The sequence below is a fragment of the Lutra lutra genome, chromosome 4, assembly GCF_902655055.1.
Source record: "Lutra lutra chromosome 4, mLutLut1.2, whole genome shotgun sequence".
Lineage (NCBI taxonomy): Eukaryota > Metazoa > Chordata > Mammalia > Carnivora > Mustelidae > Lutra > Lutra lutra.
This window is the reverse complement of record NC_062281.1, coordinates 102742196-102882326: the sequence shown is the minus strand read 5'-3', so window position 1 is coordinate 102882326 and position 140131 is coordinate 102742196. Positions and strand designations below refer to the sequence as shown.

The 140131-nt window shown below is 52.8% G+C and overlaps 2 protein-coding genes and 2 long non-coding RNA genes across 10 annotated transcripts; 2 read left to right on the top strand and 2 right to left on the bottom strand.

Annotated features, from left to right (window-relative positions):
- Positions 1–19487: 19487 nt before the first annotated feature.
- Positions 19488–25406, bottom strand: LOC125096954 (uncharacterized). The gene is made up of 3 exons (XR_007126447.1): positions 25156–25406; positions 23775–23917; positions 19488–19793 (listed from the first exon to the last, which is right to left on the bottom strand). It is a non-coding gene; the product is annotated as an uncharacterized LOC125096954 (long non-coding RNA).
- Positions 25407–25514: 108 nt separating this feature from the next.
- Positions 25515–73923, top strand: SLC6A17 (solute carrier family 6 member 17). 2 transcript variants are annotated; one of them, XM_047727405.1, is made up of 12 exons: positions 25515–25893; positions 42165–42537; positions 46781–46938; positions 48105–48231; positions 48967–49148; positions 50831–50941; positions 65916–66157; positions 66398–66590; positions 67783–67975; positions 68452–68611; positions 70218–70380; positions 70825–73923. In XM_047727405.1, exons 2-12 carry the CDS (start codon positions 42252–42254, stop codon positions 71191–71193), a joined length of 2184 nt encoding a protein of 727 aa, XP_047583361.1. In that variant the 5' UTR covers positions 25515–25893; positions 42165–42251; the 3' UTR covers positions 71194–73923. The 2 variants fall into 2 exon arrangements, with proteins under 2 accessions (XP_047583361.1, XP_047583362.1); XM_047727406.1 differs by lacking the exons at positions 70218–70380; positions 70825–73923 and adding an exon at positions 69879–70157.
- A 7737-nt stretch (positions 73924–81660) lies between these two features.
- LOC125098115 (uncharacterized) lies at positions 81661–85470 on the bottom strand. The gene is made up of 3 exons (XR_007126724.1): positions 85214–85470; positions 84954–85124; positions 81661–81798 (listed from the first exon to the last, which is right to left on the bottom strand). It is a non-coding gene; the product is annotated as an uncharacterized LOC125098115 (long non-coding RNA).
- Positions 84042–128018, top strand: KCNC4 (potassium voltage-gated channel subfamily C member 4). Of its 6 annotated transcripts, XR_007126723.1 has the most exons (5): positions 84042–84726; positions 95596–96532; positions 98647–98850; positions 118059–118193; positions 119342–119675. XR_007126723.1 is itself a non-coding variant. In XM_047726560.1 (4 exons), exons 1-4 carry the CDS (start codon positions 84046–84048, stop codon positions 125513–125515), a joined length of 1914 nt encoding a protein of 637 aa, XP_047582516.1. In that variant the 5' UTR covers positions 84042–84045; the 3' UTR covers positions 125516–128018. The 6 variants fall into 6 exon arrangements, 5 of the variants coding, with proteins under 5 accessions (XP_047582516.1, XP_047582519.1, XP_047582517.1 ...); XM_047726560.1 differs by lacking the exons at positions 118059–118193; positions 119342–119675 and adding an exon at positions 125424–128018; XM_047726563.1 differs by lacking the exon at positions 119342–119675 and having other exon boundaries at positions 118059–118805.
- Positions 128019–140131: the final 12113 nt, after the last annotated feature.

Genomic DNA, 140131 nt, shown 5'->3' with positions numbered 1-140131 from the left:
TTTAACAGTTCATAGAATTTTGCTCTGGAGTGGGGGGATGGAATCTTCAGAAGAAAGATTATGTGGAGGGGTCTGGTTGGCTCAGTCGGTTGAACATCTGCCTTTGACTCAGGTCATGATCCCGGGGTCCTGGGATGGAGCCCCAGGTTGTTGTCTTCATCATCCTTGTCGTCATTATTGTCATCAGCACAGTGGGCAGGCTCCCTGCTCAGCGGGGAGCCTGCTTCTCCCTCTCCCTCTGCCTGCTGCTCCCCCTGCTTGTACTCTCTCTATGAAATAAATAAAATCTTTAAAAAAAAAAAAAAAAGATAAAGAAGAAGAACTATTATGTGACCTAAGAAAGAAAAGTGACCTTTTTAGCTCCAAGTTTGGGAGAGTAAAATCCTTTATTCACAACACCCTTATCTTGTTTCATCCAGAGTGGGAGTGAAACCAAAATTTAGGCAAAGATTGTGTTGAGGACCCGGGTCTCTATTCCTTTCATCTTTCTTAATGTGTATCCAGAAACCAAAGCTCTTCCCTCCTTAAGCTCAGCTCTCTGATGAGGACTTGAATGAGTTAGGTCAAGACCCGTTCAAGTTCCAGCTCTGTCACTTACCAGCTGCGTGTGAGGTGGGCTGAGTCACCAGCAAAATGAGAAACAATTAAATCCCTTCAGAGAGCTGTCAAGAGGATTATGCAAGACAGTGGAATGCAAATGAGCTTTGTAGCCTGGGGACTGCGAGTCCGCGTCAGCGGGAGGTGTGACGATTGTGTCTTTCCGCAGATTTACGCCCCTGGGCAGTGTGATGGCTCTGTGGCTGTCCCGCTTGGCTGGGCCAAATTACTTTCCTCAGAATTCCATTTCTAACGTGCTTCCAGATGGGGGCCTGCAAGTGCTTGGCTTCCACCCTCGTGAGAGATGGAGCCTAGAAGGGGCCAGCCAGCAGCCATTCAGTAGCTTCCACAGTCCTTCTCCCAGTTATGGAACACATATCCAGGTGCTGCTGCAAAAGGGTTTTGTACCTGTGATGGAAGCCCCTCCCTAATCAGCTGACTTTAAATTATGGAAATCATCCTGGGTGGGCTGTACTCAATCAGTTGGAAGCTCTTTAAGAGAAGGCTTAGGCCTTCCCTGGGAGCAACTCGGGTGTGGCCAATAGCTTTCCCTGGAGCCTGAGGGTTTCAGGCTGCCTAGGGTCTTCCCCCGCAGCTGCCTGCCCCATGGCCCATACATTTCCTTACTACCTACAGCCCATGGACAAGTCCTTGAAACAGGCAGAGTGATCTTCCTCTAGGGACTCAGCTGCCTCGATGTTGATATTTTGTTAAGGGCAAAAAGCCATCCTAGCCCGACCCCCAGGACCCTGTGAGACTACTTGAACATAAAACGATTCCTCTGGAAACTTCCTTTATCTCTACCCCCCAAGATACATGTTGGCAATCATCCCCCAAGCTTATGACCCACTGATACACATCTGAAGGGTCTCATGACTGAGTTTTGACGAAGGAGTAATAAATGACCTTCTCCTGTGTTTTAATAAAACCACCTTTTTGCACCAGAGACATTTCAAGAATTCTCTCTTGGCTGTCGGCTCTGAACCCCAACATCTTTCCTACATCGGGTGCAGGAGGCCGAGGTCTGCTTCTGTCTTTGCTGCTGCAACATTTGTGAAACTCTTGCCACCCTCTGGTTGAGCAAGAAACACTGGGTCACATCTGGACATTTAAACAGAGGGCGGGCTGGGGGTTGTCATCCCCACTTTCCAGATGAAGAGTCAGGAGAATCTGAGAACTCGAGTGATTGGTGACTCACTCAACAAGCAGCACCAGTGAGAGCCAGCTGACCCTGAGGGCCCTCCCAGCCCCAGATGCACAGCCTGTCCCCTCAGCTGCTTTGGAACTGTGCGGCATCCCCGTGGCCAGTGCTGTGGGTGGGAATTTGACGGTGGGCAGACAGGTTCTCCTCCCCTGCCCTCGGGGAGCTCCTCATTGAGGGCGCCCCCTGGGGCGGATGGCAGGGGTGGGGGGTAAGGGCTAATGCTGGACCTTCAGAGAGCTGTGGTCTGGAGTTGGCATTCCCTGCTGGCCTGGCTGCCTTGAGCAGTGCTCAGGCTCACATCCTTCAGGAGAAGCCGCTGCGAGGTAAGTTCTCTGAGCCAGCAGGAAGAGTGGGGATTCTTGGGGCACCAGCGAGGACCCTGGTAGTCATCCCCCAGGGGTCCCTCAGGGTCCCCCTGCCTTGTTAGAGGCATTGGTAATGGCGCTGGAAAATGCCATCCGGAGGGAGACATGGAGCAAGGAGGTCAGGAGGGCCATGAGGGACTGTCTTCGCCTTCCACTGTGTGCTGCCCCTGGTTTCTAAGTCCTCCTACACATCCAGCCCCGGAGAGCCCTCTGTGCATCCCTGCCATTGGCAGGAGTGGGGAAACTGAGGCAGGCAAGTCCTCGACATCAGCCAGAGGACTAGCTCTCTTACCGTGTGTCATAGCACGTTGGGAAATGCAAAACTGACAAAGGAATTTTCTTCGACCGGAGCAAATAGTGGTCATCGTAGGAGTAACACTTTTTAAAGTCAATTATTGATCTATTCTGACGTCTACACAAATCAAAGACTAGCTCCTACCTTCTCTCTACTTCATGTCAGGTGTGTAGGTAAATACTGTTAGAAGGCCTGCTATGTGCCAGCAACCCCACCTTCACACTGACAAGACCCAAACCAGCTGAGGAGCTTGCTGGGGGCGAAGGGAGCATGGGCCAGCTAGTGGGGGAGGGAATTATAAACACTGCCATGACCAGTCATAGAAGCAAGGACTGTTTTTCCTTATGAATATGTTTATATGTGTATAGTGCTACGAGGCCAATATTTTTGTCTCTTTCCCTCTCTCATTCCCTTAACATCTAACATAAGATGTCTTTTTTTTTTTAAGATTTTATTTATTTATTTGACAGACAGAAATCACAAGTAGGTGGAGAGGCAGGCAGAGAGAGAGGAGGAAGCAGGCTCCCCGCTGAGCAGAGAGCCCGATGTGGGGCTCGATCCCAGGACCCTGGGATCATGACCTGAGCCGAAGGCAGAGGCCTTAACCACTGAGCCACCCAGGCGCCCCTAACATAAGATGTCTTAACGGTAGTTAATTTTATATCTCAGAATTTGTTATAGGATATTAAAAGGGGGCATATGAATCAAGTAGGAGCAGAATGAACATCAAACAGATAAAAGTTCCTACCCTGACTGAGCTTACATTCCAGCGGGGGAGAGAAATAATAAATAAAGTATATAGGTATCAGTTGGTGATAAATGATAAGAAGAAAAATAGAGCAGGGAAGAGGTACAGGGAGTGTGTGTGTGTGTGTGTGTGTGTGTGTGTGTGTGTGTGTAGGCAAAGGCCTCCCTAGAGGTGACATTTAGGCAATGGGAGAGAGCAGGTGCAAAGGTCCTGAGGTGCAGTGTTCAAGGAAGCCTGCTGTGGCTGGAACAGGAAGAAGGAGGCAGAGCACAGCACGAGATAGGTGGAGAGATATTGGGGATCAGATCACTTGGGGCTTTGGAGTCATGCTAAGGACTTTGGTTTTCTCCCCAAGTGAGATGGGAGCTGGGACAGGACTTTGAGTGATGACATGTTCTGACTTAGATTTTCATACAAATGCCTCTGCTGCCTCTGAGGCTTCACCCTGCCCTTGACCATCTAGATAAGGAGGTTTGTCCATAGCTGCTCCTGCTTCTCATCCAGTCCCATCCCAGGATTGTCAGAACCCTGAGGACCAGAGAAGGGAAGTCTGGTGACTCCCCTCCCAGCACAGGGCTCCAGCCCTGGTCTATCTTTCTAGGGTCCTCAAGAAGCTAACTGTAAGGTACAAATAAAGTTTGTTTGTTTGGTTTCCATGATTGTGAGCCCAACCCTCTTGGCAGGGTTGGACTGACCCTGTGGGCTATGGACGTGGTGTTCTTCCCCTGAGGAGCCCCCAGGAGGAGACAGATATGTCTGTGGCATTCCAGGATGCGGCGTGAGGAGGCCCATCATGGAGGAGCTCAGAGAATGTGACGTTTGTTCCGGAGGTGCTGGGGGTGGGGGATGAGGTGGGGTGATTCAGAGAGCGGACAAGACCAGAGCTGGGGTGTTAAACAGAGAGGCTGGGGGTGAGGGCAGCCCAGTAAGAGGGAAGGAACAAGAACAGGACACAGTCATACAGAAGGGTATAGAAGGTAGATCCTCAATCTCCAACTCAGGAGTGAGATTAATCAACTTTTCTTTATTTTCTGAAATAGCTTCAAATCTCTTTTAACTCTGTTGCAGAGGAGTGGTGAGAATTTAACCTCAGTCACTGTGGGGGGAACTTACATCACTTTCCCTGGGACTGCTTGAATTCTTGGGGAGCCTCTGGAGAGCCAAGGTGGGGCAGCGGTAAGGGCAGGGACATTTGCCACTGATGTCGCTGGCTCAGAAGGCCCTGCCGGCTGGTCCGGACAGCCACGATCCCTTGGCTGCCCTTGCAGCCTGGGCTCCTCTGCTCCATTCACACGGCTCTGGGGATCTGAGAGTGGCAGGAAGGCTGGTCCCTGAGAAAGCCATGCTCCAAAGGACACCGGGGCCCTCTGACATGGGCACCTGTGGTTTGGGACTGGGCCATGAGACAGCTCTGATCTGCTGTTTCTCCTATACTAAAGGGGCAACTAATAAGTCCTTGTGGGGGTGAGTAGGTGGAGGAAAAAGATGGGAAGGCAGGCTGCCCAGGGACGGCAAAGGGTGTCAGAGCTTAATGCCTGCAGAGACCTTGAGCCCCACACCGAGGTGCTGGCCCTGGCTTCCTGGGCCCTCTGGGTGTGGTCTGGGGGGTCGTGTACTCACCATGCAGTGGCTTTAGCCAGACACCCCAGGCGTGGGGCGGGCACTGGAGAACCCCCTCTTCTCCTGCTTGGTGTCCACCTCCCCCCCCCCCGCAGTTCCCAGGGCACTGGCTGCTCTCAGGAGTGGGGAGGGGGTGCCCTGGCCCCCAAATGGCACACTGGGGACTGTGAGACCTCTCTGCAGACATTCTAGAGGCTGGCAGCTGCCACCCCTGCCGTTTGGAGACTCTGAAGAGCAGGGATTTATGTCTTTTCCCCACTCCCCCTGTCTGGCTGGGGAGGACGGCTCATTTTTCACGGTGCCTCGTGACTCTCCAGACTGTATTTTCAGCCTTGGTTTGACGTCAGTCTCCCGCTCTGTCCCTGGGGATCCGTTTTGTACATTTCCAGGCCGACCAGGGCAGAGCCTCCCCATACCCTGGGGCCTCTTGTGAGTCTCTACTGCCACCTCTGCGGTGCTCCCAGGGCAACAGGGAGCGGGTGTGGCTGCGTGAATGTGTGTGTGTGCACGTGTGTGCATGTATGACTCATGAGTGCATGGCTCCCACGGAGGCCAAGGGACATGGAGTCAGGGAGGAGAGCTGAGGAGGTCCGCAGGAGAGAAGGCCGGGCAAGCTGGCCACGCTGTGCTGGGATGTCCTGTGGGGCACGTGAGAGTGTGTGTGCAAGGAGGGGTGGAAAGCCAGACACTGGGAGGGAGGAGCCAGAGGGAGGAGCGAGCCAGGCTGGCTGGAGATGGAAAGGGGCCCGTGGGTCCCAAGGTGGCTTCTCTGCAGACATCCCTGGAACAGGCTCTGTCCCAAGGCCTAAAATTTTGGGATTGGGGGGGAAGGAGATGATCGGAGGGTGCAGTGGGGGAGCGGAGGAAGAGGAGGAGGACACAAGCGGGACGGGGTGGTGACAGAGGCAGAAGAATGGAGTCACAACATGGTCATAGATTGTATTTGTACAGTGCCTGCTTGTCCATGTCGATCCCTCATTGAATCCTCAACACAACCCTGCTGTGGTTACTGTTCTCTTTTTACAGTGGAGAAAACCCATTGCAGAGAGACTGTTCTTGGCTCACGGTGCCTAAAACTCAGCCCAGCTCTGCCCTGGGCTTTGATTTCAGAGTTCAAGCGGGCAAGATCTGCCATCAGAGCTGAGCTCCTAGGCATGCCAGAACCCACATCCAACAGTAGCCCCCACATACTGACCCACGACTTGTGTTTTGGGGTGTCTCCATGTTCATCCCACTTTTGAAGCTAGACTAGGGGTCTGTCCATGGCCAGGCACACCAAGTACAGTCAAAGGACTTCAGTTCCATTTTGTGCCTTCACACCTACAGTCTGTGTGACTCCAGGAGAGTCGCCGAACCTCTCTGGACCTCCATTGCCTCAGGGCCTTGTACCTGATAAGTTTAGCATGTCCTAGACTGAAACACATCTTCTCTCCCACACCCCACACCTGGGGCCCAGCCACCCACCCTGCTTACCATCCCGAAGGCTTTCTGTGGTTAACATCCCCCTCAGCCATCCCAAACCAGAACGCGCCAAGTCTTCCTCCCTCCGCTCTTGCCCTTACTCCACATCCAGTCAACAGCCATGCCCTATTCATCAGGCCCCCTAAATACTTTGAGGCTCCCCATACTCCCTGCCTGGTGTTTGTTCAGTAGACGCTGAAGAAGTGTTGGTTCTTCTGCTCACGAGCCCCCGTCCTGCTTAGAAAAGTGTCTAGAGATCTGACAACGTGAAGGTCGCTGTGACACACTGCAGTTCCCAAGCTCCCTTCTCATTTCTTTGCTGGTCACAGTGTCCCAACTCTCACCCAGGGGCTGTCACCCAGCTCCCACTGCCTGACCCGGGTTCAGGGTCTTCTGGCTCCCAGGGGTGGCAGTACGCTGCACAGTTAAGTGTGTGGGCTTTGGGCTCCAACCCCAACTTGGCTAGTAGCTGTGTGACCTGGGCAAGTTAATCAACCTCTCTGTGCGGCAGTCTCCTTGCCTGTCAGATGGAAATGATACTAGATACCACATCTTGTTAGGAGAATTAGATGCATCCAACACACGAGGTACTTTGTACCAGCAAAAGGCAGGGGCTCAACAAATATTAAAAGTTGGTAATTATTGCCTGGACTATAAGAATAGCGTCCCACGTGGTCTCTGGGCTTCCGGTTTTGTCCTCTCCAATGCATTCTGCACTTGGTAGCTAAAGAGTGTTCTCTCCCTCCCAGGCAGGGTTGCCAGAGAAAATACGGGATGTCCAGTTCAGATTTAACTAGATGTCTGGTATTTTTATTTGCTAAATCTGGCAACTCTACTCCCATGCTTAAACATTTCCCCTGGCTCTCCACTACCTTTAAAATAAAACCTAAATTTTTAGCATGACATTCAAGTTCCGTGTGACTCAGACCCCTGCTCTCTCCATTTAATCAGTTACCACCCTCAGCCCTCTCTCCTCTTATGCTCCAGTCGTCTCCAACTGCCTTCTTGGAATCCCAGAGAATGAAGCTTAGCATTTTGGAGCTAGGAAGAATCATTTGCCATATTTTTAGATGAAGCGAGTGGGGCCCAGAGAGGCTGAAATCCTGCCCCAAACCACACAGCAGTAAGCGAAACCCACGCCTCCCAGGCCAGTGTTCTGGCCAGGACCTCAAACCGTTGATCTGAACCACTCAACACCACACTCAGGCCAGGGGAAGACCCTCTCGGAGCGACAAACACATGAGATTTAAAATTCCTGATGTCAGAAGACCTGTGCTGTCTCAGGTTTGGGGGGTAAGGGAAGGCTGGATCTGCTGGCCCGGAACAGTTCCCAGGGGCCAGGCTCAATGAGCTGTGAGAGGCGCTGGGAATGTTCTGGGCTCAGGTAAGGAGCTCCTGGTGGTCTGGGGGAAGTGCTTCTGGGGCTGGGGAAATAGAGCCCTGTTGGCAACTCTGTACTTCAGGTTTGACGTGGAGTGGACACTTACTTCCCCAACTCCAGGCAGCTGAGAGTGAAGGCACGTGAGGATCCTGGACAGAATAAGCCTGGCTGGCCCGGCAGCCTTGGGGTGACCTCAGGGGCAAGCATAGCCTGGTGGTCATTATGGGGGCACCTTTCCCCAGGGGCTTGTGGGGCAGTCTCACCAGTCTGCTATTGCCCCGGGATCAGCCTCAAAACGGACCATCTTCCCAGCCAGATCCCTGGGAGGTGCCAGCTCTGTTACAGCCACTGGATGAAAATATCTCTGCTTAGTGCTGCAAACTTGGTCTCGGTAATTGACTTGTATAATGTCCAAAGACTCCGTGCATATAACCAGCCCAAAGTGGTGCATCATCTTTAGCAAAAAGATTTATCTTGGAATCTGCAGCAGCTTCCCATTTGTCTGGAACAGAAATAGGAACGACTCTCCTTGCCAAGAGTCATCCTTTGTCTTCAAAGCAAATTCCTCCATGGTTGGAGGCTTCTCAGGTCCAGGCTGAGGCCTGTGTCCAACTTCCTGGCCCAGGTGCCAGGGTCTTGGTGTTTCCATCCCAAGAATCTCAGCCGCAGGCATCAGGGAAAGTGAAGCACTGGGTGTAGGAGGCCCGAGTTCTAGAATCGACTCTACCATCAACTGGTTTGGTACCTGGGCAAGTCACTTAATCTTCTCAGGATTTTACTTCCCCATCTGCAGAACGGAAGCTGTGATCCCAGCTTCATCTATCTCACAGCAGAAACGGGTGAGGAAGCATCCATCCCCTACCTTGCATAGAGGCTACGCGGAATCACGGTTCAGAGCTCGGGCTTGAGGTCAGACGGATCTGGGTCAAATCCCAGCTCTGCGGCTTAGTTATGTCACACTGGGCAAATTTCTCACTCTCTTGAAGCTTTGGTTTTGTAAAATGAGATGCTAAAGGTATCATTTTTGTCATGGTAGTGTCAGGAAGGAAGTGAAGAGATGCACAGCAGCCCTTAGAATGGGGCTGTGCTGGTTCGTCCTCAAGTCCCAACCCACCCTCCTGCTGCAGAGCCAACCTGCTGGGGAAAGCAGGTTGCAGGATGGGTGACACTCGCCGTTAGGGAACGGGTCCCTTGCTGCATGTCATACCATCTTGCTGAACTGCTCACAATGCTAGGGGAGGAAACAGGTGCAGAGGTCAAGGACTTACACAAAGTCACCCAACTTGTCAGTGGCAAAGGTTTGCTTTATCCCCATTTCCAGCTGACCCCAGGAGCTGTGTGTCCGCCCCCCCCCCCCCCCCCCCCCCCCCGCCGCCCACCACACCATGCTGGCTTGTATTATAGTGGGAGAATGTGAAGATGGTCAAGTAAGAGTAAGTTCCATGCAGAAGCTGTGGACCCAGACAGGCTTGAGTTTATCTTCCATCTTTGCTACCTGTTAGCTGTGTGTCTATGCCCAAGTCGCCTACCCTCTCTGTCTCATTACGGTAGGTTCTTAGTGTGATAAATGGTGTTCCACGGCGATAGTTCTTATTATTGCTGCTGAAGGTAGGGCACGCTGTGTGCTGAGGGACAACACTGTGGGACTGTGGTTGGTGATGGTGCTGACAAGATCCACCCGGGGGACACCCTGTTTGCTGGAGGGGACCTGGGCAAGCTGGCAGGGAGGAGTGCCATTGAAATGGGGCTTTAAAGGACAGGGAGGCTTCTGATGAGTGGAGCCAAATGAGAGGGCCTTCTAGGCCGAAGTGTTGGTGCCCAGGAAGGTGCTAGCTGGTGGGAAGGCTCAGGAGAATCCTGGGGTGAGAGAGCCTGAAGCCGGGAACCCATGAGGAAGTGTCCCCACTCACGTGCCCACCATACAGAGACGACTGCCTTCTACATCACTGTCTGTGGGCCAGGCACTGTGTACCCCTCATCTCTAGTTTCCCCAACTGTTCTTCAAAGCAGGGGTCATCATCCCCTTTCACGGATATGCCACTGAGGCCCAGAGAGACTGAACAAGCCTCCCAAAGGCACAAATGAGCAACAGAGCCGGGAATCCAATTCAGGTCTGTGGGCAGAGTATGATGTCTGCACCGTGGGCTACATACCGCCCAGCAGGAATGGGCATGGGCGTGGACGTGGGTTTGCAGTCAGCACCCCTGCTGGGAGCCAGGGGAGGGGTTAAGGTCTGCCTGGTCCCTGGCTTCCAGCAGTTGGTGGTCCTGGCGAAGTAAACACACACAGCATGGGTCGTGAAGCCCAGAGAAGGCATGGCCTATTCCCCGGGAGGCCCAGCCTCCTCATCAGGGTACCTGCTTGAAGCCTTAAAGTCTGGGGATGGGCTGCTATGGTCAGTCCACTCTCAGGCTCTCAGTCCGTGAGGGGGGTGGGGCAGGTGGGTGCACGGTGCTCAGCTCCATAGAGACTATAGGTGAATAAGGGAGAGCGAGCCAGCCCTCCACTGGTGGACCTTAGTGGTCCCAAGACCACGTGGTGACAGAGCCCACTGCTGACGTCTGCTTTCACTCTCCATTTCCTTCAGGAATAGTTCAGTGCCTGTCTTCCCTGAATCATTTCCTCCTGGAACCCCCCCCCCCCCCCCCCCCCCCCCCCCCCGCTAGAGTGACTGAATCACGTGAATCGGCTCTGTGGGCGCCTGCGTCCTATCCCAAGACCTGGCCCATGTTTCCTCCTCGGACCACCTCAGGCAGAGCTCTGTCCTCCACCCTGCACTCTCAGGTCCTGTCCCATCTCCCAGCATCCTGCGAGAATCCTTCTCTTCCACCTGCCAGGCCACGTCTTCCTCCCCACCTCCTCCTGGAAGCCTTTCTTAACTTCTGCGGCCCTTCCTGCTTCCAGACCTGAGAAGGTCCCTGAACACAGCTGTTTGTTAACAGGGTTCTCTTCTGTTTGCTTATCCATATGTTCCCCAGCGTGGTAGGTCTGCAGGGGCAGGGAGCGCTCTTTCCCCTCCTCTTCACCTCGTCCTGGCACTGAGCAAGGAAGGGCACGGGCCATGGTGATGTCCGAAGATTCAGCTGGATGGGGGCAGATCTGGGACATGCCCATCAAAAAAAGGTTTCCATAGATTACTGCGGATGACATCTGGCTTTGCGTGGACACTACAGGACTTTTCATAATTTATTGGCCACTCCCTCTACGTTTATCAGCCAGAGAACTGGGGCCGAGCCTTGGCATAGACCAAAAATGAGCTCCGCTTTCACACTCCCTTGGAAGACCTAGCCCAGCCAGGTGGGATAACCTGGGAGCAAAGAGACCTAAAGTCCCACTCACCAGAGTCGCACTTCTATCTCTGTGGCCCTGGCGCTGAGCTGAGCCCCTGTCACGTGTCGAGGAGCCTGTTACAGACACACACCCTACTCTTGACCCAGTTTAGCAACTGCCTCCCTGCGTGACCTTGGACAAGTCACTCCACCTTTCTGGGCCTGGTTTTCTTTATCTGACAACAAGGGCAGTGGCCTAGAGGATTGTTAAGGTGACTTCCATCTCTGAACCTTTGCTTCTCGGACTCAAGGCAAGGATGTCTATTGCTTCTCGGATAAAAATGTTTCTTCCCTGACAGGCAGCATGGGGAGATCAATAATTCTGTCAGAGCATCCTTGCAGGGAGGCTAGAGCGCTCTGCATGTTTCCCCCAAGACTGGACACTTGATCTTTATTCATTGTTCATCCCCACTCCCCCTCTCCTCTCCTCCCTCCAGCCCCCCTTTGCCACCCCACCCCCAGTCCGGGATGCGGCAACCTGCCATGAATGAAGAGTGGCTGGTCACATGGCTTGGTAACCATGGTGACGGATCCCCGCAGCCGGTAGGCATCAAAGTCACATGAGAACCCCGGAAAACTGGCTGAAGTATTTATAGAAACAGGCTGGTGCTTTTATGGAAATGGGTCTATATTTGACTCTGGTACTGAAAGCTGTCCTCTGGCCCTGGGGCAGGCAGGATTTGTACCTGATTCTCCCTCCCCACGCTGGTGGGGCAAACAGCCCCCTCCTTTCCTGTGTCTCCTGGCACACTCCCTTCCTAGGATGCTGTTCGTACTACAGCAGACTCCCCCACCCCCTTCCCATGTCTGAGGGACTGTGCCTTATCCCCAGCTGGGAGTTTGGGGCCCCAGGATGCGGGCATGTGGGCAACTATCCTCCTTCATCGTCCCCTACACCTGCCCTTACAAACAAGAGGAGTGTCCCTCACTCTTCTCAGTAAACACTAGAAGATACTGTGACTCCTCAGAGCCTTTACCACTTCTTTCTTCCTTCAGAGTTTGGAGGAAGTACACTTCTTCCAAGCACACGACTTCAAAGGCTCAGCCACCCAGCCTTCCATGGGGGTATGAGCCATGTTCCAGAAAAGCAAAGTTCATGCTAACAGTAACTCTTGCTTACTGCTTACTCACTGGACATACGTTACCTCCTCTAATCCTCAAATGCCCTATTATATACCAACTGCTTTTATCTGCCTCTTACAGGTGAGGACCTGAGCTGCACGTCAGAATGAGGACTTGGATCTGATCCCACAGTCCATGTTCTTCCCACCCTGCCCTGCCGTGGAGAGCAGCGTGTGTGCCTGAGCACAGGGGTCTAGGAGAGAGCTGTGGAAAGGGATAGTCTAGAGGAGCAAGAAGAAATGCATTTTTGTGATTTTAATGAACACGTAATGTATGCACATGGTCAAAGAAAAATTAAAACCAACTAAGTCCTATTCCAAGTTTCCCTTCTAGGGTCCTCCAACCTCCAAGCCCCCTTCATAGAGAAAGTGACCATGGCCACTTTCAGGCATCCCCTTCCTAGAGATCTCATCTGCACATAGAAGCAGATATGCATAGACCAAATAGACATGGTATAGACATAAGGTCTCAAATTCAAAAGGTATGTGATGAAAACTAAATCTTTCTTTCTTGCTTGCCCGCAGCCATGCAGTTCCTAACCCTAGAGCCAAGCACTATTATCAGTTTCTTGTGTATCATTCCAGAAATATTTTATGCCTCTCCAAGTACACGCAACATACATAAGTGATCCCACCCTCTCCACACTATTTTGCATCTTTTTTCATTTAACAATGCATTTGGGAGACTTTTCCCAATCAGAACATATAGAGCAGATTTGTTCATTTTAATGGCTGCGAAGAATTTCGATGTGTGAAGGTACCATAAATTCTTTAAGCATTTCCTTGTTGATAGATGTCTAAATTGTTTCCTTTTTTTTTTTTTAAATAAACAACTGCTGCAAGGAGTATTTTTAAACAAATGTCTTTAAACGAACACATGTTCAGAATGAGTCTGTGTCTTCATAATTTTGGTAGATGTGGTTTAATTGGCAATGGGTATGTGTCTTTGTAATTTTTATAAATATGGTCTCATTATCCTCCTCAGAGACTGTACAATTTAAATCATCTCCAATTAACAACTTGTTTGTTACCAACCTTTTAAGAGAATGTTGTTTGTTAATGTGACAGGTAAAAAATCACGTCCTATGATATTTTGATTTGCCAATTCTCCTATTATGAATGAAATGGAACATCTCTTTTATAAATGTAAGAGCCACTTGTACTTTATTTTCCATGAACTCTCTTTTTATACCCTTCTCTTTTACTTACTGATTTTTAGGAACTCTTTATATATGAAAGAAATACTTCTCCACCCTTTTAAACAGTCATTAATAGATACCTCTAATCACCTACTGTAGGGCAGAACTGTTCTAAGTGCTGGGGATACAGCTTTGGTCTAGTTGAGGAGCCAACAACAAGCAAATGAACAGAAAAGTGAATCAAATGCCAGCTGGTGATAAGTGATTTGGGGAACAATAAAGCAGGAGGAGGTAAAAGGGAGCCAGTGATTATATCATATTTAGAAAGTTCTTCCCCCAGGGTGCCTACTACTTGTGATCTTTGTCTGTCAAGTAAATAAATAAATCTTAAAAAAAAAAAAAAGAAAGTTCTTCCCCACCCAACATCAGAATAAGTTCTCCATGTTTTCTTTTAGTATTTTTATGGTTTTGTTAAATAAATTAGACTTTCCAACGGACAAACTTCTGACTTTGATGATCCTCTCTACTGTATGTTTACATTCCTATTTCATTAATTTCTACCTTGTCTTTCATTTTCTTCCTTCTGTTCCTTTTGAGTCTATTTTCCCAAGTTCTTGAGATGGTTGCTTGGCTTATTGATTTTCAATCTCTCTTCTTTTCTAATACATCTATTTAAGGCTATAAATAGCCTTCTAAGTACTGCATTGGATGCATTCCTATGGCTTTTGTTTTTCACATTTATTAATCCTGATACATGTACAATTTGGTATAAGGAATAAGGAAGGCATTCAGAGTTACTTCTTTTCTGGTGGCCAAATCAATACTTTACTAAAAATCCATCTTTGCCCAGGGTGCCTGGGTGGCTCAGCTGGGTTAAGTATCTGATGCTTGGTTTTGGCTCAGGTCATGATCTCAGGGTTGTGAGATCGAGCCCCGTGTCAGGCTCCATCCTCAGCAGGGAATTTGCTTGAGATTCTCTCTCCCTCTGCCCCTCTCCAAACTTGCCTGTGCAGCATTCTCTCAAATAAATAAAATCTTTTTTTAAAAAAGATTTTATTGGGGCGCCTGGGTGGCTCAGTGGGTTAAAGCCTCTGCCTTCAGCTCAGGTCATGATCCCAGGGTCCTGGGATCGAGCCCCGCGTTGGGCTCTCTGCTCAGCGGGGAGCCTGCTTCCTCCTCTCTCTCTGCCTGCCTCTCTGCCTACTTGTGATCTCTGTCTGTCAAATAAATAAATAGAATCTTAAAAAAAAAGATTTTATTAATTTATTTGACAGAGAGAGAAAACTCATAAGTAGGCAGAGAGGCAGGCAGAGAGAGTGAGAGGGAGAAGCAGGATCCCTGCTGAGCAGAGAACCTGATGCAGGGCTTGATCCCAGGACCCTGAGATCGTGACCTGAGCTGAAGGCATAGGCTTAACCCACTGAGCCACCCAGGTGCCCCTCAAAAAATAAAATCTTGGAAAAAAATCCATCTTTCCTCTAGTCACTTGAAAAAATATAATCTTCATCATAATCTAAATGACTAAGTCTGAGTTTACTTATGAACTCTGTGTTTTCCTCCTGTACTTCTCATACTAGGATCACATGAATTTTTTTTTTTTAAAGATTTTATTTATTTATTTGACAGAGAGATCACAAGCAGGCAGAGAGGCAGGCAGAGAGAGAGGAGGAAGCAGGCTCCCTGCTGAGCAGAGAGCCCGATGCGGGGCTCAATCCCAGGACTCTGAGATCATGACCTGAGCCGAAGGCAGAGGCTTAACCCACTGAGCCACCCAGGCGCCCCGGATCACATGAATTTAAACTCATAGCTCTATAATACAGTTTCTCACCTAAAGAGTTAGTGCCTTACACCAAACAAATCCCTCCTCTGGCTATTCCTGCTGGTTTCTTTTACATGTGAACCTTTGAATTAGCTCATCTAGCTAAAAAGAGAAAAAAAAAAAACTTTTTGTTATTTTCATTGAGGTAATTTTAAAGCTACAGTTTAGTTTAGAGAAAATTAACACATTTATTATATTTTGTCTTCCCTTTCTTTTCTTCTGTCCAAAAGTATTTTTTGTTTGTTTGTTTGTTTTTAATCTCTTAGTGGATTAGGATGCTTTCTTCATGAAAATTTTCTATACATCTTTTAAAGTTTTTTCTAAGTATTTTTCTTTTTTTGTTGTTGCTATGATAATGGAAGCCTTTCTATTATCTTCTTATTGATTGTTGTATATCTGGAGGTTATAGATGTTTTACATGTTCATTTTGCATCCAGTCACATTACTGAATTAAACTGTTTAAGTTGTTCAGTTGCAAATTATTTTTGTAAATGGAACTTTCAACCTTTAAGGGGATAATATACATTATATTTTAAAGCTCAGGGAAAATTTCTTTTTAATGATCCAATGAGTAAGTAAGTGTAAGATGCTTACCGTAGTGGTTTATGAGCTACTGCTAATAGGAACAGTGATAATACTGCCTTGATTTATCTCTCTAATCTCACAAGGACCTTGTGAGAGAAGAGAATTGGATATTATTTCCATTTTCCAGATGAAGAATAGGAAGGTAAAAGATTTTTTTTTTAATTTTATTTGTTTATTTGACAGAGAGAGATCACAAGTAGGCAGAGAGGCAGGCAGAGAGAGAGAGGGAAGCAGGCTCCCCACTGAGCAGAGAGCCTGATGTGGGGCTCAATCACAGGACGCTGAGATCATGACCTGAGCCGAAGGCAGAGGCTTAACCCACTGAGCCACCCAGGCGCCCAGGAAGGTCCAAGATATTGAGTGATGGTCCAAGATCGCTTGGCAAGGCTGGTTCAGAACCTGGATTTATCTGACCGTGTGCATCACATTGCCTCTGAGAAAGAAAACAAGGCGAGTCCTTGTGTAAAGAGAAGAAAAATTTAGAATCATCCATCCCAAAGGTATGTTTCGATCTGTACTCCTGATGTTCATGCAGGGCTGTATTTAGTCAGGGCCCCCATCCTGCTTGAAAAGGATTCTGGGAGTCAGATTCTCCGGGGCAGTGTTGCAGTTCCAATAAGGAGAAGGTTGGAGTTGCTTTGGGGTTGGGGCCTGGCCTGCATTTGTGGGGTGCTTCCTGTTCCTGCAGAGGGCTGTCCATTCTCTTCTTCATCCTGTGCTTCACTGTCTCACTTCCACAGAGGAGATGAGGACCCAAGTGTTCAGCGGCTTGCTTGAGTCCCAGCGGAGAAAGGTGAAGTATGGGGTGCAGGAAAGAATTGGGAGGCCCCTCCCTGGTTTTTCCAGGGCCTTTGATCATCTCTTCCTGAGTCTCTTTCTTCGCATTCCTCCTCACTTCTGCCCCACCTCCCCCAACCTGCTCACCACTGGGGTTCTCTCAGAACCTGAAGTGAGGCTTCCACTTTATGGACCGAGGAGTGGGTTCCCTGTCAAGAATGAAGAGACTCTCTAGAAGCTGCTGGGAGGTAGAATCCGGGAATACAAATGGGGGTCTCCTCTCAGGGGGCAGGGATAATTCTGAAGTGCTCTGGGTTGCAACCTCCCACTAAAGTCTATCTGGGAAGTCATACCCATAATGTCACCACCATGCTCTAAAACTTTCAATGTCTCCCTCTTACCTTTCAGCCTAAGTAGAGGTTTTCAGACTAATACATCAGTCTTCCACGTTACAGGATCCAACTCACCTTCTGGTTTTATCTCTCACTAGTTCCCCAAGCCACGCTTCCAAAAGGCCCAGCTGGATCCACACCTAGGTCTATGGGGTTGGGGACATGGTGGGTCCCTTCACAAGCTCATCCCTGTTTGCTCACTATTTCTCTGCAGCGGTCCTCAAGCTCCGGAGAGGAAGCTAGATGGACTGGTGATATCCATGCCGTCACTGGAAAATGATAATTCTATTTATGCAGTTCGAGCTTAAGTTAACTGTTTTAGCAGCCATTTCCCATTGTTGCTTCCTATTTATACTTAAAATATACAAAAACTCTAGCTATTTTTCACATAAAAAATGTGATGGAACCAAATAATGGAACCAAGAATGATGGATTTGGAGAAACAGGAAACAAACCTGTCAAGGGTAACGAACTCATCTGTGTTGTTTCTACAAAGATTCTTACTTGAATTATTATATACGTGTACATATATGCTACTGGTGCACAACAGAATCCTATTCCTTCTTCCAGGAAACCTAATGCTCAGGGCAAAAGCTGAACTGAACACAAACCCTAGGTGCTAACAAAGTCCTTCAGAAAAGTTTGCTTTCTCTTATATGTGGATGAAGTCCATCATTGTCTTCTCACCGCTGGGGCTGATTTGGGGCTTTTGTTAGGCCCTGACCAATACAGAGGAAAGTTGTTTAGTTTCTTAACACCTTCCATGTTGTCTTTGGCTGATGGTGTAAACCCGGCCTGGGAACTCAGCCGTGAGCTGACTGAGCTTAGCACAGTGCCACATACAGGGGAGCTTTCCCCAAAGACGATTAGCAAAGAGACCCACAGCACCGAGACAGGAGCAGGTGGGCTGGGAGCAGTGGGAAGGGCTGCTGCCTGGCCCGCCCACCCCAACAATCCCACCAGATGGGCCTGGCAAGGGGGCGGCTGCTTGCTGTGTACTGACTGCCAGGGAAGTCCCTCCCCCATTCAGGTTCCCACCGCTCCCCCCTTTACACGCGGCTCAAGTTTGGACGGGCCACCTTCCGGACAGCTGGGATTGCCGGCAGAGCTTTCTCCCTGGGCTCAGTTCTGTTCCACCTACACTGGAGCCCAGGACAGAGGGCTCTGGCCAGAAGCACCTCTTTCCAAGCTTGTGGCCCAGCTCTCTACTGTGTCGTTGTCACCATCACCATCATTGCATTGTCATCATGATCCCAGCGGCAGTGGTCCTGTAGAGGCCTCGCTCTGTGCCTGCTGCTGGTATAAACGTGTTCCTTTTAATGATCAATATCCTGTGAGGAGGGTGCTATTCTTTTATTTACTTATTTATTAAGAATTTATTCACTTATTTGAGAGAGAGAGAGAGCATGAGAGAGACAGAGAAAGCACGAGCAAGGGGGTAGGGTAGAGGGAGCCGGAGAAGCAGGCTCCCCACTGAGCAGGGACCCTGACAAGGGGCTTGATCCCAGAACCCTGGGATCATGCCCTGAGCTGAACGCAGATGCTCAACCGACTGAGCCATCCAGGCATCCCGAGATCGCTATTCTTATCCCCATTTTGCAGGTGGGAATACCAGGTCCTGAGAGGTCCCACACTAGTGACAGGGGTGTGAAGCTGTGAGCTCTGGTGCCGGTGCGCAGGGGCCGAGTTTCCAACACTCATGTGCTACTGCCCCACGCTGCTCCCACATCCCTGCCGCTGAAAGCTGGGACTCCCTTTCTTGTTCATTTTCTAACTGAAGAGGGCAGATGTGGGTCATTTCCTCTGCAGACTCCAGATGATCGGAGAGCTGATGAAGCCTATAGGGTCTCATTGGAAAAACAAAGTACAATTGAGTAAGGATGGCAGCCACAGGCAAGGAAAAGGAAGTAAGGAAGCAGAAGTGCCATGAGTGGGGGTAGCCCGGGAGGAGATCAGAGCTCCTGTTCTAGGTTCCACTTTCCATTCCCCCCAGGGAGTTGATGCTGGCATTTCCCTCTTCGTTCATGTGAAATTCCACAGACCTACAGGGCTTGGCTTTATCCTCAGAAGCCATAACAGGATAACCATCCTTAGGGAACTGCAATAGGCCTAGCATTTGTTCTAAAGACACACAGAGTATCAGCAGTGGGTGGGGACTTTTGCATCAGCTGTGTTTTACATCTTGAACCCTACCTGGGTGCGGCTTGCTCCTCCCCTTTGCTCATCTAACTCAATGAATCTGGGAGGATGGGGTTCCTGTGATGGCTACAGGAAAAGGCCCATTTTCTACTTCTAAGTCGTTGGTGAGGGAGGTCTCCAAGGTGTGAAAGTAGCACGTGGTCACTGACCTCCTTGCTGCTTCCATGCTTACTCAACAATTACACGGCTGTTCTGGTTATTATTATTATTTTTTAAAGATTTTTATTTATTTGACAGAGAGACAGAGAGAGATCACAAGTAGGCAGAGAGACAGGCAGAGAGAGAGGGGAAGCAGGCTCCCCGCCACGCAGAGAGCCCGATGTGGGACTCTATCCCAGGATCCTGAGATCATGACCTGAGCTGAAGGCAGAGGCTTAACCCACTGAGCCACCCAGGTGCCCCCTGTTCTGGTTATTGCTGTGTAACAAAGCACCCTAATACACAGTTTGATTAAAGCATTAATTTTTTGAAAGCATTAATTAATTAATTAATTAATTAAAGCATAAAATTAAGGTGATCATTATCTTTCTCTATTTCATGGTTTCTGGGCATCTGGCATTTGGAAAGGACTCAGTGGGTGGCTCCATGCACTGTCCATATGCGGGGACTGAGTGGGTTGGAGGAGCTGCTTCCAAGATGACGCACTCCCGTGGCTGGCGAGGTCAGGAACTCAGCCCGCGCTGGAGGCTGGAGACCTCTTCTCCTCATTGGCTTCTACCTAAGCTCCACAGAATAGTAGTCAGGTTCTAAGAGCAAGCATCCTGAGAGAGAGAGTGGAAGCTACCATTTTCTTACAGCTTGGGTACAGAAAAATACATGACTTACCTCCCTTGTTCGGACAGCACAGATCCCAGATTCAAAGGGAGGAGATATAAGCGTCACTTCCTGAAGAGAACACAGTCAAAGAATGTTGGTGCCTTTTAAAAAACACCCACACTGGAAAAACTAATAATTGTGCCCCTCAGGACAAAGGAGAGATCATAGCTTAGCATCTGTGTGTTTCAGACACTCAGAAACACAGTTTAAGTTAATTGCAATTTGGGCTGCTTCCCTGTGTCCTGGTAAAAACCACGGCCAACACTTCCTCCTACATCTTACTACTTAATGATTCTGGGGCGTAGCATTCCTTGGATTCTTGTAGAGAGAAATAAAAATTAGGAGCATTACTTCAGTGTCTTTCTTTTTAGGAAGACAGGCTTGGGTAGAAGAGGAAGAGCTGGGGAGGGGAGATTAACCAGTAAATGTGTCTCCTCTTCCAAGTAGGACCAGTATTGAGAAGAATGGATTAGGTCATTGTGTTGGACCTGCCATACTTGACAGGGCTGCCCAACCTGTAAGCTTTGACTGAGCACCTCTTATATGTACATCCTGTGTTGGGTATGGGGGCGCAAAGCATGGAGAGATGGGGAGGAAGAGGTCCGTGCCTTATATACAGCCACACCCTTAATTTGAGAGGTAAGGCATAGACATGGGAAGGGGGACCTACTTTATAAAGCCCTAAATGTCAAGGTTGAGAGCAAAGACTTTGGTCCTGGGATGGCTTCGCTGTATGACTTGGACACCAAGCCTGAGTTCCTCTGTGAGTAAGCTGGGGATACTAAGAGTCTTACCTCATAATATTATCCTCTATACTTTAAACATCTTTCTATAGTCTTGGCAAGAAAGAATCAGTTTTGTAGATGTTCAGAGGGGAGATGGCCACTGAGAGCTGGAGGGTTCAGGAGGACTTCCTGGTAGAAGTGTTCCTTCCCTCTCCATGCTGGGACCTTCAATCAGGGATATCTTCTGAGCTTTATCTTCTTTCACCTCACTGAAAATGTTGACACTGTGGACTGCTTTCTCCTTCTACAAACACTTTCTTCTGTGATAAACATTGTCCTCTCACCTCTTGACTCTTCCTCTCTGTTTCTTTCCTGACCCTTCTTGCTCCTCCTGCCCGTCCGAAGCAGGTACAGCCCCCCAAGTTCTGTCCTCTTGACTGTCTTCTATGTACTTCCCCTCCACTTCAGCACCACGTTTCCGCTCATGATGTCCAAGTCTGTCTCCAGCCCTCTCTCCTGGACTTTATAGCCATATATATTTTTTCAAATAATGTATTTATTTATTTATTTATTTTAAAAGATTTTATTTATTTATTTGGCGCAGAGAGAGAGAGATCACAAGTGGGCAGAGAGGCAGGCTGAGAGAGGGGGGAAGCAGGCTCCCTGCTGAGCAGAGAGCCCAATGCAGGGCTCAATCCCAGGACCCCGAGATCATGACCCAAGCCGAAGGCAGAGGCTTATCCCACTGAGCCATCCAAGTGTGCCCCCCCACCCCCCATATTTCTAACCTCACTGCTTTATCTATTCTTTCAGCAAATCCCTATGGAGAGTCCACCTTGTGGTAAAGAAGGACATGGTCTCTGCCCTCATGGAGTTTACCCATCAGCCAAGGAGACCATCACTCAGCAGCCAGTTACACCATTAGGCATCTGGTTACGATCATGAAAAGGGCTACAAAGAAGAAATGTCTGCTTGGGAGGTAGATTGAATTCTTCTCCAGGGTCAGGAGAGGTGTGAAGAATTAGGGTTTGAGGTGAACTGGGTGGATGAACAGGGAGTAAGGGAAGAGGAGAATGGGACAGAGAGGCTCTCTGTCAGAGAGGGAACATGGCCGAAGGCCAAGTCAAGAAGGAGTGGGTACATAGGAGAGCCAGGAGAAGGTTGGAGCAAGCAGTGGGCTGTAGGGAAAGCCATTCGGGAAGGTGTGAAATGAGGCTAGGGCCAAGGCAAGGCCTGGAAGGACGTGTTGAAGATGCGGGCCAAACTCTGCAAGCTTGAGAAGAGTGTGATCATATCTGGACTTCTAAAAGATCGTGCCATTGCTGTGTAGAGAAAGGGAGCAAGATTGGAATTAGCATCAGGAGGTCATGGTGAGAGTCCAGGTGAGCCATTATTTTGGTCTGGACTGATGGCAGCAGAAGGAAAGAGAAACAGACAGAATCTAGAGGTACTTAGAAGATGAAATCTCCCGGATTTAGTGGTAGATTGCACAACAGAGTGAGAAAGAGGAGGTCTCAAGGATGATTACTGGGTTTCTGACTGGCTTAGCTCTTCATGGAGCCAGGGAGGACTGGAGGAGGAGCAGGAAGTGAACTATGGAAAGTTTCCAGGGTAGAACTTCGAATGGTGAATGTATTTCTTACACATCTGCATTGGAGCTGATTCCAAGGGAGTCAAGGGGAAAGATGGAGTAGGAAGTTGAGCGTGTAGAGCTCAGAGGATATCTGGAATGGACATGGAGAGGTGGGAATCAGTGGTGGGTCTGGGAGACGCTCCAGGAGGGGGGTACAAAGGGTGAAAAGGCTAGGGCTCTGGGAGGCCCAGCATTGAACTGGAAGGGGAAACTGAGAGGTGGCTAGAAGGTAGGAGGAAAGCCAGGGAATGTGGAGTCCTAAGGAAGAGAGTGCTAGAAGGAAGGAGAGCCAAGACAAGTATCACAGAGAGATCAGGGAGATGAGGACTTGGAGACTGTTCCATGGGATTTAGTGACATAGAAATCCCTTGTGACCTTAGTGAGAGAAAGCCATTTTGGCACCATGATGGGCAGAGGTGAGTTGAAGAGTGAGTGGGGGTTGAGGGAATGGAAGTAGGCTATGTGGAAGACAATGAGAAGGTAGGGATGGGAGTTTTAGTGACTTTGTAAAAGGAAGACAGCTGCTAAGAAGGATCCAGTAGCAAGGGAAATGTGGACAAGGAAGAGAGAAGAGGAGTAACCCACCGTGATTGAGGATCTCAAGAAGCGTGGGACCAGGGGACCCAGTGGGCAGATGGGGGCTAATCTCAGAGAGCAGGATAGAGACTCTCCGATGCTGTACCAGGAAGGAAGAGGAGAGGGCAGGTGCAAATGTAGGGGCATATGGGGGCAGATCTGCTTTCATCAGTGGAAAACCAAGAGGAGCTTCTGGCTGAAATAAAGCAGGGATCTATGCGGTATTGGTGCTACAGTGGGATGGGTATTTAGGAGTGGAGAAGGTTGGAGTGGCCTCCAACAGAATGGAGAAGTAAGTTGACCAGAGAATCCTAGGAAGGTTGTTGTGCCACTTGAGAGCCCACTTGAGGTTAATGACCATGAAAAGTAGAGGGACACCTCTGTGTTCCATAGTGTGTTTTTTTCTAGAGAACTTGGCATAGAGAAAGCCAGTATCGAGTTCATTCATGGTTGGGGCTTGACCGGGGTTGATGTGACATACAGGTAGAGAAGCAATGGACATCCTGGGGTTATCCTTTTGATGGCCCACGGACATTTTATTTTCAATATGTCCCAGATTCATGATCTCATTACCTTCTTCCCTACTGTTCCTCAAATCTGTTCCTCTTTTGAAATTCCCTATCCTGGTTAATAATAATAAATCATCTATAATACCACTAATAACAGTCATTTTTTAAGCATACATATCAGGCGTAATACCAGATATTTTAAAAAATCATCTCATCTGATCATAATAACAGCCTTATGGGGGATGTATTATTCATTGTACAGATGTGGAAACTGAGGATCAGAATGTGCTATCACTTGCTCAAGGTCTCTAGTAAGTGGCAGTTGGGATGAAAGAAAACGGGTCTGCAAGGTCCAAAGTCCTATCCTTCCCCATCAGCACACCATTAGTGCAGTGAGTTCCCCTGCCCCAAAACCACCTAACTCTGACCCCACCCTTCTCCTCCATCCCCGACCAGGTCCAGTGTCCCATTCTGTTGGTTCACCTCTGGCACGTCCCCGGGATCACTTGCTACTTCCTGCCATGCCTCTTCACCCCACTCCGTGTAATTGATTGGGTCCCCTTGCATGTCAGCTCCATGAGGATAGGGATCATCGCCTGTCCTGTTCTCTGCTGTGTCCTCAGGGCCTAGAATAGCACCAGGCAAACGCTAGCTAGCACTCAGTAGCTGCTGAGTGAAAAGATAGATGTCCTTTGGGAGATAAATCTCCACGGGAGTCTCACATTTCTGCAGGCCTTGTGGGCAGAGGCACTGAGGGCTGTTTGCTCCAGACTATCTCTTCGAGGATATTTGCATAGTGAACAGCTTTGGACGACAGTCTCCCTCAGTGGAGGATGGGCTTGTTTGCTGTCTAAGATAACCATGTCTCTCTCAGGGCAAAGGCTGGCAGGTTTGCTTGCAGCCCATTATAAAGGACTGGGGTTTCTAAACTCAGAATTCCTCAGGGTATGCAGGATCACAGGGACCTAGCCCTTCCCATGGAACTTGGAAAGCAAGGGAAACTGACTTGAAAGTGAAGCTCCGGCTTCTTGCTGCACTACAGGTAATGAAGTCCTTTGTCTCTGGCCATGGAGTCTCATGTCTTCTGCCAGCTTCCATGAAACAGTGGCAGATTCACTCTTTAGACTCCAAGGGTAAAAATCTCAGAACCTTCAGAGTTTGTGACAGTGGTCCTCTTGCCTGTCAGTAGGACAACTGAGAGTCAGCCTCCACCTCCCCCTGCCTCTCCCTTCCCCAAACACTGTTTCTAATGCCAAGGTCCCCTAGAGCACAGAGAATTCATCCTAGACTCTCTCCTCACAACCAGCCCTCCAAGGCTGGGAAGGATGGCTCCCCCTCCCTAACTTCACTCCTATTACTCCACTCCTCCAGCTTGGGCAGTCAGTCACCTCTGCTGCACACCTTCTCCACTCTCTGCTATCTTTTTCCTTGTCATGCTTTCCCCTCCAGGGCCAACCTTCTCCCTTTCTGTCTGTTGAAGTCCTGTCCACCCTTTGAGGCTAGGATCCCACTTGGCTTCCTCAAGGCCTGCCCAGAGCCCAGTCAGAATTTTCCTCTCCCTTCATCGTCCCCTACTTTCCCCATGTTATAGGGTTCTCCAGTCCTTCGGCCTGATTTTGTGGCTCTCTAGGTAACCCCCCTCTGCCTGTCCCAGAGGTTCCCCCAACAGTTCTGTGATCTTCTCAACCCCGTGGCATACAGGAGGAGCTCAGCAGAAAAGTACTATATTGAAGTCGAACCGCACGGGAAATGGTCTTCAGGATGGTAGGACAGAAGAAGGGTGGAGTGGAAAAGGAATTCCAAGCAGGGGAAGAATGAGCGAAGGAAGGCAGGGAGGGGGAAGTGGCTACAGGGGAGTAAGCACTTTGGCTGGAGCTGAGTTCACGAAGGAAGGCCAATGAGCTGCTCCTTAAAAGGTGAAGAAATAAGTCCCAGGACTCCGGAGGCCCTTGGCCATCGGGGCCCCATTCCTCTCTGAGGACAGAAGCCCTGGTAATGCAGTCCTAGGGTCTGGGTCCCTTGGGCTGGCGCCACAAGAGGCTGGTCCCGGGTTAGCCCCTCTCCCTCTCCCGGCCCACTCTCTCAGCCTGCGTCGTCGGCCATCAGAGCCTCGCTTGCGGCCCCAGAGCCTCGCACTGACGCGGGCCCGCGCGTGAGTCAAGCCTGCGTCACGGCGCCCCGCCGCCAGGGTGGCCTTTCGGAAAGCGAGGGAACAGTGCGCGCCGCGCTCCGCCCAGCTCCGTTCCGCTCTGCAGAGCCGGCGCGGCCAGGGCACCGGGAGGGCGGCACTCGGCTCCGGCGACCGCAGCCGCACGCGCCGTCTCCACCGCGGGACCTGGGTCTCCGCGCTGCCTCCTCGAGGCTCGAGCGCGCAGCGGGCAGGATCTGGGCGGGGACCGGCGGCGAGGGAGGGAGCGAGGAACGAGCAGAGTCGCGTGCGCGGACGCGCTACTCCAGGTCCCCTCCCAGACCGGGCCGGTGCCCGCCGCCGCCAGACTCGGGCTGCCCGTGGGAGGGGCGGTGCGCCCGCCACTCGTCTGGGACCGCAGCTACTCGGCCGGAGTGCAGGGTCCGAATCCGCGCGACGGCCCACGCCGGACAGGTGAGTCGGCGGCCGCGCCTCGCCTGGGTTTACCGCGCCAGCCACCGCAACTTTAGCCGTTCCGGCCCCGCCCCAGCCAGGAAGGCCTAAGGACAGAGGCGCGAGGAGGCGCCGCCAGGTACCCGCCCGGCCCTGAGCGGGCCCCGGGCTCCTCCCGCCGCTCCAGCCGCTGTTGCCTGGAGACGGAACCCCGGGCTCGCGCTCTTCCGCGCTCACGGGTTGGCCAACCGGCTCTAGCTTCCCGGGCTCAGGAGGGCCCAAGAACTCCGGGGTAACCGGGCAGAGCTGCAGAGGCAAGCGCCCCGCGGAGGACCAGGCTGGAGGCCCGGCAGGTGTGGCCGCCCGGAGCTGCGCGCCCAGGGCGCAGTTCCCGCGAGGAGGCTTCTGCGCGGCTGGAGACCCCAGCCCCAGCCGCTGGGCTTCAGGCCCGTGACCTTGACAGTAACATTGGCCAGAGAAGCAGAGAGCTCACGCCCGAGATGAATATTTAATTCCCAGTCTGGGGCTGGACCGCGCTCAATTCGGAGCTAGCGGGGAGCTCATCTTCCCTCGAGGGAAGCGCGTCTGGCAACCGAATGGCGGACATGGGGGACATGCGCGGGGTGTGGGTCTGGAGGACTATCTCGGGAGAGGCCTCTGCCACGTTTATACCTGTGCGCACCGTGCTCCCAAACTATGCTCGCCGTAGTCTGGGGAGGGCTGAGGAGGGAAGCCTAGTGCTATCTTTTAAAAGCCCAAAACCCTTCTTGACTTTAAGTGTTCGGAAATCCCGAGGCCACTCACCTTTATAGGACCCAGTTGCTATCAAGTGGAGTTAAAAAAAAATTTTTTTTTTTTTTTTAAATCCCATTCCTCTTTCCTTCTTTGGGAAGACATTTAGGAATTAGGAAATTTCTAACCAGAGCTGCCTTGGTGGGGGTGCGATTCAACTGTGTGAGTGAGACAGGAAGGTTGGGTTGGGGAGACAGGGCAGCCGTATACAGAAAAAAAGATGCTTGTGAGGGGGCTGTCCTTGTCAATAGGAACTTCCAGGAGCTAAGAAAATCCTGTAATGGCTCCCCAAATATTCAACCAAAACTTGAACTGGAGCCTGTTAGATGGTGCTGGACATTCTGATGGACGCCTGGAGAACAAGGTCAGAGTGTGTTGAGGTTAACAGCAAAGGATTCTTGTATTTCATGCTGTGCCTACGTTGTCCCATGGTCCAGTGAGGTAGACCCATCACCCAAGCAGGAAGGGCTTTGAGGTCACACCTGACTGTCCTTGGCTGTGGCCCATCCAGTGGGACCATCAGAGGTTTTGGCTCTTGTGCTGGCCTTATCTCTAACGAAGCAGCTGCAGCTAAGTAGGTGGTGAGTTTCAGCAAATCCTTGCAGCTTGGCCCGAGTGACTCAGTGCAGGAGGCAAATCGTGCCCACCGGTGCTGATTGGAGTCAGTTCGTTTGGCCTGAGTCACACACAGAGTTGTGTGTCAGCTGTTTATGAGTTGAATGGAGTTCTTTATCAGGACTTGTAAGCAGAAACCCTAGAGCTCCCAGGGTTTTGGGGTCACAGAGGTGGGCAAGTCCTCAGGGTGAGCTAAGCAGAGCTCGGGCTGTCTGGCTCCTGGGCAGGGGTCCTAGAGCTCTGGCCCCACGGGCAAGGCAAGCAGGGGTTGGGGGGTGGGTTGGAGCACAGGCTCCGTGGGAGGCTCTGTGATTGTGGACAGAAATGGGCCCCATGCTCTGCCACATGCCGGCATGGGGTGACCTTGGACAAGTCACTTTACCTCCAGAGCCTTGATTTCCTCAGTTATAAAATGGGGATGCCTATAGTGCCTTTTTCTCAGGTTTATTTGGAGCCCCTTGCTGGACACCTGGCAGATGCTCATAAAATGTTGATTCCCCACCCTTTTCTTTATGGCCCGTAACCAACAGTGGTTCTTTCTCTCCCTGCCCTTGTGCCTTGGTGTGAGAGGGGGTATGGAGACCAATGAAAGTGTCAGGGCTTCACACGTGGTTGAGAAGGACCCATAACTCAGCTTTAAACTGACCTCTCCCCAAGCTTCGGGTCTCCCCAGGACACCCTGAGTAAGAGCAGGATTACAGGGTGGGGGGGTGGCAGGAAGAGCTGTGCTGGGTCTGATGGGTGTGCTCGGCTGTCTGCAACAGCTCCGGGGCGAGACTCCTGCATGGACCTTTACTCTTTAGGATCGTGCGTGACTGTGGCCTGCTCTCAAGTTGTGGCATTTAGCTGGGTGGACTTCAAGGACCCCTGTTGGATCAGATCTTGCCCTCCTCCCCACACCCCCACCTGTCCTGTCCACCACGGAGTTGGAAGCTGCATGACAACCATCCCGGAGAGGAGACTGTATTATTCTCCTGCCTTTCCCGAGGGATCCTGGTCCCTCGCTCTCTTTCTGTAATGTCTCTAGACTTGGTGTGAGCTAAGATGTGTGCGCCTCAAAAGTAAAGGCAGTAAGGGGATCCCCAGTGCAGCAAGAGGCCATGCTGGCCCAGGGGACTCCAGTCTACTACTGGCAGTGCGTGTGTGTGTGTGCGTGTGTGTGCATGAGGCACACGCACCCTGGAGGTATGCCTCCCCACTGGATCTGGCAGCAAATTTCTGAGATGAGGGCATTCTTGACAAGCAGGGTCTCTCTGCATGTGCACCTTCCCTCCCCTCGTGCTCCTTTCCTGTCTAAGTTAGCTGCAGCAGGACAATTCATCACCAGTCCCTTTAAGGCTGCTAAGATAAGCAGCAGAATAGTTTAAAGGGAAGATGGATTTGAGCTTTCTTCCTTGAAGCAGATCTGAGTTATGGCTTGCTCCTAGGCTGGGCTGCAAGGCGTTCTCACAGCCAAACATCTGGAGCATCCAGGCTGGGAAAAGACTCTGTAAGTCAGCCACCACAAAGTCCTTTTCCATCATCCTCCCCCACCTTGTGTCTAAGACTTCCAGAGGTCAGAAGCACAAGACCGCTGGTGGATCTGTATTAGTGCCCTAACCTAGACAGGCGGGTTAGTGACCTGTGGGGAAAGGCCAGCTTGGCGTGCTTTTAGGGGGGTGACTGCCGTTCTGGGTTCCAGCAGCTCACGCCATGCTTGGCACACAATGATGACACCTAGGTTTTTACCGAAGGCTTTGGTGTTATGCTAAGTGCTTTATTCACATACCATCTCATTTAATCTTCGCTACAACCACAGGAGACGGATAGTGCTCTCTATACTTTACAGATGTGGGACTTGAGGTTCAGAGAGGTGAAATAATTTGTCCAAGGTCACACCAGTAGTGAGCAGCAATCTGACAATTTGAATTCAGGTATGGCAGGATCCAAACTTTATGCCCCGAACCACTTATGTGATATCTTCACAGTATGCTTTTAATAAATATTTGCTGGCTACCTGAGCATTTATCCAAACAAGGTGTTCTAAGCCTGTGGGTCCGGTTCTTTAAGGTAGTGCCCCAACGAAGCAGCAAATGAGCCTCCACCAATGGGAATTTGGTAGAGAATGAACATACGTAAACTTCCACTGTTTGGGGAATCTGGTCCGTTGTGCCTGGTGGGTTGGAATCCAGCCGAAGATTCCAGGTTCCATTGTCATGTTTTACTGTCCTGTTGGTCTTTTTTTTCCTGATCTCTACCACTCCTGACCTCATTCCTTAAAGTTTATCCAAGTCAGGGGTTGGTGCTGGAAGCAGCGAGGGAAGAGTCCCGGCAGGCTGGATGGTACCCAGAGGATGTCTGCCTCCGCAGAATCAAGGACGGCCGTGTGCTGCTGGTAGCTCTGGTGTGTCAGATTTCTCTGCTGGAGAACACGTGCCAGGGACTTGGAGGGATTTCTGGTCAGGCCCCAGACCCCAGAGTGAAACTGTTAACACTCCAAGGTTATTTACGGCAGCTGCTGGCATGGGCTGCTCAGAGGGACGCTGCTTGCTTCCTAGTCTTGTCCCATGGAGAGCCCACTGTCCTCACCCCTGGGGCTTTGCCCTGGAGTCTGTGACTGCTCTGGGAAATGTAACTTCTGATTCTTCCTGCCTCTTCATCTCTTCGCTCTCTGAGAAATCACCAGCCTTGGTAGAATAGGCCCATTTGTCCTGTCCTGCCTTGTACCTCCAAGCCACCGTTGATCTTGGGGAAGTTCCTGTAAGTGAGGGTGGAAAACTGGAATGTAAGCATTATTGCTCCCCCACCCCACCCCCAAAGGACATGAAGAGTTCTCCCAGAAGCCCTTGCTGCACAAGCAGCCATTTTGTGCAGATACAGTGCTTTGAAAATTCTCCCTCTTCCACCTCCATGAGTAATTATTTAAATTAAAATGTGGTTCAATCATGGCTAAAGCTAGTTATTAAAAAAAAACTAGATATTCACGGTGTTCAGAAAATTTACAGGTGAGAAACTAAGCTCAAATACAAGATGGATTACTGTACTATATTATTCTCGTGTTCGTGACCGGGTATATTTTGTTGGAGAATAATTCTGGGTCAGGTGAGTCCTGAGTAGCCTGAGTCTCCAACCTGGGTATTGAGACTTATAGCCCTATCTGGATGGGGCCTCTTGTGGAGTGAAGGCATAGGCAGGAGGAAATAATGCCCAGCTGTTGGGCTCTGGGCTCATCTCATCTCCTGCGTTTGTCCCACCGAGCTGCCTCTCAATCTTCCAAGGCTACTCATGGTTCATTTGGAGATAATAAGTTGCCTCTCACTGTTCTCCATCGTTTCTAATTACTGGGTTAATTAGAATTTCCCCTGGATTCTGTGCACCACTAATTTGCCACCTATTCTTTTACTCACAAAAATAATTCATTGGTCCACACCCCCAAATTCTGCTGCTTGCATTTTTCTCTTTAATTATAAGACTCCCGGCTCCTGTGGTTTTAAATCCCACTCCAGGTCAGGAGTGCTGTTTGTTAAAGCTCCCTTTTGAGGAATGAGAACAGTCACCTGCTGGAGTGCCTCCATCAGGTGCTGCCAGGTGCCTATTCAGTGAGGATGTGAGGATGTAGACCTTCTCTTCTCTGGGGGTGGGTCTAAGGGAAGGAGGGCAGCCGCAACCCACAATTAGCTCCCAGAATGGCCCGATGGGCGCTGTCCACGGTCCTGGCACACCACGGAGATGACCCGCCGGCTAGTGATTTGGACACTCCTTTAGAGCAGCTGGAAGGAATCTCCTTGACCAGTTCCCCAACTCTCATTATGCCATTGACTTTAGGGAAGGACCTAGCCAAATGAAGAAACTCCTAACCGCAGGGAGAAACGATGGTAGAAGGATTCGCCTCACTGTTGACGTGCTGAGTGAGATTCAGGTGTGTCACTGTGCAACACAGCCAGGCCCGGTGGAGAACTTCCTCACCGGTGCCACATACAGGTAGTGCATGGCCCGGAAACAGTGATGTCTTCATGTTTTGGAGTAGCCCCAGTGTCCCAACCAGCATTCTTTTCTTTGTGTATTATGACATACAGAAGATTGGAAAGCACCAATATATCAGAAAGGAAATGGGCTACAGAGTTTTGAATCCCCACTCTGACACTTCATGACAGGCTAATCTTGTACCTGTTATCTTCCCTTAGCCTTGGCTTCTTTGTAAATGAGAATTACATTTTTTATCCCAGGATTTTTGGGGGATAAATTATGTATGTAAGCATAGCAGGTCCTCAAAAATACTTGCTCCTGGGGCATCTGGGTAGTTCGGTCCATTGAGTGGCCGCCTCTTGATTTCAGTTCAGGTCATGATCTCAGTGTCGTGGGATTGAGCCCCATGCTCAGCGGGGAGTCTGCTTGTGGATTCTCTCTGCCCCTCCCCCCACTTGTGCACTATCTCTCTCTCTCTCTCAAATAAATCTTTTTAAAAAATGCTTCCTCTCTTTGCTGTGATCTCAGCTGTTCTGTGACCTGTTCCCAGTAGGAGCACTTTTCTGGCCACCCCTTCCACAAAGCTGCACTGAGTGCTGATGAGCAAAGAGGCACAAACCCTTCTCATTCCCAGGAAAGAGACATCATGTTGGGACGGTAATTAAGGGTTTCTGATCGCTATTCCTTCAAGTGCACTTCAGCACTCTGGTGGGTAACTCAGGTAATTGGACCCCCTTGGTTCCCTCTGTCTCTCTCTGAAACAAGACAAAATAGTGGCTTTAAGAAAATCCAGGTCAGAGAATTTGGACAGATACTGCGAGGACCCATCTGTTACCACCATGAGCCTCCCGTGAATGAGGAAAGAAGGTAGTGAGGTTTTTACTCGTTGCTCCTGAACTTTTTATTTTCACATCTGATTTTTAAAAATTGTGTCTTTTTCCAATTGGGACAGTCTCATGAGTCTTCTGCCTGTCTGGACCTGATATGCTCTGCAGCAGATTGGGGCCCTCCTTTTCCTTCTCTCTCTAAAACTTAAACCTCACCCATCACCCAGGCTTGGATCACCATCCCTCTCACCTGTCCTCCCTGTTTTTTCACTTGTCCTGTAGTCATCTCCTTAAAAACAGTTGAGTCACATCACTCCCCTGCTCAGACACTTAAAACAACTCCCTGCTAGCCTTGAAAAGAAACCCAGGCCTTTCCATGCTTTGCAAGTCTTCTCTGGAGTCTAGCTATCCTCCTGTCAGCACTTCCCATTCTTCCCTGCTTAGGATGCTCTAGGCTCAGGCTCTTCTTTCTGGTCCTTGTACTCACAAGCAGGTGCCTCAGGGCCTTTGCACTTCCTATTCTCTCTGCCCTGAATGGTTTCTCAGGCTACTCACATGGCTCATTCTCTCCCTCTATCAGGTCTTTATGAGAATGTGCCCACCTATTCCCCCTATATGTCGTAGCATCCCTGTCTCACTCCATCCCCTCACATTCACTATTACATATTTTTGTGCGATCTTTATGTATACTACAGGTTATGTGTCTATATACACAATATTGATTATATGTTTGATTTTTATTTGTCACTTTATGCAAGAATATAAACCTCATGAGGGAGGGACACCGTTTACTCTGTTCTCTGCTGTGCTCAAACAGGGCCTGGCACTTAGTGTTCAGTAAATATTGGATGAAGGAAGTAAAGAAAGCAGCACATCAGTTGGAGCTCCAGCACCTGTGTCTCCCAGCAGCAACCACCTCCCCCACATCATGAGGGACCCACATGCTTGTTACACTCTTCTTTGCCAGACCGTGGGCAGCTTGCCTCTAGACTTGGGTCAAGCCCATCTCCCCTGCATCTCCCAAGACATGAAGGGGTGGATGGTGTCTGTGTTATCTTTTTATCCTCATGACGCCTCTGTGAGATTGGGGCTGTCTTCTCCATCTTTTCAGATCTAGAAGCCAAGACCACAAAGGTTATGCAGTTTCCTGAAGACTCACAGCTAGTAAGGAGAGCAGGACTCCAACCAGGCTGCCTTCTCTCCGAAGCCCATCTTTCTGGGCTTGTGTTGAGGTATAGAGCCAGGCCCCAGAGTCAGACTGTGCTGGTGTGGACTCAGGGCCCCCAGACTTTGAGTTGTGTCTAGGAACCTGTTGCCTTACCTCATCAGGTCCAAGATGCGTTTTTCTGTACATTGTCACCTCATCAATTCAGGACACCATGCACAATCAGTGATATCTCAAAATGGCTATTGATTGGGTAGGGGTGGTGATTGGGTGGAAAACTTCCATTGACCCTCCCTGGTAAGTTCAAGAGAATGCCAGCATCAAAGGGTCTTAAGTTCAGTGAAATTAGGTAACCAATCCCTTCAAACCTCTACTTCTTCATCTGTAGAATGGAAATAATTGTAGGACCAACCTCATCCCGTAATGGGCAGGAGACCACGGCTGCTGCACACAGGGGCTGCTAGAGAGCCAGCCCTCAAGAAGGGTCCCCTGTGTGTCGTGGTTGTTGTTTATCACTACACCACCCCCTGCCTTCAGAAGTTCCCTTAGCACCCAGAGTCTGGCACAAGGTTAATGCATCTGTGGGGCGGCCACGGGGCTGCTGTTGCTTACACACCCACGGGCATGCCTTTCCCCCTCACGTGAGATGGTAAAGCTGAACCAAAAGATTTTATTTGCGTTAGCCCCGCCCACTTCTTCCAGTGCCAGTTCCTCCCCCTCTGGACCATCTGCCCCTTTTCCTGCTTCCCTTCCTCCTTGACTAAGAAAACAAAATACCAGCTGCAGAGAACACGCTCGGCAAATGCAACAGGAAGGTGAGACGGCCGGGAAGATTCTACTGGCTCCTTTGCCTGAACTGTTGTTCGGAATGATCCCACCGGCCTTGTGGAATGCTCTGGGCCAAGACGGTGCCCCTCTAGGGTATATTTCTCTGAGGTGAAAATGGACCCTGTCTACGACGTGGAGGAATGTGAGGCACAAAGAGTGGATCCTTTGTAAGACAAAAAATGTCTGTGAATGCTGGCTGGACTTCTTAGTTCACCTTTGCTTTAAATCGCCAGCTTGGGGGAGCACCTGGGTGACCAGCTCTTGGTTTCAGCTCAGGTTGGGACCTCAGGGTTGTGGGTTTGAGCCCCAAAGTTGTCTCCCTGCAGGTCTCCCTGCTCAGCGGGAACTCTGCTTGTCCCTTTACCTAAGCCCCTCCCCCAGCTCACGCTTTCTCTCTTTCCCTCTATATGTGTGTGCGTGTGCGTGTGTGTGTGTGTGTGTGTGTGTGTAATAAATAAAAACCTTATAAAAAATAAATTGCTCCTTGGGGTGCCTTTGGGGACATAATGTCTTCTTGAGATCAGAATATTGCATCGGAAAATAGGAAAATTTTGGAGCTAGGAAATTCTATCAGACTCTGGAAAATTTGGGGACTTCAAAATGCACCCGTTCATGAGTCCACTCATTCGCTTCCTTCATGTCATATTTATTGAGCACATAAAATATTAATACATGAAGGTTTGGTTTTGCAGAACCAAAAATGGTATTCTTTGAAATATAGGTGAGAGACGAACACACCAACCCGACAACTCTCTGAAACGGAGTTGGAAATTACCATTCTGTTTATTTGCCTCATTGATAAACTTCTCTTTTGCTTTCTCTCTCTAACCATGTGGTAACCAGATGCAATTGGTAGGTAAGCACTGTTTCCTATTTTACAGATGATTGCAGAACAAAGGACTGGCTTCCCAGTCCTGGGGTCCTCCCACCATGGGCTGCAGGGCTGCACCCGATTAGTCACCCTAGCTGGGACAGGCAGACACCTAGCAGGTTTAAACATATCTCTCAAGTGCGTTAGCATTTCCCCCTGCCTCTCTTTCAAGGTGAAGGCAGTGGTTAGCATTTCAACAGGGAAGCAGGCTGCCCTTGGAGGAGGGGAAGGCAGGGAGCCTGAACATTGTAGGGACCCTGTTCCGTTCAGTGTGTGGCAGGCCTGGGCTGGGCTGGGCTGGGCTGGACTAGGGGCAATGGCGGGCGGACACAAAGCTGGGTACACTTGGGTTTTTGCCTTCAGGGAGCTTCCTGTTCAGAGGAGGAATCAGGGGTGCACACAGGTAGCTATGGGAAAAGCGTGGAAGAGTATTCTAAGTTCCGTGCCGAGAAGGGGAAAGAAAGAAGCGTTAATTCTCACTTAGAGCATCACAGAACATGTCACAGAGGTGATGCAATGGACCTTGAGATGCACCTTCGAAGGCTGGAAGGTTCCATAGGCAGAGACTAGGGAAGGTTTTATGCAGAGGGGCTTCAGAGAAGAAGAGCCAGCTGAGGCTGGGGGTGAAGGGGCCCCAGGGGAGGAGCTGCAAATGTGTCTGGCAAGGGCAGTGGGCTCTCTCCAGGAGGCAGTGGGAGTGGGTGACATGGAATTTCAGGAAGCTGTCCCGAAGGCCTACAGGAAAGTGAGCCTGCTGCAGGCATCTGACTGAGGAAGGGTCTGAACTAGAGCACAAGAGGTGGGAGCGAGAGTGGGCTCAGACGTGCTAACAGGGCTCTGTGCCCTTGGGAAGGAGGGTGGGGGGGGCGGGGAGAGGTCAAGAATGGAGCTGGATGAGAAAACCCAAGGAGAGCAGCCATCGAGGCCCGCCATGGCCTGTCAGGAGCAATTTGCCCCCAGGTGACTACCAGAAGTTTCGATAAAACAATTAAAAATAATTTGTAGGACAATTTGTGTCTCTGATAACAGTCTGATCCATTCTGGGCTCAGTTGAAGCCCAGAGGCTCTGAGGTAATTAGTAGAGGTGTTTGGGCCACAACCGCTTGTCACATGGAAATCAGGAAGCTGTGGAGTTGTCCAGAGAGCAGGACCCTGACCTGGCTTCCTGCCCACCACATATGAGCCTTGAGTTGGACCCTGGCTTTATGGCCGAGGCGGCTGGGTGTTCTTCTCCTGGCCTCCCCTCCTGGGGGCTCTTCTCAGCTCTCCACTGTAAAGGTTCGCATTTAAGAATGTGCACTACTGTCCCCAGAGCCAAGAGACCCCGGGGGGGCTGAGCAAGGTGTGCCCCATGGGGCTCAGGGAAGTGGGGCTCTGGGGGGGGGTGTCTGTCATCACCTTGGCTCCCTCCTTTCCCAAAGAAGGTGACCCCACCACACAGACCCTGGGAGGAGTCTGGCTGGGAAAATAAGTGATTCCCTCGAGTCCGTCCCCTGAGTTACCTGGTCCAACCCTCCTAAACAAGAGAGACGCTGACCCCAGGAGGCGGATGTTCAGGGGGCTGACTGGATGCTGTGTTCCAGAAGGCCCCCAGCTCTGGCTGCCTGGAGCAGAGGGGCTGTCCCCTGTCGCAGGTGGGCGGTCACCCCTCACCCCGGAGGGGATGACTGAGAGCCGCGCTTGAAAAGTTGTTGGGGACCTATTGGCCCTCTGACCCGGAGTTTTTTTACCTGCTTGCCTCCTCGTCACATTATTATTATTATTATTATTTTCTTTTTAAGAAGATTTCGCAGTTCACTCCCTCCGGGCTGCTTCTCTCACGTGTTCTGCTGAGCTGGAAGCTTAGCCTCTGTTGCTAAGTGACGGATCTGTCAGCCAGGCGTTCTCTGTTCTCGAGCCCCCCGGCATTGTGCTTTAGGTAACTGAAGCATTCCTCTCAGAGCGCACCCCGGAACTCTGTTATCTGACATCCAGCCTGTCCCAACTCCTCTAGGGCCATGATTCGAGTTTGGCTGGGCCAGCCGTCAGAGCGTCCCCACGACAGCCCAGCGAGCTCTCCACCAACAGAGTGGGTAAGACAGGTGGAAGGACCTGCCGTGTCAAGTGCCCGAGGCAGGTCACACCTTGCTCACACCCATGTGCGGGAGGGACACACCCTGGATATAGGCAGGGCTGAAAAGGGCCTCAGAGATCGTGCAGACCAATCCATTTTACACATGGGGAATCAGAGGCCTAGAGAGGTCAGGGCAATGGGGCCAGCTCGCACAGTTGGTTGGTGGTTGGTTGGGACCAGCACCTAGCTGGCTTCCTGATACCTGGATCGTGGCTGGCTCCATGGCCTGTAAAGTCAGGGGCAGAGAGGAATCTGCCCCTTCTGGGTCCTTCTCTGATCTTGCTTGTCCCAGGGTTGTTGGCTGGGTACATGGTGGATTCCTATAGCCTGGTCTGAAAGCTGACCTTTCCCAAGCCCAGGGACTCCCAGGGAGCTGGAGGGTCTAGGAAGGTAGGGTTGTTCCAAGTCACTGGTGCCCCATCATCTTTAAAACATGGAGGCAGCGCAGGAGTGAGCAGACGTGGGTGCTGACAGTCAAGTGGTGTGAGCCAGGTGCTGTCCTGCCCTGGGGCGAGGCTACCCCCCGCCCCCCCCGCTCACTTCCCCGGGCTGGCTGTGAATCGAATGAGGTGTCAAGAAGAGGTGACAATTGTGAGCCCTTGCTGGGTGCCATTCTGAGACCCACCTAACTGCTGTTCCCCACAACAGTGTAAGGCGGGCACCGTTATCCTCCTTTGACCACTGAGGAAACGGATCTCAGGCCAGGCAGCCGGTGAGCACGAGCTGGGGTTTGACCCCGTGCAGTCTGGCTTCTGAGCAGTGTCCCCTCCCCAGACCGTGCCAGTAGACTGAGTAAAAACTGTTTGTAAGTGGTTTCAAATGATCACAACTAGGAGCTGTCCCTCCACTACTAATATTGCTAAACATTAAGATGAGGCCACGTTTATATTTGTAATAACATTGCTGATTTTTAGACCCAAGACCCAGTGCTGTGTGGCGTTTACCTGCATCCCTGTGGCCCCGGGTCCCTGAGGGGGGTGGGCTGGGCTTTGTAGGGTGCTGCCCCAGCAGCCTCCGGTGGAAGGTGGGGGGCACCCGTCCCTGCTGACAGAGCTCGGACCTTTCTGAGATGGTGTGGGTGGAAAATGCTTCTCTCCACCCTCATCCCTCTTCCTCCGCAAACTCACTCTGGCTTTTCCTGAGGAGCAATGGTATTTCTGTGACCAAATAGAAATAGGGAGGGCTGGGGCACCTGGGTGGCTCAGTGGGTTAAGCCTCTGCCTTCAGCTCAGGTCATGATCTCTGGATCCTGGGATCGAGCCCCACATCAGGCTCTTTGCTCGGTGGAGAGCCTGCTTCCCTCTCTCTCTCTGCCTGCCTCTCTGCCTACTTGTGATCTCTCTCTGTCAAATAAATAAATAAAATCTTAAAAAAAAAAAAAGATAGAAATAGGGAGGGCTTGCATATTTTTAAGTGAATTAAGGCAAACAATGCAAGGCTTCCCAGTAGCAGGATCCTTCCTGGTGCCGGGACTGGGCACTTTGGATGTGTCCGCCCACTGAGTCCCCATGGGAGCCCTCCCTCGGAGGGGGAGCTGTCGTCACGTAGACCCTTTTCACCCCCAAGAGGACTGTCAGCCGCACTGTTAAGGTGAAATGGCTTCCCACCCCTCTCAGCGTACTGAAGTCCCGATAGTTGGCTGCTGTGGTGGAGGGCAGGGGCTTGGAGACAGGCCAGGGGTTGAGCGCTCCCATTTCATCCGTTTGCTCGCTCACCTGGCACACATTTCCTGAGCGCCTCTGCTCAAACATCCCCTCCTCAGGGGTGCTTTTCCAGACCATAAAATGGCGGCCCTCCAGCTTGCGACGCCACCCCTGTCCATGTTATTTCTTTGTATCCTGTACCCCGTGGGCCATGGTACGTTTCTTTCTTTAGTATCTGGCCCTGCCACAAGAAATATAAACTCCACGGGAGGACATACTTTGCTTATTTTGTTTGCTGCTGCATCCCAGGCACCTAGAACAGAGCCCGTCACAGAGAAGGAGCTCAGTAAAGGGGTGTCAGGGGAGAGAATGAATGAATGAAATGGGAACTCTCCAACTCGGGCCCGTCTGATTGCAAAGCTGCCGTCCTCACCACCTCCATCTCCTTCCTGTTTCCCACCGCCCCCCATGCTGAGTCTGATCCAGTGGCTTTGGGCAAGTCACTTCATCTGCGGGGCCTCAATTTCCTCATATAGAAAATGAGAATATTGCTAGGGCCCCTCGAGCTTTAATATTCTATGTGTCAGACTCGGTTGTCACTGAGCGCGTTTCTGGGCACAGAATGTTCCGGTCAGGATTGTCGCCCAGCCCAGGGGCTCTGCTTGCAAATTTGCACCAGTACTTTTTGTCCTGTGAGCCTGATGGCCCAGGAGGCCCCTGGGCCCCCCTCCTATGATGCAGGATGCTCACTCACATCTTGGGAAGAAGGAAGAGGCTTCGGCTGAGCTGATTCCTATGGTTTCTGTGATGCTGCTGTGGCGAGCCCTCCCTGGCTTTACCAGAATGTGCTGATTTTGTCCTTGAGTCCTCCTAGCTTAAATGAGACTCGCCCCCACCCCCCGCAGCCCTTCTTTGTTGGTGACCAGAGCTGCCACTCTCGGCTATTTATGGGAAAGCTTGTCCTCCAATTGGTCAGCAGCAGGATAAATTCTGTGGACTTGTGGGAATCCCCTTCGGTTTTCTCCAGTTGTGGGATGATGGGCAGTAAATCATACTTAATGCACTGCAGATCCGTCCCGATCAAATTCCACTGCAGGCCCAGTACCCGCATTTAGGCTCTGAGCTGGGACCCTAGTGATTGCCATCTCCAGAGGGGCCCCAACCCTTCTCCCCAGTTCTAGTTTTTATTTTTTTTAAAGATTTTATTTATTTATTTATTTATTTGATGGTGGGTGAAAAGAGAGAGAGAGAACAAGCAGGGGGAACAGCAGACAGAGGGAGAGGGAGAAGCAGGCTCCCCGCTGAGTAGGAAGCCTGATGCGGGACTCGATCCCAGGACTCCAGGATCAAGACCTGAGTCAAAGGCAGATGCTTAACCGACTGAGCCACCCAGGCATCCCCCCAGTTCTAGTTTTTAATTAAAACTCTTGTTTAAACTGTAGGGGAGTTACGATAGCCAGCCAGCCAGACATTGCATGGGCCTTAAGTTTTCTCTATTTGAATGCCCTGGTGAGAGGGACCTGCTGACTAGGGAAGGGGGAGGGGCTCATCCTGGCAACACCGGCAAGAACATAGGCCTCCCCATTGCATGCCTTCTGAGGGCACCATTCCCTTAAGAGGCATGGGCCACATGGCATCCTGGGCAGGCTGAGGGCTGAAGGGTCCATGGAACACACACTCCCTTCGGGACACAGTGGAACGTTCGCCTGACCAGATGTGAGGAGGAGTCCCAGCAGAGAGCTGCATTTCTTATAGTGAATTCTGAGGTCTTTTAGGCAGACCGGTTCTGTCTCAGTCCCTTCAAGCCCAAGACCTTGACTGTTCCTGGGATCGACAGAAGAGGGGCGGTGGCAGTGTAGTCACTAAAGACTCATGGTCTCCCTTGGATGTGGAAAGCAGGGAGGTGTCACCTGCTGCTGTGGTTCCCGGCCTGGCCCAGGGAGGGCTGGCGAACTGCACAGACCGGTGTAGACGGCCTCCATCCATCGGGTCTCCCAGCGTCACTACACAGGTAACAGGATCTGGCTGGTCAGGTCCCCTTGAAGCCTGGGTGTTACTCAGTCGGCCAGGCAGTCTGGGTGAAGCTTCTGCTTCGTGGAGCCGCTGCCCGCGCTGTTCCGACGGCACAGATGAGAACAGACGGGACCGCGGATTCCAGAGGCAACTCCTTCCCTTCGTCAAGGAATTACTGGGTAATTTACATCCCTCGAAAGATGCAGGGCAATGGCAGGCCGGGTGTATGCATGTTTAATTTTAAATCCTCCAACCTCCCCTTGACGAGGAGGTACATTGAAACACAGCATGTTGATATCCTTCAAAGGACTCATTTCCCTGGTGCTTTATTTCTTTAAGGAAAAGCATGAAAGACAGATGAGGAATGGCAGGAGCCGGGGAGGGTTTTGCCTCCCCCGTCCGCATCGTGCAGACATTATCTGCTGTAAAGCTGTCACCGAAGGATGGAGAACTGGCTCTTGGCTGCAGTGGCCCTCAGATAGTGTCAGCGCTGAGTGATGACCCAGCATTTGTTGGCACTCAGCAGACGCCTCTAGGGCAGCCGTGCCAGAATCCTTAGCAGAACCTGGTCAGTGCTCCTGCCTGGGGACTGCAGGGGATGCAGGGGCCTATGTGCAGGGTCCCTGCGGTTGGAGCTCTAACTTTTTTTTTTTTTTTCTTTTGCAAGCATTAATGTCCCTTTGAATCACCAGAGAGTTCTGTAAAAATACAGAGACTGACTCAGTCAGTCTGGGGGTGATCCTGAGAGTCCGCATTTCTAACAAGCTCCCCGTGATGCTCCTGGCCTGTGAACCGTATTTGGAATAGAAAGACCCTAGAGATGGCAGACCCCAGCCTCCCTGGGTCCCACTGGGTGGTTTAGCTATGTAGAGCTCAGGAGGGGTAGGGCTTGGCCACCAACCTATGCCACCTGGGGTGGGGGAGGGCTGTGGGGGCCTCTTGAACACTCTAGGACATGCAGTTATGGGAAGGGGGGATACTGTCATGGAGGGCCCTTTATTTGGGGTTGGTGTCTGGTTTGGCTTCTTCTGCCCCCAGTAGGTTTACCTTTCTTTCCTTTTTCTTTTTTTAAGATTTTATTTATTTGGCAGACAGAGCATAAGCCGGGGGGATTGAGAGAGGGAGAGGGAGAAGCAGGCTCCCTGCTGAGAAAGAACCCAGACACGGGGCTCAATCCCAGAACCCTAGGATCATGGCCCGAGCTGAAGGCAGACTCTTAACTGATGAGCCACCCGGGTGCCCCTAGGTGTACCTTTCAGTGCTGATCACATAAGGCCTGTGGGAAAACTGAGTCTGACTCTGAGCTCCTCAGTGGGCACCCTGTGACGGGGAGGAAGACAAGCTCAGTGTTCCAGGCCACTCACTGCCCGGCCTCTGAGTGTGTGCCCCGGAGTGATGGGGGACTGGGGCCCATGTGGGCTCCCCGCCTCTCTTGCTGCGGTCAGCTAATCCTCTTCTGCTCACCCGGTCGCTCTCCCAGGTCCCCGGATGAGAAGGAGCTGACGGCAGCCGAGAGTCACCTTCTCTGAGTGCGGCGGAGCGGGGCTGTGTGGCCTAGGCGGCACCCATGCCGAAGAACAGCAAGGTGACGCAGCGTGAGCACAGCAACGAGCATGTCACGGAGTCGGTGGCCGACCTGCTGGCCCTCGAGGAGCCGGTGGACTACAAGCAAAGCATCCTGAACGTGGCGGGCGAGGCCGGCGGCAAGCAGAAGGCGGCAGATGAGGAGCTGGAGGCCGAGGACCGGCCGGCCTGGAACAGCAAGCTGCAGTACATCCTGGCCCAGATTGGGTTCTCTGTGGGCCTGGGCAACATCTGGAGGTTTCCCTACCTGTGCCAGAAAAATGGAGGCGGTAAGAGGTGGCCCTGCTTGCCCCGACGGGATTCCGCAGCTGGGCCAGGCCAAGGCGTGGAAAGGAGCAGCCCTGTGCTGGTGCAGAGCTGGGGCTCTTGGAGGGTGGGGCTTGGGATTCTCGAGGAAGGCTCCCCAGAAAGAGCCAATGGTTAACAGCGAGCAAGAGGCTGCCGGGAGCGGTGATAGCGAGGACATGCGCTCCGGCCCGGGACGGCCCCGGGCAGACCCCAACGCAGCTGACCAGCCCAGAGACCCCATGCAAGTTGCTTGATCTCTCTGTGCCTCTCTGTTCTTCATCTGTAAAAGGGGAGTACGAGTCGATCTTGCCTCACGGCAGAGTGGGGAGGATTCAGTGGGCTTTACATGTAGAATGCTTAACTCGTATCTGAGGTATAGTGAAGAGCAGCGGTTGGCCATTCTAACGAAATGCTTGCCAGGTGCCAGGCCCTGTTCAGCACTTATTGGATATTAGGCTGAAATGCATGAAATTGCTGGTATTTGAGCGTCTTGGAACAACCAAAATGCCAATTTCATATAATTCAACCACTGATTCCCCCTACACTCTATGTGAGGGGAAGAGTCATCATCCTCATGGTAGGGACTGCAAAACTGAGGCACAGAGAGGTTAGATGACTTGCTCAAGGTCACACAGCTAGTGAGAGTCAGCAGAGAGCCCTTGTGGCTCTTAGTCCCCGTGGCCTGGGACTGCCCCATGCCAGCCTGATGGTTGGCCACAGCTTTGTAGGCATTTCACCTGACTCCTGTCTCTGTTCCATGGGGCTCTGGCCATGGAGCCTTTCCCAGAGATGCAGCCCCATTCAGGGACACTCCCTCCTCTCCAGAACACACCCTCTCTGGCTCAGATGCCAAGTCTGGCTGGAAGCTTCCCCTCCTTTCCAATCTCTGTTGAAGGGCAGAATGTGAGAATGGCCCTTCAAGCCTATATAACTGAGGCCAGAGGCTTTTCTCTTTCCACGAGAGCATTTACCATTCGCTCTCCAAGCTGTGAAAGGTCTTTCCCTGCCCCAATCAGTCAATCAATCAATCAATCAATCAGTAACTGCCAGTTAGAGCTTTTGGTCTGGGTGACGTGGCCAGACTCAGGTCACTGAGTGGCTACAAGATCAGCCCAGAGCAAGGATACAAATCTAGGTGTGTGGCTCTCTTGTGTGCGGAGAGATGATGACAAGCGTCCACGACATGGGAGGACACGTCACCTCTGCGACTCCAGCCAGGAACCTCTAACCTTGTCCTTTGCCTGGTCCCTGGGCACTGATTCAGAGTCCCTCTCCCCACCACACACACTCCCAGGACAGTGGGCTTGCCAAAGCTTTCTTGCTCACAGTGTCACCAGCCCATCACCCTGGACCCAGACCCCGCAGACAGCCCCCAGAAGAGTCATTAGCGCTCTGGATTCTGAGCTCTCCCTTCCCCGTTCCTGCTCGTGCTCTTCTATCCTGTCTCATTCCTAGAATCCCTTCGTATCTCTGCCTTTAACGCTCCCATGGCCTACGAGCATTACGGTAAGTCATCCCAAACGCTTTCTGGAAGGAGTCAAATGATCCCATTTCAGATAAAGGAAGGAGAAAACTGTTGGGTGGGAGAGAGGCAGCTCTGTGGTTTTGAGCCGTGGGGGAGCCGGGCAAACATGGCTTAAATCTGGGTGGGCCTTCTGGAACTCTGCTTAGCTCCACTCGATGCTGAAGTTTCCTTTGATCTGGTTCTCTTAATTGGCTTTTTTCTTTCTGCTGATTTTTATGACAAAGAGGCAACCGTTCTGTTCTTCAAGTGCTGACTAAGACGAAGTAACTTGTGTAATCCTCACAACAGCCCCCCATACCCTGCCCCGGCCCGTTCAAAAGGGAGCATGGAAGCCTGTGAATGTGTGCTTTTCTGAGCCAAAGATGGTCACATATCAGCAGTTTCATGTGGTTCTGCCGAATGTTATCATCTTCTTTTAGAAGACCAAAAGTGGCACAGAGAGATCAAGGAATTGGCCCAAAGTCACACAGCTAGTAAGCGGCAGAGCCAGGATTCTGGCTCAGGAGGTCTAACCCCGGGGGCTGTCTCAGCCCCTACTTGGTATGCATCTCAGCAGGCTGAGACCCAGGTAGTCTTCCAAATCCCAGAAATAACATCAGTGTTTGCTCGAAGCAAGACCCAGAGTAGACACCAAGACGGAGACTGCAGAGATCCAGGAGGTCTCGGAGTTGCCACAGCCCGGCTTCCCAGAGCCTGACACCCTGAGCAGTGCTCCCAGCTGTTGAGAGGGAGGACCCAGAGTTCCCCTAAGTCACTGAAATAGCCAAGGGAATCCCGTTGCGTCTCCAAATTGTATTTTCAAAGGCGGAAAGGGTGCATTTCCAAATGATTTCAACAAGGGTTGATAAGAAAAAGGACCTCTGCCTACCCAGAAAGCCTCACCCAGACCCCTGCCCCGAGCGCTGTGGATGGCTGGGCCGTGGCGTGCGGAGGAGAGCTGCCACCAAGTCTGTGCCCTGGGCCCGACCAACTCGGGCCACTGGCCCCAGTGGCAGGTGGCAGCATGCCCGTGGCCGATCTTGGCTGAGAGCCGCTCTGTGGACAGCACATACGAGGAGACTCTCCCTGGTTCTTTGGGAGAGAGGAGAGAAGCCTTCACAGAAGGCATCAGCCTACCCTTCGGATGCCCCGAAGCCCACCTCCCTGCACATTTTGCCCTCCTGCCCCTGAGGGGATATGGCTGAAATACAAAACCAGTGAGCCGAGTCCCTTCACTTTTCTGCATGTCACGAGTCTCCTCTTGCATTTCCCCGAACCCCAGAGCAGGAGACAGAGCTAGGAGTCCTTCAGGCCCCCTCTCCTTTGGGCACCAGGATGGCCCTCCTTGTTAGTGACAAGAGGAACTTATGTGTATGTGTGACCGCGTGTAGTTGTATGTTAAGTGAATTAGATGCTGTCGTGTGAGGCTGGGTCGGTTACCGCCTCGGAAGCCTTTGCTGATTAGTTGTGTTGGACTCTGACCCCTCCCTTGGCAGGCCTGGAACTCAGCTGGCCCTCCGGAACTGGTCCGTGTGTACGTGCGTGCGTGTGTGTGTGTGTGTGTGTGTGTGTGCACATGAGCTCACATTGCTCACAGGAACCTGCTGCTCCTGCCTCCCAGATTGGGAGCTGTGCTGGGATAGGGCTGTGCTTTCTTTTACCCCCAGATCCCCCTGCTGCTCATGCCCGGCCCAGCATAGACCTGTAGTAAACAGCTGGCTGTTGCCAAGTGCCAGGTCTAGTGCCTGGGAAATGCCTGGTCCCCCAGGGTCGTGGGCAGATTGGCTACATGTGGCATGTCCTGTTTTGGGGGGCAGAGCCACGGGTGGCTGGGGGTCTTCTGGATACTCCTAGCCGGCAAAGCTTGGTCTGGGGGTGTCAGGTGACCACCGGGGCCCTGGTGACTGGGGCCATCTGATGGCTTTGCTAACAAGACTAGGTTGCTGGCACAGCTCTCCGCAGAGATCACTCGTCTGTGTCCAGACACGATTTTAATTCTCCTGCTAAACGCCCTGTCACTTGGAATTGAGATTGCGTCTGCATGGAGCCCAGGGACTGTGAACTTAATTTATCATCTGGAATCTTTATCAAGATCCATTCTGTCTCTCCATTACGATCCTCCTGGCTATGCATTTCCAAACTGTTAATTTCTCTGTCTCGTTCCTCCCAATTGGCTGTAGATTCATGGTGATGCCGGTCAGACCCTGTCTTCCTGGAGAGCTTCCAGGCTCCGCCTCCCCGGAGCTGCCCAGTCTGCTGCGGCATCAGCATCTGCTTCAGAGGCGGGCAAGACCGTGCCTGGGGTCTAGGCCTCTGGGGGGCGAGGAAGCAGGGCCCACTCCATCTGGGGCTGCTCCTTTGGGGCGGGGAGTGAGTGTGAACAGGTGTCTTCCCAGTACATCAGGAGGCGACCAGGGACTTGGCATGTGAAATTCTGAAGAGACGGTACAGTGTCTGTTTGTCTGTCTCTGAATCTAACCTTGTGAGCAGTCCTCCCCCAGAATTTCAGATCAGGGGAGTCAAGGGGAAGAAGGGGGGGCAGGGGAGGCAGTATGTGGTGATGGGTCACACGTGGGAACCAGACCCCTCCTGGAGGAGCACAAGGCCTAGAGCAGTTTGAGGACTGTCAGAGGTGCAGGTGAGACTGCAGGACGTGGCCGTCCGCCCTCAGCCTGGTGCCCTGCTCCGGACGCCCTCCGACACGCCCCTGTCCTCTCCAGGTGCATACCTTGTGCCCTACCTTGTGCTGCTGGTCATCATCGGGATCCCGCTCTTCTTCTTGGAGCTGGCTGTGGGCCAGAGGATCCGCCGTGGCAGCATTGGTGTGTGGCACTACGTGTGTCCCCGCCTTGGGGGCATCGGCTTCTCCAGCTGCATAGTGAGTCGGGGGTCGGCACTGGGCGTGAGCTGGCAGGCTGGGGGAGCCGCTCCTGGGGGACGGGGTTTGCAGACCAGAGTCTGGGGCCAGATCAAGGGTAGGGAGGGAGACCCTGCTCTTGAGAACTGCTTCTAGCTGGCGTCCCAGGGCCATGCATTTCCTACACTGAAAGCGGGCTGTGCTGCCTGGGGCAGGATATAATATTTGGAAATGTTACCAAGGAGGAAAGGCTGGGACATCTCCTCTGGAGTTCTCTGTGGACACGTGGACTGTCCGGGATACCTCTGTCTGCTTACCAGCCCCTCAGCCCCGAGGGAGGGAGGCCCTTCCTCTTTCCTTGATTGAAGAGTATTTGCACTGGGCAAGCGTGGGGCCCAGGGAAAGGCCGCCCTGAGGCATGAGGTCTCATTGCCTGTTTGCTAGGCACAGACACAGAGTGGGAGAAGGTCTCAGACAAGAGCCCTGTGGCTAAACCAGGAGGGGTGAGGCTTAGGAGCAGTGGGAGACAGGGATCAGCATAACAGAGCTGGGCCCCTGCAGGTGGAAGGGGTCTCTCAGCAGCCAGATCGTGTAAAAGCATGGCTTTTGGAGAAACCGCTCAGACCTTCATTCCGAATTGACGCTTTCCTCTTCCAAGTAGAATTCTTCCAAGACTAGCGATCGTGTTTCCAAGACACGAGAAGTGACATCTTTCTGGGGGCAGGCTGCCGCCAGGACCAAAGAGACAGCGGTGTCCTGAGGGGAGGGAGGACACAAGACACCAGTAGGAAGCATCCACAGGGCCTCCAAGAGCCGTTCAGTCTGGGGCCCGTTGTCTGGGGACACAAAGGCTGTGTGGGCCTCCACAGTCCCAGAGGGTAGCTCTGCAACTGTCACCCCGAGTCATCAGGAAATGATGGGGAAATGCTTTAAGCATCTTAGAAGAATTTCAAACTGGAAAGGATTAACATTTTAAGAGTTCATTGCTTAGAGGAGAGATCTTTAATATCTGAAGCATTCTTCTGTGGATTCCCTGAATACCAGATGAACGGAGGATTAGGAGGAGGCCCTCAGAGCCCCTTCCTCCTCCTCCTCTTCCTCCTGCAAGGGAGGCCCATGGACTGGGGGTGGGGGTGGGGACTGCGGCCTTCATGACCCCTACCCCCACCGTGGACCCTTGTCCTCAGGTCTGCCTCTTTGTTGGGCTGTATTATAACGTGATCATCGGGTGGAGTATCTTCTACTTCTTCAAGTCTTTCCAGTACCCGCTGCCGTGGAGCGAATGTCCCGTCATCAGGAATGGGACTGTGGCAGGCAAGTATGGGACCCCCCCCGAGTAGGACCACCCTGGGGACCCCAGCCAGCCCGTCCCAGGAAGGGCTTGAAGGAGCCTAAGAGGCTTAGGCACAGGTTTGGGATTTCATTAACTCGTCACCTTGTATTAGACACCTACCCTCTCTGGTCCATTCTGATGGCCCTTGCCAAGTTCTTAGGTGGATTGAATGAAATGACTGTAGGGAAAACTATGGAAAGTGTGGCTTTTGTTTAGTTGTTTTCAGTAGTCCTGTGTTACTCAAATACCATCCTATCTGGAAACAGCCTTACTTTGCATGCCAGTCTTATAAAAGGCTGGATGATTTATCCTACCTCACCAATGGGTAAACTGAGGTCCAGAAGTGACTTTCCTATGTTCACACCAGGATCTGAGATGAGACACCAGAGGTCTGGCTCCTAGCTCAGGACCTTTCCCGAGGAACTTGGAGCCAGCTCTGCCTAATCCTTACTGTCCTCCACGGATGGAAGCGGGAAGAGGTGGCATGTGTGGGAATTCAGCCAGATCCATGTGTCCCGAAGCCTCCTGGGCCCCATCTGGAGCCCCATCTGGAGTCCTCAGGGTCTGCCAGATCCTGGCTCACCCACAAGGAGCACAGCACCCCACTCCGCTAGCCGCACTCAGCCAGCCGCTCACCCGCTGCCGCCCTGGGTGGGGATCAGGCAGAGGAGGTGACCCCACAGTCCCGCCTGAGGGGGCATTTGTTACTGTTCCAGTGGTGGAGGCAGAGTGTGAGAAGAGCTCAGCCACTACCTACTTCTGGTACCGAGAGGCCTTGGACATCTCCAACTCCATCTCGGAGAGCGGCGGCCTCAATTGGAAGATGACCCTGTGTCTCCTGGTGGCCTGGAGCATTGTGGGTATGGCCGTTGTCAAGGGCATCCAGTCCTCGGGGAAGGTGAGTCGGGAAAGGAGTCCGACCCGTACAGGCGGCTGCAGAAGAGCATGGCAGGCAGGGGGCTGAGGACCCTGGGTTCCACCATGCCATGCAGGGTCTGCTGAGTGGGCTTGGCCTCTTGGGGGCTCAAGATGATGACACAGGTCCCCCGCCATGGGCGTGATGGGTGTGTCACGGCTGTGTCCCTGTTCCCTGTGAACAGCCCACCAGGAGTGGCTGGGAGAGGGCTTGTGGAAAATCAGGGCTTGACCCCAGCCACCTCTGGGATCATATACGTCAGACCCGCTCCACAGACTTTAAAGAGGAAGAAAGCTAGGAGTACAGACCGAGGGATGTTCGTCGAGATCCTAGTCCCTTAGGTTCCCAAGCAAAAGGCCTAGAAGAGCGTTCCCTGAGCAGTTTTTGGTGAAAATCGGCAGCTCACCATGTGTGAACTAAAGGGCGCCTGGAGCAGGCAGGTGCTGTGAGTGAAGAGGCCTGGGGCATCCAAGGGTGGCTTTCCCCTGCTCTCTCAGGGTGCAGCCCAGCCAACCCCACACACCCCCTTCAAGTGAGGGCCCTTTCTTCTTTGTCACATATCAGTATTCCTGGACTGCCAGAGCCGTGGCTCAATCCGTCCATTCTGCAGATGAGGAAACTGAGACCCGGAGCCGGGAAAGCCCCTCCCCTGAGGTCACACAGCCAGTCAGTCCCAGAGCTGGAACGTCTGAGGCTCCAGGTTCCATAACGTGCTTCTCGAGTAGGGAAGCTAAGCCTTGGGAAGGTAACTTGGTCTCAGCCAACCCCTCTTCCCTCTCCACAGGCCAAAATAGTAGCTGACACTTGGGGGCATTTATCAGGTACTGCCACGCATATGAACACTTTTGGTCCACAGCAACCTTATGAGTTCAGAAGCCTTACACCCATTTCATAGATGCACAAACAGAGGCACACAGAGGTTACGTGAATAGCTCAGGATCACATGGTAGGTAAACGGCAGAGCCAGGATCAGAACTCAGGTGCTCTAGCTCTGGACGCATACATGCTTACACCTTCAACACCATCCCACCCAAACAGCCCTCTTGAATTGTTTCGGCATAGCAGACGTGCTGTGAGCATCTCCTTTCTGGGAGCTCTCTGCCGGGGGGATGTAGAAATGCATGAGAAATGCAAGTGCTGGAAATCAGCGGGTGATGTATAATCACAAGAGGCAGGACCTTCTCTGATGTTTTGGCTTGGGAGCCATGCCTGTAACCTCCCGGATGCCTTCCATCAAAGGAACTCTAAGGACAGGGGAGAGCCTTAGGGGGTCCACTGGAGTCAGGGATAGAAGAGCGGGCATGAGACATGAAAAAGTGAGGAGGGGAGAGGAGAGGCTTCCTCGCCCCCTTGGCGGCCCTTGGGGGTGGGGAGGCTGCAGACCCGGCCCTGCCAGCTCTTGAAAGGGGGAGGCTAGCCCCAGGCACAGCCATGCTGACTCCAGCTTGTCTGTGCTCCTGCTTCTGCCTTGGCTCAGTGCCAGGTGTGTGGTGGTTTTGGCCCTGTGCCCAGGGGTCCCAGGGCTTCTTTTTCTGCTGCCATCAGAGGAGGCTCGGGTGCTCTGACTGTGAGCGGGGAGGGGGATGCCCCAGCTGTGAGCGGGGAGAGGGGTGCTGGCCGCAGGGGGCCCTCTGCCCCACGGTGGGTCCCTGTCCTCTCTGTAGGTGATGTACTTCAGCTCCCTCTTCCCCTACGTGGTGCTCGCCTGCTTCCTGGTCCGGGGGCTGCTGCTGCGAGGGGCCGTCGATGGCATTCTGCATATGTTCACCCCCAAGGTAAGAGTCTGGGGGCACTGACAGCTCTGGTGGGCCCGGCCAGCATCCTGCAATTTCGAACTCGCTGAGGACCTGTCTTGGGTCAAGCAGTCATCACAGACCCCTGGAGGCATGCACTGGGGAAGGGGCACGCACCTGCCCCCTAGGTTCCAATGAGAGGGACAGCGCGTCAGTTTGGGTGGAACCGGAGGGAGGCTTCAGGGAGGGCATGACCTGGAAGCGGATCCTATTTCAACAAACGGCCATTGGACATTGCAGTCAAAGGAAGGGCAGGAGCAAGTGTGGAAAAGCACTGGGTATGCTTGAGGCCCTGGTGGGAAGGCAGGTTTGGCTGGGGCATGGGCGGTTTCATCACTGGATCTGTGACAGCAGGAACCAAGGAGATGCCTAAGAAAATTATCTCCCTGCCGGGAATCCCAGCTTGTTCCCAAATCAGGGGAACAGTGTTACTGTTTTATTCAGGATACTAGACCACGCGGAGTGTGATTTTACCCTTACCAAATCCATTCCTTTCGTCTCTCACTTCATCCTCCCATAGCCCAGTGAGGGACCGCTGGGCACATTTCACAGGGCTGTCACAGGGCCATAGGCATCCTGAAGATCTACACGCAGGTTTCTTGATGGTGGTCTTTGCCACCATGTGGCCTTGCCTCTGTATTCCCCCTGGCCACGGCTGGCACGGGCGGGTCCCCTGAGGAGTCAGGGGATTGCAAACGCAGACTGGGAGGCCTTCAAGGTGCCCCAAGCCATGTACCTTAGGAACCCCAGCGGGAAAGGCTGGGGATGTCCACCTCCAAATGCCAACGTATGAGTGAGCAGCCAGCTCCTCGGTGAGACTCTAGGTTGTGGGCATGGGTCAGAATACCACCATCTTGAGGCCCCCAACCTTGGTCCTCGACAGTGCTGTGTCGCACACGAGCTCACCCACACTGGTGCTCACATGGGAAGTTCATAGAGATGAAAGGGACTAGAACCCAGATCCAATGGGGAATCCCTGTTCCCTCCCAGCTGCTGTGCCGCTGGGAACACCCCCGGATATTGGGGGATGGCAGTGGGTAAGACACACAGCACTCACATTCATCAGATAGGAAATAACGCTGGCTCCCAGCAGTCTTGGATGTAATATTTGAGGCTGAAGTGGGCCTCCTGAGCCATGCGGCTGACATGAGGTCATCGTGAACCTGTGATACCCGACAAAGAAGCAAAATGCAAACCTGGCACGTTTTGGGGGAGAGACAGCCATGAGAAGAAAGCCAGTGGTTTTTATGACTTACTTCTACTGTATTTCTAGAATGAGGATCAGTCTAACCTTTTCACTTGAGTCTTTCAGTTATACTTATCGGGGCTTTGGGAGGAAACGGTATACTCTGGAGATGTTCATAAATAGGGAGAGTCACACATGTCTCCAGATGGGCGGGCCCATTGGTGGCATACATCTTGAGAGAGCCCAGGACGGGATGGATTCATGAGACTGGTTTCTGGTCCCAGCACACACAGTACAGCTCCCCATTTGACTCAGACACTCTTTCAAACATCGGTTTAATCATACAATGTCTCAGGCATGTAAACACACACATATATAATAATATAATAAACATTGGAGAGGCCATAAAATATTACAGAGACCATAAAATTGTCCTCATAGCCTGCCCTGATCCCATGTCTTTCCTGCCCCAAAGATAAGCACTATCCTGAACGTGGGGTGTATCCTCCTAATACATTTCTCTCTCTCTCTCTTTAAGATTTTATTTATTTATTTGAAAGAGAGAGAATGAGAGAGAGAGAGCATGAGAGGGGAGAGGGGCAGAGGGAGAAGCAGGCTCCCCGCTGAGCGAGGAGCCCAATGCAGGCCTCAATCCCGGGACTCCAGGACCATGACCTGAGCCAAAGGCAGTTGCTTAACCAACTGAGCCACCCAGGCACCCCCTAATACATTTCTTAAAATACATGTATTTTATCTCATAATGCATGTATGCGTATGTGTAAACAACATACCACATTTGTGCATACTTTCAAACTTTACATAAGTGGCATCATGTTATAATGCATTTTCCTGTGGCTTGCTTTGGCTTTTATTTTTGCTCAGCACTGGTACTTGAGATTTATTTAGAGTGCTGTTTGTAGCTCTAGTTCATCCATCTTCCCTGCTGTGTCGTAGTCCACTGTCGCACTAAACTGTGCTCATGTATGAGCACGTGAGGCTCATTTATGTTGTTTCCAGCTTTCCCCACGGCTAGTAATGCTACAGTAGACGTTATTACACAGGTCTCCACTTGCACAATTTTCCCGAGGGTGTCTGTATTTAGGAGTGGAATTGCCATCTCAAAGGGTACATGTACCTTCAGTTATGCTAGAAGGTGGCCACACTGCTCTTCAAAATGGCAGCCAAGGTCAACACTCCCACCAGCTGTATGGGAGAGTCCCTGTAGCTCCAGGGACTTCTGTTTTTGCCACTCAGATGGTTGCAAGATGGTGGGTGTGCCCTTGGAACAATAGAAGGCCCTCCTTTCAAAAACCTTTTCCTGGATGTTAAGGAAATGGTGTGATACCACTTCAGCATCTGCAGGGGGCAGAGTCCTCCTGAAGTGAAGTTTAAAGAAACCAAACCCAGAAGGCCCTTGAAGAGCCAGGTCATCAAGACCCAGCAGGTGGCCCTGACCCATCTAGCTCTTGGGACTTTTAGTCTGGATAAAGCCTGTGGGCTCGTCTGAGCAGTTCTATGGGGCAGCCCTTAACCTTGGATGGATGTGTCTCACAGGGACGGGGAGGCCTAACTTCTCCGTCAAGGATCCCTTTCATAGCCTGTGCTGCAGGTAAAGCTAGTAATGATGGCTGGGTGAGGCCATTATTTACAAATTCCTCCAAGTCATCCACAAGAAAGGTGGATCCACTCTCAGAAATAGTCTTCTGACTGTCCATACCGGGCAGTCTACTCTTGTAGAGCTGGGATTATTCCAGCACAGGATTGGTGAGATATGAGGAACCCTGGAACCATTTCAAGTTCCTGACCTAGAAGAGTGTTATTGAATACTAGGATCATTACACACAGCTGCTCAGGCTGTGCACTGCTCCATTTATATCGACCACAATGGGAATGAAATCCCCAGGGGTCATGCCATTTGGCAGCCATGGCAGAGTCCAAGAGGACTTTGGCCAGGGCATCTCTGAATCCACTTGAAAAAAGCATAGGCTCTCCGTGGATATGCTGCATGTCCTCTTACAAATTCTTCCAACATCAGGAATAATGCAGTGTGGCCAGGATACCATGATGACCCACTAGCATCTTTGATGGGACAGTAACTCATGTTGATGATAATTAAGTTCTTGGATTCCTTGGGCAACCTCTCTCCTGATTACTTTCTTTCCACCAAAGAAAAACCCAAGTGGGGCACCTGGGTGGCTCAGTGGGTTAAGCCTCTGCTTTCAGCTCAGGTCATGATCCCAAGGTCCTGGGATCGAGTCCCGCATTGGGCTCTCTGCTCAGCAGGAAGCCTGCTTCCCCCCTCTCTCTGCCTGCCTCTCTGCCTACTTGTGATCTCTCTCTCTCTCTGTGTCAAATAAATAAATAAAATCTTTAAAAAAAAAGAAAAGAAAAGAAAAGAAAAACCCAAGTTAGCATGGAGGGCCACAGAATTCACCATGTGACTTGCTCAATACAAAGTCGCAGATTATGGTAGACTTCTCACCACTAAAACTTGCAGAAAGTGTTTATCAAAATTACAGCTGTTCATGTCCTTTGGCCCAGCAATTCCACTCCCAGGTACTTGTCCTACTGATATATTCACTCACAAGCAAACTGATCTGTGCACAACATTGGTCACTACAGCCTATGTTTTAGTGGCAAAAGATTGAAAACAACCTGAATGGCCATCATTCTTTTATCCCTTCATTCCGCAAAGGTTCACTGAATGCCTGTTATGTTCCAGGCTCTGTTGTGGGTCCAGCCATGGACCAAGCAGACAAACTTCCCAAGCCTCCTGGATCTTGTATTTTAGGGAGACAGACAATACAAGAGTAAGGAGTTGTTGGGTGGTGTTGCTAAGGAGAAAAATAAAGCAGAGAAAGAAGGATTAGGGACACCAAGGAGAGGGGTTGCTTCAGCTAGGGTTCAAGGAGGGCCTCCCTGAGAAAGTGGCATAAAAAGTAAAGACGTGGGAGATGGGGGAGCAGGCTGTGTGGATATCTGGAAGTAGTACATTCCATTCTGGAGGGAGCAGTAAGCAAAAGGCCTTGAGATTGGATGTGTCTGGCATCCAATTCAAGGAGGGGATTGGATCTGGAATGGGAGGGGAGAGAGGTAAGGACATGTGGTGAAGGAGATCATGGGAGGCAGATCACGAGGGTCTTGTGGGCCAGTGATGACTTTGGGGTTTACTCTTGGTGAAATGGAAGCCATTAGAGATTCTAAACAGAGGAGCAATATGGTCTGACTTCTGTCTTTGAAGGATCCCTCTGGCTGCTATAGAGAACCTGAGGGGACAAGGGTGGAATGGGAAGACCTACCAGACAGCTCCATCCAGGTGACAGGTGACTTCGATTTGAGCCCAGATGATGGCAATGGAAGTGATGAGAAGTGGTCGGATTGAGGATACATTTAGGAAGTAGGGTCAACAAGATTTGTTGTTGGATTGGAGTTGTGGGGCAAGAGAAAGAGAATGGTCAAGGATGACTCCAACATCTTTTGACTGAGCATCTAGAGGCATGGAGTTGATATTTATGGAGATGAGGGCAAACGATGAGAGGAGCAGGTTCAAACTACTGTTTTGGACATGGCAGGTCCAAAATGTCTAATAGATATCCAAGTGGAGGGGCCCTGGGTGGCCAGTCCATTAAGCATCTCTGCCTTCGGCTCAGGTCATTGTCCCAGGGTCCTGGGATCGAGCCCCACATTAGGCTCCCTGCTTAGCGGGGAGCCTGCTTCTCCCACTCCCTCTGCCTCTCCTCCGCTTGTGTTTGGTTGTGCACTCTATCTCTGTCAAATAAATAATAAATACAATCTTAAAAAAACAAAAGATATTCAATTGGAGATGTTGACTAGGCAGTTGGAAAGATGAGTCTGCAGGTCAGGTGGAGGTATAAATTTGGGAATCAGATAATTTGAAACTATGGACTAATGAAAGCCACCTGTAGAATGAACATAGAGAAGAGGACTGAGCATCAGGACCCAGCATTTAGGGGTTGGGGGAAGGGTAGCCAATGTGGGAGGAGGAAGAAGAGGAGGAGGAAGGGGAGAGAGATGTGGATATGTCGATCCCAGAGGCAGAGAGGAGAAACTGCTTTAAGGAGGGAATGGTCAGCTATGTCCGAAGCTGCTGAGAGGTCAGGTGATGGGCCTGACCCATCAGAAAATGAGCAGTGCACCTGGCTGCAGAGGGGTCCCTGGTGAGCTCAACGAGAGCTGTTTTGGTGGAGTGCTGGGGACAAAGTCTGAGCGTGGTGGGTTCACGGGAAAATGGGACATGAGGAATTGGGAGACAAGTGGTAAAGACTACTTGTTTTCAGGAGTTTTGCTCTACAGGGGAGCAGAGAAATGAGAAAGGAGTGGACACTGGAGAGGGTCATGGGATCAAGGATGTTAGTATATCATCCAGCAATTCCATTCCTAGGCACATTTCCAAGAGAACCCAAAACACGTTCACATGAGAACTTGTACACAAATGTTCCTGGCAGCATTGTTCAGAAGAGCCAAAAAGTAGAAGCAGCTCAAATGTCCGTGAACAGATAAGTGGAAAAATCAAGAGTGGTGTGTTTATTGGATGGAATGTGATTAGGCCATAAGTGGGAATGACATACTGGCACCTGCTACAACACAGGTGGACCCCGAACACATCAGGCTAAGTGAAAGAAGCCAGTCGCCAGAGACCACATATCATGTAATTCCGTTTACGTGAAATGTCCAGAATAGGCAAATCTGTAGAGACAGGAAGCAGACTAGGGGTTGCTTAGGGCTGGGTTTTGGGGGAGATTGGAGGAAGAATGGGAGTGACCATTAATGCGTGTGGGCTTTCTTTTCAGGGTGTTAAGAAGTTCTAAAATTGGTCGTGGCTGCCCAACTCTGTGATACGCTAAGAACTGTTAAATTGTACACTTTTTAAAAACCCAGCACAGAGTGGGAAATCACTGCTCTTGGGTGGAGGGAACCAGAGTGCTTGAATGAGCAGGAGAGGTGGGACCCGGTGCCCAGCTGGAGGACGAGGGGGAGTGTGTGGTTTTGTCTGGGAAGGAGGAAGCGAGGGCATCATTGAGAGTCCGAATGGTGGAAGGGTGGTGGGGGCCTAAGGAAGGGTGAGTGTGAGGTGACGGTGCAGGGGATGGGGAAGGCGTGCAGCCCAGTGGAGCGGGGAGCACCCTGGCAGTCAGGGTCATGGGTGTGAGGTGTAGTCAGCCAGCATGGCGCCGTTAACATTTGTCAGGTTCCAAGCTGGACAGTTCCTCCTGGTTCACGCCTCGGAAAGCATGCCAGTTCCCACAGTGAGGGACTACTTAGAACAATCCTGTGATTTACAGTGGACGGTGCTCACTGGGTACCGGGCACTGTTGCCCGCACCTGACAAACATCAGCTCATTTAATGCTCATGATAACCCTGGAGGCAGAGGTTATTCTTGCCATTTTGTGCGTGGGGAAACTGACACACAGGAAGGTTGAATAACCCGTCCAAGGTCCCAAGGTGTGTGCTGTGTGATTTCTCCAGCTGGGCTTAGCTGCTGGGGGTCGGTGGGGGGTTGGGCCAGGATCAGGAGGCAATGACAAGTGACGACCACGGAGGGAGGTGGCTGGGGAGTTAAGAGGGTAGCAAGCGAGTAGCCAAGGGATGGGCCATTGACTAAGCTCATTAAGAAGGGAAGTTAGGACACACAGGGTTGGGGAGAGTGAAATGTAGGTAGGTCCCAGGGAGGCCAAAGAATTTTGGAATCAAGATACTAGAAGAATGGGGTGCTTGGGTGGCTCAGTGGGTTAAGCCTCTGCCTTCGGCTCAGGTCATGATCTCAGGGTCCTGGGATTGAGCCCCACATCAGGCTCTCTGCTCAGCAGGGAGCCTGCTTCCCTCTCTCTCCCTCTGCCTACCTCTCTGCCTATTTGTGATCTCTGTTAAATAAATAAATAAAATATTTAAAAAAATACTCGAAGGAGTGAGCTGGAAAGATGGGGTGCTTGGGGGTTCAGGGTCCTTAACGTTGAGGTCCTTCTTGGAGCATAGCTCTCAGATATGACAGAGGCTATGGAATGACCCTAGGAGTGGGGTGAAGGACAGGACTGGTGGAAGGGAGGAGCTGAAGGAACTGAGAATTCTGATGGCAGTAGAGCGAGACAGAGAGAGAGAACCTTGGGATAGCAATGACGACCTGGAGGGAGGGGCGGCACCCCGCCCACCTCCAGGCCTGAGGGCAGCATGGGCAAGTGCGAGAACAGCCTTTACCCCAGGGGGCTGAGGGGAAGCCTTGGCCTCAGGCCCACCCTTGACCAATCAGACTCCAGTCAGCAGACCGGTTAATTGGGATCACTGGGCAGGGTATCCAGGTAGCAGTAACTATTGAAAGCTCCCAGTGGTTCTGAGGTGCAGCCAGACTGGAGAACCACCACGTCAGAGCAAGGAGGACCATCCAGGGAAGGGTGTGGAGATGGGGGATTTGAGGGATGATGGACTGTGAGTTCCAGAAGCCCTAGAACTCTGTGGGTCCCCAACTCAGCACAATGAAGTAGTGTTGAGCCTGGGGCAGGGCTGTGGCCATCTCCAGTGTGGACGGGAGGCACTGAAGGCTCAGGGGCAGAGGGCAGTGACCTTGACCCGCATGAGTAGAGGAGGGCTTCTAGAAAAGATGACCAAAACAGGCCAAGCTTATTGCCAGAGGGTGGGCTCTGGAGCCAGACTGGCTGGTTCGGGTCCCAGCTCATCACTCCACGGTCCGTGGTCCGAGGGCAAGATCCCTGGGGAACTCACTTCGTTTTCCTCAGCTGTGAGATGGGGCGAACCATGGTAGTTCCCTGACAGCCTTCTCGGGAGAGAATGGAGGGCTGCTCCCGGTGTGCAGAGAGTGCATGGGAAGCCCTAGTGATTATTATTCTCTCCCTCGTGAAGGTGACACTGTTCTTGGGTGGTGGGAACCTGGTGCTCCAGTGCCATCTGGTGTCTCGCGCACCGGCAGGGGCATGGCAGGGCTGAGAAGCAAGGGCGTGGGCTCTGGTCATGCACTGGGTCAGGCCAGGAGCTGGGGAGCTGCTTGTGGATTCCGAAAGCATCTTCGTGCCGCTGAGTCAAGTGCGTGAAACACCTTGTTCTCTGTGTGAGGAAGTGACTCAGCCGTTGTGCCAAGGAGGTGGCAGGAAGCCCTTGCTGAGTTTCAGGGCATCTGCCCCCCCACGCCCTGCTCTTCCCGGCTGACACTGAGGAGGGTGCAATCTTTGTCTTTGGTGAGGAGAGCCCATTTCCCACCTCTCCTCTTGCAGTCACATCCTGACGTTTGGCAAGGACATTGGGCTTCCTGAGGTCTGGCCATGAGTTCAGCCTCTTGGACACTATGATCAGGACCTTGTTAGAATTATGAACCAGCACCCCAGAAATCCTCATAGATCCCCTTTGTTTTCTTTTCATTTTTTATTTGAGAGAAAGAGCAAGAGCAGAGAGGAGAGGGAGAAGCAGACTCCCCACTGAGCAGGGAGCCTGATTCGGGACTTGATCCCAGGACTCTGAGATCATGACCTGAGCTAAAGGCAGACACTTAATGAACTGAGCCACCCAGGTGCCCCTAGGACCTTGTTGGAATTATGCACTAACATCTCAGAAATCCTGATAGAGCCCCTTTAAATTCAAATGACAGGCATTGAATCCTAAAGGTGACTGACTCACTTTACCCCCAGATGAACATGGAGATCTGGTCATCTCCATCAGCCAAAGAGCCCCTCCAAGCCCCATTGAGAGGGGTGCCCAGGCTCACATGGAGCACTTTTCTCCTCGAAGGTCAAATTTTGGCACTGTCAGGTTGTTTCCTGGGGCCTCATTAATAGTAGATTTGGATCCACCGATTTTCCTCAAAATAATCTAGGGCTGGGGGTTGAGGGTACAGAGGAGACCAGATAGGCCCTATGTTGGTTGTTGTTGAAAATTAGTGATGGGTACATGTGGGTTCATTATACTATCTTCTCCACTTTTGTGCATTTCATAGTAACTGTTCTGTAATTTTTTTAAAAAGATTTAATTTATTTATTTGACAGATCACAAGTAGGCAGAGAGGCAGGCAGAGAGAAAGGAAGGAAATCAGGCTCCCCGCTGAGCAGAGAGCCCGATGTGGGGCTCGATCCCAGGACCCTGGGATCATGACCTGAGCCAAAGGCAGCGGCTTTAACCCACTGAGCCACCCAGGCGCCCCTGTTCTGTAATTTTTAAAGATGAGGAAAGATCAGCAAATACAGTCTTAACATACAAATAATTTTTCTTCCCATTCCAAATCATGACATTATGTAAGATATTCCTACCCTGTCCTTAGGGAGTCTGTCCACCATGTTGGAGGGTGAGCTCAGATGATGCAGTCTGATTATGGCAGCCTCCCTAGGGGGCTGGTGATGTTGATGGAGGTTGGCCCTGAACAGTGGCTGGGCCTAGGAATTCACCCATGTCTTATTTTTAGCTTCAGGGAGTGATAAAAATCCTAACAATGACATGTCTGGGTCTCACATATGATCCAGATCCTTCTGTAAAAACTTTAGTAATGATTGATATAGATGAAAAATGAAATAATCACCAGAAGGAGATGAAGAAGAGGAGGAGGGGGGGGGGGGGGGGCGGGGAAGGGGGAGGTAGGGAAGCAAGACAAAAGGAAAGGAAGCCAACATTAAAATAGCCATGCTTTAAAAAGCAGAAGTTTAAAGCCATAAGGATCTTCTTGTCCTAGAAGCCTGCATCCTCATACAAAAAGGCCAGGAAAATTTCACAGCGCCTGGTTTGGTCCTTCCCGCTCAGCTCAGATTGAGGAGACAGCCTTGTCTCTCTTGCCCCCCACTCTTTTCCTTGACATTTGTGTACCAGACAATGCTTACACAAAGACGAACAGGAGATGGGCTCCACCCCTCAGAAACACAAAGTGTTGAAAAGAAGGCAAGGGCGCCTGGGTGGCTCAGTGGGTTAGGCCGCTGCCTTCGGCTCAGGTCATGATCCCAGGTCCTGGGTTTGAGCCCCGCATCAGGCTTTCTGCTCAGCAGGGAGCCTGCTTCCTCCTCTCTCTCTGCCTGCCTCTCTGCTTACTTGTGATTTCTCTCTGTCAAATAAATAAATAAAATCTTTAAAAAAAAAAAAAAAAGAAGGCAGACATGTGAACCTGAGATGCAGGTGTGGACCACAGCGGCAAGAGCCCAACGACCATGACTACCTCTGCCAGAGGCATCAGGAAAGGCTTCGGGGAGGAGGTGATATTTGTGCTGGGTTTTGAGAAATAAATGGGAGTTTCACCACAATGTGAGTAGGAGAAAGGGAATTCCAGGCAGAGGGAACAGCCTAGGGAAAGGCTAGAGGTAGGAGACTGCTATGCTTTCAAAGAGTAAGTTCACTGCCTTTAGAGATAGGGACAAAGAGTGGGAAAAGATTTTCCGGCAGACACAACCATCAAGGATGTTTCCCTAGGCAAGGGGGATGACCAGGGCTGTGTCCATCTCAATCTACCCTCTCTTACAAAATCTTGTGCTTCCTCCTGCTTGGAACTCACCGGACCACCCAGAGTCTAGCCTTTAGGTCTAGGTTTCTAGTCCGAGGGAGGTGCCCAGGTTCCAGCCGATTGGTAAAACTGACATGACTGACACTTGTGAGCATCATTGCCCTCCAGGTGCAAGTAATTTCCAGAACTTTCTGGGAGGATCATTCAAGAACCCACCCAGGAGAGGGGAGATACAGAGACCTTTCTTTCCCAGTGGGACAATGATGACTTTGTTCTCCTTTTAAAAATAATCTTCGAATTTCTGTATAGGCCCCTGTGTCCTTACTCACAATGCCAAAATCCAAATAGCCCCGAAAAACAAAAGTTGTTTTTTCTTTCTCCTGGAACTCGTTTGGCGGCAAAGTGACCTGAACAGATGTGAGGCTATTTATAGTCTTTATTGATTCACTTGATGTGAATATTCATATTCTGCTGCAGAAATACTGATGTGTTTGATTATGGGGTGCGGCCCCAGACCCCACCGGGGGTGTTATGTAATTGTGCGGCATACGTACCACATTACCTTTCTAAAATAGAATGAGGAACAAGAGCCCAAATTCCACAACCAGTCTGGCCTCAAGGCTTTTAGATAAGGAAATGTGGGCCTGTCCTACTTTTATAAAGATGCCATTTCGATCACAGGGGACCCTCAACAATGTGGGCTAACCCTACCCCATTTCCCTGGCATCTCATTCTCCCTGCTTCACTGTGACCGTTTTCAGCCTCTTCCACCTGTCTGCATGTCCTGACCTCACCCCAAACAGATGATTTGGCTGTCTGCTTTCCAGGGTGAACAGGAACCGCCGAGACAGAAACTCGTTCACAGACCCGGAATGTCCAAACCGGTCTGTACCTGCCTGCCACATCCCGTCCTCTTGTCCTGGTCCCTCCGTGAGCAGCTCCAGGGTCTCCGAGGGGAGACAGCTCCCTGCCCCTCTAGATCCCCTGCCCTCCGCCTTTACCTATCTTCAAGTCACTGCATTAAAGACAAAAATGAGACAACAGATAAAAAATCAGCTCACTGATTTCATAGCCTCTGCCTGAACCTGCTGTCTTTCTCCTCCTGTTCCAAGACGAGCTTTCCAAGGAGTTGATTATCCACCTTACCTTCATTTCTTCCCCTCTGCTTCTCAGCTCTCCTGACTCCTACCTGACTCTGGCCCCATCAGCTCCGACCCAGCCCACCAAGGACAGGCTCACCCTGGTATATTTCTCTGGGTAGCATGGGCCCCTTGCTGTCCCAGCCCTTTAGGTGGCCTCTGGATCCAGCCCTCTCTTGCTCCTCCTCCTGTCTGGCCTGCTGTACCTCCTCTCCCTCCCTTGGGAGACCGTCTTTGCTGCACTGAACCTGGAGATGTTGCCTGGCTTGCCTCTTCTCACAACTCCACGGTTGGGGTTCCTCCCGGCACACCTGCTCCTCCCAGGTTATATCTCTGGCTCAGCCTCTCTCTGGCCATCAGACCCACTTGTCTGCCTGCCCACTAGACATCTCCTCTTAGATAGCGTAAAGACACATTAAATTCAACATTTCTGCAGCGAATGCCTTGATCTGCCCTGTTCCAACCCCATCAAGATCTTTCCCTTCTTCTCGGACTCTGTCTGTACCCTGCCAGGTACGCGGGCCAGAAGCATGGCTGTCCCCTTGGCATCTGACCCTCCAGCATCCCTCCATCTCCAGTCCGTGGCTAAGGATGGTTTGGTTGCTTCCTTCCTCCACCCCATCCCTTAGTGGTTTCCCATAATAAGTGCTTTCTTAGGCTTCTTCCACTTAGGATCCCTACAGGACTTCTGATTGGACTCCTCTGCCCCCTACCTCCTGCCTCACCTCTACCTCTACCGCCTTGTCCTTGCAGCTTCAGGCAGCCTGGCCTCTTCCCCTAACTTTCACATGCCCTCCTCTTTCTGCCTTGACTCCAAGTCTCTGCACACACTGTTCCCTCTGCTGGTATGCTTTTCCTCCCCTCTTAGCCTTGCCTTCATATCTCTCAGATGTCACTCAAGGATCTCCTCGTCCTGGAGAAGCCTGTCCTGCCTTCCTGCCTGGCTCAAGGCCCGCTTCTACAGGCTCTCCGAGCACTGGGTACCTGGCCTCATGGGCCCTGTCCTACTTGCAACTCAGCATCTGTTTGCAGAGTCACTTGACAGTGGCCGTCTCTCCCATTAGAATGTCAGCTCCATAGGAGCTGGACCTTGCCTGTGCTTGCTCTCCACGGCTCCCCATCACCCAGCCCCAGGCCTGACCCACAGCTGGTGCTCAGTGTTGCATGGATGAGTCGTAGTCACAGGGAGGCCACACGGTACTACTGAGGCTGCAGAGAGTCATGGGACAGGGGGGAGTGTCGCCTGCTCATGGATGTCAGGGGCTCGTAGCTCCTTAAAGCCTGGCTTCTGGGCTTTCTTGGTGGACCAGAGATGACTTTATTTTGTGCAAGGTGGGGGACACAATCTCCCCTAGAACACACATGCTTGTGGGCCAAGGCTCCATTGGCATACTGATCCTAAAGTCTCTACTACCATTGTCCTCCTCTTCCCCGTCAGCCTGCAGTATCCGCCCCCCCAGCAGCACACCCCCTCCAAGCTTGTCAACATCCTCTCAGCTAGTGGAGGGACTCCAAGTGCTCACATAGACCCAGGGAGCTGCTGAGGTGGCAGGCGGGTAGGTCTTTGTCGTGGATGTTAGGGCTGTAACAGAGCTTCAAGTCCAGTGCCTCAGTGGGCACACGAGGAAGGACTGAACCTTGGGCACTCAGCGAGGGGAGGTAGGCCAAGACCAGGTAGGGCTGGTGCCTGCAGGGATGGCAAGCTGTCTAGCGCCTCCTCGCCTCCCTGGTCTGTCACTCGGGTAGACCTCAGCTACAGAGGTCCAGGGGCAATGCTCAGAGGAGTAGAGGCGTCAGGGGATGGTGTAGGACGGTGTCTTGGGCCACATCAGACCACCTGTGCTTGAGCAACTCCTCTGTCCCAGCAACCAGCTCTGTCACTGGGAGCAAGGAATTTCCACCGTGGGGGTCTCTGTTCACTCTTTCTGGAAATGTGAATAATAATTCCTGCTCCTCACCAAAGAAACCTGTCCTGACTAGGTCAGAGGAACTTCGGCAAGATTCATTTTGCTATTTATGTGCTGGGTTTACTTGTTGCTGCCACATCTGATCCTCACAATCACTGTGGGAGGGACGCGGTATTATTATTCTCATTTTTCAGATGGGAAAACTGAGCCTCATAAAATAGGCGCTGTTATTTTCCTAAGCCTTGTCGGCTATTTAAAGATGGGAGTCATGGGGCGTCTGGGTGGCTCAGTGGGTTAAGCCTCTGCCTTCGGCTCAGGTCACGATCTCAGGGTCTTGAGATCGAGCCCCGCATCGGGCTCTCTGCTCAGCGGGGAGCCTGCTTCCTCCTCTCTCTGACTGCCTCTCTGCCTACTTGTGATCTCTGTCTGTCAAATAAATAAAATCTTTAAAAAAAAAAAAAAAAGATGGGAGTCAGGTTTAGACCTGGGTCGGTCTGACTGGACAGCTCTGTGCTGGGTCCAAGCCATGGTCCCTGCTTTGAGGAGCAAACAGCAAAAGGAAAATGGATACTAAAAGCATTTTGGGAATTGTCCCCTGCTCTCTACATGCTGGTGTGGTTCAGGGTTCTGTCAGGTTTGAGGACACATAGAGGGTTAGGCGGGGGCTTCCCCTCTCCAAAAGTATCTGGGTTCTGTGTTTCAAGTTGGGTGGGTGAGAAGGGGGAAGGGGACTTTTGTGACCTAGAGTATGTCAATGTGTATGAATGAACATTGGTCTTTCCCCCTCTCCCCCAGGGAAAGGGAGCTCAGGTGGGCAGGAGGGAGAAGTTGGTGTCCTTTCTCATGGTTTGAAGTGGAGGGGAGGTATCAGGGAAATATTGGTGTTCTTAGTGCTCTGGTACCGTTGTACAGGCTGTACACTGCACAACTCTAGGAGGCACCATTCAAGTGAATGGCACTTCCTGGAGTTGTGCACCAGGCCTCATACCTAATGGCCCTGAAGTTATTCCTCAGTATAATAGCTCCATGGTAAGCAAAGATGGTAGTTAAAATTGACTGAGAAGTTGCTGAGTAAGTACATAGTGTTTATTTGATCTTAAGCCTCACAACCATCCTCTGAAGTCAATATTTCCATTATCGGCGTTCTGCACATGGGGAAACCGAAGCTCAGAGGGGCGTGGAGGATGGCCAAGTTCACGCAGCCCCGGCTTTCCCACTCTGCCATGCGGAAAGGGGTGTGGCAGGAAACTGTTATCTGTGTGTCTCTGGTCCTCCCCCCCACAGCTGGACAAGATGCTGGACCCCCAGGTGTGGAGGGAGGCGGCCACCCAGGTCTTCTTCGCCCTGGGTCTGGGCTTCGGGGGCGTCATCGCCTTCTCTAGCTACAACAAGCAAGACAACAACTGCCACTTCGACGCCGCGCTGGTGTCCTTCATTAACTTCTTCACCTCGGTGCTGGCCACGCTCGTGGTGTTTGCTGTGCTGGGCTTCAAGGCCAACATCATGAACGAGAAGTGTGTGGTCGAGTAAGTGGCCTCTCTCCTCCTGTCCGTCTTACCCAGGCGGGGCGGGTGGGCCACAGACACAGAGTCCCTGTCCTCCTGGGGGTGGAGCTTTCTCTGTCCCGGGCTCTGGATCCCAGGCTCAGGCTCAGAAGTGTCTCCATTGATGGCCTGTGGGGCTTCCTGCCTGGGTGCCTGGGAGGTGCCTCTGGGACTGTGTCCACCCCTGCCTTTTTACCTGTCCCTCTTCACTTTGTGCTGCAGGAATGCCGAGAAGATCCTGGGGTACCTCCATACCAACGTCCTGAGCCGGGACCTCATCCCGCCCCACGTCAACTTCTCACACCTGACTGCCAAGGACTACACGGAGATGTACAAAGTCATCAGGGCCGTGAAGGAGGACCGTTTCGCCTCCCTGGGCCTCGACCCCTGCCTTCTGGAGGACGAGCTGGACAAGGTGTGGGACAGGCTGCCCTTCCCAGCCGGGGTGGGCAGGAAGTCAGATGTGGGAACATGGGACCCAGAGATGGGACTCAGGTGGCTGGAGCTCTCAAGCAGGCCTCAGAAGGCTGCCTGGGACGCGTACACTTGCTTGAGAAACAAGGACGGACTAGGGATCCAGGGAGGGAGAGAGGAAAAGAATCAGCTAAACCCCTGCTCCAAGGTATGCTGTCTCGAGGAGATGAGGCAGACACACCTGTCATCGAAATCACAGGAATTGTACAGAATGGTGTTCAGATTCATCGAATGGGTTTCTGAGTGGGGGGAGGAGAGTCAGTGCTGTCTGTAGTGTCCTTGTGACCATGCTTTGTACATGGCTCACAGAAAATAAGCATTTTCTTTAGTGTTTACCCTCTGCTATCTCTCTCTCTTTGGCCCTCAGGCCAGTGCTATGGATACTAGGATGGTAGCCATTTTTCTTATATAATAGGACCTCGATAACAGCCAAATGACAAGAAAGACACACTCATACAGTTGGGGGAGGTGTTCCCTCACCTCACGGGTTCTTACACGACAACAGAGAAGTGACGTCAGTGGGCAGTGTGTGGTCACTTTCCTCATGAGCAGGGGCCCAAGCTTTAACACAGTGGCTCTCTCTCGGCTACCCATCAGAGATACCTGGGGACTTAATAATACTCAGATACAAGCTCTACCCCCAGACCTATCAAAGCACTGTCTCCAGGGTGAGACCCAGGCATTGGTGTTCTAAAGGCTCCAGTGTGGTCCCATTAGGCAACTGAGGCTGAGCCCACTCTATGAAAGTCTGGAGCTCAGGGCTGGGAGCTCCCATAGTTGTGTCTGGAGCAATCAGGGAAGACTTCCTAGAGGAGGAAGGTCTCAAGCGGGGCGTTATTTCTAAATGTGAGCATCTCCATCTGAATCACCTGGGGTTCCTGTCCAAGGTGTAGCTTCCAGATCCCACAGGTGAACTTCTAAATTGGTATCTTACTCCCTGGGATAGAGCGGATTCTGATACTCACCCAAGTTTGAGACCCACTAGCGGAAAGATGAGGAGTTAGGTGAGGGCACAGATGCCTGTGAAAGAGGGGAGAGTTATTCTTAAAGCTCTGGGGGCAAAGATAAGAGGGCAAGGGGCTTCCAGGAGTGGCATGGGCCTCACTGAGCCCTCGCCTGTGTCCCACCCTCAGTCCGTGCAGGGCACAGGGCTGGCCTTCATCGCCTTCACCGAGGCCATGACACACTTCCCTGCCTCCCCGTTCTGGTCTGTCATGTTCTTCCTGATGCTTATCAACCTGGGCCTGGGCAGTATGATTGGGACCATGGCTGGCATCACCACACCCATCATCGACACCTTCAAGGTGCCCAAAGAGATGTTCACAGGTAACTCCTCCTGGCAGCCCCGCTGGCCCGGTGGGCTGCCCTCAGGGACGACAAGCAGGACAGGCTTCTGACTTAAACAGACTCCACGCTGAGAAGGCTCCCCGCTGCCCTCAGTGGGATGCAGTTGGAGCCTGGCTTGCCTCCCAGAGAAGAGCGCTCAAGAGCCAGGAGAAGGCAGTCTGGGAATCTGGACCCAGCCTGAGCTGGGGGTGGCCTCTTCCTCGGGTCATTTGCCTCTCTCTCTGAGGGCCTGCTGAATCCTCTTGGGCAGGGGTGTCCTTCCCCATGCCAGCCTGCACCTGTTCCATCTCTCCTAAAGGAGTGGGAGCTCAGAACCCCAGCACCGGATCCCTCCCCGCTTGAAGGCCTTCAGGGAGGAGGGGTGGGAAGGGAGGGGCCTGGGTGCCCCCCTAACCCCCCCGGGCCCCGCCTACCCTGCGCCTGTGCCCCCACACCGGCCTCCCGGCTCTCTGTAGTGGGCTGCTGTGTCTTTGCATTCTTCGTGGGGCTGTTGTTCGTCCAGCGCTCCGGAAACTACTTTGTCACTATGTTTGATGACTACTCGGCCACCCTGCCGCTGACCGTCATCGTCATCCTTGAGAACATCGCCGTGGCCTGGATCTATGGAACCAAGAAGTAAGTGGGCCACAGGGAAGGGTGGGATGGGAGGAGGGGTCTGTCCTCTTCTGATGGAGAGTGCCTCGTTCCCCCGGGCTGCTTCTGAGTGGGACAGGAGATCACAGAGACAGAATGTCAGAGCTGAGAGTGCCCTCAGAGATCCTCAGAGAAACTGAGACCCAGAGAGAGGACGTGACTGCCCAGGGCCACGTGGCTGGTGAGAGGCAGAGCCAGGCTGAGCATGTGAGTCTCCTGGGTTCAGGTCCTGGCATTGCCCTAAACTGCCTTAAATTACCATAGCCCCCTTACCTGAGACCCAAAACTCTTCAGTTTTGTTAACTTTGTTGAGCACTTAGTGGGTATCTAAGAGGGATCCACCCTCAAAGAATTCTGGAACTTCAGCAGCCCGAGGCAGTTTTCAGGTGATCGACCTAGGGGTGTGTGATGAGGTGTGGTTAGGGCCGGAAGTGTGGGGTCAGGTCGGGTCAGGGAAGTCAGGAGTAAGGAAGGATTGGGTCTCGTGGCCTGAGCCTAGGGCAGAGCCACACTCCCCATCAGCCCCTAGCCTCGTTCCTCATTTAACAAATCTGTGAGCCTGGGAAGCCCCAGGGCCAGGCCCCTCCCACTCTCCTGCAAGGCCTGGGGCTCCCCTGCTGTCTGGCCGGGGTCTCAGAATCACGCTCTCTCATGGCCTTGGCTACAGTCATCTCCTTCCTACAAGAACGCAGGTGGGACCCAATGGTGGGTCAGGAGCCCTGGGATTCATGGTTGGAAGGGGCTCTGACTCTTCTGCTGTCTGGTGAAGACGCTGCACACCTTCTCAGAATATTATTTTTAGGTGGACAAAATAAAATAGATAGCATTCTATAGGAAACGAGTTAAGTTGAAAAATAGCAAAAATACTGTTTAAAATCTGGTATGGTAATGTATGTGCAGTTTTTTTCATGTATGTGTTATTTTTACTGCATTAAGTCAGAAGATTTCGCTAGGGTAATAATAACGGTAATTGTGAAATAGTGATGAATATAAATGACGTTTGTAGGTAGGTTCAGTCGTAATGTGATAGGGAGATATATGTCATTGTGGCTAATACCACTGTGGTGGTTTGCATTTACAGTAGAAAGAAACGCAAGGCTTCAGTTAGGTGTTATTCAAGTAGAGAAGATTTTTTTCTTATGACATTCATATACACAGCGTGCGGCTATCCCACCCGCAGACCCCGAGGTTAGAAACCCCAAGTCAGGGCCTCTGGACTCTACGGAAGTGCACTTCACCTTCTTTCCAGCAGGGGGAGACCAGGCCCAGGCCAGTGTGAATGGGGCGGGGCCCATGGTGTCCGCAGAGGTCCTCAGGTGCCTGCCCCGCTGCCGGCATGTCCCGCGGATTATACCATATCCCTGGGTGCGGTGTGACGTGTGGTATTCAGAGGAGGTTAGCTGGCGACACCAGAGCCTGCCCAGAGGCCAGCTGGGCCACCACATAATAAACTGGTATCCCCAGATGTGAGGAATGGAAGAGCATGGGAGGGAGGGATTGGTCAGTAAAGGTTTCCTGGAGGAGGCGGTTGTGGGGGAATGCTCAGGCACAGTGGGGATGCCAATGCTGGGCCCTCTGCTCCTGGCAGGTTCATGCAGGAACTAACGGAGATGCTGGGCTTCCGACCCTATCGCTTCTATTTCTACATGTGGAAGTTCGTGTCTCCACTGTGTATGGCTGTGCTCACCACGGCCAGCGTCATCCAGCTGGGGGTCACGCCCCCAGGGTACAGTGCCTGGATCAAGGAGGAGGTGAGGGGGACCTGAAATCCCAGGGTCACTTTAATACAACAGGCAATAGAGATGAATCCTCAGAGGGTAGCTGCTGTGTGCCAGGCCCTGCCAGGACCTCTGTCTTTACAAGAGCTGGGAGAGAGAGGTGGCACTATCCCCTAGCACACATGGGGAGACCGAGGCTCAGAAAGGTTGACACACTCATCCAGGTCTCACCGGTGTTCTCTCTCCATGTCTGTGGAGCAGAATCACCCACCCATTTTACAGATGTAGAAACTGAGACCCAGGGGAGCTCAGGCCCTTAACCAAGGGGACCAGTTAACTCAAAGAGCGACAGTGAAGGCCTCCATCGCTGGCCTGGCCAGGATGGCAAGGGGTGGGGTGGGAAAGGGCAGGAAGAGACCAGCCTGGAGGTCCCGGAGGGTGAGCTCCTCACAGCCCTCATCCCCGCCCCCCTACCAGGCAGCCGAACGCTACCTGTACTTCCCCAATTGGGCCATGGCGCTCCTGATAACCCTCATCGTTGTGGCGACCCTGCCCATCCCCGTGGTGTTCGTCCTGCGGCACTTCCACCTGCTCTCCGACGGCTCCAACACCCTCTCCGTGTCCTATAAGAAAGGCCGCATGATGAAAGACATCTCCAATCTGGAGGAGAATGATGAGACCCGCTTCATCCTCAGCAAGGTGCCCAGTGAGGCGCCGTCCCCCATGCCCACCCACCGCTCCTACCTGGGACCCGGCAGCACGTCCCCCCTGGAGACCAGCGGGAACCCCAACGGACGCTACGGAAGCAGCTACCTCCTGGCCGGCACCCCTGAGTCGGAGCTGTGACCACCGCCCCACACTCCCTGCCTGCCTCTCCCCCACCACGCCCATCCAGCCCGCTTGTCCCAACCTGGCCTGTCATCTTAGGCCAGGCCCTCTGCCCAAGGAGAGGGGGTCTGCCCTGCCTCATCCCCCACCCCAGTCCCAACCAGCTTCCCCCTACACCTGAGCAGGGGCTGGGAGAGACTCTGTCCCCAGTGCAGGCTCCCAACTCGTCTAACCTCCTGAGATCCTCTCACCAAACTGCAGCTGACTAACTCAAACAGTCCAGAAGCCCTGATTCCCAGCACAGGAGAGATGGCAAGTGGCCATTGTAAGGGTCGCTCCCCACACCTTCTCTCTCTCTGTAACCTGGCACCTGTAGGTCTTAAGTCCTGGCCATCCCTCTGTGCTGATGAGAAGCACCCGGTGGGGTAGGATGCTGATGATTTATCCTAGGGGTGATGCATCCCAGGGGCTGATTTAAGACTGGGGATGGGACAATTGTGCCAGGACTCAGGGCTCAGCCTTGGGATGGAATCTCGTAGAAGTCCCCAAGTTCTGTTTTGCGATGCAGATGGCACGCTCTGCCTTGAGCGCCAGCCTTGGCAGCGGAAGGGGGCTAGGCATGGGGGCTCCCTCAGCCCGAGGCTCTGGGTGGGATCTCCCATGTCCTTGGCCCTGCCTGGGGCAGGGTATGTCCTGTCACATCCTGCCTGGGAGGGTGATGATTGCTCGGGACCCTTCCCCACCTCCACTGGGGCTTTGCCTGCCCTCTCTGTCCCCACCCGGGAGCCCACAGTTGTGGCCTGTGCCTCTTTCCTCGAGAGAGGAGGGGACAGTACACAGAGAGGTTTCCAGAGCACACCTGATGGTTCACAGCACAATTCAGTTTGGAGCACAATTGTGAAGCACATTCCCTTACCTGGGGCCCAACTTCCTCGCTTGTGGCAGCTTCTCTCCTGGAATGGGGGTCCCTGGAGCTCAGGGGCTCATACCCAGGAAACCTCACACCTGGGGAAAGACAGATAATTTCACTGCCCCTTTGGGCTGCCGCTTATTCTCCTTGTGCGCGGTGTGCCCGTCTTGTGCAAATAACCTTGGGAACCTTCCCCAAGATGCCCAGCCCATGGTGGGGAGGGCGCGGACAGTGCTGTGGACACTACAGGCTGCTGAAGGGAAGGGCTGGGTCTCTGTTCTGGGGCCCAGCACCCCCAGCACCCCACCCACCCTGACCTGAGGCCTCCCCCGGAAGAGAGCTGCCCTCAGAACGCAGGCTGGGAGGATCAGAGCCTGGCTGGCGAATCTGTAGAATCTGTGTCTGTAGAGCGACGGATGGCCTGGTGGAGGGACGTGTGCATGGTGCGCAGCTGTGGATGGATGGCACGCAGGCAGGCAGGCCAGGACAGCCCAACTCCATCTGTGAGCGCCATGGTGGGTGGAGTGGCTGCAGGCCACAGTGCTAGGTCTGGGCACCTTCACAGAAGGTCCTGAATTCTTCTCGTGTTCTCAGCACGGGGAGGGACAGACAAGACCCAGGGTTCCCTCCTTCATCCCTTAGCCCCTTGGTCCACCCGCCCACCTTCCCTGGGGGTCCTTCCTCCCACCCTGCCATTTCCTTGACTCATCCCTCCCCCACAACTACTCCCATTTCCAGCCCTCCAGCCACACCCATCCTTTCGGAGTGTGAGGGGAGAAGGAGACCCACGTCTCCCCAAAGACATGAGCCTTTGGGGGACAACATCCCACCTGAGGCACCCTCACCTAACACCTCCCGCCTGGTCCCATGCCTAATCCCGGCAGATTTAGCAACAGGAAAAGCAAGGCCCCAGGAGAGACACTGTACTATATATATTCTTCTAGTCTATTTCTATTGTATATTCAATCTGTACACGTGGGTGTAAATGCGGTTAACTGACAAACCCCATATTCTGCCGTGGCTCGTGGACTATTTTCATCCTCAGTGCTGTACAGATCTATTTTCATTGTATATTTGATATATTTTTAATTTTGTAGCGTGTGGCTGGGCCAGGCCCCAGCCCGCCAGCCTGTATCAGGGCGGCGGAGCTGGGCCGTCTGCTTGGATCCCAAGAGCTGGGTAGTGCTTGCAGCCTTCTGCTGTAGGCCAGGCCCTGTCCTGGCTGTGTCTCCGCTGTGTTAGACATAGGGCCTGGAGCTTGGCGCGTGCACGTGTGTGTGTGTGTGCGGCGGCTGCGCATAAGTGGGTATGGGTGCGTGTAGGGTGATTTGTGATTCCCAGGGTTCACCACGTTCCTGAAGACCACACTGCCCTCCCCCTGTCTCCTTCTCCTCCCAGCTCTGTTAGGCAAGGCCTCGGGGCAGGGTGCTGTGGGGAAAGGCAGGTGTTTCGTGCTGGGGACTCATTGCCTTCACACCACTGGGCTTGCCAGAAGCAGGGAAGGAGGGGCTCTGGGCCGAAGAGCCCCTAAATCTGTTTTCTAGCTAACCTCTCCCTGTTCCTCCCGGACTCATGAGCTCTTCATCCTGGGTTTCTTGAGATGGTGACACCCCAGGAGAGCAGCTTGCAGCGCCTCTGTCCCGCGTTTGTCCTTGAGACGGTTCTGAGAGAGTTCTGAAAGGAACAGCTGCCTTTCCCCTGAGCTTCTGATACACACTCCTCTTCTCAGTCCTCAGGGCAGCTGGGAGTGAGGCAACGCCTGTGGGGGAGTCAAGAACAGGTGGGGCATCTGATGAAGTATGATCCCTCCCCAGATGCCCCAGAGGAGCAGGAGGGGGCCAGAGAGAGGCAGGCCCCCACATCCCTGTGCAGGGTCCCCATCCCTTATTGGTTTTGGTGCTGTCCAAGCAGTGCCCACAGTGGGACAGCGGGCTCAGGGCAGGGCAGGGCAGGGTGGGGCGTGCCTGGAAGAGTCCCCTGGTCCCTGCCCCTTCCTGTCCTCCAGCCCCAGTCACCAGCTTCTTGCTCAGGGAGCCCTCTCCACTGAGGCAGCATGAAGCCCGAGATCCAGATGGGGATGGACAGGGAAGACATTCTAGCTGATACCAGCGGGGTGGGCCTCGGCCCTCCAGCAATAAATCTGAGGGGACTTGCACTCTCCTAGTGCCGGGAGAAGGCTTCCTGAGTCACCTGCCATCAGCTGAGGCTGGGGACTGGAAGCTGCATGGTGCCGGGCCCTGAGCAGGCCTACAGTATTATGGGCAGGGGCTCCCCTCCAGTTCCTCCTCACAGCTGCACCCCTCTCCCCCCACCAGAGTACTCCCATGGTGGAAAAGAGGAGAGACAACAGGTCAGAACACACCTGACTCCCGGAGCATCCACTAGGCCCTGAAACTGGGGGCCTGCTGCCCCCTCACTGGAGCCTAATGACCAGAGGTGGGAAGAAGAGCACAGGGTCCCTCCTCAACCCGAGCACTGCTTTGTACAGACCCAAGCACATACAGCCGGTATCACTTTTGGTTTGGGTACAAGTTCAGAACAGTTCAAGTCCATGTGCCCTGTGACTGGCCAGAGCCCTGGGTGAAGACCACTGAACCCAGGGGAGGGGATGAGGCATCGTCAGCCCTAGATCCCCTCCTTCCTCTCTTCACCGCCCCCCCCCACCCATGGTGTATAATAAAGTGTCTGTTCTTACCAAACCCTTCCTGTCTTTCTGACCTTCTCCGGGCTCGGGGGGAGGGGATGGGAAGGCCAGAGATCCCAAAAGAAGCTCTGGAGGACAAGTGTGGGATGGGATGGGGCAGAGAGGACTGCGGTGGGGTTGTAGGTGCTGGCTGGCTGAGGAGTTCGGGCACAATGAGGAGGGATGCATGTTTATTTTCCTGAGAATCTTCTTGGGTATTGAACAACACACACACTTGTAGCAGGCCTTTTGGGGGTCCAAGTCCTCCACACACAAAATCTCACATGAACCGCTTCAGAGGGAGGTGTTTTGTGCTCTGGGTTTTCCCAAGGAAGGAGAATGAGGCTCTATCTGACACGAGAAAGGTGCTTGGTGCTTGTGGGGTCTTGTGGGATAAATCCTTCCTTAATGCCAGGAAGAGCGGTACCTGTCACTCTGCAAGGAAGGGTGCAAGTGGAAACCCACCTAGGGATGAAGAGCTGGGGGGTGGGAGAGAGGAGAGGGATGGCAGGGGGCTAGAGGGGTCACGGGGAGCCACATTCTAAGTTCTCATCTTTTGCAAACTTCAGCGGAAGGCAAGGTGCCCCTACCGCACCCCACTCCAGTCTGGAATGCTGCTGTCTCACCTTCCCCCGCCGCCCCCACACCCCGGACTGCATGTACAGCCAAGGTCCCCCAAGCAGCCCTCCAATTCCTTCTCCAGCCTTAGAAGAAAACAGTGTCATTCCAGAAATAGCCACCAGGTGGCAGGAAAACCTTTCCCTCCAGATCTTCGGACTGACCCTTCTCTCCAACTCCAGCACTTCTGCCTTTGTGGATTAGTTTGTTGAACGAGCATATATTAAGTGCCCACAGTGACAGGTCACGTGCCAGTGATGGATGCACAAAGATAAGTAAATCGTCCTGTTGTCCTGAGTTTTCTGAAGGGAATACCTCTCCCCACCATCCCCAGACTCCAAATCACCCCACTGTACCTCTCAATTCTGAAAGTCTCTGTGCTGAAAATGTCCCTCCTTGTAAATTCATTCAGTCATTTGTTTGAAGGGAAGGTTTTTGGTTGAAATGTCGACAACCCCCCCCCCGTCCCGCAGGAGGTGCACATAGACCCACTAAGAAGCAGTGGGTGTTAAGGAGCTATGGAGTCTGACTCTCCAAGTTCAAATTGAAATGCCAGCTGGACCTCCTGCCTCCCAGGAGACCTAGGGCAAGTTATTTAACCCCCCTGAGCTTAAATGTCCTAGTTTGTAAAATAGGTATAATGAATGAATTGGATGAGATTATGCATGTTGCTATATATCAAGTTACCCCAAATCTTAGTGACTTAAAGCAACCATTTTATTCTATCTTGGGGGTATGGGGGTAAGAGATTCGGGCAGGGTTTGTCTGAGTGACTCTTCTGGTGGCAACTGAGATCCCTCAGCGGTGTTGAACTGCAGAGAAGCTGGTCTGGAGGGCCCGAGGGAGCCTCACTCACATTCATCCCAATGAACTCAGCTGGGACTGTCCCCAGAAGAGTGTCACACCCGGCTTCTCCAGCATAGTGCCTCTCTGGGTGGCCAGACTTCTTAAGTGATGGCTCAGGGTGTCCAGAGAGGCCCTTTCAAAAGATAAGAGTGGGAGCTGCCAATTTCTTAAGATGAGGACCTGGAAAATGACTCAATGTCTCTTCTATTGTGTTCTATGATCACAGTATCTGCCCAGGGTTAACAGGAGGGCATATAGACCCCTCTTGCCGATGGGAAAGGGGGGCCACAGAACTTGTGGCAGCCCATGTCCCAGGCCCATCATGGGGTGCTAGGGATTGGCAACCATTGACATCTGGGTGGGAGCTTTCTCCTTGGAGGGATATCAACTTACAGACACAAAAGTGGGGCACAGAACAGGTTTGTTCTGATGGGGAGGTGAGTGTCTGAGCTGGGGCTGTAGGAAGACCTGAGAACAGCTCATTCTGCCTGGGGCAGGTGGCATGCCTCGGTTTGAATCATGGCTTTGTCACTGACTGTGTGAACCTAGGCAGGCCACAAGCCTCTGGACCTCCATTTCTAGTCTGTAAACGGAGGATGGCAATCAGATCTCTTCTGCCCAGGGATTGCTGTGAGGGAAAAAGGAACTCCTTCTGGAACATCTCCTAGAATACAGTGCAGAATTCTTTCCATACTGGAATACAACAAGTACTCATTAAACAGTTGCTTCCTTCCTTTTTGCAACTGGAGTAAGTCCAGGGAGGCCTGTCTCATTCCGGGGGTCCCATCACCCGTGCAATGAGCCATTCTCACAGAGCCGTTCAGAAAGGACGGTTTCAGCCCCAAACCCAAAGAAACTAAGAAAGGAGGGGCAAGAAGGCATCGTTTTCAAAGAAGGGAGTATCATTGATCCTACACACTGTCCTGCTCCCCCCAGAAAATAGCTACAGCCAGCCCCACAGCCTCAGCCCACCTGTAAGGGCTTGGGTCAGGGTTGAAGGATTCTACACACCACTGGATGTGATGGTTTTAAAAATATGGCCTTGGGGGCGCCTGGGTGGCTCAGTCGGTTAAGCATCTGCCTTCTGCTCAGGATATGATCCCGGGGTCCTGGGATTGAGCCCCTTATCGAGCCCTGTATCGAGTCCTGGGCTCCCTGCTCAGTGGGGAACCTGTTTCTCCCTCTGATTCCTGCCCCCTGCCTGTGCGTGCGCTCTCTCTCTCTCCGTCAAATAAATAAATACAATATATTTTTTTAAATGACCCTAATCCTTTAATACTTCAAATGGAGTCTGTGCTCCTCCCCTTGAATCTGGATGAGTAAACGTCTCCCGGGACCCACAGAGCACAGCAGAAGTGATGCTATCTGGCTTCCAAGGCTAGCTTAGGAAAAGACATGCCGCTTGTACCTGGCATTCTAGGGTTAGTGGTTCTAGGGGAACTTGACCGCCATGTAGGAAGTCCAACTGCCCCGAGACTGCTAGAGGAGTTGTGTGTTTGGAGGCAGTTCTGTCGAAAGGTACAGCTCAATTCCCAGCTGAAGGCGGCCATTACTGTGAGCCATGGGAGCATGCCACAGTGAGCATGCAGCCCTGCTGAGCTCGAGAGGTCAGCAGCCCCCGTGGACTGCAGCTGCGGGAGGGACCCGAAGCCAGAACTGTCCAGCTGAGCCCTTCTGACCCGATGCCCCAGAGTATCCTGAGCAAAATAAAATGCTTGTCATTTTGACACCACTAAATTCTGGGGGACATTTGCTTCAAAGCGATAATAACCAGAACATGAAGCCTAGTGATGATCTGGCCCAACTTCCTTCTAGAACAATCGGAGAACTTGAGGCCCAGAGAGGGGAAGAGTTCCACCCAGAATTCCCACAAGCAAACGGGGTGGGGGGGTTGGGGAACCAGGGCTGACACCTGGGTTTCTTGACTCCCAGTCTAGAGAATGCAAGTTCTGATTGGGAGGGCTTCTACCTTCCCCGCATCTTATCCTACCTTATGAGTTCCATGCGTCAAGCATGAACTAAGTGTTCTGAATCCTAAGGATTGTGCTAAGCACTGGGAATTTACAAATAAGGATCAGGCAGGGGCCATCTGCCTCGTGTAGGCAGTCATAATCTGACTTGGAGGTCCCACCACTGTCATTACCCACTGGTATCAGGCACCCAGGTGCATTCTTCACTGACATTGTCCTATGTGGGAGGAGACCCGGGAAATGGGGAGAAGATGATGTCTGTCACTCAACCACAAACCATTATTGAGATTACTCCATGCCAGCCAAAGTGCCAGGTGCAGAGCGGAAAGACTCAGTGGAGATCCACCCTGCAGCTCCCTGGGTCAGAGCTGGCTGGCTTCTGGGTCTCTCCATTCTTCCCAGGGCTGGCCCAAGCAGGGAGGGATCCCTGGGCTTCATAAGCATCCAAGAGGAGCCAATGTTGGGTCTGCCTCTCCAGACAACGGCTTCCCCTTTCCCTAGGACACTGCTGGAGCAGTGGGACCGTCATAACTAATTAACCAGTCTAATGGAATGAACCAGTTTTGTTGGAATTTAGCCCAGGTGGGAGGAATCTGTACTTTTCTAGACGGAGAAATGCTGAGTGCCAAGAAGTCCTGCCAACTGGGCCCTGAGCTAGTGTGTCTGTGTGTGTGTGTGTGCGCGCGCGCGCGCACGCACGTGCACGCATATGAACACACCCGCACCCGCTTTCTCTGGTTGAAGACTGGGTCTCTATCCCAGCAGCCTTGAGTAAAGAGGGCTCTGGGGGTCCACTTAGCTGGCCCTGGTCCTGTGACTCCCATGAATACTATCCTACAGGCAGAGGCCATGTGGGATCCCGTATCATTCTCTACCCTTGGACCAACCATAGGCCCCGTTCAGTCTCCCAGAGCTCACTGCTGCTCCTTAGGACTGAAATCTCTTAAGAAGACTATACCTGGGAGCTGGTGCTCCCGTCCCTGCCAACTGTCTGACTCCGAGTCTATGAGTTATGAAGATTTGAGTCTTGGCCAAGCCTGAGCATCTGGCCTGCACCCTTCTGGTCCTTTCCCTTTAAGGGCTGGGACATCAGAATCCATCTCCTGAGTTCCAAATACACCTTCATAGGATTTTAAGAGCCACCCAACCCTGCCTTCTGCCCCTGTGCAGAACCATTATAGCTGACCTCCACAAGGCCCCGAGGGCTGTCCTCCATGCTGGGCTCTCCCCAGGCCCCTCTTGGGAAGACTCTCGGCATTTGACTTGAAGTCTGTTAGTCTCTGCAGGCTGCCTGCGGGTGGGGGCAGGAGGCAGGGTTCAAAAAACTGATAAGCAAACAGGAACCTTCCAGCCTCCTCCCCCTCTCTTATTTAGTGCCTTCACTAGAGGGAAGGAAAGGCTCTATCACCTTCCCGCCAGTGATGATGGCTGAAAAGCCTTTCAATTAATTGGGCTGGGGGGCAGGTAGGCTGGGAAAGGATGCTGGCTCCTTGACCTGGGCCTCAGGAAGGAGGGGCCAGTCCCTGGCCAGAACTGGAATGCCAAAAAGGGAAGATGTATCAGCGGAGAGATCCTTGCTTGACAGCTGTGGGACTTGCTGCTATGGCTGGAACCCTGCAAAACAACTAGAGTCCAAAAAGGGAAGATGGAAAGGATATTGGACGGCTCCTGTCACCCCAAAGTGGCTGAGCCCCACTCCAAGCCCTAGTAGGGAAAGGGGAAGGGCAAACGGCTTTGATGTCAGGCTCTCCAGCTCTGGGTGGGCAGGGACGACCTCAGCTCTCAGAGACCAATGAAGGGCCTTATTTGAGGGGCTTGCCAGCCCATCAGTGTCATTCTGGGAACAAACGTTGCCCTCTTTTCCTGTTCTTGTGCTATCCCTTTATTCCTGGTAAGGGGAACCACTGTGGCTGCCACTTTAGTGTAGCTAGTGCCCAGAAAGGGGCTCTTTTCTGACTGCAAGATGCAGCTCTGGGGCCCCGAGAAGGAAAGTGGTGAAAAGGAGACGATGGAGGGAAAGAGGCTTGAGGATTTAGGAATTTCCAGCTCTGGCTATTTCACAACCTTGCTTAAGCCTGTTGGTTATCAGAGTCTTGGAGGAATGGGATAGGGCAAGAGCAAGCAGAGTCTCCGATGGGAGAAGTAGACTGGGAATTGACAGGAAACCCAGAATCTGGTGTTACCCCAAGCCTGTAAATCATTTTCTCCTCATCCCCACAGCCCGGAGTGGTGAAGTCTGGTGCAGGGATTCCTAGCACCACCAGGGGGCAGCACCTACCCATCCAGAGTAGGCTGGCACAGGGCAGGCTGGGCAGGGGGCTCTCTACTCCGTCCTGGGTTCTGTACTTTGGGGAAATAGCATGACTTCATACATGCAGAGCTAATGGAGAGGAGCCTTATGATGCCAGCTTCAACGTTTTTAAGTCCCCAGAAGATTCCAGAAAGGCCAGGTGACAGATTAGTTCAGAGCTCTAGGATAAAGCCTTCAGCAAGTGGAGAGGATGTCTCTGGAGGCCTCTGGCTGAGCTCCCATCTTTAGGAGCTGGTCAGTGCACTGAGTCAGGGACCCTCCCAACCCCTCACTACCCTCAACCCCCCGGCACCTGGACTCCCTCCCTCTCCCAGGCTGGGCCCCCTGTTTTCTCTGACTCTTCCTGGGTTCCCCTACCCCTACCCCAACTTTTTGATCCTACACCCCTCCCTCCAGGCATTCTATTTGCCTGGTAGCTTTCTCCCTCCACCCATCTCCCCACATGCTTGTCACCATCCACAAACACTGCAGAATGCTAGAACCAAGAGTGCAAAGATTTGCTGGGATCTGGTGGGGGCAGGGGTGGGGAGGGCTATTTTATTCCTTGACTTCCAGTGCCTGAACCGCTTCTGGTACACAGTAGGTACTCAAGAAATATTTACTGGATGAATAAATGACTCGGCTATGGGATGCTAGGATTGTTCCCCCCCCCCCCCATTACTCCCATCCCACTCCCATCAGTTTCTCTCTCTTCTTAGAATGACTGAACTCAGCCAGCCTGAAAAATGCAAGTGGGTGAGACCCCCTCTGCCAGGACACACCCAGACAGCATGTTAAAGCCATTCATCATGGTCAGTTCTTTTAAAGTGCTTGCTATGACTCTTCCTTTCTCACTCCAGCTTCTGTTCAGTCCTGGGTCGCCTCTTCCCAGTCACACTTGGGATATTTTTTCTTTGCTGCAGCAAAATCAAAGCCAGCCAAACTCTGAAATGCAGACATTAGGGACCGGACACATAAGAGGTGCTGGCAAATGTATGTTTCTGGCCACAGTCCAAGATGGTACCCACCTTCCCTGCATATTAGTACAGATCATCAAAGACCACGATCCTTCTGGTTTTCTGACCTCATTAATGATACTTTTGCAGACAACCCTTGGCATCTGCATTGAGCTTTTAACTTTTCCTAGGAGCACACCCAAGCCCTTGTCTTGTTTTCCGAATAACCGGGTACTGCCTGATCTGGAAGTTGGGTGGTGCACAGGTGTCCAGACCAAGTGTCCATCACCTTGCAGTTTGGCCTTAAAATCCTCCTTAGTCACCCGGATGGACATGGAGGCTGCCTCAAGCTGTAAGAAAAAAATGAGTGTTAACATAAAGATGTCGAAGAGGCTCTGGACTCAAAAGCAAATAAAAACAGATGAATCTGGAAATTGCTCTTGGGATGAGGCCAGTAACATCCGGCTGGAGCCTAATGTTTTGGGTATGGAAGCTTCTCAATCACTTAGCAAAGAGGTTTTCAGAGGCAGGCACTGTGGGAGCTATCAAGATGAAAAAGCAGCAGGGTCTGGAAGACCTCAGGGTCAGAGGGGAGATGAGACAAATTAGAATGAGTAAAGCAACACAGAATCAGGAGGGGGTCGCAAGGCAGGCACGGGGGCACTATCTAGGTGCTTCCAGGGCATGGAGGAGCCACGCCTTTAACCTAATGATCTTTCAGGCCGACACACTCCATACCCATGGGTGCCAGAGCTCAGGTTTTCTTCCGCCCAGACCAGGAGCCAATTCTCTCCGCAAGGCCCCCAGGTCTCACATTCCACGGTGACAGAGACAGTACCAAGGCCACAGGCATCTTGGGCCTAGCTGGGCCTCGGAGGCGCAAGATGGGGGCGGGGTGGTCAGGAAGTCCCAACAGGGTGTCTGGGACAGGAGAGGGCAGCCTCTTCCTCGCGACACCGTCTCTCCACTCCCTTTCTTCCCCGTTCTCCAGTCCGTCGCAATGAAACCGCAACAATAGTGGGCAGGGGGAGACCAAAGCAGCCAGAAGGGACGGGCGGGGGTTAGAGGTCAGGAGCCTCGAGCACTTGGGTGTCACCGAGGCTGCAGTGGGAGGAGCTGTGGGGCCGGGGGTAGGCGGGGAGCCGGGCCGATGGGGGCGGGGGGTGGGGGGAGGACGGTGGCGGAGGCGCGCAGGGGCGGCGCGCCAGGCTGGGCGCTGGCGGCGAGGGGGTTACGCGCCTCGGCTCGGCTCCGCTCGGCTCCGCGGAGGAAGGCTGAGCTCTGCGGCCGCCGGGGCCCTGCAGCGAGCCCGGTCGGCCCCGCGCCGCGCCCCGCCCACCCCACCCCGCGGAGGGCGCGCCCGGGCGAGGCGGGGCCGGGAGGAAAAGGCGCCAGCGAAGAGTAGCATACGCTACCATCGCCGGAGGGAGATCGAGAGCCCCCCTTAAGCCCCAGCCTACCGGCGCCAAGGCTCCTCTACCCTTAGGCCACCTTTCGCCCACCTCCTGTCGCGAGCCAAGGCCGGCACCCCGCCCGGAGATGGGCAGACGCGCGGATGGCGTGGTTCCCAGCGCCGCCAGATCGCAGGAGCCCGGCGCTGGGGCGCTGCGCTGAAGCTCCTGATCGGCGCAGCCTGGGAAGCCTGCAGGTGTCCTTGGCCGCTCGGCCGCCGGAGCCCAGAACCCTGCGCCCCGGAGCGGCTCCGCCCCTCAGGCTCGGCGCTGCGCAGGACGCCCCGTCTGAGGCCCCCCCGCCCCAGCACGGCCCCCGCTGCGCAGCGCCAGCCCAGCGCCGCTCCCAGCCGCTGCTGAGCGGCGGACGCAGGACCGGAGGCTCGCTCCTGCGGGCGCGCTTGTTTTCCTGGGGCTGCCTCGCCCTGCGCAGCCCCCGCCCGCCTAAACGCCGCGCTCTGCTCAGCCCCGCCCGCCTTCGGAGCCCTGCGCTGGATTTATGAATGGGGGGAAGAGGCCACATGCCGCCGCCGCCGCCGCGTGTTGACCGCAAGCATCCCGGGCCCGCGGAGCTCCGGCTGCCGTGAGAGCGTTGGTCCGGCCCCGGCAGCCGCTCCGAGAACTTGTTGCTGCTGCGCTGCCGCCGCCGCGGGGAAGCCGGCGGCTCCCGGGACTCGGCACGGTGTGGGAGAGCCGGAGGGTGGCCCGTGTGAGTGTGAGCGCGCGCGCGCGCGCTCCCCGGACCCTCACAGTGCGCCTGGACTGTGCGCTAACTCGCCTTCTGGGGGTGAAGGGGGGGCGTGTCCAGAGCCCGAGCGTCTGAGTGTCCAGTCCTAGCAGGGGAGGTGTGTGCTTGCCCCTGCCTCCCCGGGCCCCTCGCCCGGGTCCTCGGCTAGCCTTTTTCTTCCCTGCCTCCTCGCCGAAGCTGCCTGCCCAAACCCCAACCACCTGTGCACCCGAGAAACCCAACTCCTCCTGCTCGGCGCCCCGGGGGGGAGGCAGGGGCAGGGCCAAGCCGCAGAGGGGGCCGCCGCCGCCTCCTGCCTCCTCCTCGCCTCCTCCCCCTCCCCCGTCTGACGCTGCCTCCTCGGGAAGGGTGTTTAGAGGGCAGCGGCCGCCCCAAGCCGAAGCCCTGCAGCGCTTCTTATGATCAGCTCGGTGTGTGTCTCCTCCTACCGTGGGCGCAAGTCGGGGAACAAGCCTCCGTCCAAAACATGTCTGAAGGAGGAGATGGCCAAGGGCGAGGCGTCGGAGAAGATCATCATCAACGTGGGCGGCACGCGACATGAGACCTACCGCAGCACCCTGCGCACCCTACCGGGCACCCGCCTCGCCTGGCTGGCCGATCCTGACGGCGGGGGCCGGCCCGAGTCTGATGGCGGCGGTGCAGGCAGCAGCGGCAGCAGCGGCGGCGGGAGCTGCGAGTTCTTCTTCGACCGGCACCCAGGCGTCTTTGCTTACGTGCTCAACTATTACCGCACCGGCAAGCTGCACTGCCCCGCCGACGTGTGCGGGCCGCTCTTCGAGGAGGAGCTCACCTTCTGGGGCATCGACGAGACCGATGTGGAGCCCTGCTGCTGGATGACCTACCGCCAGCACCGCGACGCCGAGGAGGCGCTCGATATCTTCGAGAGCCCGGACGGAGGCGGCGGTGGCGGCGCGGGGACGGGCGATGAGGCCGGCGACGAGGAGCGCGAGCTGGCCCTGCAGCGCCTGGGGCCCCACGAGGGAGGTGCGGGCCCTGGCGCCGGGTCCGGGGGCTGCCGTGGCTGGCAGCCCCGCATGTGGGCGCTCTTCGAGGATCCCTACTCCTCCCGGGCGGCCAGGGTGAGTGGCAGGAGCCTGGGTCTCCTCTCAGGGGTGCAAGGGGGCCCGTGGCGGTGGGGATAGGGGCCGGGAGGGGCCGGCAGAGACTGATTTACCTGGCCTCTCTCTCCCTCCCAATTCCCTCCGGCTTCCCTGGGCCCCCAGGGGACTCACAACCCGCCCCCCACTCCCCCCACACAGCCTCTCTCCTGCACGCCTCACCAGGAGATTGCACACACTTGACTTACCACTTGGACCTCGTCCCAGCTGCCTGCTTTGCCGCATCCCCTCAGAGGGAGTGGGGTACCCTTAGCTGAGCTCTTCCACCCCCTTCTTTGAGTGCAGGCTGCCTGTCTTCATTGACCTCTCCGCTCCTCCACAGGGCCAGCGTCCGGGAGAGCTGGAATGAGGCCTTTTGCCTGAGGCAGGCAGGTTTTGGGGGGAAGAAAACGGGGTGTGTTAAGGGCCTACTCTGTGGCAGGCCACCTCCTTTAAATGCTCGTGGTACCTCTGAATGCTATGAAGTATGAGTTTTGCAAAGGGGATGCCAGCTTCGGCCCGTGACAGACGGAGCTGGGACCAGAACCCAGTCCTCTCATCAAGGTTTCTGGAGAACCCTTTTTTTCAGGGAGATAAGTCAAGATGTCTGCCTCGTGCCATGCCCCTAAGGCTTCTGGGTCACCTGGGATGGCCTGGCTTCAGTTGGACAGCGAGGGACTAATGTTCCCGGCGCTGCAGGCTCCCGTGGTCAGTGGCAAGCCACAGGCTGCCTGCGATGATCCCAGATGTGCTGCCACTTCTTTTCTTCCTGCTGCAGCACCGATTGGCTTCCCAGAAAACCCTGGTTCAGGTTACTGCTTGAAATGGGTATATGGGGGGACAAGGGGGATGACAAGGTTGATCTAGGCAAGGTCTAGTCCCTTCCCACCACCCCCTCCCCAAGTCAGTCCAGTTTCTCCCAACCCCCTTAGGTGAAAGGGGGTGGAGGGACGGAGATCTGTTTGGAGAGCTTTAAAAAAAGAAAATTCCTGAAGGATGGCTTTAAGATTCTTTTAAAAAAGAGAACCCTGGAGGCTGTTGTCTGGCTTCATGGTTGGCAGCCTGAAGCCTGGCTGGGGTCTGCCTGGGAGACAGGAAAGAACAACATGTTTTGGGTGTGGGGTTCGGGTCTTGCTGTGGAAGCTGGTCCTCACTTCTGGCATCCCCAGTTGTCCTGTTAATGAGTCTCAGAGCCCTGTCACCCTCCCCAGCACCTCCTGGGCTGGGCCTCAGCCTAGTCATGGAAGGAAAAGTTCCACTTCCCCACCCAGGGGAGGATGGGAGACCGAAATGAGACTGCTCGGTGGGCCAGGCTGGCGTCAATGCCAGACCAGCAGAAGCAGCTCCTGCCTGGGAGGAACAGAGGTCCCCATGGTGGAGGCCTATAAGGCTGGGGCTGCAGGCATCCCCCGGCGAGGCCCCTGGTGGGCAGAGAACTTTCTCAGGACTGAGAGTGAAGCCAGCTGGGGGGTGGGGGGTGGTTGGGGAACTGCCTTTGTTTCTTTTCCTGCAGTCATGAGTTACAGTCCTGAGATCAGCTCAGAAGGTGAGGGCCCGGGGCATGGCCTGGCCAGGGTCTGCTGTGAGTTCTGGGGACTTCTCCTGCACCTCACTGACCCTTCTCTTGTCATCTCGAGGCTATGTGTGCTAGGGGAGAGTGACAAGTGTGGAATTCAGGTTCTTTCCAAATTGGGGGTTAGGGGAGGAGTCTTCATAGACATGGGGGGAAGGGGACAAGCCAGGGAGGCAGGAATGCTGTGAGGTGGTTAGGAGAGTTAGGTCCTATTTCTGGGCATTCTGGGGTCTCTGGGGGACTTTTCACGTTCTCTGGTTCTCCTCTTTTGGATTCCAAGGGACTGTTCCGTCAGTGAGCTTATGTTCTGCCTGACAAACCCCAGGGCAGGCCAGCCAAGGGGCTCTCTGAGCAAACTCAGCCTAGCTGGCCCTTTCAGTTCCTCCAGGAGCCCAAGATACTTGTCCTCTAGATACGGAATCCCATCAGCCAGCGCCTTCCCATTGCGGTCAGGAGTCCTGGACCAGGCAGGGTTAATTCTCCCCACTGAAGTGATGAAGATAACAGGATTCGGAGGTGTTAGATGTTGTCAAATACAAGTAACCACAAACAGGACATCTTCCCTAGGTTCCAGCTTTCTGGTTGTGAATACTGATGTGAACAGCTGTATGGAGCTTAATGGCACTTGTCCCAAAAGAGGAATTGTCCCCTGCTAAGGAGCACAAGAGGGAGGCAAACCTTCCGGTTCAGCCGTTCCTGGGACAGACATGTGGGAATACATCATCTCAAAAAATTCGTAACTGCTCTTCACTGTACTTTGCATTAAGCTCTAGTGCTCCCAGGAAACTTAGGGGGGAGGTGTCCTCCCCGGGTAGTGGATTGGGGCCCCAGGAGGGTAAAGAGCTTGCCTGAGATGACACAGCCAGATAGTGGCCCGCTGGGAATCCAGGCCCCCGCTCCTCAGACTGCCACATGTGCTTTCCGTCATACGTGCTGTTCTTCAGATGGAGAGCTGGCTTGTTCCTTATTCTGGCCTGGAAGGTGTTCTGAGGTTCTGGGGCTGTGCCCTCCCTGCTTAACTCTGTTACCCCCAGGCCGGTACCATAGCCGCTCCAGCAGCGGCCCCTGGGTCTGTGGGCGTACCTCCCCTCCTCGGGGCCCGGGGCATTCACTGGAGGTGGGAGGGCAGTGGAGCAGCGCTCTGCCCCGGACGTCTCTCTGCATTTGGCAGCTGGTCATCTGAGGAGTACGCCATGACAGGAGCAAAACAGATACAAATGGAAAGTGGACTGAGTGGAGCCTGTTGCCTCGCTCCTGGCCTGGCCTGCAGAGCCATTCCCCATCAGGCAGGCTCCAGGCAGGGCAGGGTGCTCAGCCCTGCTCCCCTCACTGGGGCTGGGCCCATGACAGCCGCTGCAGAGCTTCCGTTTCCGTGGCCTGGCAGCCGGCACGATGGACTGGCTGATCCAGTCCCCAGTCCCCACCTGCCCAGGGCTCATTGTCCCAGGCTCTGCTGCAGCCTGGTGGCTTCCCAGACTCAGGAGGACCGGTGGGGGTTTGGGCAGTATTGAGAGTGCTAAAATAGGCCTTCCTTTTTCCCTGAGGGCAGACAGGAGGCCTGAGGAATGGAACCCCCAACCTCTTGATGACCCGGGAGTGAGACTGGCTTTGCCTCAGTTATCAGCTCTGTTGAGAAGGATAGTCATCTCCTGTGGCTAAATCCATACCTGGGTTAGTTTTCCCATAACGTTTCCCTTCTGAGTAGAGGATGTGACCCAAGGGTCCCTGTTGCCCCAGAGAGGCAGCTGGAGCTGGGTTTTCACCTGGATTCAGCCCCCACGCATGTCAGGGGCTGTCACCCCTGCTTTCAAATCTCATATGTCCCATGTGAGCCAGGATCATTCACCTTAGTCTACAGTGAAGGAAACTGAGGCCCACAGGGACTTGTCCAAGGTCACACAGCTGGCCATAGAACTAGGCTCCAAACCCAGATCTGGTGAACCCATGTCTGTGTTTGTACCACATCTGCAGAAGGCCTCTGACTTCTGCGGGCCCCAGAGGGGGCCTTCTCTCCTCTTACCTGTCCCCTCACTTCTCCCTCCAGACTAAAGCTCCCATCCCCTCACTCCTTAGAATTGCTTGCCTCTGATCTTGCTCTCTATTTTTTTTCTCACTGTGGGACTTCAATAAAAAGAAAGGGGACTTAGTTCTGAGAGGAGACTAGGTGTCCCCTGGCCCAGGCAGGGGAACGAAACAGGGTTTCTTGGAAAGAAATGCAGAGCTCTGTTCCTGCTCCTCCCTTCAGAAGACCCCCTGCCTCTCTGGCCCGGACATTGCCTGGGACTAGCCGGTCGGTGGGCAGGACCCTCTGGTTCCAAGACCGCTGGGCTCGGGAGAGCCAGGAAGCCAAGCCTGGGAGGCTGGCTGCCCTGTCTTCCCCAGCCCTCTAGGAAGGGAGTGCCAGCCTGCGCCTTCTGGGGAGCAGGAGGGGTGTCAGGCCAAGTCTGCAGGCCTGTGGCTGCCCTGCCCTGAGGCAGCCTCCCAGTCTCCTCCTGGGTTTGTTTTGTGTTTTTCTTTTCTGTTCTCAACAGACCAACATTTGCCTCTGAACATCTTGTCTCCGGATAATGAGGTGTTTTCTCTTTGTCACCATTTGGGGTGGGGTGTTAAGTGGGGGAGGGGCTAAAATAAACTTGGGCTAATTTGGGGCAATGGGGGAAGAACAGACAGGAACAGAGCCAGGCAATTGGGGCTGGGGAATGGGGAGTCCCCAGGCCCCTGGCGTCCACCCGTGGACAGTGCTGTCTTGACATGCTGGGCACCAGCCAGCCCACCACAACCTTTGGCCCAGCTCCCCGCTAGGTTGCTTTTTTTTTTTTTTTTTTTTCAGGCTGGGTGATAGTGACCCAGCCCCTGGCACAGGGCTCCATCAGGCAGTGGTCTTGGCCGACCCTGGAAAGCCACAGAGTCTGAGAGCCCACGTGCTTAAAGGTAGTGCTGGGCATACCTGTCACCTCTAGCCCCAGTTAGTGGGGCTGACCATGTCTCCTCATGACAGGCTCCAGGAGAGGAAGCAGGCAGTCACCTTGGCTCCAGGCATTCAGGAAACATTTATTGAGTACTTACTACATGCCAGACATCAGGCTGGGCCCTATAAATATAAAGATGAGTCAGATGTGGTCCCTGTTCCTGAAGAGAGCTAGGTCAGGGGGAGTAGATGGCAGCTGAGGAAAATTAGGTGACGAGGAATAGTAATAATAATGCAAGAAAGATCATGAGAGGTGCCACAGGAGTCTTAAAAAATGAAGTCCAAGAGGTGCGAGGAGAAAGCGATAAATCCCGGTCCTGTGTGAGGTGAGGCGAGGCGGGGGAGAGCGTTGGCAGGCGGGGAAGCTTCCCCGAGGAAGCAGAAGATAAGCTGGATAGGCCCTGCAGGATAATGACTTAGTTCCCTTAAATAATTTTTAGAAGGAGGCAGGCTATAAATAAATATATAAATAAATAAGTTTTTCAATGTGGGTAGCGCTTAACCATGCAGAGTTAGGGAAGGAGTGAATTTCCTGGCCAGGGGACCAGCCTGGACAGAGATGGGACAGCATAGAACATGGAGAGGCTATAGCCAGGAATTGCATTTGGTTGGATAAGTTCTTGGCCGGTGAGCCTGGCTGGACTGAATTCCTTCTGGGGCCGGACTCCTCAGCTCTCGGCACCCTGGAGGCTCTGAGAAGCCCTGTGTGCTGGCTTGACAGGAGGTAGGCATGGGTAAAGGCTGGCTCTGGCCCCCTGGAACAGAATGGGAGGTCCCGGGGCCAGGGTCTGCTTCTAGGGGAGCCCGTGAAGGGAGAGGAGCAGGGGTATGTAGGCTGGGCCTGGACCTAACAGGGCAGGCCCTCATTCAGGAGCCCAGGTACAGCAGAGATGCCTTCCCTGGCAGACTCTCTCTCCTTGCCTTCCTCTGAGCCCCCAGGGGCTGCCTGCTGCTCCCTTTGCAGCTCTGCTTGGGCACTAGGATCTCACTTCCCCGGAAGCTTCAACTCCTCATTCCATCCCCACAGATATTCGTCTGCAAGCATCTTTGGCTGTGTTCTCAAATTTCTCTTCTCCTACACTTCATCCTTAATATAGGTTTTGGGCATGAGTCTTCTTATGTTTATCTGTCCATCTGTCTCCTTGGCCCTTTCTCCTTGGGCTCCCCTCCCCTGCCCCCGCTGATTGTATTCAGTTCCCAATGACTGGTGTCTGTCACCTCCCCCCTAGCCCCCCCCCACCCCGACCCAGCCTGTGCCAGATTCCTGAGACACTCCAGGCTCTGTGCTGAGTTTTACAAATATCGTTTCTTTTAATCCTTAAAACAGCTCATCAGGTGGGCACTGGTCTCATCCCCTCAACACATCAAGCACACTGTAGCCTCAGGGCCTTTGCACTGCTTGCTCTCTCTGTGTCTTGAGCTCCCCTGGGCCTTCACATAACCCCCTCCCTCACTCCTTCAGATGTCTGCTTAGATGTCACCTTGGCTGAGGCGTTGACTTAATCACCCAATTTGAAATGCTTCCCTCACCCTCATATTCCTTACCCCCTTGACTCTTGTTTTTCTTCCTAACACTTAGAGCAGCTGGCATATGATATAGTTTACTAATTTGTTAACAGTTTCCTTCTACTAGAATGTAAGGCCTAAGGGACAGGGGTGTTTATTTTGTTTCCTGCTGTTCTCCAGCACCCAAAACATTGTCTGGCACGTAGTAGGCACTCAGTTTCCATTCTATGAGCAAAGATATGAAGGCTCAGAGATGTTAAGAACTTTGCCTAAGGTCCCTCAGGCAGTCAGCAGCAGACCCCAACTTGGACCCAGAAGTGTGGGACTTTAGATTTCCACCACCAACTATCTCAAGGATGAGTTCGGTGAAGGAGACTAAGAGAGCTGATCCACCAGCTGAAGCACCTGGGTCTCCAGACCAGCGGGTCCCTAAGAGGATATTGCACCAGCCATGTGGGGTCCCGGGGGAGCAGGAAGCTAGAAGGAGCAGCGCTTTCCTGCACAGGAACCTCTAGTTTCCTCTAGGTTTCCTGCTAGGAACTTCCTGTCCAGGATGGTGAGAGCGCCCTGTAGCCTTCCAGCAGGGACAGAGTAGCTGCTGGCCAGATCAGTTCACACAAGCGGTTTTCCGCTTGGGCAGTTTTGTCTTCCAGCAGAATCTACGCCCCGTGTCCTCAGGTCTTAGAAAGAACTGACCGCTTCTGCCATGGCAACCAAGGCGAGTCACTCCTCCCCTGGCCTCAGTTTCTTCGGTTGTAAAAAGCAGAAAGGGAGGAGCTTCCAGGACCCTTTGCTTTTAGAAAGCAGGGATTTTGTGATTTTTCTCACTCCAGATCCAGCTCTGCTGTCAGAAGCTGCAGGCAGGGGTCTGTGGAGGCCCCCACACCTCGGCTCTGTCATTGTCTTACTGAGCACATACTGTGTGCCAGACATTTGCCATTAGAAGCTCCTTTAGTCCCTCAGTAACACCACGAGGTGGGCTCTAGTGTGTCCCCATTTTGTAGGAAGAGACAGGTACAAAGCACACCATTCCGGGGGAGAGACCTAGGTTGTCTGACCCCAGGGCAACTTAGCTCCTTGCACTGGCTCTCTGGTCCGCAGGGGCCGATCAGGAGGAGGTGCCAGTGCTCATGGCTCGCTGTCCAGGATGGCCTTGTAAGGGCTGCTCAGAGGGCTCCAGCTCCAGGCCTTGATGCCTAAATGGGGTGATTTTTGCAGCCACTATCTCCTTCCTTGGCCCTTTTTTGTCCCCCAAAACCCTCAATCAAGAGAGTGGGAGAAAAAAAAAAAAAGCAGTGTCCCTACTGCCAGAGGGGAAGACCTGGTGAAGGGCCTTGATTGAGTTTGCTTAGGACCAACACTTAGGAAATAGTTCAGTTTGGGGATAACTTAGGGGAGAAAAGAATAACTGGGGTCCATAAGGGGGACCCATAACCTTGGGACTCACCTGGGGCAACGTGGCCAGAGCCCAGATGCCTCCATTTGTCATGGCTCAGCCTCAGGTCTGTCTGTCTCCTCAGGGAGGGACGGCTTTCTGGGCCCTGCCTGGCGCCGCCTGCCAGCCCTGGAGCGGTCACATGAAGGGGTTACCAAGGAGGAGTGGACCGTCCCTACTTGTTTGGTTAGAGGGCCAAGTGGAAAGAACTCTAAGCTGAGAGGCAGGAGACGTGACCTCAGTTCGATTCTGAGCCAGTCATTTGCCCTCTCCCATGTGTCTGCTGCCCTGAGAAATGGGCACATGTGGGTGGCTACCCTTTGCCTGCCCCATCTTTAGGGAGGGTGGAGGTGAGTGGTAGGAGTAAATAGATAAAGAGTTCTGTGGTGTTTTGTTTTTTTTTTAAAGATTTTATTTATTTATTTGATAGAGAGAGATCACAAGTAGGCAGAGAGGCAGGCAGAGAGAGAGAGAGAGAGAGAGGGAAGCAGGCTCCCTGCTGAGCAGAGAGCCCGATGCGGGACTCGATCCCAGGACCCTGAGATCATGACTTGAGCCGAAGGCAGCGGCTTAACCCACTGAGCCACCCAGGTGCCCCAAGAGTTTTGTGTTTTAAAAACACAGTGAAAGTGAGTGAATACTGCGGGAATTCAGGGAGTTGTTCCCTAACATGGGAGGAGGAAGGAACTTGAAAGGAGCCGGGCACATGGGCCTCCGTCCCTTCCCCCCTCTCTGTGCCCTCTGCTCAGCCCCTTGGCAGCTCTTCCTGAACTTGTTTTTCCAAATCACTAATTAACTTCATGCTCAGCTCCCAGGCGGGCCAACTCTCCTGGCTAACTTTTCCTCGGAGAGAGCGATCGGAGAGAGCGAGCTCCCGCTTCCCATGCTCCCTGGCAGAGCCTGGATATGCTGGCCCCGCCCCTTACCCCAACCTCCTCTGCTTCTGGGGATGGGGGAGTGGGCAGTGCCGGGACTCTGGGTTCCCAGCATCCCCACCGCCACCAGACAGGTCCCTCCACCAATTCGTCTCTGGATGGCCATGGAGAGCCCGCAGCTGGAGCCATTTGCCTAAGGCCCACATAACCTGTATGGCCTGGCCAGCCCATTGCTCATGGAAGTAAAATGAGGTCAGAAAAGGAAGTTGAAATTTAACTTTACAGGAAAGCAGGAGACAGGAGAAGCTCCAGGCAAAGTTATTCAAGGAGGGGAAGTGTTATCTGTGGCCTGCCACCTCCCTTCTCATTCCTCGCTGATCTCATCAACTTGTCCCTATTCAAGGGTAACACACAAGAGATCTTAGTGTGATGGGTGTCTGTCTTAATCCAAAGGTACACATCCCTAAGGTTGAAGTAGCACTCATCAGGGAGTTGGCTGGGGGCAGTGCTGACGGTTCAGAGAAGACTTTCCTGGGTCTGTGAACTGATCGATCCTGCCCAGGAGGTGGTGAAGACAGTGTGTTGTAAAGAGAAAGTACAGCCTCTGAAGTTAAACCGTGGTGAGTTCAAGTGTGGTTTCCACCCCTTCCAGGCTGTGTTACCTCAGGCAAGCACAGAACCTCTCTGATGCTCAGTTCCCCGTCCTTGATGTGAGATGACGAGGCTTACGTCATCATAGGGTCACGGGGGGACTGAAGGCGGTAACATGTACCCGTACCCAGCCATGCCAGGACGGAATAGACAGCTAATGAATGTTCATTCCCAAGTTCTCTCCTCAGACTCGCTCCTGCTTCAGAAGCCCCGGAGATGCTGCTGCTTCTATTTCCCAGCTCCCCTTGTAGGAGCTCCCATTGGTGTTCAGCAGAAGTAAGAGCAAGGCATGCCTTCTCTCCCTTCCAGCGCAGACTCTCAGGGAGCAAAGCATCTCCGAGACACAGGAGGCAATGCCATAGTCAGGTGGAAATCAGGGCAGGGCAGGCGTGGAGGTTGCCAAGTGGTTGAGGGGCCACAGTCCTTCCTCATGCACCTGTTTGAAGTAGAGCCCTCTGTTCGGGGAGGGTGGGCAGCAGCAGGGGGCGTAGACCTTGGCAACAGGTACCCTGACAGTGGTGAATAACAGATGCAGGCTCCCTAATTGGTGTTATTACACATGCATTTCCTCTCCATTCATAATGATTGGACACTTAGACCTCTGCTGAGCGCTGCTGTCATCGTTCTAGCTGAGATCCCAGCAGCTGTCCGGACCAGCCGCTGCCACACTCCGATCCCAATGGGTGCAGTTTATTTTTTGTTGGAGCTCAGTTTATTCTGAGCTGTCTCCCCCTGTCTCCTGCCATGGAGCATGCTGTCTTCCTTCAGATGCTTCTCACTGTCTGAGACATTCTAAACTGAGAGGCAGGGGAGGGGGGCTAGTACCTGGGGCCTAAGGAGGTGGGGGTGGGTCATGGCTGGAGCTTAAAGACTCAGCTGGCAGAGAGAGGACACGGTCATTCCCACCAGCCCCCTGTCTCTGGGCATATCCCTGAAAGCAGCAGATCTCAGAGCTTAGCGTGCATCAGAATTACCTGGAAGATTTGTTAAAACAGATTATGGGGGCCCTGCCCCCAGTATGTCTCATTCAGTAAGTTTACGCAGGGCTGGAGAATTTGCATTTCTAACTAGTTCCCAGGCCATGCTGCTGCTGGTCTTGGGCCTCACTTTGAGGACCACTGTCTTAAAGTCTGGTTCCTCCAAGTGTAGTCTGTGGACCAGCAGCCTCACGCGAGAGTTTCTTAGAAAAGCAGAATCACAGGCCCTGCCCTTGACCTCCTGAATCAGAATCACATGTTGACAAGATTCCCAGATGGTTTATATACCGGTTACAGTTTGGGAAGCTTTGAGGCACCACGGGACAGCAGAGCACGGAGCTGGGCAGGGGGCGGGGCCGCTTAGGAGGCGGGGCCAGGCAGCTACTGTTCCTGGTCCACTTGACTATCTTTTTTTTTTTTTTTAAAGATTTTATTTATTTATTTGACAGAGAGAGATCACAAGTAGACGGAGAGGCAGGCAGAGAGAGAGAGAGGGAAGCAGGCTCCCTGCTGAGCAGAGAGCCCGATGCGGGACTCGATCCCAGGACCCTGAGATCATGACCTGAGCCGAAGGCAGCGGCTTAACCCACTGAGCCACCCAAGCGCCCCCCACTTGACTATCTTGCGATCTTCTGTGTACCAGGACAAAGATTGGGAAGTACTACCTTAAAACACCCAAGCAGATGGATAGAGACCGTCTAGGGAGGGGGTTTCAGCCCCTACTGTGTACCTTAATCCTGCCTCTCGCCACCTAACAATTGCTTGGTCACCCCTGCCCCACCCCTCCCACCCCCGTGCACAAGAGAACCCCCCCACCCCCTTCCCCCTGCCCTGACAGCCACCCCGCTCTCCTCCTTGCCTCGCAGGTGGTGGCCTTCGCCTCTCTCTTCTTCATCTTGGTCTCCATCACCACATTCTGCCTGGAGACCCACGAGGCCTTTAACATCGACCGCAACGTGACCGAGATCCACCGGGTAGGGAACACCACCAGCGTGCACTTTCGGCGGGAGGTGGAGACAGAGCCCATCCTGACGTACATCGAGGGGGTGTGCGTGCTGTGGTTCACGCTGGAGTTCCTGGTGCGCATCGTGTGCTGCCCGGACACTCTGGACTTCGTCAAGAACCTGCTCAACATCATCGACTTTGTGGCCATCCTGCCCTTCTACCTGGAGGTGGGGCTGAGCGGCCTGTCCTCCAAGGCAGCCCGAGACGTGCTGGGCTTCCTGCGCGTCGTGCGCTTCGTGCGTATCTTGCGCATCTTCAAGCTCACGCGCCACTTCGTGGGCCTGCGCGTGCTGGGCCACACCCTGCGCGCCAGCACCAACGAGTTCCTGCTGCTCATCATCTTCCTGGCCCTGGGGGTGCTCATCTTCGCCACCATGATCTACTATGCCGAGCGCATTGGCGCCAGGCCCTCCGACCCGCGGGGCAATGACCACACCGACTTCAAGAACATCCCCATCGGCTTCTGGTGGGCGGTGGTCACCATGACGACGCTGGGCTATGGGGACATGTACCCCAAGACCTGGTCAGGCATGCTGGTGGGGGCGCTGTGTGCACTGGCTGGCGTGCTCACCATCGCCATGCCTGTGCCGGTCATTGTCAACAACTTCGGCATGTACTACTCCCTGGCCATGGCCAAGCAGAAGCTGCCTAAGAAAAGAAAGAAGCATGTGCCCCGGCCGCCCCATCTTGAGTCACCCATCTACTGCAAGTCTGAGGAGACTTCGCCCCGGGACAGCACCTACAGTGACACCAGTCCCCCTGCCCCAGAAGAGGGTATGGTTGAGAGGAAACGGGCAGGTGAGATTGGGGGTTGGGAAGGAAAGCCACCTCTCCTCCCGTGGCCCAGGGAGTCCCCAGATGAACTAAGGCCCTTGGAATTTGGGGTTGTGCTTTACTACTCTGGGCTTCCCTGAGGATAAGATGTGCCTTTAACAGTGCAAAGTATTGAGGCCCATCTCTATCTTCTGGTGTTCCAGTAGCTTTCTGAACGTCGGGGTTTGGGGAGTGAATGTCCCACTCAATTTAGGCTGTGATGGGCAGTGCATGGGGTTGTAAATTCCAGTACCACTTTGGCTGCTGTGCTGTGTGACCTGAGGCCAGTCACTTACCCTCTCTGATCCTCACCTGGTAAATGGGAATGATCTCCTACTCCCAAGACATTGATGAGACCCAAACAAATGACAGATGTGAGAGGGCTTTGAGAAGGAAAAGCCACTTTACAAGCACCAGGCCTTGTCATTATTAGCTAGACAGCAGGGACAGCTGTTCTTCCAAGGTGCATCAACGCATGAATCATTTCTTTCCAAACACTGGAGTCTGATGTCTCTTGGCCTAATAAATGTGATAACGTAACAGCAGTGGGAGGCTGCCTTCTGTTCAGCACAAACTAGATTGAGTCCTGGGCTCAGGGTTTCACATGGGATGGGAGGGAACCAAGAGGGAACAGCCAGACAGAGTCAGGCAGGGGAAAAGGAAGGGTGGAAGAAGTGGCATCTGCATCCTGGAAGGGGAGGGTCTGAGGGCCTAGAACCTGTTCTTCAAGGATGGGAAAGGCTGCCCTTGGGAAGATGGCTTCCACCCGAGTCAAGAGATGGGAAAGGAAATTGGCTTAACCTGCAGCAACTTCAAGTTAGGATGGAGAGCGGGAACCTGAGGTTTAAATATGCGGTGGGCTCCCGAGGGAGGTCTGGGATTCCTGGTCTGGGGAGCCCTTGGATGCCAAGCCCTCCTGGGAGCTGGGGGTGGGCCAGGAGACAAAGATAGTAGCTTCTACAGCCAAACTCTGGGGGCAAAGTGGGACTCATCCTCTGCGGGGGGGATGCCTGACTCGAGACTCTCACTTGGCCTGTTGGTTGGGACCAACATGGTGTACATGCTGGGGCTACTCACTCCGTGGGGTCATTTGGGGGCCTGGGTCTTCCAGAGACCTTGATGGAACAGGACCCCTCAGGCTCCCCCCTTTTCCCCCACCAAAGTGGTACCCCTTCCCTGATCCCTGAATGTAAATCTCCCAGCCAGTGCCCCAGGGGATTTCAGCTGTACCCCGAGGCCCGTTCAGAGCTCAGAGGGAAACCTAGTGTCAGAATGGCTAAGGCCCAGCACCAGCTCCTCAATGCACACTTACCATGGCCCCGTCAGCTATGCCTCAGCCTGACCCTAACCGTTTGGCCATGGTCAGGGCATTTGTGGCCGATGCCGAGGCCACTGCCTTTAGACTGAGCGGGCCCCTCTCCAGAGCTGAGGGCACCCCCGTGCTGCTGCCTGACGGAGGCCGGGGGTTTGGGGCTAGAAGCCCACAGCAGTGGGAGCTGCACTGGAGCATCTCCAGTTCAGGGTCTTCCCCAGGCAGGGGAGCCCCAAGAAGAGGGCTCTGAATCCTTCAAGTACTCGACTCTGTCTTCGATGCCCAGTAAACAAGAGTAACTGCCTTCAGGGGGCCCAGGGAGATGGCCGAGGAAGCCACTTTCTCGGTTTAACCCTGACAATGCCAGCCCTCATCCCAGCAAGCCAGGAGTTCTCTGACGGAATGCATACTCATCCAAGTGTCAGCCTGAGCCAGACCCAAGGAGGAAGCAGTCTGCCACCTGCCTCAGGCTAATCCCTTGGAGCAGCCCACAGCAGACAGATTTTAGGAACCCCTGCTTTGGGTATCTGTAAGTCCGTGTCCTGGGAAAGATGCTAGGCCAAGGCTGAGAAGGAGGCAGGGCCCCTGCCCCCTGCCCCCTGCCCCCTTCTCCCTGCCCCCTGCCCCCTTCTCCCTGCCCCCTGCCCCCGGCCCTCCCAGGCAGATGCCAGGCCCCCTGGGTCGGGGAAGTGACACTCTCGGTCCGGGATCTGAGACCCCAGGCAAGCCCTTGGGGAAGGCCTGGGCAGCCCCTCACACAGCCTCCTTTCTGTCTGCCCCCCTTTAGACTCCAAGCAGAACGGTGATGCCAATGCGGTGCTGTCAGATGAGGAGGGAGCTGGCCTCACCCAGCCCCTGGCCTCTGCCCCCACCCCTGAGGAGCGCCGGGCCCTGCGACGCTCTGGCCCCCGAGACAAAAACAAGAAGGCAGCCGCCTGCTTCCTGCTCAGCGCTGGGGACTATGCCTGTGCCGATGGTAGTGTCCGGAAAGGTATGGCTCCCCAGGCCGGGCAGGTGGGGAGCCCCCGGGGAGCTGAGTCTCCCCAGTGTCCCCTGCAAAACTTGAGGTCCCCTCCTCCCCTGAGGCCTTGGCCACCATCTCCTCGGCCTTGGACGTGCCCCCGCTTTTAAGATGGGTACTCTGATCTCCCAGTCCCTGGATTAGAAAGGCCTTAGGCCATCCCCTGGAGGTACACAGAGCCCAGCACAACCCACCCCAGTTGCCCATGGGAAAAACAAGTGCTAGAGGGTAAGGGGATACCAAATCAGGGGTCCCTGCCTTTGCCCTCCATTTTATCACCACCTCTCCCTCTGGTGCCTGCTGCGACCTTGAGGTCTGGCTCCCCAGGGTCACAGCCACCCTTTCCCTAGACCTCCCTGAAACACAGCTAGGATTTCCTAAGTAAGTAGTCCCGAGAGATGGCAACAACATTCAGGAGTCAGGGTAAGAATGAGCTGCTGGTATGCGGTCTTCGGAGAGCCTAGCATAGGCCCTATCTCTGCCATCCCTCCTGGGGTGGGGGTGTGGGGCCCAAGAGCCCAGGAGGGTTCCCCCACCCCAGCTCTACAGGCCTCTTGAGGCAGAGCCAGAAGGTGACCAGGAGATGAGGATTGGGGTAGGAGTAGGTAGGGAATGTGTATCCCTCTGAAGTGTGTTCTGAAGGAACCCCTCCGGGGTTCTGGGAAGTAGCGTGATCTCTCCATAAGGGAAGATTGAAATTCTACCAGCAGACCCCAGGCTGCAGCAGAAACAGGGCAGAAGCCGGGCGGTGGAGCTGGGGATTCCTTCCTGCCAAAAGGGGGTCAGAAATGACTGAGGACGGTTGAGGGCCAGTAGTGGCTGAGAGTAGGACTGTCAAGAGCAGGTGCTCCTGCCCCGTTCCTGATCCTTTTTTTGTCTTTTTTTTTTGCCCTGTTCCTGTGACGTAACCTGCCTAAAAACTTAGTTCTGGGATAAACCTTGAGTCCCCCACTCCCCCAAAAAAAAGCTTGTCCCTGGGTTCTCAGGCCACTTCTTAATCTGCCCTCCTTTAGCCAAATTTGCTCTCCCCACCCCTGCCAAACTTCTCACTAGCCCCAAGCTCCAGACCAAATCTGGGTTGAATGAAGTGGGGCAGGGGCTGCTACGGGATTAGCCCAGGATGCCTATGTCCTTCCAAGGATGTCCCCTGGCCTGCCCATTTTAGCCTGCAAGGCACCTTCCTGGCCCCTGTCCCCATGGGATCTCCAGGGCACTGTGACCCTAACCAGGCCTTGAGGGGTATGTGTCCTGTTCTGCTGGACATATGTCCTATTGGGTAGCAGCAGCGGGAGCAGCCATCTGGCAGCTGGAAGGAGACGGCCCAGAGGCCCTAGGTACTCCTGTGGGGCAGGAGGGATCACCACCTCCCATGTAGGACTTGAGCCGAGTGCTGAGCACCGCAGTTTTCCTGCTGGTATCGTGAGGGGCTCAGTGGCAGTGTGGAAGAAGCTGCAGTGGGTCACACCCAGGGCCGGGGTCGCACGTGTGTGTGCATGGGCGGGAAAGTCTGGATCGCACACAGCGCCAGATCCCTCTGGGTGCCTGTGTGGCCCAGCTGTGTTATTTTCAAGATGCCTCCACACTGCTTCTTGGCAGCAAGCATGTAGCTCAGCCAATTAGAGTGACCTTCAAGAAGGAACAGGTGGGTTGCTGGGAAACAGGCCCTGCTAAGCAAGCGTGGCAGTTAGCATCGCCAAACTCCCAGGAAGCACTCGGCAACTTTCCCCGTGCTAGACCGTGCCTCCCTTCTCTGCATTCAGGCTCCGTGTAGGAGCTGGAGCGGGGAGCCCGGGTCTCCTTCAGCCATGGGCACAGACCCCATGGTTAGACTCTGGCTGCCTGAGGATCAGAGTGTGAACTTCCTGGGGGGAAGGGGACTGGTGCTGATTGGGGTTGCTTAGGATGAAGAAGAGGGCTGCTGGAGGCTATGGGTCTTTGGGTGGCTGGAGGGGAGCTTACCTGGGGACAGTGACAGGGCAGAGATCAGCTGGGGGTCCCTGAGGTCTGTCCTCTGGAGCCCAGATGACCTGGAACTCAGGGAAAGTCAGTGAGCCTTCCCCAGGCAGGCCAGATACCTCAACCATTGTGGGGCTGCGTGCACCACAGGGCCCCCCTGGAGCATGGATCCCACAGAGCTGCTCAGATGAGGGGCCATGCCTCTCTGACCCATGTGCCTTTTCTTCACCAAGGCTGTGCAAAATCCCGGAGTCTAAACAGCATAGCAGGAGCAGCTGGAACCAGTCTGGGGCTGTCTCCACTGGCATCGAGATACAGCTCACCCTATCCTCCGAGAAAGCTCCTGCTCTCCCACCCCTTCCACCCTCTCACCAGCCCTCCACCTGGACACCCTGGCCCTTAGCCGTGCCCCCGGCTCTCCCCACCTCTGGGCGCACACCACGTTCACATGCCCTCCAGCCCTCATTCCTCCGTAGGCCCGAGGGAGCCGGGCAGGAGGCAGGAGAACCCAGGCCCCCAAGCCTCTCCCCCACAGCACCCAACTCCCCAGAACATTCGGCTCTGGAGCCTGAGAGCAAGGGGGAGATTACTCCCAGGGCTCCTCCTGCACTGGTGTCTGGCCTGAGCCGGAGCTGCTGGCATTACCTACCACTGCCCCCTGGGACTTGTGCCTCTGAGCCTTGCCTCCCCTCAGGGTCCCACCTTCATGTCGGGGAATGCATTTCCACTCCTCGTGGCCTTCAGTCGGTAACCAGCCTGCGACTGACTATCTCTGTCTGTCTGTCCATCCTACTCCTAGACCAGCAAAGAATAAGGCTGTCCCGCAGGCGCCCCATCTCTGCTGGTGCACAGGGAGCTGGCTGGTCAGGGGAGCGGTGCCCCCCTGGGAGAGGAGGCCTGATGCTCTCCAGCTCTGGCCTGGCGTGCAGGTGGGGTCCCTAGGGCCCCAAGATTGGCTGGCTGCCGGGGCATGGGAATGCCCTCCTCCTGGGAGTGACACCCTGTGGCAGCAGAACCTGGCATCCCATCTGCACCCCAGCAGCCGTATCTCTCCCGCGCTGCTCTCTCTGCTTCCACGAGTTTTTCTTCCCTCCTCCTCCTGCTGCCTCAGACTCCCAGCCCTGCCTGAGTCACCTGCCGTTCCCACCCAGCCTCTGCGCTCTGGATGGCTGCCAGAGCCGGAGACTCATCTAATTTCTATAATTAAGTGTATTCATTTACCTAATGAGCCCGGGAGCACAACAGGTGTGTGAGTCATTGAGGGAGCAGGGGTGCACCGTGGGCAGGGGCAGCTGAGGGGAAATGTGGGGACAGAAGCCATCCCACCTCCTCCCGCTCCTGCATAAGCACCCTGTCACTTCCAGGCAGGGCGGGGCTAGGCTGCAGGGGGCCCCTCTCTAGCAGTGAACCAGGGGAGGCTCTCCAGGCCCCCTCTGTCCCAGGACCCCAGAAGGCCTCAGCCAAGACATTCCTGTTTAACCTGATGGGAATTAGACCTGACAGTGGAGCCTGGCAATTTTTAGAGTCAGATTACACAGCTTTGGAGAGGGAATGACTAAGGTCTATATCTGCTCCTTCCAGGGTGGGCAAAGGTAAGAATGGCAAGACAACCTTCAGGGACTCAGCAGGAGGCCGGGGAGTCTGGAGGTGCCCCTGAAAGGTGAACTGGGCAGAAAGTCCAGATCATTTCATGAGAGTTGGGTGTTGTGAAAAGCCTCTGCCAGGACCACCCCCCTTTCAGTGCCCTCTGTCTTCAGCCTGGGGCAGACATAGGAATGTGCCTTCCAGAAAAGTCTGCAGCGGGTCCTGGGATACCCCAACACTGCTGTGGTCCATGAGGCCTGTCTCTGGCTTGCTCTCAGAATGAGATGAACCCCCAGAGGTGAGAAAATATGGGGGCATCCATGTGACCACCCTTCAAGAGGGGACAGGCCCCTTCAAGTGACAGGGACAGGGAAGCTGTGTGGACCAGGATGGAGACTCTAGGAGCCCTATCAAAGCTGGGGCTTAGAGTCCAGCTGCTTCTAGGTGAGGACAGATTCAGTCCTGTCCCAGCAGGGGTCCCTGGCCCTGGGGTCCTGGCCCCAGCGGGGACGTGGTGTCTGGCTCTGTGTGAGCCCCACAGCGCTTCTGTGCTTGGGCCTGCTTTCCTGGCTCAGGGAGCTGAAGCGGCTATTTCTGAAACGGCCCTCAACTTGTCAGGAGTCCAAGTTTCCACGGCACCCACCTCCTCTTTCCCTCTCTTCCCTCCCACAGGGACGGGCATGCTCATGGCACCCCTCTGGTGGGTACAGCTGTCCTTGGGCAACATGATATGGGAGTGCTGGGTTGGAGCCCCTTGTGCCTTTGGGAGATGGGCTCCTGCCTGTCCCCGCACTGGTTCTCTGGCTTCTGTTGGCGAAACACAGGACCTGGCTAATGACGGCAAAGTAGGCCATCCGCCACAGCAACCTCTCAGGACCTCTGGGCCCTGGGAAGGGGCAAAGTGAGTCCTCGATTTATAGAGAACCACTGTATACCGGGCCCTGCCTAGGGAGGTGGCTGCCTGCCCAGGCCTCAACTTATCCAGACCTGGGGCATCCCTCCTCAGGGAAAGACTCTCTCCTCTGCCTATAATCTGAGAGCACAGTATGCTTTGTGTTACATGTGGACTTGGACCTGTACCCATTACTTTGTCTCTGAGAAGCCTTTCCCCCACAGCTGGGGCCCACGCTGTCCTGGCAGAGCAGGGAAGCAGCCCAGATAGGAGCTGTTAACCTTACTGACAACCTTAGAGGCATTTCTCAACCCTGGGCGTTGAGGAGGAGCTCCTCCCCTGGGCTGTGAGCTGAAACCAGGGTTGTGGGGGGGGGGGGGGAGTCCATTCAGCATAGGAGCAGGAGTCAGAGGGGAGACGGAATACCAGCCTGAGGGCTGGGACTCCAGGAGTCACCTGTTGGCCCCTGGGCTGCCCTTTCCCAGAGTCCCCTGGGAGAGGGGGGCCTCCTCTGCCCTGGCCAGAGTATCACCCTGAAATCCCTGCCCCCATGGCAGCCTCCTTGCCTGCCCTTCCTGTGTCAGTACTGGGAAGGTAGGAGAAGGGAAGGCCCACGCCACTGACATTCCAGGCTGAGGATGGGATAGCGAGAAGGGCTCACTGAGCTTTGGGTTTCTCAATAAGATGCTTTTTTCTGGCTTTGTCTCCTGAGATGGACACATGGGTCCTCCCTGACCTTCCCCTTTGGTATCTACCCTCCAGCTGCTCCAACTCTGTTTCTGCCAGATTGAGGAAGAGGGGTTGGGCACCACAAGGCAGCACACTTAGGGACCTTCTTCACTAGCCCCCCGGGACAGTGGAATGACCCCAGCTGGTGATGGTGGGTGGAGCTCTGTGGGGGTTCAGGAGCTGTGTGGGAGCCCAGGTTGGACCACAGGTCATGCCAGGAACCTCCCCCAGTGCCTCCATGCCAGGCTGCAGGGCTGTGGTCCTCCTGCCCACCGCACTGGAGTTGTGACAACCTGAGGGCTGGGGATTCCTGGAGCTCATTACCTGAGTACATTTGGAGATAAGCTGTAACATGACCTAGGAGTCACTTGGCCTAGTTCTGGGTAGGCAGCTATGGGCAGCAGGAGGGGCTCACCCCATTCCCTGACCCATCCCTGTGCTTCCCGCCTCTTTGCCCTGGGTCCCCTTGCCTTCCAGCTCTGCTCCTGGCCTAGTCCTTAGCCCACAGGCTGTGGGTCAGCAGCTGGCTTTCTTCTAACATCTCATTCTTTGTTTCTCCCTTTCTTTTGCTGAACTCCTTGCCCCCCCAGAAGGCAATGTTGAGCTCAAAGCATGCGTCCCAGTGTCTCACACCTGTGCTCTTTAAACACAGAGACCTGCCGAGACGCCCTCTCGCCCAGCTATGCCCAGGCTGAAGTCCTCACCCTCTCTTAAGCGGCACCAACGTGAGAGAGGCAGGCAGACAGACAGAAAGCCAAGGCTTAGGGAAACTCTGGAACCCTGGCAAGAATCTTTCGCTGAGAAAGACTCAGAGATCCTTGTTTGCCCAGGACTGATGGAAAACCTCCCATGTGACCCTCTGGGCCCAGAGCCATCTGGGCCCGATGTTCTGTTCTGTTGTACATTGAAGAGATATATATGCACATATAGCGTCTATATTCATACATACTATACTCTCGTGTGTAGTGCACGTGCTTTTGGTGGTCTGTCTTCTTTGTCAGGCTGTGTCTCCCCCAGCCCAGGCCCCACCCCCAGGCTCCCCCACCCTCATCCCCTTCCCCTTCACTGACTCCTTATCTCTGCTGAACATGTATGTGGAATGTCCCAGGAAAAGAGCGTCTGGGAACAGCCAGTCCCACTGGGAGGGATCCCAGGCTAGACTTGCCCTCTTGGGGTGGTTTCTCCTGTGGCTTGTGGTCTGTGGAAGGCCTGCTTTCCCCCCAGGGCCACTTCCCCACTAGCCCCATCCCACCCCAGATTGGGGTTCTACCTCCCACCCTCGCCTCAATTTGGGGGGGACTTCCAGGGGCTCCTTGGCTACTCCTTCCACTCCTTCCTCCCCCTTACCTCTGTCCTGGACTGAGAGGGGCGTTTTGTCTTTTTTTTTTATTTGGGAGTTTTTGTTCTGTCCCCTTAGTCCGTTTGTTTTCAAAGATGCTGCTGGGCAGACGGGCAGGGAAGGGGTCTGTCTGCCCATCCGGCTCAGGGGTCTGAGAAGGGGACGCCTCGGGCGAGTGGAGACCAGTTGCAATACTGTACTTCCTGGCCGGTGGCCAGAGGACCGTGCAATAGCAGAGGCCGGGTGACCCCTTCGACCTTGGCCTCTGCCCCTCCTGCGGCCCTCCCTCCCCACTCCATGCCCCCCACCTCCCGCCCTGTCCCTTCCTAGTGTTGGTCAGTCCTTTTCTAGAGCTGTCCCGTCGTGTGTGTCTGAGGCATGCCGAGGCTGGGCCCTGCCGCCCTGTCTGGATGTCCCCCACTGTCATGCCGTGCTCGAGCCCCAATAAAAACATCTGGAGCGTCCTGCTGCTCCTGCCGTGAGTGACTGCCTCTGCCTCTCCTTTCTGGCTCTGTGTCTGCGGGGACATCCTGGGCTTCTATCCCAACACTTGAGAAATGCAGCACACTCCTATCATTGGCAGCCCCCGCCCCCACCAGGAATCATCGCTACCTCGCCACCCCTGCACTCAGAGCTAGACGTGAGTGCTCAGAGAGGAAAAAGGATTGCCTGGGGTTGGGAAAGGAAGACCCAGCTCCCCCACCCCCAGCGTTCTGGTCTCCGCAGGTGCCCCCTGAACCCCACCATAGCCTGGAAGGACGGAGGGGTTTGGAAGGAGTGCCCCTGTATTCCTGCTTGTTTCTGTGGGGGAGGGGCTCCTCCCAGCAATTGTGCTAATTCTATGTGGGCCAAGGCCCTGGGGATGCCCAAGGCATGGTGACGACTGGGTGGCTGTTGAACTGAGGCCAACAGGGGAGTAACAGCACATCTGGGACTACTGAGGGGTGGGGAATGATCAAATCCTGGGCCCAGAGAGGATGGGGGTCGTGGTACGTAGTGGTGACACACGGCCCCTCCCGAGGTTTTCCCCGCTCACTCATGTCGGGGCACCTGCAGGGCTGACTCCCAGGCGTGCAGCTTCACGCTCAGCTGTCACCGTCTTGAAATCACAGCAGAGGGGGCCCTGCGTGTTCATTTGGCACTGGGCTCTGGAAGCCACGCAGCCACATCTGGGGACATGTGTCCGTCCGCCTCACCCTCTCTTATTCCAGGCAGAAGCGAGAGGCCCAGGGCCTCAGTTCAACGTCTGGATTCAAAGCTCGCCGCATGCTAGCTGGGTAACTTGGGGCGGCTCACCGAGCCTCTGTTTCCTGGCCTGGAGAGAACGGGAATCACAACAGCCCCCATTTCAGACACCATGAGTGTCCAGACCTGGCCTGGAGCCCTCAGTGTGCACATGGCACACGATGGGTGCCCGGCAAGTTGTTAGTCCCCTCCTCACACTTTGCTGTAGCTCTCAGGCCTTTGCCCACAGACTTCTGAGCTCTCCTCCATGTCTGGTCACGGGGGCAGGGGTGAGGGAGGCAGAGCCGAGGGGATAGAAGAAGTGAGGGGAAGCCTGCTCCTCAAGTGGGAGAGGAAATAGGGCTTGGAGCCGGAGCCAGCTGAGGCAAAACGATGGCAGACAGCCAGTTGTCAATTAAAGATAAGATCTCCTCCGGCCATGGAGGGCGAGTGGGGGCTGCAGGGCCCCCCCAGACCAGAGAAAGCCATTTGCAGCCAGGCTCGCCTCAGAGAAGCCTGGCCGGGCGATAATGGGCGGAGATGCACTGCTGGCTCTGTAATGATATTATGCATCAGGGCCCACGTCCAAAATGGTTGTTTTCTTGTTGTGTTTTTTTGAGGATGAGTGGAACCATTTTATGGTCAGGGGCCAAGGGCCAGCAAACAGCCCAGGGGTACCAACTGCCAGGGTGGCCCTGAGGGGACCCCAGGAGATGCAGCTGGAGTCCCTGGTGACCGTCTGATGACAGACTTCTGGAGGGGAGAGGGGCGGCATACAGGGGCGGAGAGTTCAGGAAGAGAACAGACCAGCCCCCTGCCTCACCTCACAGAAACAGCGGGCAGTGCGGTCAGGGAAGAAAGGCAGTGCCTTCCTCAAAAAGCAGTGCCTGAGCCCAAATTACCGAGCTGGTCAAGAGAACAGGACACAGGTGTCCAAGACTGACATGGGGAGTCAGACAGACTCAGCTGTCTGGACTCAGGAGTCCTGGCTCCAGGACTTTATTTTATTTTATTGTTTTTAAAGATTTTTTTTTTTTTTTAATTTGACAGACAGAGATCACAAGTAGGCAGAAAGACAGGCAGAGAAAGGAGGAAGCAGGTTACCCGCCGGGCAGAGAGCCCGATTCGGGGCTCGATCCCAGGACCCTGGGATCATGACCTGAGCTGAAGGCAGAGGCTTTAACCCACTGAGCCACCCAGGTGCCCCTGGCTCCAGGACTTTAATCCAGACTCAGGAGTTCTGGCTTTGTGACTTCCTAGCTGTGTGACCTGAGGCGAGTCACTTAACCCCTGTGAACCTTTGTTTCCTCATCCATGGAATGGGAGTAAGGAGAGCGCCCAACTCACCGAGCTGTTGGCAGCACTCAGGGAACTTGCCTCTAAGGCCGTGGGTGCAGTGCCCAGCACAGAACCATTGCCCACAGATATTGGGGGCAAGGAGAGTGTTGTGGAACAACTTACCCTAGTAGCTCTCCCCAGTTTGGTTTACAGCCTCTCCTTCCAACTAAGTGCTACAGATTAACCTCATTTCGGTAAATCCCTTCTCTCTGTGTGGAGAAGGCAGAGTAGGGGTCATAACACCAGACAGCTAACACTTTTGGAATGTTGGCTGATATATCCAATGCCCTTAAATAGGCATTCTGAGATTGGCATCCCCATTCTTGTTTCATGGAGAAAACTGCGGCACAGTACGTGGGTTCATTTTTCCAAGGTCACACAGCTGAGAAGTGGCAGAGCTGGGATTTGAACCCAAGCCGTCTGTCTCCATGAGTCCAAGACTCCGCTGCTTTTTAAAAGGAATGGGGCTTCTAAGTCAGAACCCCAAGCGTAGGTAGGGATTTGCGCTTTTAATGTTTTTCATTTCTTTCATCTCAGTTGATTCTGCTAGCAAAGGTATTGTTTTCCCCTTTTATAGATAACCGAGGACTGAGGAAGTGAGGGATCTGGTGGTACTCCCCCTCTCCCCCAACACACACACACACATAAAAGGGGATGTCATTAATTAATTAGCATGACTCCCAATTCAGAATTGGTTCCTTCCTCCGCAATCCACTGAGTTTTATTATCTGAGGCTCAGAAGGGGCTGACTGGGATGAGGTCCGATCTGGAGACCAAGTTACAGCAGGAGTGGCTCCGCCTGGAGAAGAAATGGGATTCCTATCCAAGGGGAAGCGGGTTTAGCTTATTTTCTGATCCCAGAGAGCAGACCTAGGACCAAAGGTGGAAATGTTGAAGGACAGATTGGGGTCAAATAAAGAAGAACCTGACTTTTTGTTTTCCTTGCTATTAACAAATTTCACGCACTGTATTAAAAGCACCCCATACCAAATCAACAGGGAAGGAAGGCCCCGTCCCGCTCCCATAGTCCTACGCTCCTCCTTGGAGGTGATTCTGTTAATTGGTGACACTGGCAATTGGGTCCTTCCAGACCTTGAGAAAAAGGGAAGCTTTCTAACAACTGCCAAACAGGAATGGCCTGCCCTGTGGGTATGAGGTCCCCGTCTCTGGAAGTGTTTGGAGAGATCCTGGGTGGTCACGTGCCAGGTCTGGTGGGAAGAATATCTGCTGGGCGTGGGAGGTCGAATTAGAAGACCTCTTCCGGTTCTCACACGTTCTGCCTGGAGGCTTGGGGGTGGCACCCTGCAGCTCCATAGTGGGGCAGGCAGGTCCGGAGCCCAGGTCTTCCTAACAGCACCCTGATGAACTCCTCTCCCCCCATGAATTTCCTCCCAGCCCTTTACTCTGGTGGGTAACTCCCTGGTAGACTCTCTGTTTGCCTCTTTCCAGCCAGTCATGGCTGCCTGCCAGGGCAGAGACTGGCATTTGTGGGGCGTCTGAGCCGATGACTTGGTTGACACCCTGGGCTCGGGTTGACGATGTGTAGCCAGTCCCCACCCCTACAGCCTCCTGGGGCTCTGACAGCCTCATCAACATGAGCACCTGCCTTCCTTGCCAGGCTCTGGGCCTTTGTGGGATCGACACGACAGGTGGCCCATGAACTGGCCCAGTCACTTTGGGCTGTTGTCACCACACCTGAGCCCCGTACAGCGTTTCTCTAAAGGCTATAAGAGCTGCCAGGGACGCTGGGACCTACTCTCTCCTGGGGAGCCTCAGCTGGGCCTGACCATAGCATCATGGGCTGAGGAGAGGGAGACAGGAGGAGAGATGTTGGGTCTCCAGATCAGAGGGTCAGAGACCTTCGGCTATCGGTGCTGGAAGCTTCTCCTTTCCTCATGGGGCTGAGGGACCAGCCTGTCACCCTACCCCTACCCTCACCCCCAGGCACCATATTTACCTGCCTTCAGGGCTATTCCCTAAGAGGCTCCCCAAACTGCAGGGCTCTGCTTTTTGCTGAGTTAGGGTCCCTGCTTCCCTACCTCAGCAATTCCTGGTGTGGGGAGAGGGGGTGGTCAGAGGAGGTCCCTTCCTTTCTCTCTCTACTCACTCTCCCCTAGGTGATCTATCTTGTCCACACCTACGGTCTGAAACACCTTCTAGGACCTGGCAACGGCCACGTTGGTAGGTCGGGCCCAGAACTCTCAACTCTATTTGTTCACTGGACAGACACACAGTGAGCTTTTTCTCTATTCCTGGCCCATGTTGGGTGCACATCAGCAGCCCTCCCCTTCCTACTCTCCACACACTCACCCTGCCCGCTCAGGCCCCCCCTCGCCCACCCAACACTGGGCTCTGAGTTCACTGCTCTCCCCTCCGTGTGCTACCACAGGCTCCCCACCTTCCCAGTCTGAGCCAGAAACTGGGGTGTCGTTGTTAACCCTTCCCTCTCGAACCTGAATTCACTCCCTCACTCACCACACATTAAATCTTTATTTACCAAAGGCCTATACCGCATCCTGGGGCACCGGCAGGGAACCAGGCCAGCAGGACCCCTGCCCTCAGGGGGCTCATGTTCCAGTGTCACGAAAGACCAGTAAAGATCTCTCCCACTCTCATGCCAACCCCTTATGGTCCCATCGTTCCTCCCTCTGAAATACACCTCACAAGCCCTCCATCTCACTCTTCCTCACTGGCTCCCAGCTGCCTTTTCTATAAGCCCGTCTCCTCCCAGCAGCCAGATAGGGCTTCTTAAATTGGACAGGAGGATCCCGTCCCCGAGGCTTAAACCCTCTGTGGCTTTCATGATCCCGCTGCATCTGAATAAATTCTGAACTCTGTTAAGGTAAGGTGGGGAGGGACCTCAAGGGCCTGTGGCTCCTCAGGCCCCTCCCAGCCTCTGCCCTGTCACCCAGGCCTCTCCCCTTTTAGCTGCTGAGCCTTTCTTACACACACCATCTCTTCCAGCTTTAGTGGAATACTGTGCCCACCTTCTCAGACTCCTTTTGCCAGGCTGAGTTCTTATCCCTCTGCTCTGGCTTTAAATGTCACTTCTTAGTGGCCCCCTCCAGTGCCCTGTGCTGTCTCCCACCACTGTAGCAGGCTCCTTTTCTCCCAGGGGCTTAGCACACTTTGGAACGACCTATTTGTCTGTTGCCTGCCTCCCTGTAAGTACCTGGGGACCAGCACAGTGCTAGGGGCTCCATAAATATTAATATGAATGAATGAACAGGCAGACCTGGCCGGGCCATGAGCATCCGCCAAACTACACCCTCTCCTTTTCCTCCAAGCTGTTTCCAGCTGGCTTCTGCACCTCCCTTCTAGGGCATTCCTGGGAGTCCTTGGGGAGGAACGTGAAAGCTCTTCTCTTTACATTATGCATTTCCTGCCTGAGAAACTGTCAGAGTAATGAGGAGGGCTGAGAGAGAGGGAGGCTGAGAGGAGAGCTCTCAGAACTCTTCCTGCTCTCCCTTCTGGAACTTGGCTTCCACCTGCAGTTTGTGGAATTTGTGCAAACCCCCTCCCCCACCAGTGAGCTACCAAAGGGAGCTCATTCACCTTGGCTTCCCTGGGGAGGGGGCACACCTTGCATGGTAAGTGCTCCCCCTGGAGTGGGGGAGTGAAGGAAGGAAGTGAGGGAGGCAGGAGGAATGAAGACTTGATGAAGAGGGAAAGACAAGGCTGGAGGGGACAGAGGTTGGGTGTGTGGAAGAGGGAAAGAACACGAGTTGCGTGGGCCAGCATGGCCCTCAAGCCAGTCTGCCTCCCAGCATGTGCTCTTTCTGGAACTCTGAACCTCCTGGTCCAGCTCAGGTCTCTGGGTGGGACGGCAGTGTTCCTCCAGGGACATCCTGAGCCTTCAGCTCAAGAGCTTCGGGCCACTGGGGTATGACTAACCCTGAGGGGACCTCTGTAGGGACCAGAGCCTGGGATTCCTTAACCCGGGGGCAACTCCATTCTGAATATCCCTAGAGAACCCCTCACCACCTCCTCCACCCCTCCAGTTTCTCACCTGTAGGCCCCAGGTCCAAGGACAGTTGCTTCAAATTCAATGATCAGTGATCAAATGTTCAAATCATATAACCAAGAGAAACAAAAACAGGCTTTTCTCCATGCCCTCAGACCTCACCCAAGAGGGGCTCAGGGAGAAGGTGTCCCACCTGGCCCAGGCCCGGCCAGCTGCCCGTTGGTAAGACCAAGGGTGAGCCCAGGAGGCCCAGGAGGCCCAGAGGAGCTGTTCCTGGACTAACTGTTGCCATGGTGGCCCTCCCTTGGGGGGGCGGCTGCCAGGTTGCTATGGAGAGAGAGCTTCGTAGTCATCGCTGCCACCACTCTCAGTGCAGAGAAGCTGCCACAGGATCCTCACCCTTCCTAGGCCACTAGATGGCCAGCCTGGGGACCCGTGGACTAGAGAAGCCCACAGCACCAAAAAACAGGAGTCAGAACCAGCTGCCTTCCCAATATCCCAGCTGCATCGGACCTCATGCCTCAGGAACGTCTCCTCCCCTGAGGGACAACACTGTTTGTACTCCTGGCAGATAGATTAGGGACCTCATTTCTCTCAGGACACCCCTAGAGGTGGCAACCAGCTCCTGGGGAGCCTGGGGATAGGATAATGAGGGTAGGGGGTATGTAAGAAGGCCCCAGTGGTACCACTTTCCCTCTGGGCCTCAGTGTGCTGGACTGTGACTAACTAATTTCTCTGGACAGAACTGGAAAACTGGTTTATAGAATCCTCCATCTCTTTTCCTGGGTTTTTCTGTACCCTCACTAAATGCCACCCCTTTATCTACATCTCAAGCACACACATTTCCAGGGGCCTTGTGTTCTCTTTGCCCTCTCTTCATGGCCTCATCTATGGATCAAAAAGTATCTTGTGCCAGTCATCCACACTCTAGTATAAATTAGGGTTCGCACATATTTTATTTCCCAGGACGCAGGATTACTAAACTTCCTCTCAACTTATGGAGTAAGAGCCCCCTTCTCTATTATATGGAAGTCTGGAGAGTTCCAAGCAGGATAGTTTTTTGTTTTTTTGTTTGTTGTTTGTTTTGATCAGAGAAGAAAGCAGGAGCTCCTTATGTGAATCAAATTAGAGGCCAAGGTTCTACAAGGAACTCTGGCTTCGCTTTGACTAATAAAAGAGAAAATGAAGTGCAAAATTGAAATTAGAAGCGATATGCAGTAGAAGCTGCCTCTGTCTAGAAGATCTTCTCTCTCATTTTTGTCCCCCTTCCATATTCCAGTGTTGAGTCCTCTGCCTAGCAAACAGTTATTCATCCCTCAAGACCCACTCAACTGTCACCTTTTCAGAGAGCCGTTCCTGGACTCTTCCTTTATACTCTCACAGTACCTTGTACACCCTCCCCCCACCAGTGTAGTACTTAGCACAGGGATAGCTTGTCGCCTGTTTGCTCATTTATGGGTGTTTCATTTATTAACGCTCTTATCTCCAGCCCCTGCTCAGTGCTGGGAGCTCCATGATGAATGCATGAGCAGACAGGGAATGAATTAGCTCCCCACTGCTGACTTTCCTCATGTGTACCTGTCATTCTAGCCCATGCCTAGTCTCAGAATTTGTCCAGAACAATTCCCTGGGATGCTGGGCCTCTCCCTCTTCCACCCCACCCCCGTGTGCCAACCAAGTCTCCCTTCCTGCCATCAGAGCCCCCAATCACAGCCCTGACTCCCCTCCACTTCCCAGGCTCTGACCACCTGGGCCTTTCTCTCCTGGAGCTAATGGCTTCAGACTGGCTGTCACTGGAGTCTACCTAGGATGGCTAAGGGCTTATGTCCCGGGTTCTTCCCTTCTCCATCTTCCACCTGCTCAGTCTTCACGAGAGTGTTCTTTTAGGAGCTTCCGGCTCTCTCCAACTCTCTGAGTGCCAATTTGGGCAAAATCCCTGCTGCAGGCATGGGCCATAGAGAGAGAGACTGGTGATGATTGTTCCCACAGGAGCCGGGACCAGTCCCAGGTCATTGCTTGGCTTCATTTCCACATCTGTGAAGTGGAAATTCAACCATCCCTACCTTCATCCAAGGGAGGCATGAAGGTTAAATGAGGAAGTGGGTAGAAGAGTCTTCTGGAACTCCTAGAGTACTACCTGAGGTGAAAGGTTATCATTCATCTGACCTTCTCTCAGGGGTTGGGGTGTTCCTCCAGAAGAGTAGAGCGGGTGCCTCTGGAAATAGTAAGAGCTCACATTGAGTGGGTAATGGGCCATGTGTTGTTCTGAGCCTTCTGTGTGGATGAATCCTCAGAGGAGACCCAGGAGGTGAGGGCTCTTTTAATCACTCCGTTTTACAGATAAGGAACCAAGGCACAGAGGTTAGTCTGACAGAGATCTCACAGACAGATTGCCCATGCCGATTTTGACCCAAACCCATTCCACCTGGCTCTGGCCCCCACACCCCTGGCCACTGGCTCTGTGGCCACACGCAGCCACGGGCTGAAGCTGGCCCGCTCGGCTCTGGAGCCACCGCTGTCGTCCATTAACTGCCCAGACCCAGAATTTTGCCCTCCCCCCACGGCTTTGCTGCTTGTGGCCTGTGTGACACCGGGTAAATGACTTAACCTCCCTGGGCACTGTCCCCCTGACTGCGAAACGAGGCATCGCCTGGAGATTGCCCTGGGAGGATACACAGAGGTGGAAGGCACGAAACAGTCCGCCAGACTCAGCCAGGCGGACGGTGCTCTGGGCAAGTCCCCCATTTATACTTAGAGAGACAATCGGGGGAGTAGGGCTTGGCAGGCCCGACTAGAAACCCTCTTCCAGAAATCCTTGCTAGGGCCATTCACTGTGGGGTGACGGGATGAAGACCATCCAGCATGATGCGGGTCGGAAATGCTCATGAGATGACCAGCTGGGGTGGCCATTTCCCTCTTGGTGACCCAGGAGCTCCCGTGTACCTCCTTCCCAAGGCAGTGAGATGGCAGAGAGAAGCCCGCCAAGCTGTCTGTCCTCTCCCCTGTCCCCCAAGTCTTGTCCACACACACCTGCAAGCTATGGGGAATGGGAGCCAAAGAGCGAGTAGGCAGGAGAAAGCGCTAGAGGAGAGGCAGAGAGCAGGGATCCTGGAGAAGGGGGTGGGGAACGAGAGGGAGGGGGAGGAAAAGGAGTGGGGGCAGAGAGGAAGGGTGGAAGATGGAGGAGTGGGAGGGGAAGCATGGCAGGAGGAGTGAGAAAATGCCAGGAGGGGAGGAGGGGAGGAGGGAGAAGCAGGAGGGACCAACCCCCGACTGTGGGACCTAAAATGAACTCAACAGGCTGGAAATAGAACAGCTGGGCTAGCCCAAAACACTGTTTGGGTGTCTGCTGAGCAAGCACGTGAATGAACAGAACTGGGGGAGCAATTCGAGGAAGAAATAGATCATTTCATCTCAGAGGTAGGTCAGAACAGGAGGCCTTTATTCCAGCCCGCCCAGATTACTCAGGCTTCTTTTTCTGAGGGTGTTTTCTTTACGTAAGCATTATTTTTAACAGGCTGCCTTGCCGGATGGGTTAGCCTGACGCCACCCCATCCTTGGCAAGTGGGAGGCTTCAGTTACTCGGAGACCAAGACCGCTCCCGGAATTTTATTGTAACCGTGGACACGTCTGGCTTCAGGGGAAGAAATCTCAATCTGCTCTCGCTCTCCGAATGGAGGCTTAGGACTCTGAGCTGTGTCATGGGATGCCACTTTCCCTTGTTAGAACAAAACCCGCTTCTGGGAATGGGCCAGAACTGGCCTGGGGGACCCTGTCTCTCTTAGCACCCCAGGGCTCCATGATGCCTTTTGGTGGCCTCACCTGATGCCAGCACACTTCACCCCAGGAGGGGCATTGCCCACCTGGGGCTCTGCCACGGGACTCTTGCCCTGGCTGTCAGTGGCACCCTAATCTCTGCTCCCCACCCCCTCTCCACCCACCCCCATAGTGCTGTTCCATCTCCCTCCACCCTTCCAGACCCTGGCACTCCTTCCCACCTAGGCTCCTAGGGAGACTCTTGGGTCTCAAAGGCCATTTGCTGACTCTCAGGGCCCTTGAGCCCCCTGAAGTTGCTGCCAAAGCTGTTTGAATGTTACGTCCCACAGGAGAGATTCTGAGCTGTCCTCAGATGCCCTGAAGAGTAGTCTGGAAGTTAGAGGTTGGGCCAGCGCAGACTATGAAAATAGCTGGAGCCAGGTGACCACTGGAGACTCCTTTTAGCCTGCCTGAGGAGTCCTCTTCACTCTGGGGCTTTTGCTCCATCATGGATTTCTCTGGAGTTCAGCTCAGCTCTCCTTGGGACGAACGTGGACAGGAACCGGGGAGCCAGAGCTCTAGCTTTGCAATTACCACTGGCTATGCTATCTTTGGCCACTTGCTTGCTGAGTAGCTGCCTTTGTCAAATTGGGGATGATACTGCCCACCTTAGCAGGTTCTCCCAAGGCTCGAATAAGATCCCATGTCCTGGCTGCTTAGCGTGGTACCTGACATATTTCATAAAGCTTAACTTCCTTCCTTCCTCTCTCTCTTCCTTCCTGGATGAACACTGAGGAACCTTTCAAAACTGAGCAGGTAGACTCCACTAGAGGATCTTTCGGGGAGACCTAAACTGGAGAGAAAGAACACAGGCCATCCCACAGCCTCTCCAGGAGGCTCTGGGGCCGGGGGGGTTAGCCCTGGGGGAGGATGAAGAGAGGAAAGCTTAGGAACCTGGGAGCTGGCAGGTGTGGGTCCATTCCCCAACTTCTGACTCTGTTTCCTCTGCTGCTCTGGGCTCCAGTTTTCATCAGAAGGCATTCCCACGAAGCCCCTGTTGGAGATCAATTCATGGCAGCAAGCAAGGAGGGAGTCTTATCTCTAAGAATTTTCCTGTTTCAACTGGGTGGTTAGTTCTGGACATGGTGATTATATATAAAACCCCAAGTGGAAATGGGCCCCCAGTGTCCATTGCCTTCCCAAACTGGATGCTTAGAAACACATCAGCCATAAGGAAGCTGATTTAAGACTCTTTGACCCCCCCATCCCCACTGCATACACCACCAAGAGAGCCATCTTCCTCTGGGCTGCAGGCTCTTGGAGTAGAGGTGGCTCATTCTAGGCACTTCATGTAGAACTAGAAGTAAAACAAGTTAGCTTCCTCTTCTCTGACACTGATGCGCTAGGGGACCAAAGAGGGTGTTTCAGAAAATTCAGGAGTTCCTCTTGGTTCCTTGTACCATTTGTGACTCTTCCGGCTTTCCTTGCCCTTGTGTGAGCCTTCTCTCGCCGAGACAAGAGACCAGCATCTCCGAGAATGCCCATCAAGTACTCTGAGCTTTTCAGTTGTAAAGGGCAAGAGAGATCAAAGCCGCCTCTTATCTCCATCCAGACAGTAGCGATCGGGGCACTGGGTGGCTCGGTAGCTGAGTGCCTGACTTTTGATTTTCACTCGGGTCGTGATCTCAGGGTCTTGAGATTGACTCATGTGTTGGGCTCTGTGCTCAGCAGAAAGTCTGCTTGAGATTCTTCCCTCTGCCCCTCCTCCTACTCCCTCTCTCTAAAATAAATAAATAATTATTTTTAAAAAAATGCAAAACATAACCCAAGGCTGTGCCTTTGCTTGTCTCACTTGGCCAGTGCTGTGTTAATGCCAAGCTGAGATTTCTCTTACTTTGTACTCACCTGGCCCCAAAGGCTGCCAGGGTATCAGCTACTAAGCCATTAATCCATAAAAGCCATCTACACCCTTCCTTAAATCCCAGAAGGAATCTCAACTCTGTCCTGACCTCGGAAGCCACCTTGGCCTTTTTGTCAGTGCTTTCTTCGCTCTGAATCTGGGCATCACATCTGTAATTTGATGCCTAGGAAATATTTTTAGCTACCAAACTTGATGCAGACGTCATCCCTATTCACCACAGGGGTAATGAGAGGGGAAAGAATTGGAAGATTCCAACACCTTCCTGAAGGGTCTTCCTGAAAGACAAGTCTGGCCATGTCCCTCCATTTCTGAAAACCCTGCTATGGTTCCCTGTCAGATAAAAGTGAGATGCCCAAGACCATCTAGCCCCTCAGGCCTCAGTCCCTGACCCTCCCTCCCCACACACCCAAGTAGCAGTGTTCTTCCAACTTGTACCCTGTCCTACTTTTGGTCACACTCTTCCCTTTCCTTACAGTGACCCCCACTCGCTCCACCTTGTGAAAACTACTCATCTTTGGTGAAGTCTTTCCTGATCCGCGCAGCCCACCAGCAGAACTCTGGGCCCTCACAGACCCTGAGACACCTTTATGAGAGCATTTCTTCACACTAGGTATTTACCTGGCCACCTTTTAAAGAGTCATAGCTCAGACTCACCTTTTCTGTACTTCCGCTAACTCGGCCAAGGGACCTGTGTAGATACTAGGATAGTAAATATATTAGGGAAAATTATCCAAAATTTAGATAAGGCCAGAAGGATGACAGTATATACCTGCAATGTCATAGTGAAGTTTTGTTTAATAGACCTACATAAGGACTTTTTAAAATTTTCTAGAACTGTTGCTATCAGCATAGGACTTTTGAACACTTGACATTTAAGTGGGAATGCCACAGGTTCAAATGAAAATATTTAGGACACGTTGGGTCAAACAAAATGTATTATTAACATGAATTTCTCCAGTTCAGTTTTACTTTTTAATGTGGCTACTGGAAAGATTTAAATCACACACATGGCTCGTGTTATAGATCTAGGGGACAGCGCTGTTGAAGAAGACTGTTTCATTGTTTGACTTTGTCATTTCCCTTTACTAACAAAGAACTTAGACTGTAAAGTTGCATGTTAACTTGTAGATTTTTAAAAAGATTTTATTATTTTATCTGACAAGCAGAGGTTGCAGAAGAGGGAGATGGAGAACCAGGCTCCCCGCTGAGTGGGGAGCCTGATGCAGGACTCAATCCCAGAACCCTGGGATCATGACCTGAGCCAAAGGCAGACGCTTAACTGACTGAGCCACACAGGTGCCCCTTAACTTGTAGATTTTTGTCTGGTAGGGATTTATTTATTTACTTATTTATTTTTAAAAAGATTTTATTTATTTATTTGACAGACAGAGATCACAAGTAGGCAGAGAGGCAGGTAGAGAGAGATGAGGAAGCAGGCTCCCCGCCAAGCAGAGACTCCAACGAGGGGGCTCAATCCCAGGACTCTGGGATCATGACCTGAGCCCAAGGCAGAGGCTTTAACCCACTGAGCCACCCAGGTGCCCTAGCAACATTTTTTTTATTGTGAAAAATTTTTTATTGTTTATTTTTTATTATGTTTATTACATAACAAAATTCACTATATTTAAGTGTATCATTTGAGGGCATTAAGTACATTCACATTGTTGTACCATCCGTCACCACCGTCCATCTCCAGAACTTTCCCATCATCCCTGTGCCCATTAAAGAACAACGTCCTCCTTTCCCTTCTCCTCCCAGCCCCTGACAACCACTGTTCTGCTGTCTGTCTCTATGAACTTGACGACTGTGCGGACCTCACAGAAGTGGAATCATGCAGTATTTGTCCTTTGGTAATTGGCTTAGCATCATGTCTGGTGTGCGTGTCACGTGTTTTTTTATCCAGTCATGCGTTAATGAATATTTGGGTTGTTTCCATGTTTTGCCTGTTGTGAATAATGGGTCTACAGATATTTCCTTGAGATCTACTTTCAGTTCTTCTGGATATATACCTAGAAGTGGAATTGCTGGATCGTAGGGTAGTACTTGTTTAATTTGCTGAGGTAGGGGCGCCTGGGTGCTCAGTGGGTTGAGCCGCTGCCTTCGGCTCAGGTCATGATCTCGGAGTCCTGGGATCGAGCCTCGCATCGGGCTCTCTGCTCAGCAGGGAGCCTGCTTCCTCCTCTCTCTCTGCCTGCCTCTCTGCCTGCTTGTGATCTCTCTGTCAAATAAATAAATAAAATCTTTAAAAATAATAATAATAATTTGCTGAGGTAAAAGCAACATTTCTGAGCACCTGTGTGGTACCAGCTCTGAGCTAGGCCCTTTCCACATGACATCTCGTTTAATCCACATCACAGCCCTGTGGGATGAAGATTATTGTCCCAGTTTATAAAAAGTGAAGATTCCAGAAACTAAATGACTCGTTCAAGGTGACAGATAGTGACTGTGAGTCAAGTTTTGAACCCAGGTAGACTTGATTCCAAGGTCATGCTCTTCCCAGGCAGCAGGCAATGAAAACAAATATGTTCTTCAAGAGGAGGGGCCACAGTTTAAAGCTTTTGGCGGCTAACGCTTTCTTTAATTAACAATTAACATCTTAGGGGCGCCTGGGTGGTTAAGTGTCTGCCTTCGGCTCAGGTCATGATCCCAGAGTCCTGGGATCCTTAGTTCTCCTCGGGGTTCCCTGCTCGGTGGAGAGTCTGCTTCTCCCTTTGCTCCTACCCCTGCTTGTGCTCTCCCTCTCCCACTGTCTCTCAAATAAATAAATAAACTCTTTTAAAAAACTAATTAACATGCTAGCAGGAATCACAGAAGAATGGGTCATCACTTCCCCTTTCCCCAGGTCAGATGAAACACTGTCTTCCAGACGGTTCTCAGACAAAGCTCCTCTCTTCCCTGGCCTCCTACCCCTCCTCCTCCCACATCCCCAGGCCTCCCTTATTTACTGGCTAAAGCCCACACGCCCCAGCTCAGCCTTATGTCCACCAGAAATCTTCCCAGCTACAACCCCAGAATGGGTCCCTCCCACTAGCTTCCCTGGACTCCCTTCTGTCGACTAGGCTCCCTGCCCTCTGTTTTACCCGTTTATGTATGAACCCCCCTCCCGGCCACATGCTCTCCGGGGCACAGTTCACACTGTCCCTTCGCATCACCTGAACCTCCCAGTGCCCGGCACTCGGGGAACAGTTTGAATCAATGAATCAATGAGTGACTCACTCAATCAATGACAGTAGGGAAGACAGGCACGAAGGAGAGAAAACCAGAATTATCCTCTTCTACTTCACTATTCGTGTAAGACCAGGCTGGGAGTTGCTCAGAATAATTTGTGTGCCGTATTTGGCACCACTGCGCAAGTCTGAGCCATTTTGGGGTTGGAAACTCCCAGGGAAAGAGATGGAATTATCCTCTCAGAGAAATATGCCCGCGTAGCTGGCCCAAGGAAGGGGAGGAGGAGTTTTCAATGTTGGTAGAGATTTCATGTCCTGAGGAAAACCACATCCCCAGGGGAGGAATTGTTTGTGACACCTTTAACACAAGTATTCCTTCCCTCCCTCCTTCATTTGCCCCACCAGCCCAATGATCAGACCCATACTTGCTCTGAGCCAGCCAGGGGGTTGGGGGGGTAGTAACAGGTGACAGAGAATAGCCAGGTATCCAGGGTGACAGCTGCTAATACCCAGAGGGTAGTGGGGAGCACCAGCGAGGTAGGGGAGCTCATTGGCCAGAGTCCTTGCAGGACCTCTGTATCCTGTGCTGCACGAGGGACCAGCTTGGCTTAGAGAGCTGCTTTAGAGGGCTTTAAGCACCACAGGCCATGAACGTGAAAACGTGTAGCAGAAAGAGGGACAGGATTTGAACTCCACTGAAAGATAAGGGTTTGGGATTATTTGCCCAAGAGAGAAGTATTTTAACAACTTGGTCATTCATGATTATTTGTAAAGTGTGAGGATGACATTAACTCAAATGGTTCTCACATCAAACCTGGGAGATGAGTTGGCAGGACACTATCCTGTTGTGCATGCAAAGGAAACGAAGAGATTTAATGCTAGTTTTTCTATCCCCAGTTCAGTGTTCTTGCTCACTCCAGGCTGCCTCTCCTAACTGCATAGGTCCAAGGTGGGGATGGGGGGGGTCCCACATTAGGGGGTCCTAGAGACCAAGCCCATGATGGTGAGCTGTTTGGCTGTCCAGGCAGTGATCTAAGGACTGGCCACAGGAAGGAGCACTTAGGGAGCACTATACAGGAAGGGATGGGGCAGTTCTGAGTCACCGGGGCCAGTGTAGCCTGCTAGTAGGTGTTGAATAAATCACACATCTGTATGTTATTGTTCAAAGCATTAGTGTGTCCATGGTTGGGCTGAATCTTCCTGAAGACCTTGTGAGGTGGTTGTACAGGTGCAGAGGGGCTGGTCCCAGCCCAGGTGACCAGCTGCTTGCTAAGAATGTAGGCTCGGCTGTTTCATGGAATGGTGTCCCTGAGGTGCTGGTTTTCTCCGCTATTTCTTCCTCCACAGAGCAGGGGGGAAAAGGGCCCTGCTGGGGCCCCGTGTGTTGAAGCTGTCTTCAGAGGGGCTCTGAGGGCAGCTCGACGCAGACAGTAGGGGTGGTTAGAAACATCTCAGGGGAAGCCCTGAAAAGGATTAGCACTCGGCAGGGACATTCCAGTCCAAGAGAAGATGTCCCTGCGCCCCCCAAAGGGTTCGAGCAGGGTCTTGGGTCTGTGGAGTGCCTGTTTGGCTCCAAGGCCCCGCATGAGCTGCCAGCAGGGACAGGTGGTCCACTACGTGACTATGTGACAGGTAACCACAGGATCCTTTCTCCAGGATGAAGGGAAAGAAAAGCAATCAGAGAGCATTGAGGGCCTCAGGCAAAGAAAGAAATAATCCGAGCAGAGGGAGTCAAGTCTCTGTTGTGCCCGCAGACTTCCAGGAGGGAACCAGCCGCAGAGAAGCCTCCCTCAGACAGTGGATGCCCCCATCAGGCTGATCTGGAGCTGCTTTGCCAAAAAGGAGAATCGGGTTGCGTGGAGCTATCCTCTTTCTCACTCAGCCAGATGGCCCGGAGGCGGTGGGGTGCTTCCAGGAGCCCAGCCCCTTTTCCCTGCTCCAAGGCAACCAGCCAGCCACAGGATCTGAGCCCCTGCAGCCCAGGAAGGCAGTCAGGGTCATAGTGGTGGCCTCTTCTGACCCGAGGCATCCCTCGTGGGATCTTCATGGACCTGCAAAGCCCCTGCAGCGTCTCCCCGTCTGTCTTGTGGCCCATTTGCCTCGGGGAGGAGGCCAGGGCAGTTGCTGGGACCGGGACAGTGTGGTACCGCTTTTTGAGGACAGCCCTGGCACATAGATCTCGCTCTAAACTCTGCACGGCTTCCTGCTCTGGGAAATGCAGGATTAATTGAATGACATGTAGCGATTCCAGGAAGAAGGAGGTGGGGTAGGGGGAGGGCTGGCTGCCGATCCTGCCAAGGAGACTAGGAAGTAATTCAACCTGTCACTTGATGCAGAACTGCTTTAACAGGTGTCGGTGGAGTGGTCACTTTATCTATCCCGCATACAGCACCTCACGGCCTGAGCACACACTTTGCAGGGCTGGCCAGAGCCCCCGGGGGGCCCACAGTGAGGGAGGCTGAGGCAGCAACACCGCTCAGTCCATCCCATCACTTATTTTGTGCTGCAAACACTGTCAAGGTTATGAGTAAACAATCTTCGAGCTGGCAAGCTCACTGCACAGTGGAGAAGATATCCAGAAATACACGCAGTTTTGTTTGCCCTTTCAGGGACGAGCCCAGTTTCAAACATCCCATAAACTCTGGTGAGGGCGGGGAACGTGTGCCCTCTCTTATTCACACCTATAATCCCAGTGCTGGGCACAGAGTCTGGAACAGAGTAGAGGCTTAATACATGTGTGTTGAACGAGCAAATAAATCGACAAATGCTCAGATCATGAGTTGGACCACCAAGTTCACTGGAGCTCCACAGGAAATCAGGGCTCTTTGCTGGCTGTGCCCTAGAACCCCTCGGTTTCCTCCCAGGAGATCCCCTTTACTTCTCTACCTTCTCTCCAGCAGACCCCGCCAGACCTGTGCTCTGTAATTTTGCATTCAGTGCCCCGTTCCCTGGCCCCCGGAGCCCCAGTTGCTTAAGATAACCAATATTATCAGGTCAGACACAGCTCAGATGCACTTGAAGATGCTTAGCCTGGTTGGAGAGCCCTAGACAGAACCAGATGTATTTTAAGCTCCTTGGGTATCTGGAAAGGTACTGAGATGCAGTCGTGGTTACAGACACCGCGCAAATCAGTATTCTGTGACTGGCCTCCCCACACCAGCAATTTCCATCAGTGTCTCAAAAGCAAGGGTTGCTATGGAGATGGAGTGCCAGGGCAACTGAACTTCCTGTTAGGAAACAGCGGCACAGGTAGAGCTCCAGGCCCATGGGAACCAAGGAGATTCTTGGATGGCCACAGTTTCCGCTCCTGAGGGCAAATGATGGCAGGAGTCCTTGGCATCATCAGGAGGGGGTCAGCCGGGAGACAGAAGATGCTCTTTCTGGAACTCGATTCAGGGAGGGACGGATTCTATTTCTTCCTCACAGGTGGCATAGGGCTGGTTTGGTTCTCTCTCTGTTCCTTTGCCCAGGGACTTGGGCCACCTAAGAAGCAGTCTGGAAGCTGCTTGGGGAGGAAGGTGGCAGGGCGATTCTGAGTAGAGATCAGTCCTGGCAGATACCTAGAATCCAAGTCTTGTGAAGGACAGGGGGAGAGCAGGTCATTTCGGTCCTGGAAGCATTTGAGTTACTCTTGGGATGGTGTTGGGCAGGGTTATCTCGTTTTATCCTTGCTTTCATCTGGGGAGGCAGCCCAGGCAGGGGCATGGTTCCTACCTCCCTCATTCATTCGCTAAACATTGCCTGTGTGCCTGATAAGCTAGGCAGCTGAGATGAAAAAAATCCGGGACTCCAACAGGCTAAATTCCCTACCTACTGCTACAAAATTAGCAAGATGTAAACCCAAAAGAGCACCTGGGTCAGTCCAGTTCATAGATTCAGAGGGATAAGAGCCTAAAGACGTTCTTGAAGAGCATTTAGTCTGACCCTCACACTTCACAGAAAAGAAACTGAGGCCCAGAGAGAGCACAAACTTGGTCACTCAGGGAGTTGGTGAAAAAACAAGCCCAGGATTCTTTGGCCCACTCTTCTCATCACCCAGAGCTCTTTCCAGAGAAATGTGCTGCCCCAAAGTTTTACTGGACACCCGCTCCGAGTCAGGTACCGGTTCAGCTATGAATTACTTTCAGTTGTTGTTAACAGAGACCTGACCACAGTGACTTAAGCAAATGAGGAGTTTATTTTCTCATAAAAGATGTGCAGGGGCAGGGATGACAGGGCTGTTTGACGCTTGGACAAAGTCATCAGGGTTTCAGTTTCCTTCTGGTTTTCCGTGTCACCACCTTCAATACAGAGGGTTGATTCTAAACACCCAAGATGGCTGCTGGAGTTCTAGCCATCACATCTACGTTCCAGGCTTGAAAAGGAGGAACAGAATAGAACAAAAGGGACTGTGGGCCTGCCCTGCCTGCCCCCCTGCCTCCTTTGTGAATCTTCCTGAAAACCCATCTAAGTTCTGCTCGCAGCCCATTTGTACTTGCTCATTGCCCGAAAGGTTGAGAAATGTCGTCTTTTACCGGGGCACATGGCTGCCCGAATTAAAATTGGGGTTATGGTGGGAATGAAGAGTGGGAGAATGATACTTCTAAATTTTCTGCAGTGAGTATATGTTTATTTGAAAATGAGGGGAAAAAATGCAAATTCTACCCCTCCGACCTCCTATTTCATCCACACAGGGGATGACTGGACCTGCCCAGAAGCACCTACATTATGCTACTTTCATGAGAACAGCACGACATTTCTTAAAGCAGGGTTTAAACCATCGTAATATCAATGCAGGTCAGTTTGAACAAAATCTACAGACTTTGTGGCTATCACCCGGGGTAGAGGCTTGGAGAAGAAGTGGCAAATTCACTGAGGAGCTATAGGAAATCTTGGCTTCATGCAAAGCCCGCTCACCAGTCCTGAGCCTCCCCCGCCCGCCAGCCCCCAGCTCATCTTGTCTGGGAACGCCTCCCACACACAGTCTCTGGGATGCTGAAATCCAACGCCCTCCGGGGCCGCTGGGCTGCTGGGCGGCATGCCCACTCGGAGTCATGCTGAGAAGCAGGGGTGGGCGCTGTGGGTTCGCCAGGAAGCCTCGGCCTTGGCTCTGCTGCTCACAGATGGCTCTGGTTATTTATGAATTGGAGCTGTTCTCCTCAAGTCCCCGCAAGGTAGGTCAAGGACAGGGAGGAGACCCATAGTAAATGAAAGGCTGGGTCCAGGCGTCCCAACTCCTACCAGCCCCATGCAAAGACTTCAAGTGTGGCTCGCAAGCTGGGAGCATGGTGAGGTACCCAGGGATCCCGCTGCAAGACTTGCTTTCAGTGTGGGGGTTCTTGATGATAGTTCTAAGGAGTACACTGCCCAGGGCATGATGCAAGTTTTTTGAGAAGGGGACAGTGAAAAAGCAGGCACCAATCTATTCAGTATGAAATTGGGTTGTTCACTCATGACAGAGCCCAGACACTCCTGTGTATTCAGTCAGAATCCATTCTCCCGCTCATCTTTACCAACAATTTTATTTGGGAGCACTAATGGGCTCAGTTGCTGTATCCAGCTTCTCAACTCACTGGCAGATGCCCAGAGGGCTGCACCATAAAGTAGAGGGAAACATCTTTGGAGAGCCTGTCCATCCCTTAATAAAAGGCAAAGGCCCGGGAAAAGAAGACTGCATGTTTTTTGGCCTTACCTGCCTGAAGTGAGAAGATGCTTGGGAATGCAGGAGACCATCCCCACAACCCTGAAAATAAAAAGCCCCATGCTAGGATAGCAGAGCAGGAAGCTAGAAGGATCTGAGGTCCTTCGTGACTCTCGAGACAACAGCCCTGAAACTACCTACTTCCTGACTTCCGGTTATATGGCAAAAATCAAAACCCCATTTGGGTAGGCAGCATGGGTTTCTATTAAGGGAAGCCAAATGCAATCCTACCGATGCCCAAAGATTGCCAAAGGGCTATGCCTTTTTGTGTGATCGCAGATTTGCCAACCCATATGCAGTTTCTATGCTCACTTCACTTCCTCCCCGGGCCAGCTTGGAACAGACCCCCACCTATGTATCAGGGAAAGAAACTGACGGGATTCTCCCAGCAGAATTTCCAGCAGGCCTGGGCTTGCATCTTGACTGTTCATCTTTCTATATCACTCTGGGGGAAAGTGAAGAAATTAAGTCCCAGGGACTGCTTTCACTCCTTCCGAGAGATAACATGGTATCCAGGAAAATACTTCTTGGCTGAGAAGTCCCTGAGAATTAAAAATTTGATCCTCCCAAACTGGGGAACAGAATCTTCTCTCTTCCTATTTCAAACTGTTGAGGCCACAGGACTGCTCCCACCACTGATGGTCCCATAGATTGTGGAACTCAATCCTTCGAGATCCATAAGATCTTAAGGCTTCATGGGAGGAAATGATGACTGAATCATCTGTCAGATTTTCCTCAATTCAACCAAAATCACTTTGAGTGCTTACCATGTATTTATGTAAGCTTCACAAAACGAGCAAATGGTTTAAAAGATTCTTGCAAAGAAACCTGGATTAGAGATAATATTGATAACGCAAACATCAGAAACCATAAAAATACCTGGAGTGACCTTTCTCTTCCTGAATAAGCTCTTTATTAGCCAGCAAAAGCAATGACAGCCTCATTGGACCTAAAAAGAAGTCGACCAAAAAAGCCAACGTTTTCAAGATAATTCCCTAAAATATGGTTGACATTTTCTACTTTTAATGAAACTTATTGCCCTAAGAGTTTTTGCCTTCAGATATAAGCTATTGATAACAGAAAGCTTCCCAATTAGTAAGATATTTAAAAATTAAGCATTCAGACAATGAATATAAACTTCCTTAATTATTTCATTGATGCTTAAACTTACTAACCGTACTTATCCCACAAAATTTCATTAAATGTAGTAAGTGTGTACAAGAGTCTTTTGGTGTTTCTTAGTAATTGCAGAACTCGAAAACCCACTTGCCCTTAGGGAAATACTTGTGTTTCTACCATGAAAAAATGGCTGTAATACACGAAAAGCAATATGGCAACAACTCACGCAATCTTCAGTCACCAGTTCTTATCGAAAGATACATAGAAAACATTGCTGAAAAGTTTAAGAAGTGAATATTATAGCAGAGTATGCTAGGGATGCCGGGCTGGCTCGGTAGAACATGTTTCTCTTGATCTCAGGGCTGTAAGTTCGAGCCCCACATTGGGTGTAGAGATTACTTAAAAATAAAATCTTAAAAAAAAAAAAAAGAAAAGAAAACAGGACAGGGGGTCCTGGGTGGCTTAACTGGTTTAGCTTCTGCCTTCGGCTCAGGTCATGATCCCAGGGTCCTGGGATCGAGCCCCGAGTGGGACTCCTTGCTCAGTGGGGAGTCTGCTTCTCCCTTTCCCTCTGTCCCTTGACCCATTCGTTCTCTCTCTCTCTCTCAAATGATAGATAAAACCTTTTAAAAAAGATAAGTAAGTAAGTTAATAAATAAATAAAACAGAGTATGACTTACAGGAAGTTTGTTTCATATTTGATTGAAAATAGAGAGCTTTCTAACATCTTAGTTCATGGGATTGCCAGATTTTGTTTAAATACTAGAAAGAGGGGCCCTTAGGTGGCTCAGTCGTTAAGCGTCTGCCTTCAGCTCAGGTCATGATTCCAGGGTCCTGGGATCGAGCCCCGCATCGCATCAGGCTCCTTGCTCAGCAGGGAGCCTGCTTCTCCCTTTCCTACTCCCCCTGCTTGTGTTCTCTTTCTTGCTGTGTCTCTCTCTCTGTCAAATAAATAAATTAAATAAATAAACAAATAAATACTAGAAAGAATGATTTTTGAATCACCAAAGGAAAGAGGTGTGGACGAAGAGTGAGTGAGTAATTTCTCAGAAAAGAAAAAAAAAATCCTTTATGGGAAAACTTTTGGCTGAAATGAAAAGGGGAGCCTGGGACGAGGGTATAAAGGTAGAGCCACACTCGTTCTTCATTCACTTGGCGGCCAAGAAGTGAAAGCCAGATGTTCAGGAGCGCAGAGGATTGTCATTCACGTCGTTAATTTTATAAAAACTAGGTCTTCAAAGTATTACGGAGTCATTACAGCACTTTGTAATGGAATAGAGAGTAACCCAGAAGATCTTCCATTTCACACAGGGGCTCCCCAGCGTTCTCTCTGAGCAAGTACTTAAGAGTTCCCAAACCTGGGGCGCCTGGGTGGCTCAGTGGGTTAAGCCGCTGCCTTCGGCTCAGGTCATGATCTCGGGGTCCTGGGATCGAGTCCCGCATCGGGCTCTCTGCTCAGCAAGAAGCCTGCTTCCCTCTCTCTCTCTCTGCCTGCCTCTCTGTCTACTTGTGATCTCTCTCTGTCAAATAAATAAAATCTTAAAAAAAAAAAAAGAGTTCCCAAACTTAGAGGAAAATCCCATGTTTTGCTTATGAAGACGAATGTTCTGTTTTTATTGCCCTTCTCTGTGATGACTAGTGGCTGTCAGATTCTTTTAAGAAGCACTCTCGACTTGCCCCTAAAAGATAAAGGTGACGCTTCATCATCTCTTAAAAAATAAACTCGAGCCAGGGAAAGGGCTTGGAAACTGATGTTTGGATGTTTCCATTGTTACACGATTTTGTTCCCAGCCCAGCTTGTAATACGTTTCCAACGCTTCTGTCCATCCACTGCAAAGGAACTGGCGACAGAATTTCCTAACTTGTTTTAGAATCTTTTCTTTTCTTTTTTTTTTTTTAAAGATTTTATTTATTTATTTGACAGAGAGAGATCACAAGTAGAGAGGCAGGCAGAGAGAGAGAGAGAGGGAAGCAGGCTCCCTGCCGAGCAGAGAGCCCAATGCGGGACTCGATCCCAGGACCCTGAGATCATGACCCGAGCCGAAGGCAGCGGCTTAACCCACTGAGCCACCCAGGCGCCCTTGAATCTTTTCAATGAGAAGTCTCCATAGGTTTTTAAACCCTTTTATTAAGATTATAAAAACATAGTAATTACATCATATATAAGTAATTATAAACATGTTTCTGTTTGCTCGGAAGAACAAGGGTGTTAGATCACAGGGTGCTTACTGTGTTCATGGCCTCACTGAGGATTGTCTTGTTCCATGGGAGGGCACCTTGCCTTCAGACCCAGCGGGAAGCTCGGGGACTGTTTCTGTCTATCTCCTTTCCCTGCCTCTCCTCTCCCTTGACCTCCCCCGACCCCCTTGCCCCAAGGCCCAGCACTGCTTTACAGGTGCTGCCTTAGTTAAGGGAAATGTAAAGTTCAGGTCTGCGGGATTTCCCAAATCTCATAGCTTGCATTTCGACACGTGTTGCTTTAACCTACTCTGGCTTCCTTACGGCCATGGGATAAACTCTTAACTTCTGTGCAGAATATAGAAATACTGTGTTTCAAGGTGCCTTGGTGGCTCAGTCGGCTAAGCGACCAACTCTTTATTTTTTTATTTTTAAGATTTTATTTATTTGACAGACAGAGATCACAAGTAGGCAAGAGGTAGGCAGAGAGAGAGAGGAGGAAGCAGGCCCCACTCCGAGCAGAGAGCCCGATGCGGGGCTCGATCCCAGGACCCTGAGATCATGACCCGAGCCGAAGGCAGAGGCTTAACCCACTGAGCCACCCAGGCGCCCCTAAGTGACCAACTCTTGATCATGATTTCAGGGTTGCGAAATCAAGCCCCGAATAGGGCTTCAAGCTGGGGGGGGTGAAGCCTGCTTAAGATTCTCTCTCTCCCTCTGTCTCTGCCCCTCCCTGCCCTCTAATTAAAAAAAAAAAAAAGGTGTTTAAAGAAATACTGTGCTTCTGCCTCACCTGGTCTCCATCAACCTTATCAAACCTACTCTTGTCAATTCTTCTCTAGGAGCCTTCCTCCTGCCCACTTGTTTGAGATCTAGGTTTGCACTAAGACCCCCCTCAGAGCCCATGTCTTGCTTACATCTCTTCCATCCCGGCCTCGGTCGTCCTTTTCCAACCTTCCCTCCTCTGCGAGCTTTTCTAGAACGCTTATGGGCACAGTTGGTCACTCCCAGCACCTGTCATGATGGGAACGGACTATCACACCTATGATCGCCCACCTGTGAGGGCTCTGTGTGGGCCCAGCACCTGGAGCAGGGACACGCTGCACATAGGCCTCAAGACTTACTGTACAACACTGCTGGCGTCTACAACAGATGCTCACTGGTGACAGCATGGCATCTGGGGTCCTTGAGATGACCTGTCCCATCGGTCACATGCACATTTTTCTATGGTGGGAGGAGGGGCCATGAGTTGGGACCCGAGATCATGGCCTGGCTGGCAGCAGAGGGGACCAACGGGGTGAGAAGCCATGGGGGTGCCATTTTGTTCTATTCTGGGCACAGCTGACTCCCTGGAGCCCAGGGAACTGAGGGCTGGATGCTGGCTCACCCCTGAGGGGGAAGCGATGGTTGCAACTAGAGTTCTGGGCCAAAATACATTTCGTGATGCCCTGGGGTATTTGGGAGCATGAGGCACACTTTAAAAATACATGAGAATATAAGGGCTTTTTTGCCCCCTACACCTGCTGGAAGAACATGTCCAATGTCTGGGCTAATATTAGGGCTGTTTATTTTCTATGGCTGACATTTCTTGGGCCATCTTCAATTGCTGCTGGAGACAAGGTGACCAATACTGACTTTGGCACCCTGGGTCCAGGAAGGATTACCAAGGCTGAGTAGGAGCACGTCTGGGCAACACAGGCATGCAGACAGACGCCCAGAAATATGTGGGCCATCATCTGACCCAGTCGTTCTAGGGTTCAAGGTGGCTCGGACATAAAGGAGTCCAGTTAGAGGGGGTCCTTTCATAGGGGTGTCTGACAGTCCAAAAATCCAGCGTTACCCACAGAATAAGAAACAGCTTTTCCAGTGGGGAGACTACTTTGGGAAAAAAAATGAAGGCCTGTAAGCCAACAGTCTCCCTTCCCCCACTTTTTTAAAATTTTAGATGGGGGGCAGGGAGAGGGAGAGAGAATCTAAAACAGTCTCCACGGCCAATGGAAGGGGCTCAGGGCTCGATCTCACAACCCTGACATCATGACCTGAGCAGAAATCAGGAGTCAGACGCTTAACCAACTGAGGTACCCCGGCACCCCAATAGTCTCCCTTCCTAAAACGAGACCCAATTCTTCCAAGCTTTGTGTGGGGGGAAGGGTCTTCATTTGAGGAGGGCCACTTTGCAAACATCTCTTTGCCTCTGGTCTTTGCCTCCCCTTTGAGTACCAGGCTCCCCCACTCTCCCTGGTCAGATAAGTTGGGGAAAAAGTCTCTTTCTCACGTTACCTTCAGTACAACTGAGGCAGATCGGAAATCCAATGGGGACTTCACATTAAAAAAAAAAAAAAGAATGGGGCGCCTGGGTGGCTCAGTGGGTTAAAGCCTCTGCCTTCGGCTCAGGTCATGATCCCAGGGTCCTGGGATCGAGCCCCACATCGGCTCTCAGCTCAGCAGGGAGCCTGCTTCCCCCTCTCTCTCTGCCTGCCTCTCTGCCTACTTGTGATCTCTCTCTGTCAAATAAATAAATAAAATCTTTAAAAAAAAAAAAAAAAGAAGGTAGAAGATAAAGCACAAAACAATTGCAATATCAAAACCTAATTTATTGATGACTAGAACTTTTACCTCAGCCCGCCCCCCATTCTTCTTTAAAAGTCCCTAGAAAAATATTTCTTTTATTGTGTTTAGGCTCTTCCTAGGCTGGAAGACTTGCAAAACAGGTTTCCAAATGGCCCAGAGTGTAAACGGTGCCAAGGTAGAATGGTAATCCTCTCAGGCTTCCCAGTTCTAGAGCAGCAGAAGCAAACAAACAAATAAACACATGCACAAAAGCTACTTCCTTCCCCTCAGAGGACAGCCCTTGGCCAAACAGAACCTAAGACCACTGGAAAAGGACTGTAGCCAGAGCCCAGAGGGGCTGTTAGAGAGGCCTGCCCAAGAGAAACCCCCCGAGTCCCCTCTCCCCACGCAGTCCTGGGCGTGATCACCCCACCCTGTTCTCCTGGCTGCTTGAGTTCCTTGCATTATAACATTTAATGTCAAAATGTTAACCCTCTGCACAGGCTGGAGGAGAGAGCTCAAGTAGACGCCATTTTCCGTTTGGCATCAGGGAAGCCTGTTGTGGGCCCCAAAGAACTTAGAGCCAGGACAGTGCCACAGGGGGTGGTTAGGAGGGCTGAGGTGCTACCCAGAAGTAGACCCTCTCCTTCTGAAAACGTAGAGGGACTACGCTGGCATGGGGGAGGAGGCGCTGGCTGGGCTGGATTGAAAGGAGCGGAACTTGGAAGGCTGGCCCGCATGGGGCTGGACACTAGAGGGCTGAGCACTAGAGGGCTGAGCAAGGAGGGTACAGGCCAAGGTGCACAGGAACCAGGTAAGTCAGTCCAGCCCGAGAACCTGTTTTGACCCTTTGGAGGTCCTCACAAACACTGTCAGCGGCTGCTGTTCACCCTTCCTAAGACCTCGCTCTCAGCCAGGCTTGCCAGGACAGCCCCACACAGGGGACAACTCATTTGTCTCCCCAGGAACCCTGGGAGGCAGGTCCTGGGGTGGTCCCCATTTTGCAGATGAGGAAGTGAGAATCGAGTCGGAAAGGTGTTTTACACCTTGCCCAGGGGCAGGAACTCCTGGGTGGCAGGGCTGGGCTTTGAAGCCCTGAAGTCCAACCCCATCCGGTCTCTGCTCTTAGCGCTGGTCCTGCCACAGCTGTTGTGGCCATGCCTGGCCCTGAAGGGCCCCATTTCTTTCCCTGATGTCCTTTGGCATTTGTAACCCTTCTGAAGGACCTCAACACCAGGAGATCCCTGAAATCATGGGTTCCCTAGGCCACCGAGGACCCCACACAATGCACCATTGTCATGGGGATCTTTGCTCCTTTTGAAGCTCCTTGCCATCTCCCGGTTAGTTCCTCGGCTTGTGGGGCCGGCAGAGCCAGCGGCAGCCCCATGGGTCTCGGTAGCTCCCACTTAGCAAGCAGCCAGCAAACCTCTACAGACAGGCAGCACCCCTGGGGAGGCTGCTGGTCATCCCTTGTGTGGCCGCATTGGCTCAGACGCCTGTCTGCTGGGGAGAGGGGCATCAGCTTTCTGGGAGCCGAGGGGTTGGGGACCAGTGGGGCTGCTCCTCCACTCTTCATCAGGCCTTCTGGCTGCTTCCAGGCCACCATCTTTGCTCCGTTCTGTAGTGGAACCACGTAGTGTTTGCTCGTTTGCTATTTATACTGCAGTTGCTGTCTGGGGGGTTTCTCTGAAGCAAACTGGTAAGCTCCCAAGCATGTAAGTACATTTCTGGCTCAGGGCTGCACTCACACACATGGGTTCAGCTAGGACGAGGCCTGTCCTTATTCCCCCACAGCCTCCAGGTCCTTCCTAAATCGGTACCTTTCAGATACCTCCACTCCCCCCACGCCCTCCCATAAGCACAGTCTTAAATAGATTTGGAATCTGGCTCCCACTGCCTTCCCTGTCCCATGAAACATCCTTTCAGCCTCTCTCAGGGTTAGGCTGTGCCCAGAGCCACTGTCTTCTTTTCTCCCTGTAGCAGGATGCATGTAGCCCTCTGTGTTCGGTCTCCATTTTGAACCTCCTGACTTCACTTCCCTCAGGTCAGGGCCACCTTCAGGGGAAGCAAATGTCTAGGCCTTCCTAGAGCATAGAAGTAGCTAAAACCACGTGGTATTTTTTTCCCCCAGTCAGCCTTATTGAAGTGTAATTTACACAGAGCAAAATAGACCTTCCAGTGCATAGTTCCGTGACTTTGGACCAATACATATGGGCATATAAGCACCACCAGGGTGAGCCTACAGAGCCTCCCATCACCCCACAGGGCACTTCTACACACCTCTGCAGTCAGCCACGCCTCTCCCCCTCAGCCTCTCCCCACCGCCCGTCTGGATGGGTTTCATTTCTCCCCCCGTGGTTTTGTTTTTTCTGGAATGTCACGTGAATGGAATCTGGAGCCTAGCTTCCCTCACTCAGCACAATCCTATCAAGCTTCACCCACGGTGTTGCACGTATCACTAGCCCATTCTTGTTTGATGCTACGTAGTATTCCAAAGTCAGGATGGGCCACAGTGCGTAAATCCATTCACAAGTTGAAGGACATGTGGGGTTCTTTCCAGTGTTCGGCAATTACGAATAGTGTGGCTGTAAACATTTGTGTAGAGGTTTTATGTGGACATATGTTTTCATCTCTCAGGTAAATCCTAGGGCTGGGATTTCTGAACGGTAAGGTAAGTGTATATTTAACTTTCAAGAAACTGCCAAACTGTTCTCCCAAGTGGCTGTATTATTTTGTGTTTCTACCAGCAACAGAGGAGAGACCCAGGTGCTCGGCCTCCCCACTGGTATTAAGCGTCGGCCTTTTCCCCCAGCCCTGCCTCCTCCTGTTCTACAGAACGTGCTACATGGTATTTCGATGACCCATTGCTGGGCTTCTTTCCCTCCAGTGTCAGGAAATGGGTCCTGTGGATTTCTATATTGCCTACGCAAAGGACAGACATCAGGGCAAGAACTCACTAAGTGAAGTGTAAAGGCGGTGGGATTAAGAGGGAACTGCTACAAAGGACAGTTGCTTCTGTCTGGAACATTCCAAACGAAGCCAAGGAGTTGGGTGAGGGGATGCTGATCCTGTGGGTGGACTGAGAGAGAGGCCGCCCAACAGCCTGGTGGCCCCGGATCTGGGAGTTGTTCCCACAGTGTGCCCGGCTGCTCACTAGAGGGTGTGAGCACAAGTGAAAGGACGAGCAAAGGAACTCTGAGAAAGAGCTCCGGAGGAGGAAGGCCCAAAGAGGCACAGTGTGACAGAGAACACATGGCCGCAGGGTGGCAGGGAGTGCCCGCCAGAGCAGGCCTGGGGCCTCTGGGGCAGCCACATGGCAGTAGAGGGCAGAGGGCCAGAGGGCAGCAACCAGTGTGTCCCTGAGGGCCTGACCATGGGAGGCCCAGCCTCGTCTGGAGGCCCACACCACACAGTGCCTTCCTTGCAGACCAGCCCTGCCGGGGCCTCCACTGGGACAATGAATGTCTCTTGACGTGGAAGGTCAGCCCTTCAGCAGACTTGTATGCTGGGGTACTGAATGGGATGAAGGATCTTTTCAGGAGGGCTGGCGGGCAAGTGGAAGGATGCTGAGGACTATAGGCCTGGAGGAGGGGAGAAACAGGAAAACAAATCACTGACTGGCTCTCCAGAGTCAAAGGTATTCTGTCCCTCTTCTGTGGGCTGACAAGGGCCAGAGGCCACCCGAGAGCTGGAGACATTCTGCAAGGAGAGGAGAGGAATGAAACCTGCACTGGGGGTGGGGGTGTGAGTTCGGGCTGTGTTCCCGCTGAGCAGAGGCCGGCTGAGTGTTGGCATGTGGCCCCACACTGGGCTCCCTGATAGGGCTCCCTGATCGCCGGGAACCCTGCTTCTCCTACTCTCATGCCCCCTGCTTGTGTTCCTGCTCTCACATCTCTCTGTCAAATAAATAAATAAAATCTTAAAAAAAAAAAAGAGGTCATCTATTCCAAATTCCCCTTTCCTACAGGTGAGCTCTCTGAGGCCTAGGGTGGGGAAGGGACTTGCCAGTGGTTACATGGTTAAGTAGTAGACATAAGACCACAACTGAGTCTCTGGACTCCTTTTTTTTTTTTTTTTTTAAAGATTTTAATTATTTACTTGAGAGAGAAGAGAGAACACAAGCATGGGGAGAGGCAGAGGGAGAGGGAAAAGAAGACTTCCTGGGGAGAGGGAGAAGCAGACTTCCTGCTGAGCAGGAAGCCCATCAACAACTTGGGGCTCGATCCCAGGATCCTGAGATCATAACTTGAGCCAACATCAGACGTTTAACTGACTGAGTCACCCAGGCGCCGCTCTGGACTCTTTTAAGAGCAGTTATGAATCCAGAATCCTAGCAACTCCTCAGGGAAATCTAGTCTAGAAAGCTCTTGAAAAGCAGAAAGCTAAAAATGAGCCCAAATCTGTTTGGCTTGGTTCTTCTTAGCCAAAATGCCTACACTGGTGTTGCCTCTGGCTACACAGGTTTAAGCCTGAGAGTGTGGTACAAATGGACATCTGTCTCCTTTAGAAAACCATTCCAACAAAAAGTGGGCTAGCTGCTCCTGGAAACATCCAGGCAACGTTGTGTGCCAGGAAGCACACAACCATGTGGGGCTGTTTCTAGTTTAGGGTATGGCAGAAGGGGGTGGGCTCTGGAGTGGGAGAGGAGGCTGTCCCAACACATGCTTCGGGAATCTTCCCTCTTGCTGACAGCTGTACAGTGGCTCAGGGAAGCAGCTAGTGGTGGAGGAGGCTGTGTTTACACATAAAAGTCTAACAGTGACCTGAAGCTTACACCACATAATCACTCACAATCACCCTGCATTCCTCCAACTTGTCAACACCATCACCAGGACAGATCCCCATTTCCTGACACAAGTTTCCCTACAGTTATGGACCTGGGACAACCTCCAAACTGACCTAACGTAATAATTTTGTTCTGATACCTGGATCTCTCTCTCTTTCTGTCTCTACCTATCTCATCTGTCTTAGTCTATAAACTCTACTGGGGCCACAGGCCCAAGCTTCTATACTGGGTTCCATGAGATTCCCCAGCTATAGCTGATTGGATCAGAATCAGAGTTTGTCTAAGCATTGAATAATCTATTGGCTGGTCAGTAACCAATCAGATTCATTCATTTGAGAGTTTTTAAATGAGTGCTGCAGAATCAGTACTTCATTAGAAGTCAAAGTTTATGTACAGTTGGGGACTTCACCCACCAACCAAAGCTACAAAGAGCCAAAGCTATCAGGAAGCAGAGAAGATTTTGAGTAAGCTAGAGAGAGGAAGATGGCACGCAGTTATAAATAGATGAGACACCATGGAGGCCCTAGAGAAAGAGAATCAGAGAAAATAGAATGTCTGCCTGGAGCTCTAGAGTTCCCATTTTCCAGATCCAGTTTCCAAGAGACTGGGCTCTACTTTATTTCCATGAGCTGCACTGTAACCTTACAATAATTACCTCCTTTATTTTGGCTTGCATGAGTGCTTTTCTTCCTTTGCATCCAGCAAATCCATCCTAAAATGTCTGATCTTCATGTAATCTGATTTCATGTATTATAAAATTGCTGCTCACAAATCTCCAGGGGATGGCCCTGGAGTTGGCGATGGTGTCTATCTATGTCTCTCCTTGGAGATTTAGAATGCAAGACCACTAAGAAGGTGAGCCAGGAGAGGAAGGGGAAATACTTCACTTTGGTTCACTGCATGGAACATCTTCTAGAGAAAAGGAGCCCAGGAATGGAAAGAGGGCATCTATTTAGAGAGAGAAATTGTCTTTCATGGACTTGGCTTGGTCCCTGGAGAGGACAGGCTCCATGTTTCCTCCACTGGTTCATTCCATAAGCATTCATTGTGCACAAATGTGAGCCTGTTCCTCAGCTTGGGGCTGAGGAAACAGAGAAATAAGACACAGTTTCTTCTCACAGTTTAGTGAGGAAGACAAACCTGTTAGTATTTTGTTGGCATGTACTAAGTCTTTATTATGCAACTAAGTCTTTATTATATTCTGTCTTCCAGGTGAGTTATTTTTCTCTGCATCAGTTTCTTCTGTGAGGTGAAGGGTCCAGAAAAAACAGAAACCCTGAAACATCATTTCTCCCCCATCCCACTGAGACTCATGATGAGCCTGGCACTCTGGAAGTATCTGGAGAATTAATTGACCAGACGGTCTGGGCTGGGGGTATGAACCATGTTGTTCCTCTTTGTCCACGGATGGCTGACTTGGCCCTGACCAGTAAATGTGAGGGAAATATGTGCTTCTGAAGCTCCTGGGTCACAAAAGGACACCCAGGAGGAGTGAGGAATGTGGGTGAAACACTCAAATCTATGCTGGGGAAAGAACTCAGAGCATGTGCACTCTGGGTGTGTGTGAGTGATGTTGGTAGAGAGGTGCCCTAGGACTTACCAATCAAGCCACTCATCTGGGCATACAGTCAGTAGCAAGACCTGCTGTCCCCAGGTTCACAGGATGCCTTAAGTTTTCTGAGGGAGTCACCCAGATTTGAGAGTCTAACCAGTTGTATACTCTAACCAGTTGAAGATTCTCAACACTAAAATGTCGTTAAAAACTCAATGTATCTTTGGGACCTGCGCACATGAAGAATGGGTTCGAAGAAATGATGTGGTTTTGATCATCTCCAGGCAAATAAGGACAAAGAGCATCACTTCTGTCAGCAGGCTGGGGAGCTCTAAGCAGCCCCCATGGGTACCTAGACTCCTCGGCAGGAATTCTTCTAGAGCGGAGATGTAGGTCCCTGGCTCCTAGGGCACAATATCTTGGCCATTAGAAGCATAAACCAATCTCCTGCCCCCATATTCTGTTTCAGTGCCATGCAGGCAACTCCTGATTCCAGGCTGTTTGGGAGTGACATTTCTCAAGACAGTTCTGATTTACCACCAGTGTTTAAGGAGGTTAGTTGGCATGACTTAGTCCTTTCCTGCATCTAAATGCAAGAGCATCTTCTTAAGGCGGAGAGAGCAGGACACTCTGTATTCAACACAGCGTGGAAACAAGTGTCCTAACGGCCCCAACAGCATAATAGCTCATGCAGAAACAGTGCATCGTGTCACCAAACCAAAAACAAACTAAAGATTGACAAACATGGAACTGGAGGGGGGAAGGAGGAGTTGCAAAAGTGACTCTATAACGGGCTATTCCCAGTAAGCTCTCAAGAGCACAGATGTGGGTCATGTGTATCTACCAATATAGCTCACACATTTTTAATTACTTAGACACTCAAGTCTAACTAAACTGCAAAGGACCTATACACTCTCCTTTTCCTCTGAAGCCTCTGCTTTCAGCATTAACTAACCCCCCCGCCCACCAAACACAACACCCCGGCAAAAACTAAATTTAGCCATCTCTTTTTGCTGGAAATCGTTTTCATAGGGGCTTAGACTCACTTGATAGGGCTGATATTGTAAGTGAAGTCAAGAAAGAACACATCATTAAAAATGTTCAGGGCCAGCAAAATGCCTTTGAAATTGCTCGCTTTTTAGCTGGAAGTGTGAACTAGCGTAGCGCGAGCACGTCTAGATGCCTGCATTAGGAAGATAATAGAAATGTAATGCTATTCCTTGTGCTTCTTTTAATGCCACAGGCAATTCCGAGTTCCAGCAAATTAACGGTAGGACGTTCTTTTCTTTAGGAAAAAGAAAATAGGATTTATTGGTGGAATGGACAACCCACCACATTTCTGACTCAGTCTCTCCTCCTCCCCTGAAATAACTTAGCTGCTACTAACCTTGGAGTTCCTCTGCTCCCAAAGAAACCTGGCTCCAGCCTTCCCCCTTGATACCAAGGTCGGCAAAGTGTGACATTCAAGGCAGCAATGTTGACCTGAGGGTTGAGAGGGACAGTGTTTCCATCTTTA

Coding starts and splice junctions, on each gene's coding strand:
- SLC6A17 (XM_047727405.1), top strand. CDS start 42,252: ATGCCGAAGAACAGCAAGGTGACGCAGCGTGAGCACAGCAACGAGCAT. Junction 42,538..46,780: donor GTGCCAGAAAAATGGAGGCG/GTAAGAGGTGGC, acceptor TGTCCTCTCCAG/GTGCATACCTTGTGCCCTAC. Junction 48,232..48,966: donor CAGGAATGGGACTGTGGCAG/GCAAGTATGGGA, acceptor TTACTGTTCCAG/TGGTGGAGGCAGAGTGTGAG.
- KCNC4 (XM_047726559.1), top strand. CDS start 84,046: ATGATCAGCTCGGTGTGTGTCTCCTCCTACCGTGGGCGCAAGTCGGGG. Junction 84,727..95,595: donor ACTCCTCCCGGGCGGCCAGG/GTGAGTGGCAGG, acceptor CTTGCCTCGCAG/GTGGTGGCCTTCGCCTCTCT. Junction 96,533..98,646: donor GGTTGAGAGGAAACGGGCAG/GTGAGATTGGGG, acceptor GCCCCCCTTTAG/ACTCCAAGCAGAACGGTGAT.